Consider the following 124,147-nt stretch of genomic DNA (forward strand, 5'->3'; position numbering starts at 1 on the left):
GGGAGTTGCCTATTTATTATATATATCCGCACTCGAACTGTATAAATCATCCACTTTAGGAAAAAAAAAATTAGTAGCATTGTTATGTATTTATCAATTAATAATTAATTAAAAAGCAGCATATGCGCATGTCAAGCAAAATGGCAATGAATTTTCTGTAAGCACATGATCATCTAGCCTATCACAAGGATAAATTTACATCAATCATGTCTGCTGAACTGGCTAGGACTTCATTAGTCCCTTTGGCAGGAGAGATAATGGGTCCATCAAAGATCGGTAGAGCTGGCCAATTAGAATTTTATCCCAAAAACTTATCATTTTTCAGGCACATCCCTTGACCTCTTTTAAGCCCACATAACCTCAATTCAATCCTGGTATAAAAATTTTGTTGGATTAAATTGACCGGCTTTGCTTATCCTAAACAACAAGACATGCAAATATAAACTAAATTTAATATATATATTTTTTAAAAAAAAGCACATGCATAAATGCTAAAGTTGAGCTTTTCTCTCAAGATTGCTTGTTTCATTTAAATCCTAAATCTTTAGCATGCAAATTTACTACCATGCTTCTTGATTAAAGATTTATAACAACAACAGCAACATCAACAATAGGGTAAGGTACGCATTATACCTAGGGTAACATTTATATACCTACATATGTTTAGAATTGCATGATAAGGTTCCATATTGATAATCCGAGCGATTGGATATAATATGTTACCTCTAAACTATTCACTACATCAGAAACCATATGAATAGAAGACTCCTATATTGTCTATCGACTGATCAAAAATTGAACAATTTAAATAATATGGAACAATGGATTACTTAATGCTTAGGCTAGAGGTCTTTAGATCACATGAGTTTTTGTATGCGAGCATATAAGATGTAGCAAATCATAATTAATAGCTTGAATCATTGATGTAGGACCTCCATCATCTAATTTATAAAAGAATATAATATAAGAATTACACTGGGTATAATTTGATTCTAACCCTCGACGATGACACATACGCGGTGGACATGAAAGGTTGAATAGATTTTTTTGACCCAATTTAATTAGCTCAACATAATAATTGATATCGCAGATTCAAATAATGCATTTATTTTTTTGAGATTGGCATTTACATTTTGTTATTTGTGTGCTGCTATAGTTTTTTTCAGACAATGCTATGTTTAAAACCTAATCAGTTTCATTCAAAAATATGATATCGTATGTTGAATGGATATGATATTAAGCGGACTCTCCACCTTTTAATGGCTTATCTAGTCATCGCCCCCACGTCATCTAATGGTCGTCCACTTTATCAAACAACAAAATATCGTGCAGTCATGGATTCTCAAATTTTTTGTCTCTACATTTAAATCATGACAACATGCTTCCTTCCATTAGCACTAGAAGTGCATTTCAATTCATGCCTCTGGGCGCAAAAATACCATTCCAAAATGTAAACAGGTATGAACCCTTAGTTGCAGTAGTCCAATTTTTTTCTGATTGAAGCCATTGCTAGCGAGATTCAAAATAATGACTCACACAAACGGCACTTCTCGACTTGTTGTGCACAAATATCTCCTATTTGTCTTGGAAGATTACGAACATTCCCATCTAAAATAGAGTAAAAAAAGCAGACCTTCATCTCTCCTATTGAAATAACAGAAAAGAATGAAAAATTATTAGTTGAACCAAGTCCACTAGGTCAGCGGTGGACCAATCCAACCATGGAGCAACAGTGCAAACGTGCCTTAGTTACTTTGTTTTTCCTTCTTCTTTCTTTTTTTCTTCATGTTTGCGCATATTGCTCCGTGGTTGGACCGATCCACCGCTAAACTGGTGTCCACTACTGAGCTAGTGGATCTGGTCCAACCAATAATGTCTAAGAGAAGATGGTAGTCTTTAGCTTCTTTCGGCATCTAAATGGGCCTAAGAAAAGGCAGAACACTTTGCTATCTCAGGAAGTAAGGAGGATCTTTGTGACCATTAATACTCATGGACTAGGAACCCACTTTTAAACAAGAAAAAGGAATGGAAGATAAAACCAAACCACATAAACCCATGGGGAAGGTGGCTTGAAGGTGCAGTTGAAAGCTAGGCAAGATATTTGGGGCCAATTCAGGATATTAGAACAATATCTAGTTATAATGGTCCACCTAAAAAATTTAAAATGAAAGGTCGGGCATCTGTGGCAGCTATGTCCTCAAAGTTACGATAACAGTTTTATTCCATAAAAAAGTTTGCAAATTGACTGATGTTCATGCTTGTCAATTGCCTTCATCGAATCAAGTAGTAATAAATTGGTAAATGCATGTTATCGAGTAATTTTTGTATATATGATCATTTTAAATAATATTATTAAAAAAGAACAGAATTTTTGCATAGGAAATTGGGTTTCAGGAGATTGCAAAATGGAAAACACTAGGGTACTTCCATCTCCTTTATACCTTGATATTGTCTTCTTTGAAGGCATAAACCAAGACAAGCTGCAAATTTTGATTTTTGAAAGTTTATATTATTTTAAACAGCTTGTTATAGATCGTGGATAGAATTTATGTTTTTTTTTTTTCAGTCCTTCAATATGAAAATAATGGGAGAACATTAACATCACTTCAAGAGTTCATTCCAATGAAAACTCAAAGTTGTTTCATGCTTGATTAGATCAATTAGCCATATTTGTAACACCATGTACTGTAAATATGGTACACATTGTTCTTTTTACTGCCACGGCATCTCAATGTATACCTACTTTCTTTTTGGAGGTGGATGATACATATGTACTTAGTAAAAAATCTTCGATCTTCGAATTGGATATTTAACCTCCAATAAGTTTTAATATATGCTTACATCTCCATTTCGAGATTGTGAGGTAAGATATCGCCTGCAAAAAAAAGAAGAAGAAAAAAATCAAGAAAAATTAATGTCATTTTGAATAGTTCTGAATTCTGCTAGCATGATATTATCTTGACCTATTATTAAACAATTAATTTTGTAAAGTATGGTCTCATATGAAAATGATCAACCATCCTATGACCATGCATAGAGATGGGTTCCCTTGGTGGAAAACATCTATGGTGAGGAAGAGAATGAAGTTGAGCTTTGAATTATCTAATGCTGCCCTTTGCTACATATTTAATTCCATGTCCTTCAAATAGGATAGTCGTATCTTTACCTTGCAATGATTGAAAGGGAAAGGCAGGTCCCCTTCCTTGATGGAATTCCACACCATAGAGGTTCTGCAAGCCAGTGTTCCAAGAAGGAGAACATCCATGGACCTGAAAATGTCCTTAAAATGTTACCGAGGGTTGGTGGCCACTACTAGTCTTACACCATTCTCTCATCTTAATAAATTTCATGAACGTGGTCTTAGAAGTAATTACACTGAGACTCGAATCCAAGATTGTCTCAGGATCTGATGCAGGCAAGCTCATGGTTCTATGGGGAACTGTATCTGAGGAACCCACAGCCATGTCAAGTCCACAACAAGCAGCTGTTGGATGCAAGCAGTTGAACTGAATATAAGAGGGGTCCAATTGCTCAAATGGCATATCAATCATTGGCATGACTCCAGAATTGCAAGCTAGGTTTATCTATACAATATCAAAAAGATTTCAGATTAATAAATAACCATAAAGAATCTAATAATTTTAGCTAATATGACACGGCAAATAGAGTTCGGCAACCAAATAAATGCTGAATTTTAAAACCATCTCTTGCAACAACTTATCTGACGATCAAACTAAGAAGGGTACAGTTTTTTTTTTTTTTTTTTTTTTTTTTTTTTTGAAATAGACAACGACTGGTGCCACTTCCTTTTACCAAGCAGCAAGAGATGATGGTACTATCCAAGTAAGATTCTTTTTTTCTTTTTATGATGATCCATGCAAAGAAAGATTCGGTGGTAGAAGGTTGTACATTTTGGGTGCTCCAAATGCGAGTGCATTAGCTTTTTCTCAGAGCCCCTCGCTAACAATGACCACACTAAGGGCTAAGCCAACAAATTTTTCTCTTTTTTTCCCATATAGCATCAATTGAGACCATCAAATGGTAAGTTCTCTTTCTATCAAACACTATTTTCCTCTCTCTTTCATCTTAAAGGAGGAGGAAGAAATGCTACAGTTTTGAGATCAAAATTTTACTGCTAAAAAAAATGATGTAAAATTCACCTCTGTGTTGAAGAAATTATCAATGTTAAAGTCCAGCCTCGGGTTCACAGCAGTGAGCTTCATGGACAAGAACTGTTACAAAACCAGAGACGACATAATAAGAGGGATTCTTTTAAAAAAAAAAAATCAAAACCTTTTCGAACCTCCATGTCTTATTAAAAAGAAATGGGCCTATGGAGAACAGAGGAAGTTTGACAACTACCTCGACTTGCCTTTGGAGAGATCGAACATAGTTTATGATCTGATCAAGTATGCCGGCTTTCCCTGTGATGTTGCTGCACCCGGGCACCAACTCCTGCAAATACTTCATCCTCTCACTGATCCTCTCCCTCCTCACCTGCACCACAAAATGAGTCATCAGTTTGGAAACAGAGAGATACGGACAAGAGCAGAGCAGGGAGGAATGAAGGCTGGAAATGAGAAGCATGCGCTTACCCTCTCCGCCAAGCTATGGCTATCTGTGGCCTGGCCTCGACGCGCTCTAACGTGGATGTAGTCGGTCTTTGGTGGCTCTGCGTTCTCCTTGGAGGCGTCTCCCGAGGCTTCCTTTTTGTTGCCGGCTTGTGCTGCTCCTCGTCCTCCTCCTATGTCTTCTTTCACTCGCTTATCTTTCATGCCATCCTCTGCGGGGCTGCCGCACCCCACCTGTTCGCCAGGGAGATGAGTTTTACGCTTTGATTTGCATTTATGCTTGCCAGCAAATCTTGTTTTTGAGTTTTCTTTAATTCTCAGAGAAGGATTCCTTTGGAACTTTAACGTTGTCGGTTTGCAAGTTCATGTTAGAAAGTTTTATTTTGAATTATTAATAAAACACTAGAACGTTGAGCTGTCAAAAAAACAATTAATAAGAACTTTGACAAAATAAGTAGATATAATCGTGCAGAGAGTTGAGAAATATTTTGAAGTTGGCAATACCTTCATGATTTAAATTACAATATCATTATATCATAATTATTTCATCATTATTTCATGTCTAAGATATAGAAAAATACTGTCTTATTATTCTTGAGTTTGAAACATTCTGCAAGATCTTCAAAAACAAAAAGAATTAGAGGGAGAGGAATACTCAAGGTTACCTTTTCGTTAGAGATATTCTCGACCTTTCTCTTCCTCGAATAGTTGCTCTGTTCCTTGATGCTTGTTTCCACCTCCCCAATGGTGGCAGCACCAATAGTTAAATATTTAGTGGCAGCAGGATTTGGCGACCCATTGCCATGACTGCCAATTTGGTCATGAATGCGAATGAGATTGCTGCTTGTTTCGTGATCATCAGCGTCGTTGAGCGATTGCATTGAGTTGGGAAGATGCTGCTGCTGCCCATGGAGACATGGAGTGAAATCGGAAGGAGGAGCTTCGAGCCATTGCACCATCTTGGAGCCAGTGAATTGAATAAAAAATAATTATTGAATCCTTAATCTTCTTCCCAAATACATATACGTAGGCCACGGAAGAAGGAATGGAGCTAGTTCCCTGACTCTATTGCTACTCTCTTTCTATTTTCTTGGAGAGGTTTCGTGGAGATAAGAGAAATATATATGCATAGAGGAGGAGGGATCGGATCACAGGGAGGATGAGCATGAAGGAGATGGGAGGGTGACAGGCTGGATCCGGGGAGCATAGATCAGAGAGCCTCCTATCCGGCATCCATAATCGGGGTCCACCGTGACATGACCGACACGTGGGCGTGTCTAGGAGATCCTAACCAGAGACAGAGGTACAGTTACCGCAGGTCACCGCACAACCTACTTTGGCTGACGTGGCGGACGCTTGCATTCTCGTCAAACCTGGCATTAGGAGGCCTATCCTCTTGCGACGTGTCGTACTGACGTGGAACTAAGAAAAGTGGGGACCACGAAAAATTCAAGTCGAAAATATATTGAATTGGGGAAAAAAAGGGGAAAGTTTTAAGGAGCATTGGATGGCTTTCATCGTGAAACTTTATTATAAAAAAAACTTAAAAACAGTAAAAAGAACTTTTGCAGAAAATATATTACATATTTTTTTGTTAATTTGAGAAAATTATGAACATCATTCTTTGGAGCATTATTACGAACGTTAAGGAACCATTGCAAAGTCCAAAAACCAAGATTTATTAAGTACAACAACATAGCAAAGTACTCGACTTGTTCATAATTTTTATTTTTAACATGCAACAATATAAATTTTTTGGTACCTAAAATATTTTATCATGCATAGACTACAATTAATATATTATAGAGGAAATGAGAAATTAAATTTTCTTTGTTTCAATGCTTCTCAATAACATGATGAAAATATCATAGTTAGGATATGTCAACACTTACATGACTATCCACGGGGCAAAGACAGGAGAAAAGGGAAGATAGATTTTGTATTTTTGGCAGGGAAAAAAATCTGGTGGGATGAAGGCAACATCCACCATGCCCCTCTTTTCTTGCATGGTTATCCTTTCTCGTCCTTCCAATTCAACATCTCATACTTGTTTCTCTATCCAATTCTTTATCATATACGCACGTATATATCCCTTTTTTGCAAATATTTTATTAAAAAGTGAGAAGTCTATTTTAAATATGAAAACTTCTCATAAACTTTATAATGAAGGACAACTTGATTGCACCAAAGTAGCACGAACCAAGTTGGGGTGTGTGTGTGCTTGGATACACATTGGGAGATTGAGATATTGGGAATTGAGAGTATGGGAAGCAAGGAAAAAACTTTGCTCCAAATGAATTACAAGGAAATTTTAAGCATGCATTTACTTTGCTATCTACTTGATGAGAAAACAATATTTATCATAGTACAGTTGGTTGGCTCTCCTTTTTCTCAAGGCTTATGTTTGGAAGAGATCCAGAATTACAACCCTCTCTCTCACATACAACAACGAGGGTATTACAATTCAGAGTCCAGTTTAGGATATCTTCAAAGAAGAGTTGGGTGCCCTCTCCATTGCACGAGTCTTCCATTCGACAGCCCCTCGGTCACCACTGGCCTGCTTTTGTTTCACATGTAGCTTCCCATGCAAGGTCGTGACGTCCCATACATGGTTGTCTCCCATGGTGGCGATAATTTATACTTGACATACACGAAAAGGAGCTAGCATCTGGCTCTATTGCTTCATGCATAGCCTTTGACAAGGTAGTGAGATTCGATCAAAAGTGGATGCTGTTTATCTGCCTAGCTACATCCATGCGAGCCTTTCCATATCTTCCTTCATTTATTACTCTCTCTCTCTCTCTCTCTCATCTTATCATTTTCTGGTCCGAATTGTTGGAATTTATGGATCTCTCTCCTAGCTTCTTGGCGAAGGGAAGATAGCACGCAATCCGAGGAAAGAGAATCTATCGCTTATCGATCTCTCTCCTAGCTTTTTTTTTTCCTCTTACACAATGCTTGTGAAGGACCATATATTTGGGCGATACGTTGTTCGGCTCTTCCTGTCCCTTGGACTGTACCAAGAAATGTTTCTTATTCTTCTTGCTTTCTATAACTTTATCCATGGTAATTGATCAGGGATGGTAGCCATGAGATTTGAGGACCGAGTCAATTTAAGGTACGTATACATCATGTTCTCATGTGATGACTTTATACCTCGGCAAACTTCTTATACTTATCTTTCGGGTAAGGGATGGCTAGTTTGAGAAATCTTTGAAGACCAAGTCAACTTTAAGGTACATTTGGTTGATGAGATACATTAAGTCCTTGAGACCTTATTTTGGATGCAAGATGTCATTCGTAGGATATGGATGCACTTCCTAGTGGCAAGATGACTCAGGTAGCACTATCATGCTGTTAACTTTGGCTGAATCAGTGTAACATGAAGTTTGCAACCTCGAACCATGGCCAATGTCTTTTTACAAGCTTTAAAACTACCCTGGTCACACCTTACTCCCATTACCCCATACATAATCTAGCGAAGTTAATTAGGACCATTCCATGTAAAAAAAAAAAGACGACGACGATGAAGAAGTTAATTAGGATCGTCTGCGCTATATGTTAAAGGGAAAAAAAGGGTGCACAAATATAAGATGTTGGACCAGAGAGAATGATATTACTGTCAAAGATATGTATGATGGCATTCCGGTACTATCTCAGGACATGAGATTGAAAAGGTTCAAGAAGGAACCTTGCAATTCAGGTACTATATCATCCAAGAATTTTATGAGCTTGCAATTCTCTATCAATCAGTCCCTTGAACAATGGCTTACTGCTAAAAATTTGTACCATGGCCCATAGATTTAGGACCAAAATCAGATGAGATTAAAATCTATATGTGCATGGAGTTTAAAACCATTCACATGCCTACTTAAATCATGTCCAAACCCCCTTACAAATGGTCCAGAAATATAAGCTGGCCTGTCTCTTTCAATCATGGATGCTATAACTTGCGCAAAGTATCTTGCCTCTTCTCATTGGCACATGGTACTGGGGTAAGACCCCTCATGAACTGTCAGAGAAGTTCCAGTGATGCTAATATAGAGGTTGGATCCTGTCCAACCCTCATTCACTCAAAAAATTCAACTCTGATAACATGGACCTTTTCATATAAAGTGAGAGCATCCAAATTATGAAGGAATTAGCAAGAGTTCCACATTAACCAAAGAATTAATTATAAAGGTTGATTCAAGGGGGGAAAGAACGCTAATAATGAAATCCTAGAAATTGAACAACCACTACTATTGCTCCATGCGTTAGATATTCAAGGGCCGGTGCAGTAACAACACTTCACCAAATTCGACACCATGTCAAGCACCATGGATTCTTGTGTTAAGAGATTGCAAAGGCCATAAACTCAAGCCTCTTAGCATTTCTTTCCTTGTTATTGGTTCATACTTTCCTTCTTCCTAGCTTTTGCTGTCTTGGGTCCCTCCCCTCCTGTGTGGATAACATGCATTGGCAGACTCGAAGCAAATGAGTGCTTGATAACATCTGAGCTTTCCCACAGGGATAAAAGCGACTAGGTACCAGTGGAGGTTGAGTTGTTCTCTGACTTGCTATGTAATTGGGAAGGGTGCATGCATCTCTCTCTTTTTGTTGGAGATCAGAGCCAGGTCGAGGACAAGTATTTAAAAGTTAGGTACCCCAACTCCCCAGCCCCACCAAGAAAGGCTCTGCCTTGGGAACAGTGCCTGCTATCTCATCCACAGGTCCTCAGGCCTCTCCTTTTGGATTTGATTTGATCCTTTCCCAACCCAACAGGATCACCTTTGGTAGTGCTGCTTATCAGTTTGGGTCCCTTTGTCTTGTACTTGTCCTTTCCATAGAGGAGGTGACCAAAAGAGAATGTATGAGAATAAAAAACCGCTACTAAGAAATGGCATCACATGACTTTGAAAGGGTTGAGATCAGCTCCATGTATATCAATGTAAAATGAATGGATGATGCATAACCGTATGAAACTTTGGACATACTCACTTGCTCGCTCAGTGTGGTATGTTGTTTTATTTCCAACTGAAACCTTCAAATCAATAGTCCAAGATAGAGAATGAAAAAGATGAAGCAACAATCATGCCTAGCTCACCTTTTGGTTCATCGAATCCACTATGAGAATAAAATTAAGTATAAATAACAAGTTAATTTAATACGACATGCAAAGCAAGATAAGAGGAACCTCGAAGCCAGTACTTTTTTTTTTTTTTTTTTTTGCTTCGGAGGAAATCAGAACTTATACATGTTGATGTTGGTATTCCCTGAAGCAGTTTCGAAATAGAAAATCAGGAAATCAGAAAACTAATTAAAATGCTCAAGACTGTTCGGATATCCATGATTTGTATTTATGCAAATGATCATAATACTTTTGTAAAACAGGATTAATGAATAACAAGGAAAACCATTTTTCCAACATAACTTGTGTTTCAAGTCCATTCAAAAAAAATAAAAAGCTTCTATTTCAAGTTTTATGACATGTTTTCCTTTTGAAAAAAAAAAATCTGAAAAGTAACCGGATGATCGATCTCCAAAAATTCGCATAAAACCTATCTTGATATGGTGCATAAATCAAACCCGACAATTGAAGACTGAGTGTGTGTTCTTCAAGAAAAGAAAAAAAAAAGACCAAGTGTGATAAATGGCACAGCTTGATTGAGGCATCACATCCTTAGAACTGGGAACATATGGGCCAAAGCAACAGGGCACAGGATTGGAGATTTCTGGATGAGACCCTCTCCCACCCACCTTGTACATGTGGGATTGTCCCCATTTTCTTCTGGCCATGGTGGCCACTCTGCTTCCCACCGTTCTAACAACTTCTCTCCATCCTCATCTCCCCCTCCTGGCCTCTGTACCCTTGCCCTTCTTCAGTCCACTTCAATGTGAGTATTTATTCTATTTTATCTCTTTCCCCATCCCTTTGAATAGTCGTGCAACAGTTTTAGCATCGCTATTCATTGCCCCCCAGCCAGAAATGGCCTAAAGGATCAGAAGTCACTTAGTCAACAGCCACTTTTGCGACATGATAAATTTGGACCATATTTATCACTTAGAAAGCAAGTAATGGATTTGTCGGACAAGCCACTACACATGAAAATTTCTGCGATTGCACATGAAATATACTGCCACAAAGTTTTTATTTAATTGATAATTAATCTTTAGAAAAAACTGCTACGGTCAGTCACAAACTTGGATAAGGAAAATAGGACATCAAATAGACCGACCCGCTAAATAAAATATTTAATAACTATGAAATGAATCTACATGGCCTATGACGATCTACAAAGCAAACCTCAAATAATTGGAAATAGGCTGGATAATTACAGTTAAGGTTATGGTGACTCATTTTTAGAAATTAAGAGATGTATCAACTAGTTAGAGGAGACATAATATTTAGATATATAAGAACAAGAACTCGTCAGTTAATTGAAATGAACCGACATATTTATGCGAGTCCTGGCAGTAGGACTAGGAGTATGCAAAGAACTAATTTATAAATATCTATCATTGATGAGGAATGCTACTATATTTGTTTCAACCCCCAAGAACACCCAAATATTAATTCAGTTCTACAATGCTTGCATCCTTCTGGCCACATAATAAACTTCAAAGATACCACCTTCCAGTACTATCATCCCATGGCCCATTGCAGAAATGAGACTGAGTGACCTTGGATAACTATGATCATAAGGATCCACAATTTTGCTGGTCATGAGATGCCCACCTTTATGATTCTTTTTGGGTTGGTCTGTTGGCTTCCAAGTACCCTTGTCCTCATCAATCTTTCTGAAGGGGATGATGTTGGGCCCTGCCCAAAGCCTTCCACAACTGTAACGATGGTGGGGACAAAATGGTTCCTTCATTGTGTCTGATTGGGTTTGGTGGGGAAAGGCTTTTCAGAAAGAAGTCAAGAAGGTCATGAAGAGAGCCAGCTGGGACTGGCTTTAGATGCTTTCATTCTGGTCTTCAGTTTTATCACTCCTCTGATGATCCTTTGATGGAAGTTAGCCCACAGGATCCCTAATGTTAGCCCACAAGTCCCCCAATCAAACCCTAAAATTACATTATGGAAAAGGAAGCAGAGAAGTGATAAAAAAGTTGGCTTGATTGAGGTTGCAATTTTATCAAGAAGAAGGTACATCGGTAATAATAGAATGTGATTACTCTAGCAATCAAAATCATAGGATGCAATGACTTGCAATATAACTTTCGAAATTGAATCAATCTACCTCCAGCTTCATATAGTTTGGAGCCGCCAACGAGCACGCAGACGGTTGGCACCCGTCACTGGATTGGCTGGACGGATCCTGAGACCAAAACAAGGTAGAAGGCATCCGAAGCAGTGGATGAAGACCAAGGCAATAACTAAAGCATTCTGTACTGAGCTATAAAGTCTGCAAGAAAACATGCATCAATGCACATGCATGACCAGATATACAATCAGCAGGTTGGTTATGATTTATGAATGGCTTTTATGTTTGGGAGAAAAGGAAGGAACGAGGATGATACTCCACTAATCCAAGAAATAACAATATTCAATTCACCTTCTATCCATATTCTATCAGCTTTCAACTGCTCCAGTGCAAGTATAATCCCTTCAAGGCAGCAGTTGATTCAGCATTGGGAACCAACCTTGCCTGCAAAGCCACCAGCAACAGACCCTTATAATTCCTGTTAACATAACCTGCTCCAGCCATACCTTCACGGAACCAACGCGAGATTTTGAATTAGCATGTAGAATCTATTTGTTTATCAAATGCAAGCAAAACACTGCTTGACTCTATAATATCCAAGCTACATTGACAAAAGTATACGTTATAGTAGTTACAGGAATCAAAAAAGCAACTATAATTTGTGTATAAACGAAAAGCTGGTGTCTTCAAAACTAGTTCAGGGATAACCAAAAACGTGCCAAAGAACAAAAATTAGCCTGAGAGAAGTTTTTCTGTTATCTACTCTGATAGCCTAAAGCCTAAATTCAGTTTCCTTATATGTTGATCCTTATTCAGTCTGAGAGTCGGTTGAGTCTTCTTCTTCATTGGGGAGTGTCTCAAGTGCAGGTGGTGCAATAACTTGTGCTCGTACATAATCTCAGATAATTCAGATAATTCTTTCGGGTGTAATGGCAGTATACGCTCCATACTCTGAAAAGCTAAAATTGTTTCCTAATATGAATCCGGAATATGTACTGCTGTCCTTCACATTTTTGAACATGATTGTAAAGCTCATAAAAAGATGAGTTAAACTAATCAAGGTCACCATATCTAAAAAAATCATGTCTATCAATTCAAATAATATGCAAAGGAAAGATCATACCTCCGCTGTCATTTGTTGGACAAGTTCAAGCGGACGTCGAAGCACCACCAGTGCTGGTTGTCCAAATAAGACAAAATGTGCTTAATCAGTGTGATCTCGTACAGTGAGTCTGAGCTTGTACCTTAAAAGATGTTTATCGATTGAATTCATAAAAGATGGCTTGGTAATGTACTAAACTTTGAAGCAATGTTTTTGTTTGTTGTTGTTGTTATTGTTGTTGTAAAAGAAAAATTATGCAAAACAAATCCGACAAATTATACCTTGTTACCGTTGTTTTGGTTCCACAAGGATACAAAATTACCAGATGGTGGGACATGTGCTTTTCTGAGCTAGTTGTGCAACCATCATACTACAGCAACTGATCAACTGGACAGTAAATCACCTGTGCATCAATCTCAAAATAGACATCCTGAAACAACTCATAATGAAAACAAAATCATTGTGAAAAATTATATAAATCAATTGACTGATAAGCAATTTGCAAATATTTCCTTGGCAGTATTTTTTTATTTATAGCTGATATGTTTGATTCTTAACGTTATCTTTTTCAGGCATAACTTGACTTTTCCATTTAAGATCTTCCACAGTAACTTTCTTAGCAGGTGGAAAAGTTGATGATGTTGATGAGTGCAAGCAGTGCAACTGGTTCGTACTTTGCAGGAACTTGGTTTTCCATCCTGGAGATAATAAATATAATTACTTCAGCACAGTTGCGCTCTGGGAGCAATGTGAAGTTCAAATAATGTTAAACAAAAAACAGAATACCGGTTTATCAGAGGAGCAAATTGCAGATTAGTAAAAGCTGTTGTTTCTATTATATTTTTTCCTATAAGAAATCATATTGATAAGAGTTTAATTATCAGACAAGACAATGGATGTAAAAATGCAGCAACTGATTTCACTTTACATGCATTTAAAATACTTAATCCTCAGGCAAGTTGTATTTTACTTGCTCACTCAGCATATTATCATGCTTTTCATAGTCATGCCAAATATCAGGGTAACTGGATTTGTGAATGTTGAATCATTGATGATTGCAACCATAACTAACTTTGCATATGTTGCATCTCTTAACTTGGTGGCCACAGGTTGTGCTATATCGACAACATGACAAATAGTATCTAGCACACATTTTAAAAATCTTAGGAGCGCATAGCAACCAGCAAATACTAAACTGCTTTCAAAATGGATATATACATACCTATCAAGTAGTCCTTTTTCCAAGCATAAATATCAAGTGCCTTCAGCTTTATTTAGTCCGTAAAAAAGACTTGCCAGTTATTGTGAATGGTCCGCAAACATATACTAAAGACCAATGCCATCTCCTTTAATCTCCCGTCTAAAAAAAAAATAATCAAAAAGCAAGAAACCAGGGTAAAAAGACACAAAGAATTAAATGCTGAGCACTCATCACTTCAGCAGAGGACAAGCGGAGCCCCAAAAGCATTGCTTAAAAACATAAAAATAATTTAACATCACCATCAAAGATTGCCCAGTTCACTGTAGCAAATCAAATCCTGCTAGCTTGCATTAGAAGTCCACTAACGACTGGCTCACAAGGTAACTCACTCGACAACATGAGTAAGGACAATACCCATGTACCCACCACAACTAAGTAACTTGAAAATAAAGAGGCCCAACTTGCAAGAAATCATCAAATTGAAACTCAAGACTGATCCAAGAACCTCAACTCAATTAAGCCTCACCCCAAACTGATTCAAGAATCACAACAATAAAATCCAATAAGAAAGACTATTAAAACCTTTGAATTAATCATCATTACACTTTTTAAAAAAAATCAGACCAAGCAATTGCTAGAGTTCAGAGATACAACTTAACACTCATGCCCAATCAATACAAGTATAATTTATTCGAAGATACAAATGCAAGGGAGGCAACATAGTAGCCACTCAACTAATCAGAGTGGCAAATCAGCAGCTCAACCATCCAAAATTTACAAAGCAGCCAAACCACAAATTGTACAAAGACCCTCAGACCATCAATCACAGCAAGTCATAAAAAATATGGGAGTAGCAAATCAGCCACTTAATCATCAAACTGCTATTGAACAATTAAGCAAATTCACCAGAATGGGAGCAGGCTGAGCAATGCACCAGCCACCCAACATTCCTACAAATTTCCCCAAACACCTACAAGAAAGCCGCATCTAGACCCTCAGAACAATCATGACAGATGTAAAAATCAAAGACGAACAGGTCCAAGCACCTTCAGTCACAAACATAGCAGAAAGCCCCAACAATCTCCGCCATCAAAATCAACCAACACAGTCAGCTCCACTTGGTCAAGGAAGTATGGATCAAATATAGCTACAGCTGGCCTAGCAGCTTAAGGCCTATCTCCAAAAGGTCTCTAGGTGACCTACATCCACATAGCATCAATCAGTTATCCATGCAAACGAAGAAGGAAATGTCGCAGAAGAACAAGCTTACCTGCAGGAGGAGTCAAGGTATCAAACTCCTGTCGGAAAAATAGTGCTGGACGAGTCGAGATCAAGAAAATACCAATGGTCAAGTAGACAGCCAATTGAAACATTTAATAGGAGTTGGGAGCAATGGCAACCATAACAGGAGCAGCAATGTACCGGTGCTCAACCATTCAGCAAGATTTTATCAAACACCTTGAGAACACCTCAATGAGACCACCAATGATCAAGCAAAAAACCAATCCAAGCACCTTAGGAGCGTCGGAGCAATGGCAACTATAATAGGAGCAGCCTAGCAATGAGCTAGCCACTCAACCATTCAGTCACGTTTCATCAAATACCTACAAGAACACCTTAACAGAAACACAGTACCAGCCAGAACGCCACGAAGATGCTGGCACATCAAGATCGATCCTGACCAACTCTCTTGCAACTCCTCCCTTCTACACCAAACTCACCAAGCAACGGCCAGAATACCACCAAGAGGCCAAGCGAACCTGGTGTTACCCTCCACAGGAACTCAAATCACGATACTTCCAAAACCCTCCTCAACAACACCAGTCCCTTCCATGCCTATGGAAAACCCACGATAGGTGCACCATGAAGCCAACAAAACCAGCCATTTCACAAAGATACTAGGGAAAACTGGAAGACAGCAAAGTTCCATCAAGACTTCCCATCCTGCCTGGCAACAAACAATGGAAGGACATGCGATAATTCATGCAAAACTTAAGGGCAGCGCTGGGAAACATAAACAAATCTCAAGGAATATTCCCAAGATTTTGGACCACCCTTAGGTCTCTCTCTCTCTCTCTCTCTCTGTGAGATTAGGCATTAAGGCCTCTAATAGAATTTAAAAAAGGTATTGTTGACAAAAAATTGCAACACAATGAATAACATAACCCGGCTTTCTTATGAAGCTTATGTTTTATACAACTTACAGGAGTTGTCGCTGAGCAAGACATTGCTTATAAGAATCCATTCCCATATCCTATCACTCAATTGTATTCAGCAAATGTCAAAAAGGGACTAGAAGGACAACGGAGCCTTTGTACAATAAAACAACACTGCCATGACTATACATTCACATGCAGCATAAAGCGGCAAACTAAAGCAAATACATGTGGACGAGCATCCCACGAAGTATTCCAACAAAACTTGCCTTAACCTAACAGGATTTCAGCTTTGGCCTAATAAAAACATTTTCTTAACTGGTCAGAGTAAGAAATATTGTCCATGTCGGTCATACCTGGAAATCTTGCCAACTGCTTAAAATAGAGCTGCCGAGGATCTAAGCTTTGAGAATAATTTAATTTTCTTTCCCAAAAAAACAGAGGATTTTGATCTCTGCTTTTTGCTAGCAGAGCATTCAATGGAATCCTTTGCTGGTTCAGATATAGTTCCGGACGGACCGTATGAACCGTCAAGATACTCATTATGCATGATATCGCTTAAAAGGTGAAGCAGCTTCAAAGAGGTCACCTTCCCATTGGCATTCCCATTCACCGATATTTCAACCAGAGCTGGAATCACGCCCTCTTTCAGGACCAGTAAACAATTTGCAGTACTGTGAGTACATAAGGAATGTAGGATAGTCACAGCATATTGTTGTTCTTCACGAGTGCCACCATTGAGCAGTTCTACAATTGCAGCAAGGCATCCATCGGTATTGGCAATCAATGCTGCAGCCTCTTCATCATCACTTAAGTTTTGCATAATTTTAAAGCAAAATTCTGCTAGTCTTCTGTCACTCAAAAGCGATACCAGTTGTGATATGCATCCAGAGGATAAAATAAGACATTTTATCTCATTTTGAAGTGACAAATCACAAAGGATTTTCATGGAAAGCTCTAGAAATTCGGTGTCTTCAGAATCTAGGAATTTTATAACTGAAGAAGCAATGCCAGATGTCGCAATGCGAGATCTACACTTCGGAAAATGAGACAACTTCTGGAGTATCATCAAAGCTTCTGTTGTTACTTCAGAATCAAGAAAGGATGTCAACAACTGAAACACATCGTCACCCAGGGATGGAATTTCGACCCTGAAAAGCATCCAAAGAAGAAACTTCAGCATCATACAAATGGAAAGTAGAGGGATTAGAAAGTGCAAATGCAATTGACTATTTACGGATATCTGCAACTTGCTGTCCCTCATTCATATATTTAATTAAATTTCAAGTTGTGTTACCCAATTAACTTACTGGAAGTATTTATATCTAACAAAGGAAAAGAATAACAGAGGGAAAATCACCTGCTATTACTCAGAAAAGCAAGAAAAAATTGAGCTCCAGTTCTCTGTGCCTGCACATCAGACAGCTCATGTGCATTCTTCAAAAACCGCAGCAGTGCTTCTGCAAAACCATTGAAAAGCATAGCATAACAGGTCTGTTCATCCCCTTCCAAAAGGTTTTTCACATCTTCCACCGCTTTGCCTTGGAGGTCCAATGAAAGTTTAGAGAGCCCATAAAAGAATCTCAGAAACATGTCATGGTTGAAGTTGGAAAATGACCGATATTTTTGATAATCATCACTCCAAGGGAACAATGGAGCACATTTACCCTTTGGGTTCTCAATGCCCCTAACATGGGATGAATCTGAACAGTAGCTAGCATCAGAGGAGATACATGACACGTTGCTGTGGACATTTTGGACTATGTACTCTCCAGTTTTGCCATCTAATAAGGGTGCAGAAATATTCTTCAAACCTGATATGGAATTGCAATGTGAAGGCTCCCAGGAGCGAAAAGTCGCAGGGGTAGGCTGCGAGCATGGGTCCACTATGTTAATACCATGCTTACCGCACCAATTGGATATGAGATCTTTCATTAAAGAATTTGGAATCATAGAAAGGTCTGCTAACTTCTTTTGCGTCTTAGGACATATATCATGTCCTTCATCAAACCACTTTTCTATCCATATCCTTTCATATGTTTGCCCAGAGGCTATAACCACAGGATCAAACATCAATTCTGATGAAATAGGGCAATAAAATTCCTCAGGAGGTGCAGTAGTTCTTGATAGATCAGTTTGAGCCTCACCATGATCACTGGACTCATCATTTTTTTCAGAGTTACCATAATCACATGCAGCATTTGTCCCTAGAGTCAGGGACTTACTCTGTTCATTGGCATTCTCTTTGTGCTCACTAATATCAGGCCTCATGTTCTTTCCATGCTTATGTAGGAGATGCAGAAGGTAAACCAACCACCTCTCTTTTTCAGACTCAGTATCACGGATCTTATCTCGTAGCTTTTTAATGGCTCTTCTTTCTATCAAAAGAGCTTTTGGAGATGTGATGTTCAACCTTGAACATGCAATTTGAAAGGCCTCAAGTTCTAAATCATCACTTGCTTTAGTCTTCTTAAGCAGTCCTAGCAAAGCTCTGCGAGCCTCTTCTTCCACAGAATCAATGATAAAATTTGCATTTCTAATATAATCAAGAACTTCAGAAATCTGTAGATAAAAATATAATTATTAGCCAGCTGAAAAACAAATCTTTCCTGAGAACTAATGTTCTAATTCTTTATCACGTCAATAAGCCGAATGCAAAAAAAGATTCTTATCACTAAAAAGACTCCAACAGAGAAGGATCTAATGCAAAACGAAATCAGAGGCCTGAAAGTCTGGCATTATCCTCCAAGGGTGGCCAATAATTCATGCTGTTGGAAACTAGATGGATGGACAAAAAGAAAACAGTTCCACACTAGTGAAGTGTTGGTTAGAATTTGACACACGAACAGACCAACAATGCCTGTTGATCAGACAACTGACAGCACAATAAAGACACAAAGTAAGATCTGTGATCCACATTGACCTGATCAAACAAACCAGGGGGACTCTAGCAGTGTTTCACCATAACCAGTGCTTGAAAATAAAAAATAATGTCTCACAATCAAAATAAAGACACCAACCATAGGAATCTGCTTCAAGTGTATCTCCTCTACAAAATGCTGATACATCCCTCCATATTAATCAACAAAGATAGGAAGAACATATGGGAACACATAAACTCTGATTGAGACAATGTAAAATCTAGATATTTCTTTACTAACCTGAGAAGCTAACAATGGCGGAACCATATTTTGAATCCGACAGAAGCTTTGATTCAAGTCACTTCTGATCCTTTCACATCTTAATAAAGTTTTTTCCCCTGTTATTGCCTGAAAAAATTGAAAATAACAAAAAGTCAGAATAAAATTTTAAGGCAGTGTAAATTTGTACTTGAATTATTTAAACAAATTAAGAATTTAGGACAGCTTTGACACTAAGTTAGCCAAGATAGAAGTCCTACAATATTTCCTTTTCCTTCCTTTGTGATTCCTTCTCTTGTTGTGGGAGGGGACTCAAACATAACTCCTCAATGACGAGGCATGTAAATTGGTGCATGGTGCTTCTTAAGTATCTCATTCAAGACTAGAATGTTGAACATGTGTATGTCTCAATAATCTTCATGATGATGTGCTAATTTATGTGTTGAGCATTGCCACCCATTTTATGTGAAGCAATCAATCCAAAATGTTTCTTAGTAATAATTACCCTCTAGATGAGACAGCATGACTGTTGATGTGGTGTATAAATGGGAACATCGGAATCTATTTCTACTACAAACTTTACTTGAGAGTTGAGACTACTAGCTGATCACTTCACCAAGCTACAGTAACACTATACAATGGATGTTGTTACCTTGATAGATGCACAAAATAGAAGTGCAGTGGGAGCAAGTGGGAAAAGGATTAGCAAACGGCCGTGTTTACGAAGAATATTTCAGACAGAGATTCAAGAGAAAGAGCAAAGACCTAAAATAGAAGGTTCTTACTAGTAGAACTTGAAGATGAAATTTATATTAAAATTTGTCATATTTCATCTTCAACATAGATAAGCATACTGTAACAGTGCAACTTCGCCAAGGCATATATTCTCTGCCTCACCCTAACTAAAGAACTTCACCTATCATTCAAGTTGTTATCGATGTTCCTTATCAACACCCTTCTCTGAACAAGGTTCAGTCATGTATATGCATATAGACACATGCATGGCACTGAATTCTGGAAGATACATTCGCTAGCTGAAGACCACAAGATTGTACAAACTAAGGAAAATAATAAATATCTAGTTTTTGCAGACAGAGGTGATATGGCATCTGTTTAGATGACATAAAAAGACAAGATCAACTCGTATGTGTCGAGAAGTTCACCATTTCAGCATAATAATATGCATTCATGTAAATCCGGACTAGATTTTTTTTTCTTAAATTTAATACTTTTTCTTAGATTTTTCTTTTTAATACTTTTAGATTTTTCGTATGTATCAAAGAACAATTCAAAGACACTTTTTACTAAGACAATGCGACTTGGATAAGAGCCAGTGGCAAAGTCAGATATATAATCTGACCCCTACCTACCAAACTACTTGGTAAGGACATATATTTGCTAAATTAAAATAAGAAAGGATTAATGCTTGTTTGTATGCTAATATAAATTCCTCTGCAGTATATCATGTGACAGAAGAAAAATAAAATCACTACTTCCACAACAATCATCGAAAACTAAAAAAGAAACATATCCATGTTCAGGTTAGAAAAAACTATATCATACCAAGTAGAGCTTGCTAGATTCTGCACAGTGATGAAGAAGTAGCTTGGCTTTCTCAATCGAATTGTGTAAACAACATAACTCCTGTATACCAGATGAGTGTCCTGGCCGAGCTGATTCTATTGCAGGAAGAATTGTAACGACACTATCCACTATTTTTGTAAGCTCCAAAGACATTGAAACGTGGACCTAACATAACAGTAATATTAAACTATAGGGGGGCAAATCAAAACAAGCAATCAGTAAAATGAAAGGTACAGTAACTACAGCAATGTGAAAAATAAACAGCAGCGAGCTAGAAAAGTACAGATCACTGGACCAGACGTCAATGAGCAAGTAGTATCTTTTGTACTAGCTACATTATATTTCACATGACTTGAGTTCTCTGATTTTTTTTCCCTCTTTCAACTTTAGCAAATTGACAAGAACAGCAGCATGAGAACAGCCAACTCTATAGATAACTCAGAAACCTTGCACAAACTCCAGTATACTAATAACATGTTGATGGTTGATACAAAATCAGCATAAATCACTTCAAAGTAGTTCAAAATTCTTGACAAATAAATGATGCATTGATCACTGCACTGTTCTACCAAATCCAATTAATTCATACTTCTCCAATAGAAACTCCAAATATATTTACACTAATTAGAGTCTCAAACAAATAAATGACTTGACTTCAACATATATTGAACTTTATTAAGAGGAAACTATACACTGAACTCCTGCAGCTTAAGAACTTCGATCCAGGACAGTGTAAAAGGTATAGCAGGTAGAGTCATGACACGAGTTTATTGCAGCTTAACATTCATGTTTATGTCAAAAGATTAATATTTACCTTTGCATTAAAAGAATTTTTCTGCACTTGCACAACTTCATTCACATCATTCCCCATCCAATAAAAATCTGATCTTTATCTACATATCAACAATTGAAAAAAGGATTCTTAATTCATCACACGATAAACATAAAATCATGTGACAAAACAGAAAAAATGAAGAGTCACAAAGTTAAAGAAAATTTCAAGTATAACTCTGAGATCAAAATCTCAAAGCCATTAATCACCCACCTGAACAACAGTTAGCGGTTACCAGCGCACAAAATTTAATGGCCTATATATCACCAAATAGTCGACACAGAACAATCATCATCAAGAATAGAATAGAATTAGAGCTCAGCAAAATTGGGAGAGGCCTTAAATTCTAAAGAAATTGTACTGGTGTTCTGGAAATTTTATTTAAGAGGCATATGTACAAAAACGTTTTCCCATCAACATTTTTAAGTTGGAAGATCCTGGCAATCTCAATGGATGAGAAGCAAAACCCAGATATCCTTTTATCTTCATCAAGAAGGAAAAAGGCTGAAACTGGCTATTACTTTATATAAACTGTTAAGCAATATATCTAGATATCTTAGCCATATATAACGATTGATGTAGCAGAATATCAACCAGAACAGTAAATAACAGAATAAGTGCCGCTTTACTCATTGTTTAAAATGTGGTGATATAGTAGAGACTACATAATGTCAGCCAATAGAATATATCATATCAACATATATCTTGAAAGCATCAGCTTATATGGCTGAAGTAAACAAGCCCAATTCACTAATAGCCAAACCAAGATCTTAGCTGAGATGAAAATTGCAGCTTCTATGTTGAATATGGTATGGATTTCATACTTCTACGGTACTTTATAATTCTTCGTGTTCAATTACACTTCTTTTGAGCTCCAATCTTCCAAATCCAAAAGCAACCACCTAAACTGAAATCGACAAGAATAAAGAAACCCCCCTGAGTTTTCTTGTATAGCAGGGATGCGGGCACCACTAAATCCGAGTGACGTTATTTACCAGGACCTCCTGTTATCTCTGTTTTACATGCTTGTGCTATCTCAATCACTTTTCTATCAGCTCATCTTCTGTGTTGCAACTTCTAATTTTTTGGAAGTGTGTTATATCCTCAATGTCCTTGTGTTCACCTTATCACTCTCATCCATGCAACTTCAAGTCTTCAACTTACCAACCTAAACCCATCCAAGATCCCTCTTGTACTAGTCTATATATGTTTTTTTTTTTTAAAACCTTCATCTATCAACCCCCTTGCTCCCAGTACAAGCTGCCGAGCCTTGATTGATTTAATATAATTTACCTTAAGGATTAGTAGCATGCATCAATCACGTAAAAGAGTCCACCAACCCTTAAATCCTATTGGACATGTAATCATCCATGAGCATGGACCTTATCAGTCTCATCCATGCTATCTTCATCTTATCATCCCAAAGTTTCTTAATCACCCACCATTTGAAGAATTTGACCCTGCTAACCTTCAAATTTCTAAAAACGATCACCACTAGAATGTATTAATTATGCAATAAAAAAGGGCAAATTTGATTTACAGCACCCATCAGTCCTATGGACATGTTATCACTTATTTCTCATTCTTCTATATTATAATTGATGGCCACTCCACATTTTCTAAAATAAAATATATTACTAGTAAACACATGTACAAAGAGAAAATTTAAAATCCTTTTCCTGGTCGCGCTATTGGACAAACTGTTCATAAAGACTCCATCAAATGAAGTTTCCTTTTTCTTTATTTAGATCTTTCATCAGATAATTATTAGTTACAGCATAGCAAACAAGATTATAGCCAAGATATTAAACAACGCCATATGTGCTGACTGTTAAAAACATACGAGCCTTTTTTTAAAGACAGAACACACATAGAGAGACTGAGAGAGTGCAAAACAGTGGAAAAAGTACCCCCCAAAAAAATCCCTCATCAAGAAAGCTAAAATCTGAAAAAAAAGCGTCAAAACTTACAAAATTAGAATTCCAAAAGATATATACCTTCAATAACAGTTAGAAAAAAAAAACAGAGCGCTCTCTATAAAATCTTTATGAAACTGGACAGTCTTGGCACAGTAACGGCACTAACCTCTTCAAAACCCCGGAAACAAACTCAAAAATCGACGTTTCTTGTGAAAACGGAACCTTCGACGTTTGAATAAGAACATCAAAAATCGACATCAAAACGAATTGTATGCCAAACGACATCAAAAATCGACGTTTGAATAAGAACAGTAGCATTAAAGCAGTAAAATCAGAACGGAACCTTCGAAGCCCTTTCTTGTGAGCTAGATTTCCGCTAGTTTCTCCATAAAAAGAACCACTCCAAATGTCAAACAGAGCATCCGGGCGATCGGATTAGAACTCCCGAACCGATAGAAGAAAGACAAACAGAAAAAGAGAGATGATCCGATAAGAAAGGGGAGCAGCGATGATCCCTCGACGCTGAATTCCAAACCCTCGTGGAGAGAGAGCATTAGGGTTAGCCGGTTAAGGTAAGGGTTCAAAGCAAAAGAGGACGAGAAAGAGAGACGCAAGAGGGGAAGCGTTGGGGAGCGAGGCAGAACACTGGAAGGGACGGCGGAGACAACCCGGAAACCAGAGCTTCAGGTAGCCCCACGCCCCACACCCATTTCCCTCCGCTCACAACCCGCCACGCAAACAATATTCCATAGAAGTCGAGGACCTTTGGCCGGCAACGGTTATGGAATGTTCGCCGGCGGGCGAACGGACAGGTCAGCGGAACGTGTGGCAACAAGTAGACCAATGAATAATCTTGAGAAGAACAATAAAAGGGGGAATCTTATTAATGCGCCCCGTTCTGGCCTTCCACGCCCGACAAAAAAAAAACACACATATACGTGGATATTATTATTTATAAATAAATAGCTATAGTTATAAACTTGTGGAATTTAGTGATCGTAAAATGTTCAAGAGAGGAGGGCGACCAAGCCAAGGCCAGGTCAACTAAGAAGACAATGCTTGACCAAGTGCATCGACTCCTTCGTCGCATAATTGTGGTGGATAATAAATAGTCCTTTGTACAAACAGTTAGTCTACAGGACGAATCAAACGTCATCACCGTATCTTTCTGCTACTGCTTGACGCCCCTGCCCCGTGTGGCGTGGTGGTCCCACTCTGTCTGCCAATTGAAATGCGATGTGAAAGTTGACAGGGCGACAAGAAGACCACGTTGTTGCCGTATCGCAGTCAAAAGATTCTTGCGCCAAAGGCCATCTCGGTCTTTCGTGCGCGGACGAGCAACCAATCATGCTTTAAGGGGCGTGATAATGCGCGATCGGACGCGATTACTCGCGAATGCATTGTTGCATTGGGATATTATTTAGATACCTTAATTCTCTATCCAAAATCTTTTCAGAGATTAATCAATATGTAACTAAATACACGTCCGTACTAGATCTTCGCATATTTTTTCCGTTCAAGCTCTAACGTATTCATCGGATTAAGAGTTCAAATCCAATCAAATTTAATCACAAGCACCACGATCGGCTCATGATCAGCCTCCGTGAATTCATGCTACAATGTTTCCTAATCCACTTAGGCTATGGACCGAGTTTTCTCTGATATCACTATTACAAATCTCCATTGTCACCATCGTTGCCGCCAGCTAATTTCCTTCCCCTAGTAGCTAGCAGATTGAAGAGCAAGAAAGCGATGCAAAAAAAAAAAAAAGAAAAGAAAAGCAAGATAGCCATTGAGAAGGATAGCATTAGCAAAATTGCTTCACAGGAGTCCAAGGTTGAAAGAAGGATAGGGATATCAATAGCAAACATCGATTCAAAAACGAAAATAATTCAGAGGGTTTGGAGGCAACACGTTCGAATAGTAGTTCTCATCAATTTAGCGCTTTAGAGTCTATTATTTAGTATTTTTTTATTGGTGTACATTAGCTTCCACCATATTAGTAGCTGAAAATGCTTTAATCTTATGCTAATTTTTTTCGATTCTCGTGCATCAATGTTTACAGATGTAGGAGAGCTTCCATTCTCAAAATCATAGCTAAAATGGTTTCTTCCATCGATAACTTCTATGAAAGGTGGAGGGCCTTTTAGTTATTTTCTATTTTTTACCGAGCTACATCAAAAAATAAGTCATCATATCTTATCGAGATATTTATAAAAATTTAAGGTTAAAGCGTTTTTTGCCCGAACTGGAAAAGGTATTTCTCCTTATTACTAGTCTATTTATATTATATAAAAACAAAATGCATATATGTCAAAGACTTCAGTTAACGACAAAACCCAAAGGGGAGATTTGTCACCAAAGAGACAATTGAATGATTCAATAATATCCTTTAGTATGAACTGGAAAACGTATCTCTCCTTGCCACTAGTCTATTTATATTATATAAAAACAAAGTACACATATGTCAAAGTCTTCAGTTAACGACAAAACTCAAGAGGGTGATTTCTCCCCAAAGAGAATTGAATGGTCCAATAATATCCTTTAGTTTCAATAAATAAGTGCCCTTTACCACACACAGACACGTACCCAAAAAATTCGGGTATCCCATCGGCCTCACACTCCTAGGACCCTGTTGTGGTTCAAACCTAGCCCGATGGTGACCACGCCGGAAGAGTCAAAAAAAAGTCGTCTGAGTGTAGAGAAAGAAGCCCGCGATCAACAATATATCTGCATAAAGCCTCATCAGTATTTTCGAGGAGAGCCCTCCGACGATTTAGTTAGAATAGAGTCTAGTTGGTCCAGCCAAAAAGTTTCTTAAGAGTTTACCTGTTAGGATTCTTTATAGTCCCGGTAAGAGCGCTTAGGTGGCGGAGGTATGGTCCGTTCCCATCATGAGTAGAAGTGGTGCGCAGCCAAAGCTCGCTTGTGGCGTGCGGTGGAGTCCGTTCTTGGGAATGGTAAGGCATTGACAGTCGTAGTAGGGTATGGTTGGTTTCCGTCATGAGTGGGAGTGGCGCACAGCCAGAACTTACTTGTGGCGCATGGTAGAGTCCGTTCTTGGGAATGGTAAGGCGTTGACAGCCATAGCAAGATATGGCCGGAGTAGCATGGCGCTGTCCTTGGCTGTCGTGGGCCGGCAAGCGAAGCATAGCGTAGTGGCGTCGCAATGTACGCCACGTAAGAGGGTGTAGGCACGCACATGCTTGTGGCTGTTGGCAAGGCCGAGCTTGTCGAGAGATCACATCAGGCATTTGGCGAGGTCGGCTAGACGAGTGCTAAGGCCAGCCTAGTATCCCGAATTTCGAGATGTACTCAGTGGAGGGCTCCGAGCTCAAGGATCAAGGTGTATTACTGGAGAAGGCGCTCCGAGCTCAAGGGTCAGGGTGTATTACTGGAGAAGGCACCCCGAACTCGATCGGGGCGAGTTGGCGAATACAGGAGGCTCCCCGAACTTGGTCGGCAAGTCAGCGAATATTTGAGGTTGAAAGAGCTTTCGGCGGAGTCCGAGGTCGGGCAGATTTTGAGCCGAACCGAGGACACGTCTGGTCAGTGTTGGTGTCTAGTGGGCCGAAATTGAATTGCTCTTTTGTTGTGGGCTGGACGATCTATTTTGCCCCCCATAAGACCCAACGTCTAGAAGATCAGCTATCTCCTCTTTTGTTCTCCTTCCGTTTAACCCACGCCTCTCTCTCTCTCTCTCGCGTAAGCATATGGTCAGGCTCTAGCAAAAAACATACGGTCGGGCAAGACAAACCAATAAGGATGAGGGAGCAGAGTTCCATATTACAGTTATTATGACAGTGATCGCCATACTTTAGTTCAGATGGTGCCCCTTTTTGCCTTCCAAGCAAGAAGTTGGAGGTTTGAATCCGCGCGACAGTACCTCCATTTGAAATCCCAATTTGTCCAATGGAGCACGAAAAAAATTGGGTGACTACCATCCATTGCTTAGAGACATCCGAATTATAGTCTGTGGTGGGTTGGTTTTGTAGGCAAAGCGTATAGTTAGAGAGGCTAACAAAGCTGTGGATTCGATAGCCTTTCATTCAGCCAACCACTCCGTAGATATTTTTTGGATGGAAAAAACGGAGTTACCTGGTTTACTTAAGAACTTGTTATTTTTCATTTTTTTTTTTTCCGATGTATCCATATATGTACTGTATGATACACCCACTTTTAAAAAAAAACTAATTAATAAATGTCCAATTCCATAAGCGGTGGATCGGGTAGGATGGGCTTAGGTAAAATTGCAGTAGGGTAGTCATGATGGTTTTAGAGGCCTCCCACCATAGTAAGAACAATGCATGCATGGAGTCATGTTGTGCCCTTCTATGTACTCATATAATAAATTACAAATATTTCCTCTTATATTTTATAACGGTGGCCTTTAAATTAACATTATAGTTTATGAATAATCAAGTTGTTGGAAAACTGGGCTACCTTTCTGTACATTATTATTAATTTTTATTTTTAACTAATAAAAGGTATTGTTTATGTGATAGATATTGACAATAGTAGCAATGCTTTACTCCTCACTCAGCAACTCGCTTCCATGTGGTAGTATTGAATTGGTGCAATATGGCCAAGTATAGTCTTGGTTATCTTGCCATGGAGGAGGATAAGATTTGAAAACCATTGGACCATTTGATGGTTTGATGCGGTATTCATTATTTGATTATGCTGAAAGATAAATGAAAACTTATCATATCTTATTCATAATTCTATTTTCGACGCTGCGTCAAACTATCAAATGGTCCTATCCACCCTACTTTGCTCCTTTGGGTATTTTGAGTACCATAGGCTAGAAAGTGAAGCTTCCACTAAAGATGCCAATTGACCATGCTAGTAAAGTAAAATCTTTCATTATTATAACCAGTGACCTCAGCTTAAATCCAATCTCCACTAGGTATTGGAGTCCATTGCAATGGAACAACAGGTGTTAGAACTTTCAAAGAGTAGCTATTTGACTTATATGATTAACACCAGCAACTACCTCCGCCGTAAAGAACAACCGAGGAAGGGGGAATATTTATTTTTCTGGGTAGAGTACAAAATTGGACGAAACCAATCCCGGAGAAGCAATACAATCTCTTACTCCAAACACAAAAGTTATCGCAATTATTATTTATGGGTAGCTAAAATATCCACATTAGTGGGTTAATTTTGAGTCATTGGCTCAAAAAAACCGAAGTTACCTGATTTGCTAAAACTAAGCAAGGTATGAGTTGGTTTATCAGAAACATGTTTCCAGTGTAGTTTATTCTAATATCAAGAACATGGATAAAATTATATATATATATATGAAGATTCATTCAAAGGTTCTTGTTTTGATCAATCAAACAATTCATAGATTATTTTAGATATGCTAGGTCTCCTAAACATTCCTGTTCCATTTTCTCTTGTAAATTTTTTTATATGTCATCTATCTCATACTTCTTGATAGGCTCCAACCATGTTATCATTGTGAATCTACATAAATATTAATTTAAGGTATCATTAATTTATCACATGAGATATTTTTGTCCTATCTTATACCATAACAATTCACCAGGTTAGGCTTAATTGAAAATTATAAGGCCGAACCCCACCCAAACCAATGAATTAGGTAGCTCCCAAATGAATTAGGTGAGTTTGAGTTAATATTTAGCTAAAGATGATTTAGGCCCAATTTGAGCTTCGACGGGCCATTCGCATAGCATGATGTCTTAATTTTATGCATCGCAATTCTTTTTTCCTCCAATCTTCTATAATTTCTAGTATGCTATGACCATTCTAGTGATCCATGGTGGTTCAGATGCGTGGATAACACCTTTGAAATACAAAAATTGATGCAGCTAATGTTTTAGATATATCATATGGTCTCCTAGATTTTGCTTCCAATATGTCACTATTTGACGGAGATTAGAGTTGTGGACGAGCTCAAGCTTGTTTCCCTCTTTGGCCTTCTTGACAACTTGATATTAGATATTCTATGTCCGCCCAATGAGCTGCACATTCTTGTATCTCTTTCCAGATTTTTAGACATGGCTTGCTTCCTTGTTGAGTGCCCCAATTAGCACCTTTCTCATGCCATTTGCATGCCTGTTGTGATTTTCCCCCCCTTTTTCTTTTTTATTTTTAGAATGGATGGCCAAATTTGTCATGGTACAATTTCTTTGAGCTCCCAAGGTATTGGGGAGTTAGCATCACAGAAGCAATCTATGGAGTATCGACCACTGAGCAACATGAGCATCAATTCAATTCGTAGCTACATTGATCTAAGGATGCACAAATATAGCCAGGAATTATTCAAGTGGTGTGGATATTTTGCAAATATCAAGAGACAGTGGGCGGGCATTACAATGTTACGAGGGGTACTTAGAGATCCAACAATGATGGTAGATGAGTCTCCCTAAAGCTATATTTCATAGGCTTGAAGATGGTGTCAGTGAAGACCATTCCTTCCCAAGCTGCTCAAAGCTCAACCAATGAGAACTTTATTAGAATTATTGCAAATAATGAGAATCCACTAGACGTCTTTTTAAAGTATAGAGCCATCAAAATTAAATTCCAATGGATAGAGATTCTCGAGTGAAATGAAATATCTTTTCTTTTTTCTTCTTTTTCTTTTCTTTTTTATTTTTATGCCGGGGGTGGGGGGGTGGGGAGAGTTTATATGGTAGCATTTCTGGAGTCATAATTGCTTAAAATGCGAGGAAAACATGCCTTATTTTCATACTTGAAAAATTACGCATGTACAGCTAACTTTTCATTGAATCTAGATTTGCTGCTTCTTTTTTTTTTTTCTTTCTTTCTAATCACATTGTTGATTGGTTTTTCTTTCTAACCACAAATTTTCTTCTTGGAAAGATAGACATCCAGAGAGAGGGGGAGAGAGACTGTGAGAGAAGAGCCTACAAATTTAATAGTTTCTCTTGATCATATTTGTGCACTAGAGTCATTCCCTTCGAGTTTATTGTTGATGAATAATTGAAAAAATGCAAGAATATATTGAATTAGTTTGCTCATTTGTTTCTCAAGCAATGTGGCATGTGGGGATTGTTTCATCAAAAATGAGTTTGCTAAATATAACACACTCTTCATTACATTTTTCTTCTAACAATAAAGTGGATTGGCTTTACTAGCAAACGAAAATTTCAAGGCCCTATTAGAGGTAAACGATGAACAAACCACACCGAGATTCATGTACAGTATTTTTAAAAAATATGTCAGTTATTCAACAAAGCCATCACGCATCTCAGGCTAACTCGATTCACATCAAAGGTCTTAATGCTTGAAACGATAACTAGATTAGTTGTTGGTTGCTGCTGATGTGGCTTGAAGAGGCTGGTGCAATTTATCAGGATTCATGGATTTTTCTCTGTGATATTTTTTTTTTATTTTGCACAAGATAAAAGCAATATCATAGAAGAGCTAGTAGACGATTCAGGCTCTTCATTGCATTTCTTCCTCCTTGATGATAAAACGTGATGCTTTGCCCGCCAAATATCTGCCGAGTTCTCTTGCCGTGGAAGGAATCCCCCGAAGCAAGGCGCAGAACTCCCTATCATTACTCGTGCCATGGGCTCGGCAGACCAAGCCGATATTCCGTTGTCCGGGGGGAGCGTGCACCGCACCGCCTGACCCAATGTCGGCAAACCGACGAACGCCCAAATCAATACACCTCATAACCGTAAGATATTAATCCTACGGCTACCATCCCGGCTCCACATCGTTCGCCAAGCACTGGATCCCCAGCAGGTACATTAAGATGCCCACCGGCCTCCTTTGGAGCCCCCATCTCCCCCCACCCCTCTTTCGTTCTCCTTCGGGAGGAGACGCTCCGCTCTTCTTCAAACGGGGGAGAAACGCTGCTCTCGCCGCGATGGTATCCACCCTCTCCTCCTCCTCCTCCTCCTCCTCTAAACCCTCTCTCGATGTCGCTCCACGCCTCGTGATCTCCGGGCCGACACTCCTCTCCTCTCTCTTCCAGGCATCGGACTAGAAGCTTCCGGACCCGATGAAGGCGCAGAAGCTGGCGCTCAGCATCTCCGTCGGGGAGAGCGGAGATCTCCTCTCCCGAATCGCCAAGGTGGTTCGCTCTCCTTTGATCGTTCTTGGAATACACAGTAGGAGTTTGTACACGTTGTCTCGTTTCTTTCCGTGGATTTGGATTTCTTGATGCGTTTTGATCAATTTCAATGCGGGCGGCGGTGGGGTTGTGAATCTTTGATTTCTTGGGAGTGTAGATGGCTCGCGTAGTCTGGGGTTTGGTCTGTAGGACGGTCTTTAGGGTTTACGGTTCGATGATTGGAGCTCGAAATTCATCCTTTCTAACTTTCTCGTTTTCAGTTCTTGGAGAAGCCGGGGTTCCTAACTTTTTCGTTTTCAGTTCTTGGAGAAGCCGTGGTTCTTGATCTTTTCTTTCTGTGATGTATAGGTCGCACCATCATCTCCGCGTTCGAGGGAAAGGGAAAAAAAGGAAACAGAGAGATTTTTTTTTTTGGAAAAAATTCGTAGAGTTTTCAATGTCAGCCGAGCTACCCTCTCTTTCCCTCACCTCTATACTATCTGATATTTCTTTGAATCTAACAGGACTCGGTACCTGTTATCACTCGGTTTTTGCTGTAGAAACAGCTTCTTTTTTGGATTTCGTGACTAATTCCAATGTGGCCATGGTGTTTGCGAATCATTGATGATTGCTTGTGAGCGCTGATTGCTCGTATACTTGTGGTTTAGCATTTGAGATGATTGTTAGGGTTTATAGTGTAATGACCCGAGCTCAAATTTCAGACCTAAACTTCTTGTTTATGGAGGAGGCACACTTTTTTTGTTGTGTCGGGATTTGCAGTTCTCGGAGTAGCTGGGATTATCGATCCTTTCTTTCTGCATTATAGGCTATGCCACCATGTCTGCATGCGAGTGGAAAAATAAAAGAAAAAAAAACAGAGCTCTGATCTCCGCATGTCTAAGTTAGTTAGGCTGCTTATCTTTATGTTACAGATGCTAGCGTTCTTTGGGTGTAGAAGGCATGATAACAATGCCTTTGGATAGCTTCTTTTGGATAATTTATTGCTGAAGTTAGGTTCTACTGTTGAGATACTAGAGCTTAAGGAGAGGAACCTACCATGTGTTGAAAAGCACCAGTTCTTTCAGGCGAATTGACAGCTGGCATTAAATGCTGCTGGTTTTGCTAATTGTCGGTTTTATTAATGGTATGCGGCATGAGATTTAAATTCTAAATTTGGTTTCCGTCAAGACTATGATCTGGAAATAAGTTAACTCTAAGTCATATGCATGAAGTGGTATACATGAAAAGCGAGCAATCCTTTTCTGAAGATTTGATATCTCATCAAAAAAAATCTTTTATCCAGATATTGTATCCGAATGAAACAAAATGAAGGGGCAAAACAGATATTTAGTTATTAATTTTGGTTATACTCTGACTAACATTTTGAGTTGAATGGAGTGTCTGTATTACTAATGACATAATTTTGAAGGTTTTCCATATTGCTCGAAGAAAGCCTAGGATGTAAGCCAATTCATATATCCAGGAAGGGAAATGAACCTGATCTTTATAGAAGTTGAGAAATAAGAACCCATAAAACCCAGAAAAGGAATCCTTCATAGGAGAGATATGATAATAAGTCAGCAATTGATGAATCAAAACTGGAGGACTCTTAGAAATATCAACTGGATATGACATCCATATAAGACCATGTAAATGCTTCTTTACTGATTCAGGGTATTCTTAATTGGGAACTATTCTACTGTTTTTACTTGCCATTTACTCTGTCTCATACTTGAGTATCTCTCATTGTTGTAATATCTTATTTTTCTTCATATATGCTTTGTTTTTTTAACTATTGTCACGATCTTATCAGATTATCTAAATCCTAAAATCTTGCATCAGTTTCTTGTTATTTGGTCAGAACTAGCCAAAACTTCTATGGTAAGCACCAGATTAATCAAAGCATCTGGGTTACAGATACCAAACTGAGAATCATCGCTGATCTGAACTTGAATTCTTAATATATGCTAGTATTTCTAGTCTTTTAATGGAACATATTTTTGTCGTAGGGAGTAGATGCAGCATTTGACATGACTAAATGGCAGTAAAATCATAAAGCTAATTTTAAGTGTGGACAAAATAACCAATTAGGTTTGATTGTGCTATAGTTCAAGCATCACTGGAGTTTAATTTGCACGTAGCTTCATTATTCTGAGTACTAGTGATGTATTCTGCTTTCAAACTCTAGATTGTTCATTGATCTTGCTGATAGGTGTAATGTATTTTTTGGAATACTTTTTTTTCAGAATATTCAAATGTGTTGACATTTCCAGTGTTTCTTAGAACCATGTTTTAAAAATGTTGATCTAGTGATGGCATAAAATAGCTAATATCTATGATGGTGTAAAACTCACTATCTTCACTCAATTAATTTGACATATCTATCACTTGATTTCACTTTAGAGTTTTTATTTTTCACTTCTAATTTCTCCAATTCTGTGCAGGATGGTAGTGTCTCTGCTTTAAAGAAGCATGTTGAAGAGGAAGCTCGTGAGCTTACTGGTGAAGCTTTTTCTCGTTTCATGGATCAGCTGTATGATCGAATATCTGCTCTTCTAGAAAGCAATGATGTTTCAGAAAATCTGGGGGCCCTACGAGCCATAGATGAATTAATTGATATACCCTTGGGGGAAAGTGCATTCAAGGTTTCAAAATTTTCAAGCTATTTGCGGACTACTTTTGAGGTAAAGCGTGATCGTGAGATCTTAATTCTTGCGAGTAGGGTACTAGGTCATCTGGCCAGAGCTGGAGGTGCAATGACGGCTGACGAAGTAGAGCGGCAGGTCAGTTTCTTCTTTCTTCAGATTCCTGAGTGTCACCTTAGCTGAGCTTTATGAGATTTTCTCATCCTTTTCAGATAAAAACTGCTTTGGAATGGCTCCTTAGGGAAAGAATAGAGTACCGTCTTTTTGCAGCTGTCCTTATTCTGAAAGTAAGTCCAAATTTTTCCCCACTAATATTATTTATTTCTGGAATTGTCGTTTTGCCAGGTTGCTGAACAGTTTTTTGTTGTATTGATATTTTATCTGATTTTTTTCTTCTATTGTTTTCTTGGGTTTGTGGAATTTAGTGTATACATTTTCTTATATGAAATTTCTGCCTCATGGAGTTCATTGTCTTTGTGTGCCAACATTCTGTTTATTATGCTTAAAATGTATAATTGTTCAATTTGATATCTGAAATTGGCTTTGCAATTGCAAATTTAGGGAAAAGGGAATACCGTTCTTTGGCAAAGCATCAATTGTTAATGATCACCCATTTCTAGTCAAAAAGTTTATCCCTGATAAATTTCTTGCAGGGATTCTCACCAAAGTTTCAGTTTTCTTCTTCACTCACAAAATACTTTTTGATGTTCATCCTATCCATCTGAAATTTTAAGTTTGTAGGATTAAAATGAAGTCAATACCCCACATATTATCTGGTTTTGAGACATATGATGTGCTTAATGTGATATTGAACACCTTCTCTTCTTTCTTATAGGAAATGGCTGAAAATGCATCTACTGTTTTCAATGTTCATGTACCCGAATTTGTGGATGCCATATGGGTTGCATTGAGGGACCCCACATTGGATGTTAGGGAGCGGGCTGTGGAAGCTCTGCGGGCTTGCCTTTGTGTCATTGAGAAGCGCGAGACACGTTGGCGGGTGCAATGGTAAGTTTACTACGTTTTACCATGTAAGGTTATGGCTTTATTTAGCACTCTATCAACATGACATTGTACTTAAAATTCTGTTATTTCATTGTTATTGATGATTCTTCTCACTGCAATGGAGGGAAGATAGTGCAAGGTGTATTATATGTGCTGCTTTGTCTTTCCTGTAATTTCACTTTCTATGGTTGGTTGCCGTGACAGATATGCGTAATGTTAGACTGTTAGTAATCTGCAAGCTAGATGGGACGATGGTGCATAGTGCAATGTGTATTATATGTGCTGCTTTGTCTTTCCTGTAATTTCACTTTCTATGGTTGGTTGCTGTGACAGATATGCGTAATGTTAGACTTTAGTTATCTGCAAGCTAGATGCGAAGATGGTGCATAGGCCATTATCACAACTGTCCTTATGAAGGCATATTTGATCTGCATGGCGAAGTCGTCATACCGTCGGTCCATTGGCATGAAACCCTTTAATACATGTTGTGTCTCCTTGAAGTAGCGTCTAAAACTCAGTCATAGGCATGAATTTGTTGCTTCTCCTTGCATATGGTATATTTGTGATGAGGGCACAACCCTATGAGCTTGCTGATATGATTATGTTTCAGTTCTGTGCCCCGGCACATATGATTGCATATGAATGTGCAAGGTTGATTTCTATGCAATATTTCAAATCTCATAGTACACTCCCATACTGATCATCTACCAGTACAGTGTGAGATGCATTATGCCCCTTGTATCTGCTCATGGTTCACCAAACAGGAAAGTACCCCTATTTCGATTTGGTAGAAGATATGGGGTCGATATGGTATGATATGGTCAAGATCTGAAACTATTTTATGTCTCTGTACAACTGTCTTCTCATGCTTGCTATTTCACACTCAGCCAACAAGCCTTTTCCACATCTTTATAGGTTCATGCCATGGATTAATCATTTTTCAAGCTTAACTCTTCTTATTGTTTTGTTTTCAACCTGAGGCCAACCTGCTTGAGCTGTGTCCAATTCCGATGAAGGAACCTAGAAGGCCAGCTGGCAGGTAGAAAAATTTAATGAGTTGGCTTGATGGTTAAGTTGGTATTGCTATTCCGGTCTCTTGTATTTGTTTTACTCCCCACTGACAAGTTTTTTCTATATCTTTTTGGATTTGCTTTATGTCATTGACAAATAAGCAGTTGATGGGTAGAAATACTACTTAAATAAGTAGTTTGAGCTCATGCAACCAAGGAAATCCTCCAAGATTAGAGCTAAGAGTCTGGAGGAAGAAAAGCCTAGGTTCAATTATGGGAATGGCATTTCTTTTTAGGAACCAATTAATAGAAACCAAACTAAAAGTACAATGCCAAGCCATTTGTTGATACAGTATGGACCCCTGAGGTTTATTCCCTTGCTTTCCTTTCCTACCATTTATTGTTCATTGTAATGTTTAAGGTCAGAACTTTTTCTCACTTTACTGATTTTTATATATTTTTATCAAACTTATGCTTCTCTTTGATGTGTTTACTTATATTCTCTAACTATCATCAGGTATTACCGTATGTGTGAAGCTGCACAAGTGGGACTTGGTAAAAATGCTTCTGTACATAGTATACATGGCTCATTACTAGCGGTTGGAGAACTATTGAGGTACCTTGGGTTTTCGTCAAGCTTACTATATTTATGTTCACTGGGCTAGTTTTTGCTTGTTGCCTTCTGACCTATATTGAAACCTTGTTGTTTGCTTTGGAGCATTTGTAATGACGATGATAGCTTTGAATATTGTAGATTGGGCGATGCAGTATGTGAGAGTTGTGGCCATTCCTATCTATTGCATTATGGTTTTTTAGCCTGTATTTTTAACCTAAAACACATTGTTGAAGTAGCTTCATATGTTGCGACATACACATTTATTAAATTACATTATGGATAAGTGGATTATTTGGATTGCGATATTTGATTAATTATTTCAGCAAAACAACTTTGGCATGTTGTTGGCCATGCAAGCAAAACTTAGTACTTTCATAGAAAGAGAGAATTCTGGATTTCAGTGGTGCAAAGCTAAAATGTTCTTCGTATGAGGTCCTCTTGCTGTTTTCTGCCTTTGATGGCAGATTCGGTGATGAGGAAAAAGAATTTTTCAATCCACGAGTCCCTCAAAATATGCAGGCCTTAATTACACAGTTATTCTTCAAGATTCTTGTTACTGAATTTTGCCAGGATGACTATATATGCTAATAAAAGGTATACTGTCTGATCAATAGTATGACGATTGACCATCCATTACTTCATGATGTCAGTACCGGGTCAGTCTGGATTTGCCCTTCGGAGATGTCTCATGTGTCTGTGTTCTCAATTTGGCACACATTAGCATGGATTCTTAGCTGGCTCTTTGCCTTTGCAACCTCAAGCATCAAAAGGTTTGGAAGGCTCTGCAACATGCAAATTGGTGCAAAACAAGGAAATGAAGGAAAAATGTTTTCTACAAGTGTTTCTACGCTGGAATGGAGTACTGGTGTATGGTTCCATGAGGACACTTGGTTTAGAATCTGAGCTATCTTGTTTGAGGCACCTAGGCACAGGATATCATTTTGCTGGTGCTTCTTTTGTGCTTTTCTTCTTCCTCTTTTTGTTTAGGTGGTGAAATCTTTGCAAAAATTTCTCATTTTTTCTTTGATGACTATTTTCCACTTTGTTTTAAGAAAATATATATTCCTTATTCAAATTATATGAAGCTTACTGACCTTTTGTTTCCCCTTCAGGAACACAGGTGAGTTTATGATGTCTAGGTATAGGGAGGTGGCCGATATTGTTCTCAAATACCTTGAGCACCGTGATCGGCTTGTTCGTCTCAGCATAACATCATTGCTTCCACGTATTGCTCACTTTTTGCGTGATCGTTTTGTGACAAACTATTTAAAGGTTCATATATCTTCTTTTAGCCTTGTGTTGACAATTGCTGGAGTTGCTGGGCTAGCATTTTTCTTGCATGAATAGTCTTTTATTTGATATATACTGACTGCTTTTGAGTTTGATAGTTTGTTGACAGAAAAGTGTTGATTTTGCAATTTGTATTGAGTTCTTTTCCTGAATTTACTTGCACAGATTTGCATGGATCATATCCTAGCAGTTTTGCGCAATCCAGCTGAACGTGCTAGTGGGTTTATTGCACTGGGGGAAATGGCTGGAGCTTTGGATGGTGAACTTATCCCTTATTTGCCCACAGTAACTGTACACTTGCGCGATGCAGTAAGTTATCAACATATGTTTCAACATATTTGCAATGATTGTAGGTGTTGCAACTGCTCAAGTATTTGTATAATTCATAATTTCACAGATTGCTCCTCGTAGAGGGAGACCATCAGTTGAGGCCTTGGCTTGTGTGGGAAGTTTTGCAAAAGCCATGGGTCCCGCTATGGAACCTCATGTCCGTGGTCTATTGGATTCAATGTTTTCTGGTGGTCTCTCTCGTACCCTGGTAGAAGCCCTTGAGCAAATAACTGTTAGGTATGTTTGTCTGGTATATTCTCTACTTCTATACCTGATTTCTGTTTTGTAGTTCTGAATTCATGTAATATATTCATCTAATATTTTTGCATCTGTTGCAGCATTCCATCTCTACTACTTAGCATTCAAGAACGCTTGCTGGGTTGTATTTCCATAGCACTCTCCAAAACCCCATACCAACAGGCAAAGCTAGGTGCTGCAGCCGTTCGCACAAATTTGACTAACAATGCTCAGCAATTTCAAGACATTAGTGGTTCAGCTCTCGTGCAACTTGCTTTGCAAACCCTAGCCCATTTCAATTTTAAGGTTGGCTTCCGTGACTTGTAGCTCGTCCATAAAGTAAAACACGCATACTTTTCAGTGAAAGCTGAAATTTACTTGTACTTCAGGGCCATGAGCTTCTGCAATTTGCTAGAGAATCTGTTGTTGTTTATCTAGAGGATGAGGATGGTACCACTCGAAGAGATGCTGCCATATGCTGTTGCAGATTAGTAGCAAACTCCTTTGCTGGAATACCTGGTCCACAGTTTACGTCAAGTAGATCGAATAGAATTGGTGCAACAAAGCGACGTCGCCTTGTGGAGGAGGTTTGTCTTGCTGCACATTTACATGCTTATTCTTATTTAGAAGTTTTATGCGATTCTACATTTGTCTTATCCTTCTTTAGGCAGCTATGTGAGTTGAATAATTGTTTTCCCCAGATACTATAGATAATTGATCTATCCAGATACTAGTAATTAACTCAAGGTTTGCTGACTGGTATCAGAGGGCATACCGGTTGGTGACCGGTTTGGCATGGTACGTGCCGTTCCGGGGCTTACCAAAATAGGGAGAGCTGGAGAGAGAGGGGGAGAGGGAGAAGGAGAAAGAGGAAAAGATGGAGAGAGGGAGGGAGAAAGGGAGAGAGAGAGAGAGGGAGAGGGAGGGAGGGAGAGAGGGGCTCGGATCCGGTGAGAGAGAGGGGGAGAGAGGGAAGAGAGAGCGACTTACCTGGGTCGTACGGTGTTGTCGTGGACCAGCAAGGGCGAAGGGCTTCGGTTAGGGTTTCGACATGGCGAAGAGGGCGAGCGAAGGTGGAGAGGGTGAGCAAAGAGGGCGATCGGGCGATTCAGGCCTTTTTATATGCCGAACCAAAGGTAATGCTTGAACCGTGCCGGTAACCGGCCAGTCCGGTTAGGTACGCCTTGAACTGGCTGGTCCGGCACGGTTCAACGATCCATGTTATTAATCTTTTTCTGTTTAAGTGGTGCCTCACCGCTTTGAGACTGTAATGCAAAAAATAAAAAAAGTATGGAAAAAGAGTGTTTTAATAACTACCATTCGAACCTTATGCTAGACAACCATTTACATATTCTGCAGCCTTGAAGCAACTTCTCTTTATAGTTAATAAATAGTTAAATGACCCTTTTTCTTTAATTGGCATATAATATGACATTTCATTTTATTTTATTGGTAAAATGTGAAAAACCATTTATACTCAGTTTAGGTCCTAAAGCTTCTTTTTTTTTTAAAGTTTTGACCAGGTCAAATAAGTTTTGGTTTGAATTTTGGAGTTTCAGCTGAAAAATAATAACAGAATCAGAAAATTATAAATTTTAGTATTATATGGAATGGGGATATTTCCCAATTTTATTCCAAATTTATCCCTTCAATATCAGAACACTCTTTAAGGCCCTACTCCTTTCTTTGATCTTAGAATTCTCTTACTATCCTAAATCCTTTTAGTCCTTGGATTCTTCCTGATATGCACATGAATCAATCCTACCCCTCTCCCTCTCCCTCTCCCTCTCCCTCTCCCAATTCCCTCCAAACATTAGGCAGAGAAAAGACACCAACCCTCATGCGCTCAGCTTTTCCAATCTGGGTGGGTACCTAAGTTGTTCACATCCCATGATTAATGTGTGACCTGGATACTCGCGTCTTGCTCTAAAAATCCATGTCACGTACGTATCCGACTTGGGTATGTATTAGATACTGGTATACTTATGAAGTTCCTTGGTAGCCACTAGCCACTATTAGAGATTGCAAAAACATTGAACTCTTTTACCAATAACCTTAATACCCTATTTTGATGTTAGGAGTGAGTATTTGTTCTTTTTAGAGATGAGTTAAGGATACAAGCAAGGTAGGTTGAGCCGATACCCGTACTGGTCAGCTACTGGTATGGTATTAGTTCGGTACCGTACCGACACTCGGTATGGCTGGGTATGCTGATTTTTGGCGCACATTTGTTTTTGTTTTTTTCAAGTTTTTTTGTTGTTTAATGATGTTTATGAAGATTTTTAGTGATTTAAACATTATTTTGATGTTTTTTGAGGTGTTTTGATTTTCTTTAAGATGTTGCATCTTTTTTTCATGCTTTTTGTTTCTAAAATGAGTATAATTTCAATGATAAATGTAATTAAAGTACGTCAATCATTATATTCATAAAGAATATCAATAAAATATTGAATAAAAAATCAATTTGAATACATACTGACATAGAAAATCTCGTGGAGTGGCAATATTTTTCATAGATGTCGAGGTCGTCTTCATATACAGGAGGCTCAACCCAATTCTTAATCCATATGGCCCCTCGCTCCTATAAGCTCGTCGGGCTGCCATAAGGTATGTAGCCTAGATAGTTTCAGTACGTATTATGGGTGACGATGTTGCTCCGAGAGGAGTCATCTACTCGATACTGTGGCTGTGGTGATACAGTGACTCCTTCCATAGTGACACCGTCACCCATAGCATGTATAGGGACTATCTAGTTTACGTACCTTTATGGTGGATAGAGAATTGGGTTGAGTCTCCTCCATACGAAGTTGACTCCGACATCTACAAGAGATATCAGCATTCCATGAGATTTTAGATGTAGGTATGCATTTAAATTGACTTTATATTCTATATTTTATTGATTTTCTTTATAAATATAATGATTTATGTACTTTAATTATATTTATCATAGAAAGTATAGTTATTTTATGAACAAAAAGCATGAAAAAAGAAACAACACATTAAAGAACATCAAAACACCTCAAAAAACATCAAATTAATGTTTAAATCATCCAAAATCTTCATAAAACATTATTTAACATAAAAAATAAAAAATAAAGAATAAAAACAACTGCATGCCGGTTTGAATTGGGCTGCGTAGTCGTACTGAGTGTCGGTACGGTGCCGTACCATATCAGTAGCTGACCAGTATGGGTTCCGGTACGGGTTTAGCTTACCTTGTTCAAAGGTGTAAATATATAGTTTAGTTGAAATCATATTGTATCTAATGTATCTTTGTATCTACCTTTCTCCCTTTTGCTGAGTTAGACACTTGAAAATGCATCTGAATCCGACTCTCATATCCATGTTCATGCAGCATTGCAAAGTTGTGCTGATTTTCACTCTCTAATCCTGCAAAACTGAAGGACTTGCTTGGATTTGTCCACATGAACTTGCCCTCTAGTCCACCTTCTAGTCCATCTATTCACATTAATCCTTCAACTTCGATGAACTTAGTTCTTACATCTTATCTCATCTATCCAAAATCATTTGCATTTAGTTGCACTAATTGGCTAGGTGAACATAGTCTTTCTGAGTAGGAGAAGGGTAGGTTAAGACACACTTTGGACAGATGCAAGGTGAGCCCTAGATAGCACATTGAGAGGTGTGAACTATGTGTTTGTGATTTCCTATTTGTGTGGGTCACATGTGACCGCTTATAAATCTGTGCACTATTATAGAGTTTTGGGAACTATTCATGTCGAGGAATTTTATGTAGAGGCCTAGTCATAGCAGAACATGGTTTATTGTGACCCTTTTTCTTTTTATTGTTAAAATTCATATATGTCATTAGCTGACTAAAACTTATTATGGGAAGAAAGTGGTGCAACCTATAATCGATTACTACAGGTGTAGATTGATTTCATAATAATCAATTATGGTGCGATTGATTAGACACCAGCAAATACTCATCACCCAAAAGAATATCATAAAGGTATGTGAACGCAAAACAGAACATGATAGATATCTTATTAATAAAGCCTAATCAATGAAATATAACTAGTGCAGCAAATTGAAATAACCACAACAGATGAAATAAAAAAATACTGCCAGTAAACTTGGGTTCCAAGGATATGATAGATGACGACAATGATAATGATGATGGGTGGAGATGATTGATGGACGAAGAAACGAGGGTTGGATAAAAGATGGTGGTAAAACTAGTCGGATAGTTACCTATGCAAGTTTGGTCCCTCCAATCCAATGAGAATCTTCAGGCCGTGCTCCACTAAGGTATCGAGATGAATGATGACGGGGTCAAGAAGGTGGCTCCAAGAAGAAATAGGTCAAGAAGCAAGATGAAAGTGGAAGGAAAAGGGTCTCTCAGGACTTCGCCTACGGTTGCACTCACTTTTCTAGGGTTTCTTCTCTTTTTTTTTTGGCTGTTGTCCTCTCTTTTTATAGGCCGAGTTACTGTTTCGTGAATAGTAACCGAGTCGGGTTACTGTTCTGTGTTGTTTTCTGCAGATTTCTGCATAATTTTTTCCTCTTTTCTAACTTTCCTCCTTCCATACATGCACAATTCTATTTTCAAGACTATCATCCATCCTCCGCCGTTCCTAGAGATGAGTGATGACCGTGGGCATTGAAGAAAGACTAAGGCTCTAGTAATTAAGTATGGTGGTTTGAAGTTGGGTTAGGCTTTCTATCATACCTAGGTGGATCTTTTTTACTTGGCAGTACTAGTACATGACTCGACTGAAAATTCAAGCCTAAACATGGCTTTGGATGGAAAACACAGAAACAACAAAAAAAACATAAACTTTATTGGGATTGATTTATTGTTTTAAAAAACTGAGGATGGAAAGTGATGATGCTTTAGTCCTTGAAGCAAAAGATTATGTTGATAATAAAAGGACTCTTATACATCGTGAAAAATTCATATGAATTGAATTGAACCCTAATGTTGGTATCACAAACCTCATGAAGTTCAAAATAAAAAACAATAGCCTAATCAAGCTTGCTTCCTAATCAACCTTAAACTTCGTACAGAAACCCTTTATATGACATTAATTTGTATTGCTGTAGCAAAAATATAGACCTCTTTCAAATTGCTTGATTACAATTTGTAATTGTTACATGGAAGCTGTAATCTGGTACTCACTTTATGGCTTTTTCTGTGGAGGATTCAAAACCTGTTAAACAAGGAAAAAAATAAAATGGATGCTGGTACGAAGATAACCTAAGGCTCTCACCAATCATGAAATAAGGGAGAAATACTTGAGATGGTGTGGCTGTCTGGATCTATACAACTTTATATAGAAACATATTCACGTGGAGGTGAAAAGGAAGGGGAATAGAGGAACACTGGGTGGAAGTATCTTGCATGAAGATAAATGAAGCTGCCATTTCATAGGTTTGCATAGGAACTAATGACAAACCAATCCCTTGCGAACAACATTAATACGTGCTCTAATGCTTGTTCTTTATCCTGTTGCTGCTTTATTCCCTTATTATTCGACAATCTGGGGAATGGACACCACCAGAGGGGTTAATTGGTATTCATGCTACTTAGAAATTTTTGACTAACAGCTTGTCTACTTGGTACTTGTAGGCCATTCAAAAATCTGTGGTTTATTTAAGTGGAAGGCAAGTTATCTGGAATTTCATAACAGAAGTTTGTTTTTTTAAATTGTTTAAAACTTGCAACATCTTTGCCTTCCATACTGATATGGTCCTCTAAGATGTTCATGGACACAGATAGATGTATATATGCACATATAATGATCTTTTATTTCTCAGTATGTATGTCTGTATATACATGCCCTCCTGTTGTCACAGTTTTCTACCTGTATTACTTGACAAGCTATGCTGTTGCGAGAAGCAGAAATAGCATTTACTGCTTAGGGACCCATGAAAGATACAGGTCTGTTATATTTGAAACCATATTTGCATTGGATCTCTGGAGGCAATCGATAACATCCCCCCCTTCCTCCCCGGGGCAGCCGCATGCACAGACTATATCTTTTTGGTTCAGCTGATGCATTGAAATTGTTATAGTTTTTCATGTTTATGACTGTTTCATTTTTTTTCATAAAAAAATATAAGAAGATAAAGAGCCACTCTGAGACCTTTGTATACGTACATAATAATCAGGTACATAATAATCAGGATACACTCATGAAACTTATTGTCTTTTCATTGCCTCAATCAAATTGCAGATATAATGGATATGTGCTCAACTTGCAGCTTTATATTTGTTTGAGAGACCCAACTTATTTATGCTGTGTGAAGTGATAACTTCTCTGTCTTTGGTGACAACTTACTATACTGTAAGGAATGATAACTTCTTTGCATTTGGTGGCAATTGGGTGTCCCTCAGGCTTTGTATTGTATGAGACAACTTTGTTTACTATCCTTCTTTGATGAATGACTGTTTCAAATGGTTGTTTTCCTTGCATAATTAAACTTAGGTTGGATGTTAATCTGGAATTTTTTATGTCAGATATGAATATGCAAGTTACACTGTGATTGTATTTTCACCACCTTTGCAGATTATGGGAAAACTTCTAATTGCAGCAGTTGCAGATGCTGATGTTAGTGTTAGACGGTCTATCTTTTTGTCTCTGGATGATAATGGTACTTTTGATGAATTTTTGGCCCAGGCTGATAGCTTGAGTTCCATTTTTGTTGCTCTGAATGATGAGGTAATGTCCTTTCTTATCATTACATACTGTTACTTTGGTCTATGAAAATGAGGACTGTATGCTGCTATTTCTAGCAACCTGCTCCCACTATGTGTTGTGATATTTCTTTGCATCGATAAAATATGCTCAAATGTAGCTATGGACATTAGTGATTGCATAGTTAAATGGTCAGAGTTTTAATATGGTACAAGTCCTCTTGTTTATTTTCTTGAGTTGTTCTTTTGTTGGAGAGTGGACAGTTCCACGCTAAATTACTTCTTGTAATAAATTTAAATGGTTGAGATGATAAATGTAGATGAGTTAGTGCCTTTTGGAAATGCGGTATACCACAAACACCATCTTATTGAATGTAATAAAATAGTAAGAGAAAAATGGAAAGAAAGCAATGACTCCCTGCATGGATGACTTTGCAAAAGCTCAAAAGTTACGACTGCCAATCACCAAAGGATTTAGATAAGGACTCTATTTTCAAAAAGATAGATTGAGATTCTTTAGGACTCCCTTCCTATCTTGTTATTGCATTTTCTTCCCAAAAGACCAGCATGTAGTGTGGCAAGTATTCTCTTTTCCAGTTCTTGTGTTTATCTATTACATCGCTTGCATTTGTCATGTGCCATATGTGGAAGGAGATTTGCTGCTTTTGCCACACCCTTGTTTATATACACAGAAGCTGCTGAATTAACACTTGAATGTGCATCATTTTTTTCTTTAGTTGTTGTAGACCTTTGTGATGTGTTTGTAGGCAGATCAAAAAAAGGTCTCTATCACTCATGAAGTCCAAAGGCTTGATAAAAAACTCATTAAAAGTTAGCTGAGGTCTATCTATTACTCTCTTAAAGTGGTATGATCAAATTGCTTAACGATTGAGAATTAGGTTTTCTTGTCAGACAAGTGTAAAAAAGAAAGTTTGTTCAAACTTGTTTCATTCTTAAATAAAGTCGTCATTTTGATTTTATGCAGAAGGTCACTAAGATCCGACTGGGATTACTGTGAGATGATACCACAGATCAGCAGTTATTTATCCCTTTAGTGCCGCACTGCTTTGCTATATCTTTTCTGAAAATGTTGACACACACAAATAGGGGCAGTCGAATAATGTTATATGAGGAGCATCGGGGCTTGCTTACATCTGATTTAATGGAAATGATCCAAAATGTATGATATAATCTAGATAGAAGAGTAATGATGCGCCATTGAAAAAAGGAATTACGATTAGGAAAAGAAGTCTATCAACTTAAATGGGGTGAGGCTTGGAGATATGGGATACATCCAGTTTTCTTAAAGAAAGTAGATAAATATTATTTTACTATGAAGAACTTTGATGCATTCATGGCTAGAAAAAAATTTACTAGGAGAGTGTGACACTGACAGTTACAATGGTGGAGGCTTTTAATTGGCTTCCTTGGATGCTGCCAATCAGAGGTTTGAGTTAACAAAGATGCAACTTTTGCTAGGAAAGGTGGTGCAGAAAAGTACACACAACTATTACCCAAATAGGTGGTACATATTGATGATTATAGCTAGAACAATGACTGCCTACAGAGAAATGCGCTAAATGCTCCCTGCCTAGTTATTTGTCCCTTGCACAACAAAATGTATGATTTTCTATTTATTTTGAATAGTTTGAGATGAGAAAACACATTAATATATATTTTTGATATGGTGGATGTGTTAAATAATTGAAGATGTGGTTAATTTGGAGTAGTTATGATAGGGTTCTACTTGTATCCTATGTTGCAAGAGAGTCGAAGAGAATGCTGGAGTTTTTTGAAGAGCAATGTGTATTTGGAAGTATTTCCTAACCGTCTTGAATATTTTGAGATGAGAAGACACACTAATGCACTTTTTGATATGACAGAGGTGTCAAATAGTCGAAGGCATGATTAATTTGAAGTGTTGTGATAGAATTATACTTGTATGATATGTTGCAAGTGCATGGAAGGGAATGCTAGAGTTTTTTGAAGAGCAATGCCTATTTGAAAATGGAATTGTTTGTGTGCTTGTAATGGAAGAATTGACGGTGTTGGTGAAGAAGTGCTTTTATCAGCAATTTTTATAAGATGGTGAAATATTTGTTGTTACAAATCAGCTTCCTCCAATATGTTAACTCTCTGTGGTGTATTAAAACTTGATTAAACTACTGATTTAGGGAAAGCACTTTATGCTAGTAATTATCAGCACTTTATAAAGGCCTTGAAGCCAAGCTTAATAGATGTTTTTTGGTAAATAGGGCTTTTCTACTGAGAGAGTAACCAGAAAGGGCAGGTGTGAGGTTGATTTCTTAACAACCTGCATTTTATGCCTTAAGAATCCAAATGGAGCAGTAGGATAAGCGAGCTGGTTATGATTTTGCAGCAAACTCGTGCATTTTATGACAGTTATAACTGATTGTGTTTGATGATTAGATGATTACTGATTTCTTGGATCTAATGGTTATCATTGGCAAAGAAATGTTACCTTGATCCCTTATGTTAGAGAATTGACTTATACTTTTGTTAGCTTCAAACATCCGTCACTCTTTTGGGAGAACAAATATAGAAAAGGATGCTGGTCTATAAACCCTTGAAGGATATTGAAAAGAAAAGTTATTGCTGCCACTACGGTTTAAAAGACATCCCTTTTAGATTTGATGAGTTATCTCAAGAGTGAATTTAAATTGAAGAAAGCATCCTTGGTAAGGAAAGGATTACTTGCTTGAGTTTCCTTATCATAAAGGGCAGCCCAGCGCATAAGGCTCCCGCCATTGCGGGGTCTAAGAAAGGTCAGATATATGCAGCTCCAGAGAGGCTGTTTCTATGATTCGAACCCATGACACTCAAGTCACAATGGAGCAATCTTACCATTTGCGCCAAAGCTCACCCTCTTGAATTTTCTTATCATCCAGTTTATTAAATGCTTCACTTGTTATTGACCCTGCATTGGGGTAAAATATGCCGTATTCTTCCAGTGACATGCTCATTATGTTTCTCTCTTTTTTCCTATAGGACTTTGATGTCCGAGAGCTTGCTATATCAGTGGCTGGCAGATTATCTGAAAAGAATCCTGCTTATGTTCTTCCAGCACTTCGTCGCCATCTCATACAATTGCTGATGTATCTGGAGCAAAGGTTAGACAAATGATTTTGGTTGCTTATGCTTATGTCTATAATTACTTTCTATTATTCTGATAATTAAGAGTAATTTCAATCTATTGGAAATTCTATATTTCTTGTCCATACAGTGTGGATAGCAAGTGCAAAGAAGAAAGTGCCAGATTATTGGGTTGCTTAATTCGTAATTGTGGACGATTGATACTTCCATATATTGCTCCAGTTCATAAGGTTGACCTATTATTTGTAATGTACAATATTTTGGATATTTATTGATCCTTTCTTATGATCTTAGTCTGTCGGTGAGGGTTCATGCAGTGGTCCTGTTTTAGTGGGTATTCAAAACTTGCTGTTTAATATTTTATTGCTGGTCTAGCATGGATTAGTTGAGTGCTATGCTTGTGATCCAAAATTTCAGGCCCTGGTTGCAAGGCTGTCTGAAGGCAATGGAGTCAATGCTTTTAATGGTATTCTTACTGGAGTTCTTGCTACTGTTGGGGAGCTTTTCAAAGTGGTAGGTGAAGCCATCCTTTGTTTTAGTTACTTTTCCTGGGCAATATCATGCTCTACGTCTCTGGTAAATTTTGAGTATGTGAAGCAACCACATATGTTTTCTATTCAATCTTGTGACTTACTTTTTGTCCATGCTAAATAATGAATTTTGATGAAAAAATCAAAAAAAATTGTTCTGACAAGAAAGTTTTAATATGGGATACTGCTTATATCTTTTTCGTTCACCAGTAAATTTTGTGCTATCATCTTTCATCTTTTGAACCAAAATGTAGCGTGTACTGCCTTTTAAATGCTGATATATTAACGAGATATTTAGTTTGCACCTAAGCTGCCAATCATATTTTTATAAAACTTAGTGCCATGGATTACTGAACCAACATTTGTGGTTTTTCTTCTATGCTGCTGATTTTTTCCTTGCTCTCTCATCAATTAATTCTGGAAACCTAATTTTGCTTGCTTTTTTTAATTTTTAACTGAATCTTGCAGACCTAAATGTTTTTAAAAAACACAATGAAGGGAAAAGAGTTTCTGAATTCACACGTGTTGATTTTGGCATAGGGTGGCTTTGCAATGAGGCAGTATCTACGCGAGTTAATGCCTTTAATTGTTGAAGCACTCTTGGATGGGGCTGCTGCTAATAAGCGGGAGGTAGCTGTGGCAACTCTTGGTCAAGTTGTACAAAGCACAGGGTGTGTTATTACTCATCCTTCTGCTCCACTTCTTCTTGTTTTAAGGGCTCTTCTTATTTTTTTATATATCCATTTGGCCATTTGGTGTTAGTTATGTTTGCCTTTTCTTTTATAACTATTTATTTTGCACATTTATTTATTTATTTATTTATTCTGAGATGGCTTTGTGTTCTACAGTTACTTGTAAAATTTTTTGAACTTCATTTGATATAAAAGATTGATAACAAATAAAAATGGAATGCCATCTTATTCAGGGCATCGAAGTTAATTCATCATTAAGAGAGAATCAAAGAACATATCATTTGTTTGCCCAGAAGAGACGTTGCAACAAAACTTAGCTGATTTATTGTGGTGCTTCAAGGGTCCTTCTGCATTAGTTCCTACCAGAAAAATCTGACATCCAATTGGAACAATTTCTTTAGATCCCTCTGCCATACTTCTGACCATTTTTTTTTGGTCTTCTCCTAGGTGTTTTGACCGTTCCACTTTCACCTATTCTGGTGCCAAGATTCTCAAGGTGGTCAAATAGTCAATTGGTAATCAACTGGTACCTGAATCTGTAACTGGTGCATTTGTCGATTAGATTGTAACTGACATGCTAGATAGGATGAAAAAATAAAAAGAGAAGACAATGAGAGACTAAGGGAAACAAAGATGAGGAAGGTGAAAAGCATTAAGATTTAATACTAATAATATATACTTGGCATGGTTAAGGCACACAATTTAGTAAATCTAGAAGTCTCATATCCTGCGTTTGTTGAAAGTATATCATAATGTTGTATTTTCAGATGTTTTGTAAGGTTAAAACTTTAAAAATTACAATGGATCCTTCAATTGATGATTTTTTTTTTTCAGACTAGGAATGCAAGTTCTTTAAAAGCAAAATCCAACTTCATATGTTATTTATGCCAACTGTGCTTTAGGTAATCTATTTATACTGGACCTTTGAATAACCAACGATCTTTATGTTCAGCAATGTTATTTCTTCATACAAGGAGTACCTACAGTTGCTTGATGAAAGGATAAAAAGAGAAGACAATGAGGGACTAAGGGGAAGAAAGATGAGGAAGGTGAAAAGCATTAAGAGTAATAATATATACGTGGCATGGTTGAAAGTTGAGACACACAATTTAATAAATCTGAAAGTCTCAGATCATCCATTTGTTGAAAATATTTCATAATGTTGTATTTTCAGGTACTTTGTAAGGTTAAAACTTAAAAATCACGATGGATCCTTCAATCGATGATTATTTTTTTTGCATTAGACTAGGAATGCAAGTTATTTTAAAGCAAAATCCAACTTTATCTGTTATTTATGCCAACTGAGGTTTAGGTAATCTGTTTATATTGAAACTTTGAATAACCAATGTTCTATACATTCAGCTATGTTATTTCCCCATACAATGAGTACCCGCTGTTGCTTGGTTTACTCTTAAAATTGTTGAATGGGGAGTTGGCATGGTCAACCAGACGAGAAGTTTTAAAGGTATACCATTATGATTTATGTTACTCTTTGAGAATCATGGAATGGTTTGTGCGTTTGGGTTTTGATTGTCATCTTGCAGGTTTTAGGGATTATGGGTGCTTTAGATCCTCATATACATAAGCGCAATCAGCAGAAATTGCCTGGTTCACATGGAGAAGTTTCTCGTGCTGCAAGTGATACTGGTCAGCATATTGTTTCCATGGAAGAGCTACCTACAGAACTTTGGCCATCTTTCGCAGCTTCGGAAGATTATTATTCCACGGTAATGTTTGCTTTGTGCATGTATCTTGTTGAGGAAATTCAATTGTGGTCCCATTCGATGCATTCCACACACTTAAAAAAAAAAGAAAAGAAGATTTGCTTTGTGAGAATGGCATTGCTTTTTTCCTTAGCTATCTAAAATTGGATTTGCAATGAATAGGTTGCTATTAGTTCTCTTATGAGAATTCTTCGAGATCCCTCTCTTTCAAGTTATCACCAAAAGGTGGTGGGTTCTCTTATGTTCATATTTAAGGTATGCTTTCTAGAAGTGGATATTGTTTGAAGTCATTTACTTTATCACATTCTTTTGGCTATCTAACTTGTGTTTGTTTCTTGTTCTGAAACTAGTCAATGGGCCTAGGCTGTGTTCCATACCTACCAAAGGTGAGATTATCTATATTTTACTCCCATGCACAAGTTGTTCTTCCCTTTCATAAATCAATTATGAATCCTCTTTTCCCCTCTATTTTCTTTTTGCTAGGTAAATTCTAAATTAACAATAGGGCTAAATTAAGAAATCATACTTGGTTAAACAACTGGAGTCTGCCCTAATGTGTCCATTTAGCAATCATCCAGACGATATGTATTAGCTTGCAATATTTACTTCATTAGAAATAATTAAGAATTGCATATAATATTAAGAAACAGGACTTTTGGCAAGAAAAGAAAAGAACAGGTAAATTATGATGTTGTTGCTGCAAGACCAGTGAGAGATGGCCTGTGTATGTCTTGCTGGACCCAAGAAAGTTCTGGTCTAATGTTAAATTATTTGTTTTGGCTTGCTTTCTAGTTTCCGTAAATGGGACAGAAGCAGGGAATGCTAGATATTATGATAAATGAGAAGTGAAAAAAATCTATCCTAGAGTTTAGAGTACAGGGATGCCTGTTAGGAAGGATATGTTTGGGGTAAGGATATGATTCATTGTTGTTCTGTAATTGAATCTCATGGTTTTATGGCCTGCTGCGTGCAAATCTGTGAAAACGACACTGGATCTTCAAGGGAAAAATGGAGAAAGAAGCAGCTACAAATGTTATGGTCTGAGATTAATTTGAGGTTTTAAAAATTAACAAAGAATCAACTGGAATATGAAGAAATAAATATGTTGTAAAACATATCTCAATAAACATATTTACAGAAAACAATGAAAAGTGAAATACTGAAGAAATGGGTGGACAAGACAGCATAGGTAGGATTGTATAGAAGGGAAATGAGATGGAAAGAGAGGGACGAGGGAGGGGAAGGAGAGGGTTGAACCTTGGCTTAGGCCCTTCCTTTTATTTTCTCATTCAAATCTAGCTTATTCTCTTTATTTTGAATGGCTATAGGCAAATGTGAAGCCTTGGTAGCAAGTCTTCTGTATGCATTTTAATGCAGGGTCCTTTTATGAATGGGTAATTTATTTGCATCTCCTTGTTTAACTGGCATATAATGACCACGGTCTGGCTAGTTGTGCCTTGTTACTTTGTGTATGCACTTTTTCGTTGTTTTATACGCGCCTATACACAGGCCAGGGAGTAGACAAATTAAATGTTCATCAGAAGTGAGGGCCATGAATAGTTTTTTTCGTCAACAAGCCCTAATTGTTTAATGAAAGCCAAAGGGCTGGCAGTCAATTTCCCCTATATGTTTATTAAAGATGGAAAATAAATTCCTCTAAAGATTCCTGCAGCCATCTCTTTTGTTCTCCCTAGTATTTGAATCTTATCAGGACTTTCTAATTAAACAAGACGACCTTTTTCTGGAGCCCCAAGAAAGCCTCCTCTGGGAGTTTTTCATTTTAATATTGTCTATAAGACAAAAAATAAAAAGAAATATTAGGTTCCAGCCAGCATGTTTAAGATACTCCTTACTGGACCAAACTTACCAATGGATTAAGAACATTCTGCAAAAATACTTCCAATTCCTTTATGATTGCAATATTGTTTCTCATCATCTGATATTTTTGTAGTGGTCTGAAGTTATGGCATCATGCTTAAAATTGTACATTTGGTTTACTCTTTATCTCTGTAGGTTCTACCTGACCTTTTCCATGCTGTTCGCACATGTGAAGATGGTTTGAAAGAGTACATAACTTGGAAGCTTGGAACATTGGTATCTATTGTGCGCCAGGTATGGGTGGTGGTTTTTGAGTGGCTTGTTCTCATTCCATGAGTGTACTTTTTTTGAGGTTTTCAAGACGGTTTGATGCAAAGATTTAACTTGTGCAGCATATACGGAAGTATTTACCGGAGTTGCTTTCCCTCATTTCTGAACTTTGGTCTTCATCTTTTAGTTTGCCTGCAACCAACCGTTCTGTGCTTGGTTCCCCGGTAAAGATAATTTCTTTCTGCCTGCATTTTTGTACTCATTTTAACCGAATTAATGTTAAGTGTCATCTACATGCATGAGAACCTTTGGTTTTATATGCTTGTACGCTTGGCTTGTTTCAAGGAAATTCATACAGTTTGAGTTGTGTTCCCTTATAGTGCAGCTTAACAGGACTTAACTTTGCTGCTAAATTATTGAATATGATCCTGAACTACCCTGGGTTTGGATAATTTTGAACTCTCCGAGCTACGTAAATATAAAAAAATATTTGTGCGTGTAGGCTTACCATTTCCATCAAGCAAATGCTATGCATGTTGTTACACAAATTGGACCCTAATATCTCCTGATATTGACACCTACATTAACAATCTGGTTTTGTAAGGTGACATATAGATCCAAATTTCTAAGTGGTTCAGTACATGGTATGGCATACTGGCCCGAACCGGACGATACAGAGCGTACCGTACTGGTTCGGTACCGGTATCCTGTACGGGTGGCGTATCGGCACTCGATACGCTAAAAAAATTTCGTACCAACACTATGCTAGTGGCACCGATATGGGGTCCGGTACTGAGACGACGAATCTTGGTTCAGCATGTCCTCTTTTGACTTGCAAGAATAAGGCATACCCATTTTTAAAATCTTTCTCTTGCTCTTTCACTTGCTTCCTGATTCTTCAATCCAATAATTTGGTTAGGCATCCTTCTTTATTATTAGATATTATGACAATCCTTATTTCGGTAAAAGTTATACGGTGGCATTTATTTTGTAGCTAATAGTGCAATATCTTGATATGCAAAATTAGAATAGAATATGTTCCTTCCTGAGTTAGAAGAACTATTGTTAGGATGATTAGAATAGTACATGCCCTGTTGGTTCCATATGGAAGTATATATGTGGATAAAGGCTGGAATTTGCAGGATGAATATAGAAAAGCATTCAATGGTATTGGTTTTTCTGAAGTTTTGAGTAGTTTGGTCAACAAAGTTATATTGTAATGTACTATAGGGCTGTAGGAGTTGCACAAATTGAGGACAAAAGTGATGGAAAATTGATTGAGATGGTATAGGCATATGGAACAGAAATTTGAGGGGGCTCTAATAAGTAGAGGTACTTTAATTTATGTTGAAGGATCCAAGAACAGGAGGGGAAGACCTAAGGTAACATGGATGGAGGTTGTGAGAAAAGATATGGAAATGCTTGAAAGATAAAATAACATTAGAAGGGGCCCTCAATAGGAACACTTAGCAAATGAGGATATATAAAGGCAACTGCAAATAACCCCAAATAGTTTAGATAAATCTGGATTGTTGGTTATGGCGCAATATTTTGCTGTTCACTTGTGTATGTGATTGTGACACCCATTTTGGAAATGAGCCCTAGCTAGATAGCCTTCATAACAATATAAGCTATTGCTGATTTCCATATTGTTAGATGGAGCCAATATTCTTCTTAATCTTTTAGAAACATGAATAATCCATGAAGAAAAAAAAGCAGTGATGGGATATTGATAATAGAATTGCTACAACATTATTGGATCCATTACTCTAACAACTAGCAAATTAGGAAACAAGGAAACAAAGTGAAGTTTGTTTGAAGGCATTGATGTATGCTGCACGGTGGGCTGAAATGAAAAAGTTCAACAAGTTTGAATGTCATGCTAGCCACATGAACACGGTCTAGGCATTATATGGTCAGTTAGTGGGGACTTTTATCTAGGTGGGGAGTGAACATGAGGGTGCTTGGCATAAAACCTTAGATAAAACCAAGATTTAAGTACTGCCCGCGATGTGAGTGCTGACCAAGTGCTGGCACAGTATGTCTCTTGCTGGCACAGTATGTCTCTTGCTGTACTTGGCGGCATAGGCTGGCACACAAATGCACGGTCCATTGTACTGGGATGCTTTAGATAAGCTATAAAAGGGGTGTTCCATGTTTTTTTTCTTTCTTTAAACCAATTCAAACCTTTTTCTAAATGACTGGATTGTTGTCTTATAAAAAAATAGAAATCAAAGTAACATATAGTATTTTTATTGTCATTAACCATTACATATATGCTGTTAAATACTATGTGTTATGCAATGTATAATTTAAAAGTGATATGATATGCAACACCACCATACTAAGTCATTAGCAACTCAAAATAGGAAAAAGCTAAAGATGCGTACGATATTTTGTACACTATTAAACAAGTATTACCACAATGAAACATACCACAAATTAAACAAGTAATCCTTAATTATTGGTGCTATGGGTATACCATACTAGTAGTATTACACCTAAAGAAGTAATTACAATATGCTGATGTAGAAAATCCTCTACCCTAGACTGAATGTTAAGTAGGCTCATACATGTTTTCATTGGCTGCCAGATTAAATTTCTAGGTATTATGTAAGTAGTGCCTTTGTTGAGGGAAACCCATGAATTGATTGACCACTGCTAGTATTGCTGCATATACTCTATATACTGCACGACATTGGATGCATATGGACTTGAGCAATGTGCATGGCTTAGAAGGTTAGGTCAGGAACCCTTGGGAGGCACCATGTGTCGGCTAAGCGAAATTTTGTCTTGCTCACTTGTTAGATCCGTTTCCCTCTTTCCTTCCATTTTTGAAGTATGCTTGAAGTTTTCTGTTGTATTTTCTATGCTCTTGAAAAATGGTTCCTCTTCTTGTACAGATACTTCACCTTGTGGAGCAACTTTGCCTAGCTTTAAATGATGAATTCAGAACATATCTACCAGACATTCTTCCATGCTGTATACAAATTCTAACTGATGCTGAACGTTGCAATGATTGTAGCCATGTTCCTGATATTTTACACACTCTTGAAGTGTTTGGTGGTTGGTATTCTTGATTCACTCTCCATATATTGCTTGCTCTTTCTTATTTACCTGTTAAAAATACTATTTATGAGTATCTGGCCGCTCCAAATCCCTCTGATGTATGGTAAATGTTTTGTAGGAACCTTGGACGAACACATGCACTTACTTCTTCCTGCACTTATTCGTTTATTTAAGGTTGATGCCTCGGTTGATATAAAGCATCGTGCTATTAATACTCTGACCAAGCTCATACCTCGAGTACAGGTTATAATCAACCTCTTTTTAGTTTAGTGATTTGGTTTCGACTTATTGAAATCTTGATTTTTGTTGAGTCTTGTAGAAATTTACAGCAAAATAACGATATTTCACAATTTCATATGGATTTTGAAATTCAAATTTGTGATTTTATATAACTGAGATTCTGAGAATGTGGTTTTGCAATGGAAATTTTTAAAAGCTCTAAAACAATGAAATCAGGTATTTTTACTTTACGTAGAAATTTTCAAATTCATTTTTCTCTCCTTATCTGTTGATCTGATCATGACCACATTTTTTTTTAATCTTGGATTCAGGTCACCGGTCATGTTTCAGCTCTAGTGCATCATTTGATTCTTGTCTTAGATGGGTAAGATATCACAATTTTGTACTGCTTTTTGTAATTTGATGTTGTACTCACATATATAATATCCTAAACCTAATTTTGGTTTTTATGTATGATAAATCAGGTTAAATTACATTTTGGTAAAATATTTTTTGTCTATATTACTGAAAATTAAATCAGCCCTATTTCCTTTTTGCCTGGTTTATGTGATATTTCTTTGTTATATTTTACATTGAATTTTTCTTCATACACACTATAGTGAGGGCAACGCAGGGTGCGAGATGATGAGAGCTTCAAATTTATGTTGTTTAAAAGAGGATAATCTGTCGAAAAAAGAGAGGATAAATTTGAAAGGGAAGAAATTAGCTTGCAATGGGGAAAAAGGGATAACAGAGCTAAACTTTATCACAATAATATGTTAATAACTTGGAAAACCCTTGCTTAAAGAAGGTAATTCTCATGTTCTACCGTCTGAGAGATGGTTGACTTGTTCTATGCAAGGATTAGATTGAACTCGTGCAAGACACAATGTGCATGATAACAGTAGTATATCTTCAGAAAAGTATTGTAAAATTTATGAATCAACAATATTTTAGTAAGGAAAAATGGAAGAGTCATTATGATCATCCAAACCTTTCCCATCAATTATGGCATTTGAAGAAGACATGGTAGAGTAATTTTGCATGTACCCGCAAAAACTGTTATTGCTTTCTTGTGAGAGAATTGGTTCCCATATATGGTTGTCCATAATTCCAATAGGAGTATGAAATGATTGTTTTTAAAAAATAATATTCATCCCAGTTAAACCCTTCAATTTCAAAATTTTATTAGTCAACACACTGCTAAGGGAGGGAAACTCATATTTTGCAACCATTGGATTGTGGGAGTTGATTTAGGTTTTAATAGAGAGGCCTAAGAGAGTTCAGTTACATGTTGAATGAGTTAAATTATGTTTCTATCCTTAAACATTACAATCTTAAACTGTAACATGCACCAGTGTTGCTTTTAATTTTTCTTGGTTTTGTGTCATTCCATTTACCATTTTCTTACTGCAGTAAATAACTCATTTTTGCAAAATAATCACCGTGTCAGCAAAGATGTGCACGATGTTTTCTATTGCATTCAGTTGGGAAGTAACATGCTGAAGAATGGATTTGGCTTTGTAAACATAGGCATCCCATGCCTGAGTACTAGCGAGATATCATTGTGTATGGTTATTGCATTTGGAGTCATCCTATGCTTATCGATCTTTTGGAAGATGCCATGTAATCTCTGCCCTATGGCCCTATTATTTAAAGGCAGAGAAAAAAAAAACTTAATCAAATATACACCTCAAATTCTAAATATAATAATCATAAGAATACATACAGTAGCAAGTTTCTGCATCAGCATGCTCTAGCAGTTGCCAAGGAATTCCTTGTGATGTCATTAAGTTCAAAAATAATTTCAAAATCTAGGAAGTAGTCAGATTAGTTGAATTTGTTTTGTCGACCATGAAAAGTATGGCTCAATTTTAGTAATTTATTTCACTTAGAACGAACTAGACATCCTTTTTATCTATGTGCAACCTATCTTCCATTTTAACTTGGATTATTATATTGCTTAGGAACAATGATGATCTAAGAAGGGATGCTGCTGATGCTCTGTGCTGCCTCGCACATGCCCTAGGGGAAGATTTCACTATCTTTATACCATCAATCCACAAATTGCTTTTGAAACACCATTTGCAGGTGACCTCTTCGTTTCTTGATTTGATTTCATGAAGCCGTTGAGCTTTTGACAATTGGTAATGATTTTTCTCATATCTCAGCATAGAGAGTTCGATGAGATTGAAAGCCGCCTAAGAAGGCGTGAGCCACTTATTTTAGAGAGTTTGTCTGTGCAAAAGTTTACTCGGCGTCTTCCTGTTGAGGTCATCAGTGATCCAGTTGACGACATGGATACTGACCCATACGAGGAGGAGACTGAGATGCACAGGCAATTGAGAAGCCATCAAGTAATATTTTCTTGTTTCCTCTCTTATATTCTTAGACATTAGTCTGGTAATATCTTCTTATGCATTTCTTGTTTGACATCTGAACGAGTTTATTTGTCTTAGATACCGACTACTGCCTGGCTACTTATTGTTTGCTAGTCTCTTAATAGACTTCTGTAATGGAAAATATGAATTGGATCTGCTAAATTGTTTGATATATATTGAATACCTTTTCCTAGGCATTTCTATGTGTTGCTCTCTCAACTCATATAATTGGTATATGATGTGCAAAAATGAAATCTGCTATCATAAGTTATTTTGTTCTTTAATATACTCAAACTTCCATTCAAACTCTTTGTTTGGAAATATCTAGATGCAGTTAAAGAGGCTTTGGATTTGTATTAATAAGATAAACGAGTTTTGATGTCTTTACTTGATTATATACATCAAATGAATGTTTGGATGTAGCATTATTGAAAATTCTTATGCATATAGTATATATATGTACATGTAATATGCATGCATGTGTGTGTATGTATGTGTGCATGTATGACAGAGCTTTCTTTGTTAAGCATTTAGTAAGATTGTAATATCTAAATGTTGAGGGATGTTTGACACTGCTATCTACTGTGATAATCTCAAATGAATTATTATTAGGCTGTTTATCGTGTTTGACTGTTTCATCTTTGATACTTAAGTTCTTTTTGTGCTGGCATCAAAGCATAAGCACATTATTAACTACTACAGGGGTCCAATTTTGTAAAGGAATGTCCTTCCTCTGAGTCCAATTTGCCTGGCTTTGTGCTTGCCAATTCCTTTTAGTGCTCCTGGTTCATTTTCCACATTGTTCTTTATTGGAACAACTGTTAATTCATTTATAATGTCTATATTTAATTATCTATCTATATATTTACCGATACACATCCATATATACCTTCTCGACCAATCGGTCTATGTAGATACATATGCATGTATTTATTGATTTGCATCTACTCTGATATTTGGGGTTGGAACTAAATTTGTAAAACTCTCTATAGATTGTCATTGCTTTTTCTCTGAAAAAGAACTCTAATATGCACTTTTATATGTTGAGCGGGACAAATTTCTTTGGACTTCTATAACTATATAACACGCCTAGAGTAACGAATCAACCATCCTTTTAAATTTGCTTTTCTTATGAGGGCAGTTGATTGAAATATATTTTCTCATTGATCAGCAGAGAAAGTTGCATGACTAGTAGTTGACTTGTTATAGGTTAATGATGTTCGATTAAGAACCGCTGGTGAGGCTTCTCAAAGGAGTACCAAGGAAGACTGGGCTGAGTGGATGAGGCATTTTAGCATTGAACTGCTCAAAGAATCTCCATCCCCGGCTTTACGTACCTGTGCACGACTTGCACAGTTGCAGGTGTGGCAATCATTTGGCCTGATTTATTCTATTTAGCATTTATTGTTCTGACAGAGAATATACAGCCTTCTGTTGGGAGAGAATTATTTGCTGCTGGTTTCGCAAGCTGCTGGGCGCATATGAATGAAACTTCCCAGGAGCAGTTAGTCAGGAATCTTAAGACAGCCTTCTCATCCCAAAATATTCCTCCTGAAATTCTTGCTACGCTACTAAACTTGGTAATTTTTTCTCCTTTATGGATCAACCCAGCATGCCATCAAGTCTGGTACTGGAACTGACTTTTGTTATTGCTGACCAGGCAGAGTTTATGGAACATGATGAGAAACCTCTTCCAATTGACACCAGATTGCTTGGTGCTCTTGCTGAGAAGGTTTGCATTTTATATTTATATAATTACATTGAAATTGCTGTGAAACATTTCATCTTGCATGTCATATTTTGTGGACGTATTTTTGCCCCAGTGCCGAGCATTTGCAAAAGCCCTTCACTACAAAGAAATGGAGTTTGAAGCTGCACGTTCCAAGAAGATGGGTGCCAATCCTGTTACTGTGGTTGAGTCTCTTATTCATATTAATAATCAGTTACACCAACATGAGGTTTGTCTTTGTGTTTTTGGGTTGAACGCGCTGTATCATTTCATTTTCATCTCTTATTGTTAGCAGTATGGTCTTAAGCTCCCATATATGCTCTTCTAATAGTAGTATGGTCATAGTTTCCTCTTGTCCTTTTGTCTACTTATGTCTTTTATGAAAATTTACTTTGGCAGGCTGCTGTTGGAATACTAACATATGCCCAGCAACATCTGGATGTTCAACTAAAGGAGTCTTGGTATACTTTAGATATTATAATAATAGTTTCAAAAATATTATTTTCTAAAATTTTATTGTTGATTTGCTCTCTCTCTCTCTCTCTATCTATCTCTATCTCTCCCCCCTCACCTCCTCCCTTCCTCTCCCTCTCTTCTCCCTCCTCCCTTTCCCTCTTCAAGTAATAGCAACTTTTTACAAATAAGAGCAATTTTTGTTTCTCTACTGACATTGTGGTTTACAATGGGTTTATTTAAGGTATGAAAAGTTGCAGCGATGGGATGATGCACTGAAAGCATACACTTTAAAATCATCTCAGGCATCAAGTCCACTTCATAACTTAGATGCCACATTAGGTCAGTATTGGATAATGAATGGTCATTATTATTTGGCATATTTGGTTGATACATTTTTGTACTATTATGATGCATTCGATGGAGAAAGTAATTAATAGATGGATATTTATATTCTAATCAGCAGGATTGTTTGCTAATTGTTGATTCATTTTGCAAAAGTAAATGAACTAATCATGATTCAATTATATATCTAAACTATACATAGATTAGTGAATAAACTTTCTATCTAGAAGCAATCATTGCAAATAAATCTTGGTCATCTAAACTACTCTCTAAAGGACTCCTAATATGGCTAAAATTTCAAAAATCGGTAAAAATTTGTTACAAAATTATAACTACAGCTTTTACTAGACCTGAGCATCTGCTGGGCATGGTCTGGTTGGGGCTGGACCGAAGTCTCGAAGCAAGACCAAGTGACCAGGACCAAAACCAGGCTGGTCTTCCTTGGGGCTGAAAACCCAGGCTCGTCCCCCGTCTGATAGAAAAAAGATAGCGCCTGGGCCCTACCCTATCTGACCTGGGTATGTTGGGCTGGTCAGGCTTGGTCTGACTAGACCTGACTCAATCAGTTAGGGGGGGCATGTGAGTGTGTGAGAGAAAGAGTGGCATGAGGGAGTTTCTGCAGGGGGTGAACTCTGGGCTAACAAGGAGAAAGGGGGGTGGAGGGAGAGAGGAGGGGATTCTGGCTTGCTGCCTGGGGGCTTGGTTGGTTCTTGGCTTGCCAATAGAGTGAGGAGGGTTCTAGTTGGTTAGGGAGGAGAGAGAGGCGGCGACTCCAGGTCGTCTAGGGGAGAGAGAGAGAGAGAGAGAGAGGGGGGGGGGGGAGGTGTTTTGGCTAGCGGCTGCTAGTGATTGTTGCAGGGGAAGGAACTAGATTTTTTAGCACAAATCAGGTGGGTTAGATTTCTTTTTTTCCTTTTTGTGGCACAAGTCTAGGTTTTGACTACTTTTTGACCTAGAAAATATTGGAATTTCACTAAGGCTGTGAAATATCAATCAGAGATCCTGAATGTTCTTTTTAAATGAATCCACGGTCATGGAAATGCGATATTTCTGTGAAAAGTTATGCCTTTTAAAAAGTTGGAAAAATTCTCACTAAGTTGCAGCTATATGATATTTAAAGAATTTTTCTAGCATCTTCGGCAAACACCTTGGAAATTTTTTAGAGGATGAGTACTTGAATGTGCTGCTGACGTTTACTGTTCACATGGTTCTAGGACGAATGCGTTGTCTTGCTGCCTTAGCTCGGTGGGAAGAGCTTAATGCCTTATGCAGAGAGCAGTGGACTGCTGCAGAACCCTCGGCTCGATTGGAAATGGCTCCAATGGTTTGTTATCGGATTTAATAAATCTTAGCTGTTTAAGCTATTATACATTTCTCTCATGTTTTTATTCAACCCTTCCTCCCCTTTTTAAAATTTGATGCTGTTGTCTTAGGCTGCTAATGCTGCTTGGAATATGGGAGAATGGGATCAGATGGCTGAATATGTTTCTCGGTTGGATGATGGGGATGAAAGCAAGCTTCGGATCTTAGGTAACACCGCTGCCAGTGGTGATGGAAGCAGCAATGGTGCTTTCTTTAGGGCTGTTCTTGCAGTTCGTCGTGAAAAGGTGCCCCATGGTTTCCTTTCTTCTTTTTCTAATTTTCATGGTTTCCTTTCTTCTTTTTCTAATTTTCACTGCATAACATTTCTAAAGATGCTCTATTTTTTTCTAGTATGATGAAGCTCGTGAGTACGTTGAGAGAGCAAGGAAGTGTTTGGCAACGGAATTGGCTGCATTGGTAAGCCTCTTGGCATCTAACCAACTTGCATGTCTACTCCATTTTCATTTTTTTTTTAACTTATGCGTGGCAATTTCTATTTTGTTCAAGCCATGGTATGTCGTACCGATCGGTACTGGTGCATACCGATTGTACGTACCGTATCGGTACCAAATAGGTGGGGGTGCAAATGGGTCGGGTTGGACCAAGTTATGAATGATTCCGACTCAACCCAATTCCTTGTTCGGGTCCTAATGTTGGATCCATATCCAACCCAATAGAAGATAGGGTTGGATCGAGTTTGATCCACAGCTAAAATTTTTGATCCAATGGATCATTTGGATTCGGTTGGATCCATGCATAACCCGGTCCCAACTTGAAAAATTTGGGTCCAAGTCGGATCTAGGTCACACATATAGAGTTCTAAATTGAAAGGGTTAAATTTGGTTAAAAGGAAATCCTAGCTTCATCATAAGACATGAATCTCTTTGGAAGCATGTTATGACATATTTAGCATGATAATTTTTTCAACAAAGCACAGAAAATTATTGAAAAGAGTTTCAAAAGTTGAGCATTCCCTATGGGTTATACAAAGTATTATGGTAAAAGATATCTAATGGATTGAAATAGAGCATGGATAGAATGCCAAGTCAATCACAGTGTATCAATTTATAATCTAAAAGTCGAACTTTCGATCCAAGGATCACTTAGCTATCTAGTTTGCCACAACATCCCCTATGTCATGTGAATAAAATTAGATCAAAATGCTTGGGTTGGTGCGATGATGGCACCATTTATTTCAAACCAATTAATTGATGATAGATGCCTCTATTATATAGGACTTATCTCTAATCGGGATTTCAAGAGAGGAGATTGTAGATAGTAGACCAGCTTAACACTACCCCCACTTACCTCGGGTTAATGGGTATATTGTGTTCGGGTCGGGTAATAGGTTAGAAGATCCAAATTAGACCTATATAACACTCGGGTCGTGTCGGGTCAAAACTCAATAAATCCAAAACCGACCCAAAATGTGGAATGGATCCAAATTTGAAATCCAACCTAGTCCCGTGGATCCTTAAATCGGATTCGGATTGGGTTTAAGTAGGTCGGGTCGGGTCTTGGGTTAACCCGACCCATTTGTAGCCTTGAGAATAAGTGTGCGGTACGAAAGGCATACTGAGTCTTGGTATGCTGAACTAACTCCTATACCGGGCATACAGATACCGTATCAAGATGACCGAGAAAACGAACCTTGATTTAACCATTCTCCTTTTGTTGCAAATCGCTTTACTGGATCTAGGTTGACAATCTAGATAAAAGGCATCACAGTGTATGAGGCTCTCACCATTGCAGGGTCTCGGGAGGGTTAGATGTATGGAACCTTATCCTAGTCAAACATGTATGCAGCCTTATCCCCGTATGTAGGGATCATGTTTTCGTATTTTAAACTCATAATCCCCAGGTCATAATGGAGCAACTTTATTATTGCGATAAGGCCCGCATTAAGATAGACAATCTAGGTATGTTTATAAAAGAGGGCATCTACATTGCAAACTAATGCAATGCAGGATACAGCTGGCAATTATTATGATAAGTCGGATTGTGATAAACCTTATAGGAGCCAATGGATTTGCTGTTGGCAAGTATCATGATCAGTTGCTCAAAAGTCCTATTTATTTTCCATTAGAGTTGGCATTAGTTTTTGCCTAAGGTCAAAAATCCTATTTATTTTCTATTAGAGTTGGCATTAGTTTTTGCCTAATATTCATTTTTTTGGTTAAAAAGTCCTAGTATGTTCTCCTTTTATATTTGGGTATGTTTTCCTATTTTTAGTAAGACTTGTAAGGCTTTAGTTTTAGCTAGACTTTTGATTGATTAATAGAATGTTATTTATGGAGTTGTCTCCAACTTTTCTTGTTCCTTGTATCACAAACTTTTAGCAGATATGGAGTTGTATTATATGTGTTTTGAGATTGGAGAACTACATAATAAACTGATATGTCTTCATCTTTTAGATAAATAATAAAAAACTCTGGACCTTGACATTGAAAGATAGCTTTTACTTAGATCTTAGGAGTCAATAGATGCCGTCATCTTTTTCTACTGATAAATCACACATGTTTATGAATGACAATGTCAAGAAAAGATAATATAGATGTACAGTTACAACTCCAATATATCCCCACTCACTTTATAGGAAAATAATGCAAAAATAATGCATCTGAACAAAAGAACGTAGAGAGGCTGAAGTTTGTTAATGGTTGGAACTTTCGAATTCTTAAGGACATGTATTGTAGAGTACTGTTACAATAGCACTTTCATAGTCATATGGAAGACAAGCAAGTAGCGGTGGAAATTCTTTAGAAGTTCAACACCACGAGACACCTTTTCACTGTGACAGGAAAATGCCTGGGTGTTTTGAAGTTGGCTTCTCGTTAATTTTTAATGATCTGGTCTTACCACTACTAGAAATCTTTGGCACCTCATCAATCTCCTTCCAAAACGAAACATAAAATATCTTTTCTCCTTTTTTGAACCTGTGACACCCAGGTGATAATGGACAGTTACTGTTGCGCCAAATTCTTTAGAAGTTCAACACCACGAGACACCTTTTCGCCTGGTTGTTTTGAAGTTGGCATCTCGTTAATTTTTAATGATCTGGTCTCACCACTACTAGAAATCTTTGGCACCTCATCAATCTCCTTCCAAAACGAAACATAAAATATATTTTTTTCTTTTTTGAACCCGTGACACCCAGGTAATAATGAAGCAGCTTACTGTTGCGCCAAGTTCTTTCCTCTAAAGAGTGGCTAGTTAATGGGGCTCTTGCCACTGCAAGGTCTTGGGAGGGGCAGTTGTACATAACCTATCCCCGCATGTGTAGAGGCTATTTTTGTGCATGGTGGTAAGGCTGTATAGATCTGACCATACCTAGATTTTGTGGTGGTGGGAGCCTCAGGCACTATGATGCCCTTTCTTGTTTTGGTATCCTAGAGGCCTATGGTGGATGCTTGTAAATGCCATTAGCTTTAAGAGACTTGGATTGTGCTACATTTCTGTATTTCTTGCACAGAGATCATTAGCACGGAGATTATTATTGTATCGAATGTACTCTTATGCCAAACCATCCATTTAATACTTAACCAAGCCTTAATTCCAAACTAGTTGGGTGAGCTACATAAATCTTTTTTCTCTATTCTTTCGGTTTAGGGCCATACTTTTTGAGAGCTATCGAGATATCAAGTCTTTCCTTACTACTAATCTCTCACAATTTTCGGTCTATCTCTACCAAGGTTGGCTGTACTAGTATCAAGATCGGGAGCCGTACTAGTTTTCCAGCAATACGATATAATATGGTGCCAGTACTATGCCATTCTAGTTTGTTTTGGACCACTTTCTTTTATTTTTGAATTTTGCCTACTTTAGTTCAAAATTTAAAAATTTAAAAACAATTTGAAACCTTCTCCCAAGGCCGTCGGATCGAACCGCCTGGTTCGGCCCATACCGAACCAACCCGATGGGAAACTAGGTCGGTTCGTCTATTGGAGTCGGTTTTAACCCCAAATCGGCCCGAAAAAAATCCGAACTGGATGGAACTGGCTGGGACCATTTGGAACTGGCTGGTTCCGTTCGAACTTTGTGCAAACCGTTCGGTTTGCACCGAGTCAACCCGGTTCTGAATCAATCCTCTAATTTTCTTTGTTTGCTGATTAAAAGATGTTAGGAAGGCCCGAGGAGGCCTTCCTAACATCGTTTTCAATCTCTCCGGCTTTTTCCTTTTTTCTCACGGCGAAAATTATATTGATTTAGCACGATTAAAGGAAGACTCAAGCCTAAATAAGGTGTGCTTTCTCTTCTGTGTTTCATTCTCTCAATGTTTTTTTGGGCTTGAAAAAATAGCTCGAAATTTGCAAAATAAGAAAAGATCATGCCAAAGTTTTTGATTTGGGCTTGATTTTATTATATTGTAGATTTATGGATGATCTACATAATGATGTGAAATTTTTTAATTTTGGTATTATATATAAATTTTAAAATTAAAAGATATTTTGGATTAAAAAATAGGATATATATAAATAAATTTTTAAAAAACTGTAAAATTAAAAGCGTATTTAGGGGCATGTAAGCTACTCTAGCAAAATTTGGTGTCCATTTGTTTAAATTTTGAGAAATAATGTATGTAGCATCTATTATTGGGTTCTACGAATCTGAGCTGAAATTAATTTTTTGAAATATTGATATTTAAAAAAAATCATCTTTAAATTTGAAAAATATTTAAAAATATATAAATAATATAAAAAAGAAAAATTAGTAGTACGTATTACATAATTCAGAAATAATTTCTAAAGTAGAATATATATATATATATATGAATCTATGATATTTAAATTTTTTTTTAAATTTAAAATTATTAAAGATAAATAAATAAATAAATATGAAAATTTAGTATTATGTATTAGATAAATCAGATATATTTTCTGACGTAAAAAATTATCTTCATCGTAACGAAATTTTGCTTTTTTTAAATAATTGATAAATTGACGTGGTTGATAAACCTACAGGAAGGAGTCATTAAGAAAAAAAGAGCGAGGGTGTGATATTGGTTGGATCATGGGCAAATGCTATCGGGTCGGCACCATTGGAAGTGCAACTGGTGTAGCACAGAGTTTAAGAAAAGAGGGATAACTAGGTTGAAGCAACACTTAGCTAGTGGTTACCTCGACGTATCTATGTTGCAAATATTCATAGTAGGTTCTGCAGCTGATGAAGAAGCACTTCGCTGATTTCAGAGCAGCAAAGAATAGTTTTCAATGAGGCGGAGGTGGACCGCTGAGCGGTAGAGCCACCTTCCTATCACTCGAGGGAGTCAGAGGAGGCATCCGCACCAGATGACGAGAAGGCATAATTTCAGGTTGCCATGCAGGCGAGCTTGAATGATCAGTGGCAGCAGGATGAGGTGGCCAGGCATAGGGCTCGATTTGGGCCCTCATACTATGAATACGGTTTCAGTTCTGTGAGCAGCACGGCAAATCCATATTTTAAGCAAACCTTAGTTAGGGAGGCTGTTAGTAGAGGTGGTGGTCGTATTGCATTTATGCTGGAGGCTTTTGGTAGCAAAAGAAGTCATCTAGAGATTTCACAAGGAGCAGCTATCCATAATTTAGATTTATATGCCTTCTCCAGCAGAGATTCGAAGCAGTTGAGGATTGACACAATGCTAAATAAGGATAAGGATATGTGGCGAGCTATTAGATCTTGGTTTCACTTCAGCCACATTCCAGCGAATGTGGCAGACAATATGTACTATAGGTCTGTCATTTTCATTTTGCAGGCTGTTGGTTCTGGTATAGATCCTTCAGGTCCGAAGGCCATCTACAGTGAGCTTTTTGACAATAATGAGCTAGAGAAATGGATTATCTCATATAGGAGCAAGGGGCCCTTATATAGACTGACAGTGATGTGTGATGGTTGGAATGGTCCTATTAGACGGAGCATTATCAATTTTCTGATATATTGTGATATAAATATTTTCTTCCATAAGTTGGTTGATGCTGATGATCATATGCATGATGTCACGCACATTCTCAAATTGATGAAGGTGATTGATAACATAGGAGAGAAGAATATTGTGTAGGTCATCATTAGCAATGGATCACAATAAGGCCGCCGGAGAGATCTTGGAGCAGTAGCTACATATTTTCTGGACTTCATGTGCTACATATTGCATTGACCTCATGTTGATGGACATTGTGAAGATTCGTAGGGTGCAGCAGATAATGGAGACACCCAAAACTATCACCAGATATATTTATAACCATACATGGATCTTTTCACTGATGAGGAGGTATGCAAAGGGAGAGATCTTGAGATCAGGAGTTATACGGTTTGCGACCAACTACGTTGCACTTGATAGCCTTTTTAAGAAGAAAGAAGTCCTACGTCGGATGTTTGTTAGTCTTGAGTGACAGAAAAGTAGATATGCGAGGGTCGACACTGAAGGGAGCATTGTCGAGGATTTGGTGACAAGGCAGACATTCTGGCAGCGGGCTACTACGATAGTGAAGGCTATTAGATCATTGTACAAAGTGCTTCAGGCTGTGGATAGTGAGAGGTATTTCCAGATGGGCTTCTTGTATCATATGATGGAGAGGGCAAAGATTTAGATCATGGAGGCAGATTCGACGTATGCCTAGGAGTACATCGATATCATTGAGCGGCGGTGGGACTACCTAATCGGTAGAAATTTACATCTAGCAGGTAAGCAAGAATATTAAAAATTAGACTGATCCTGTACTTGTACAATTTTACTGACAATAATAAACTCTACCTATACTACCTAAACCCTTGGTTTCAATACACCGTAGCTGGAATCGATATAGATGACGAACTTCTGGCTGCTCTGCATAATGTGATTTACAAGATAAAGCTCGACCCAAAAATCGTGGCCCTCTATCTAGAAGAGATAAGTTAACCTAAGAGTCATTTGTAGGTTAATTGGTATATTTAATTATTAAGATATTACAATACAGTTTTTTTTACAGACCAAAATATTTAGAGAGGACATCGGTAACTTTGGAGTCTCGACAACTGTCGTAAGATAAATATGAATCTAGGTATATTCCACATCGGGAGAAAATTTACTGGGCGTTAGATGGTTACTAATACGATACTATTTTATATGTAATTTTTTTAATATTTTTGCATCTGAATGATGGATTTATTTTGGTTTGTTCGCGAAAACTCTTAAGTGGCTAGCTATTAGGATCTTCTTTCAGATGGTCTCCTCGAGTGGAAGTGTGTGCAATTGGTCCACCTTCGCTCTTATTGACAGCAAGTAGAGGAATCATTTGACACAATAGCTTTTCAACGATCTTGTATATGTTCACTACAATCTGAGGTTGAACCTGAAGTGCATTCAGGAGAAAGTGAAGCTCAAGTACACATCTGATTAATTTTGCTTTCTTGATGATGTGGATGATTTATAATCAGATGGTTTGTGGGCCGGCAACTAGGAGTCGGAGCTTGATGAGCGAGGATCATCTCCATGACCGGTAAGTTTCGTAGCTTGCTAGGCTAGAGTCAATGTAGGGTAATGGGTAGAGAGCAATATTCCACACCTTTCTAGCTGATCAACCACAGCCGCAGGAAAGCCGGTCACCATGACTCCTTAATATGATCGAGAGATGTTTAGACGAGGCCACTACACTAACCGATCGACTTGGTCAGGAGGGCGACATACGTGCTTCTACATAACCAGACAGAGAGGGGCACGAAAGGTAAGCAGGCAGCGAGTGGTACGAAGGATAAGAAGGTAGTTACCTAGCATACCAAAAAAGAAAAACAAAAGGCACCTGCAGCCCTAATGGAGAGTGTCGAGGAATCAATTTATTTAAATTCAAAGAGCAGGAGCAGCAGTTCTGGTGGTCATGGATCTGCCGGCCAGAAAAAGAGTGGACATGAGATCACCATTTATGAGAACTAAAAGGTGGTCTTCGATTCACCGATGAGTTTTAGTTTACGTATGCTACACAAGATAGGGACTACTGTACGCGATCTGATGGAGCCCGCAAGGATCCAATTGCATATAGGAGACGGGCTCCTCGATGTCATTCAATAGGATAGATGCCACTGCAGATGATCTCGCACGTGGAGTAGGATTCATGGATGTATCAGGTTCCAAGTCGTATACCGAATTCTGTTATCCGCAGCCACAGATAACCTATGACCCATACGGATGTAGATATGGATATTGTGTGTTTGAGAAATCTTCCTGTGGCTACTATCGTATGTAGTCTGGAGTATCTTATGGGTCGGATTTTATTGCCGGCTTATTCGGATGGGCCACTTCACAACCATTTTATCGGCAAGTTTATCAGCCAAAGAATACATCTCAGAGTCAGAGCTTCAACGAGAGATCTGAGAGTGCTTATAATCCGGAGCGCGTTCATTGTGGGATGAATATATAAGACTACAACGCCGCTTGGTTAGGGGGGTGGGCTGATGTGCCTCCTGAGTCCTGACTATGCTAATAATCCTGATATCTATAAGAGGCGTTGCCACTCGACGAGATTTTAGATATCGGTATATAGTACTTTAAATATATGTAATTGATTGTATTATTTTTTATTTTTTACTTCACTATTTGATTTGGGGATATTTCATGTTGCTTCTTTTAGCATGCAACATCTCACTGATCATTTTTTTTGATTTGTATCGTTTTAAAACAATAAGATGCATCATTTAGGTTAAACCGAGATCATAAAAATATAAAAAAAAACAATCAAATTAGACTTAAAATCATTGAAAAAGTTCAAAAAGATTGATTACCAATTAAATCAACTCGAAAAACTCCAAAAAAAATTGGGCGTGCCGGTTCCATACCGGCACATCCAAGGGTACCGTGTGTCGATACGGTACCGACCCATCCGCCGACCCGTACAGGTCCTAGTACCGGTTCGGCGGACCTTGCCTTCTTCGTTCCTCTCTTCCCAATTTCGAATTGAAGATGGCGGGAGAGAGGGAGGAGACATAGGAAGAGAGAGGGATAAGGGAGAGAGAGGAAAGGGGAGGGCAAGGGAATCCCTAACCTTGAGTAAGGGAGGGAGGGAGGGAGACTGGGGGGGTATTATTGGTGATGTTGGGGGAAATGGGGTAGATCAAGCGCTCAGAGTGGTCATGAGGTGTTAATCGTGAGCGGGAGAGAGGGGGTCTCTTGCAATCGTGAGGTGGTTTGGGGGGGGGGGGTGCATAATTGAGCCAGCCCCTCTATACCGAATGGAAAGGGCTAACTGTTCTGTTTCCCTCTTGGTTTGGCTCGGTACGCCCCGAATCGGACGATTCGGGGCGTTACGACAAATGCTATTCTTTGTACTTTTGCTTGAAGTCACTCTTTCGTACGAGTGTATCTCTCGGCAAACTATGTTGTAGATCCAAACTATCTATGATGTCCGTCTCTCAATTTGTCCTCAGTTGGTGCTACCTCCATATTTTTATGAATGGTTTTATTTCTTAATCTATCCTTTTTTGTATTAGTACACATCTAACATTTTCATTTTGCTCTCATTCATCCTATGCACATGTTTTCTAACCATCCAACATTCTATATCGTAAAGTATGGCTGGTTGTATGCCTGTCTTTCGAATTTTCTTCTTCAACTTAGCAAGTATCCTACCATCATATAATATCCCAATTGCACTTCTTTATTTTATCCAGCTTGCTTAGTCCCGCGGATAACATCCTCTTCAATCTTTCCTTATGAATAATTGATCCTAAATATCGAAAGTGATCACTCTGAGGAACTTCATGATCTTTAATTTTCACGTAACTTTCATCTCTTTCTAATTATAGTAAAACTACATTCGATGTCTTCCAATTTAATCTTAACCTAAAAACTTTAGATTCTAATGCGCTCCTCCAAAATTCCAACTTATGATTAACATCGACTTTAGTTTGTACCAAGAAATATCATTCTGGAATGTCCCTAGTAAGCTCCATAACTAGCACAAGAACGTAAGACTTAAAGAAGATTCTTAGTGTAAATTTATTATGATTTGAAATTCACTAGTATCACCACCGGTAGTTTTGACACTATTAGCCGCTCCATCATACATGTCCTTAATCACATTATTATATATAAGGAAAACTTCTTTCTTTTCTAACACACACCATAAGATGTTTAGAGACTCTATCATGCTTTCTCTAAATCAATAAAAATTATATGAAGATTTTGTTTCTTTTCTCTATACTTTTCGTTTAACCTCTGAAGGAGAAATATAGCTTCCATCATCGACCTTCCTCGCATAAAACTAAATTAGTTCTCCGATAATTTATGTCACATCTCAATCTATGCTCAATTATTCTCTCCCAATGTTTTATAGTATGGCTTATGAATTTAAAACTACGATAGTCAGAATAATTTTGGATATCATCTTTATTCTTATAAATCGATACTATAGTGCTCTTTATTTATTCATGAGGCATCTTCTTGGTCTTTAAAATCTTATCAAGTAAATTAGAAGGCATTCATTTAGTGGGCCAAAGAAATCATGCCAGATTTTTATTTTGAGTTCTTCATTAGTTAATTGTGCAATCTGCTGCGGGTCTGAGCTGGTACTTGCTATTGTATTTCTCTTCTTCTCCAGTAGAAGCTAAAGTTACGAACAGTTAGTTATTATAGGTTTACAAACATTTAGTTATTATAGGTTATCAATAGGACAACGGGTTCAAATGCAATGCAAGTCATGCTCATTAAAAAATTAGCAGAACTACTAAAATGGAAGTTTTGTTTCCATTTCCAATTTTAAATAGCCTTGTAAAATTGAAAATAGATTTTGTTTTTTCTTTTTCTTTATTTATTTTATTTTATTTTTTATGGTTGGGGGGTAAGGGGTTTGTTTGGTAGGGCTGGATTGATGCTCATGATTGTGAAATAATGATCATTTCCACCTCATTTTAGAAGCTCAATGTTTCCTTTCTATAGCACTTTTGTTTCCTTTTTTATTGTGTTTCATAATTCTCTTTTTAAATGTTCTATGGTTCATATGCCTTTTTGGGTGCCTTTTGCAGGTTCTTGAAAGCTATGAACGTGCTTACAGCAATATGGTCCGTGTTCAACAGCTGTCAGAATTAGAGGAGGTCTGTCCTTTACTCAATGGTTTGAATTTTCTTCTAATGTCACTTCTGTGTTGATTGAGCTTTTGCCTAAATTTATGTCATTTTGCATTCAATAGTAACAGTAGTTGACTAGAAACTGCCTTTTGATCCATACAGGTAATTGACTACTGCACTCTTCCTGTGGGGAACTCAGTTGCAGATGGTCGAAGGGAACTGATCCGTAATATGTGGAATGAGCGCATAACAGGGGCAAAACGAAATGTTGAGGTGGACATATTTAGCATTTTCCACTACGGGCTGTGTTAAAATAATTCATTTTCTGATTGGTGGTAAAATAATAACCTAAGAGCTTAATGGTATTAATGAGTTGCAGGTGGAGATGACTTCCTACTGATCTTTCTTGATTCATTAAGATTATAATATTTGCTTGTGGAATTTTTCCATATTTTTTATGCATTGTTATTTCCAGATATATGCAGACTTAGATTTTAAATTGCATCTACCTCATGTCTTCTTATAATACAGTTGGCTCTGTTTCACTTGTCTTCTTTGGTTTTTCCCTCTGATATGTCTTTAGTAATTTTTCATGTTTATTATCCAACTAAGTTTCTTTGTATATACTCTAGGTTACTTTTATCGATGTAGTTTGCACTAATTAATTGTTGCTGTTTTCTCTACTGTAGTATTGCAACTGTTTTTATCTTTCTGAAGAACTTTTTACTAGTGTTTATCATAATTTTCTTTTCGTATTTACTTTCGATCATAAACATGTAGGTTTGGCAAGCTCTTCTTACAGTGCGAGAACTGGTGCTTCCCCCTACCGATGACATAGAAACTTGGCTTAAATTTGCATCACTTTGCCGGACAAGTGGCCGTATCAGTCAGGCCAGATCTACTTTAATCAAACTCTTACAAGTCAGTGTTTCAAGTTTCCTGGAAATAAAATCTTTTACTGGTTATTTTTGTTGCTTTATGATAATACAATACCTGTATCTAATTCTGTGCAGTATGATCCCGAATCATCTCCTGAAAATTCATTATGCCGTGGACATCCTCAAGTTAAGTTGGCTTACCTGAAATACCAGTGGTCTCTTGGTGATGATCTTAAACGGAAAGAAGCGTTTTCTAGGCTGCAAGTATGCATTAATCACATCTGTTAGATTGAGTACTAAAAAATTTTGCTTTCTATAGCCTCTGTTGAGATATATTCTTTTTATCATTAACTTTTTTCTCTAGGATTTAGCTGCACAGCTGGCCCCTGCTACGACAAATAGTTATTCAAGCACACAATTAAGCCATGCTAATGCTTCCAATGCTGGTGTTCCTCTTCTTGCTCGTATCTATCTGAAACTTGGGACATGGAAGAGGGCACTTTCACCTGGATTAGATGATGATTCCATACAAGGTAATCGATGGTCCCTTGTCTTTCATTTCCTTGGTTATATGGTGCCTTTTATTGATGAGTTTTTCTACTTCCCAGAGATCCTTATATCATTCAAAAATGCCACTCATTGTGCTAAGGATTGGGCCAAAGCTTGGCATAGATGGGCTTTGTTTAATACAGCAGTGTTGTCTCATTATACTCTACGAGGCTGCCCTGCTATCACGGAGAAATATGTTGTTGCTGCAGTCACTGGATATTTCTATTCAATAGCTTGTGCCTCAACTGCCAAGGGAGTTGATGACAACTTACAGGTAAACCTCTTGCTTCATTAAAGATTAGCGGTGTCTTGACTCTTGACGGCTGACCTTGTATTCATATGTTTTACTTTTGTAGACCTTATACTTGTAAAAATGTACAGGATTTAAAACAATTTACTAATAAATCTGACTGTAGATGTCTTAATTTTTAGCTGTCGTGTGTTTAGGAAGTTTCATAAAAGCACAATATTATAAGAAATGGTGCAAAGAATGAAAGTTTAGAATTTTTTCCCTACTCATTACATTTTATACTCATTACATTTTATATTCATTTTTATTGGTAGGAATTTATTTTTATGTTCTACAATACAAACAACAGAAATTGAAAGACCTTAGCATTTCAGTGTTTGATAGTGATCAGAATTTCTGGAATATTGTTTTCTAAGCATGGTTGATTAATAATTTCTAATTTGTTTATGAGGTAATCAAGGAAGTCATAAAAAAGGTGAGGGTTGGATTTCAGAATAGATAAGTGGTCTTAAGAGGAAGTTTCATATTTTGTTATCTGGACTTCAATTATTCTCTTTTCTTCCTTCCACCTTTTAATTTGTTGTTTTATGCGCAAGTAGGCTTTGCTTTTTGGTTAATGTACTTTATAAGCTCATACACCGGACTTCTACCTTTTTCTGCTTGTAATCTTGAATCCGTTGCTTGGCTTCATCAAATTGGAATATGGAGTGCACTTTGGAGTCATCAAGATAAAGTAGTGATTGAGAGATTGATCAAGAGGGACAGAGTTACCAAGGGAGAGTTGGATAGAAAGTTATACAATTGGGGACAACATGAACACCCATGAACCTGGAGATGATCTTGTTTCCACCTCCCCCTTTGGCAGGTTGCACTCGCCCTTTTTGCCATCCCCTTACGCTGCTAGCCTAACTCCGCCTCATGGCACTAGCATGTTCTTTCTCAATGGAGACCTCAGCGTCAACTTAGTCTGTCTTCTTGCTGCAATAAAGCATGTGCAGCCAGGGGCCTTCTTTTTTTTTTTTTGGTAGAAAATAGGAGGGGAGGGGGAGGGGAAGAACCCCACCCGCGTAGCAGTCCCCACTGGGCCCCCCTTCCACTAGGAAATGTTCGATGTGGGTTGCAAGTTTCCGCGTGCCCTCCCCAACCTGTGGGAAACCCCATTGGGCCATCCATGTGAGTACGTCACCCTAGCGCGACCTCAGTACTGATGGAAGGAAAGCATATCCACACAGAGCCATCCGGGCATGGGGCATGTGGTCCCCTGATTTAATCGACGCCCGCGCGTTTTGAATCCGGACAACTCGGGTGGAGTCCAAGCCCCCTTACCACCAGGCTACCACCTTGGTGGCGCCAGGGGCCTTCTATAGCTCCACCTTAATGTCAATGTGCTTGCTAGTGAAGGATGGTAACACTTCTGATTTATGAGGGAGGGCTGATGGTGCTGTTTGAGAGTTGAAAAGGGGTGCCTTTAGTTGCCTGAAAGTTCCAACAATCCAACTAGTGCATAGATGCACAACCTAAATGCAACTTGTAAAAGATCGGATTGGGTTTAGGTTGACTAGAATTTTGGAGGGTAAAAAAAGTTTGATCGGAATCCCTTTTTCTAGTAGATTGGTGTCTTAGCTAGATTAGGTTGAGAATTATTAGACTTGCTATGAGCACACGATATACATACATATAGAAAGAGGAAAGAGATGGACTTTGCTCCTCTCAAGAGGAGGGCATCTACTATCCGCTCCATGGTCTGTTGTACCGCTCGATACGTGGCGTACCGAACCAAGAGAAAACCGGTACGAAATTCAACCTCGAGTTGGTACGAGCCCCCTACCACCCTGTATCAAGGTGTACCGACCTGTACCAAGGTGTACTGTGGTGTGTATTGGCCCATACTGAAGCGCACCAAGATAAAATTGAGAAAAATAGTTAAAGGACTATTTCGGTACAAGATGCGTACCTTACCTTACCGAATCGATAAGGTACCAATACGGTACCCAATATCAAGATTGCGAACCTTGATCTACTCGTCTTAATTCTATTGTTAATAATGGAGCATTCAAATCGAAATTGACACTGTCGCGTGGATAAAAAAATGGATGATTTCATTGTGTCAATATGCTAAAATACATGCTAAAGCATTTAAATCGAGAATCCATCTCATTGATCATGATCTATACATAACGTGTAAATTGAAAATTAATAGATTTTAATGCTCTGATTATAAACAAAACATGGTCTCATGCATTTTAACAGTATATTTTTGTATCCAACTGATGCATAGGTTAGTGACCACCAAAATATGTGATTCTTGGTTTCTTGCATTTTTGGTGGTATAAATTATGATCAATGATGTGAATCTTTGTTGATGCCCCATTATTGATTTTGGACTTGAGAGGGGTAGATATCCACTCCTCTTGAGAGGAGTTTAATCCATTCCATATATATATATATAGAGTTGGCTATGTTCAATCAGCACAGGGGACAAATATGAAAGTAGAAAAATCAGCATTGTTAAGCTTCATCTATAACATCTAAAACTTCAAAAAATACAAAAAAGTATGTTTTGAAGGTCCCTTGCATGTGCATTAAGCTGTCCCGATATGGATGTTATTGATAGGTCTTGCCAGAATCTGAATCTATGATCTTGATCTCTGTATCTTTAAACACATAGAAGATGTAACTTAACTGATCAGGATGCTTCCAACCAATCAATAAAATCTTGTATGTTGCCATTATAATATCGATTTTAGGACTACTTGATGCATAGGCATAGAGCCTCTAGAACACGCTTTATTTTGTAGGCATTTTAGACATTGCAGATCATATGTTTAAAGATGAGGATTTTCATTTGGATCCTCCATGTGGAAGGAACTGGCAATATTTTGTATCCAAATTCACGAGAGGCTTGAACATTCAATCGACATGGTCGGGCGGCTCTTTTGTAGAGTTTAAAAAAAGAAAATTTGGGAAAAAAGCTTCTTTGCCCATGTAGGGGATTACAGTTATTTTGACCTGACCTCATTTACCTTATATCTTGTCGAGTATTGCTGACTTTGTATTGTAAGCTATATATACTTTAGGACATATGGTTTATATATGTATTGTATGCATCAAATATGTAATAGCAAGGTCGGCGGAATTGGTACCAGACATTGTACCGGTTGTCCGGCGGGACGAGTCGGTATGGGCCCGCGCTGGGCCGTGTCGGGCCTGTACTGACACAGTAGAAGAGACGGGGGAGAGGGAGAACAAGAGAGGAAAAGAGAGAGAAGGCGGAGAGAGGGAGTTCGACCGCGGCCTCCGCCACCTGCACCAGCGCCGGCCTCCCTCTCCCTCCCTTCCCTGCTCGCTCTCTTTTCTTCTTCTTCTCATCCTTCGGCGCGGCGCTTCGGATTTTTTGCGAGAACCATCCCGGTAAGCTGCCAGTACGGCTCGAGATGCCCCGAACTGAGTGGTTCGGGACGGTTTCGCCAACCTTGTATAATAGTCTCCTATTATGGTGTCATTGTTGAAGCATAGCATTGCTCAATGTCCTCCATTGTTTTTGTCTGTTGATATACTAGGCTTTAGATGTCACTGTAGATTTTTGTGCTGTGCTGTTCGAGCTAATGCTATCACTATATATTTTCATTATTTCAAAGAATTACTCGGGGTTCACTTACATGACAAGTTGATTTCTTGTCTCCCGACCCTACATATGGTGATTGCATATTAGGCAATTAGAAGCTCTGGAGACAACCTGCATTTTATTCATGGCCAGATTTTGATTTTCTTATTTCCTATAAGTTGTATAAAAACAAGATTGTTGCACTTTCTACTTATAATAAAAGCAGTCCTTGCAAATCTCATGGATTTAGTTTTCTGGAACTACAACAATGATCTTCCCTTCCAGTGATTTATGTACACTGTTATTTTTTATGAGCTATAATTTACCATTATTATCTGCAGAATACAAAATATATATGTATATATAATTTATGAACTTTTCATTTTTCTGTTTCCAGGATATTCTTCGTCTTCTTACATTGTGGTTCAACCATGGGGCTACCTCTGAGGTTCAAATGGCATTGCAGAATGGATTTTCACATGTAAAGATTGAAATGTGGCTGGTGGTACTACCTCAAATAATTGCTAGAATACATTCAAATAATCAAGCTGTAAGGGAACTAATACAAGCATTACTTGTGCAAATTGGAAAGGGGCATCCGCAGGTTTGTTGCTTTTTTCTTTCTTTTATTTCTAACCCTTAAGTAGAGAATTTCAAACATGCACTAATCACCAACAGAAGTTATTTTGCCTCACTTCACTAATTGTCCTCACTTTAAGAATAATACTCAAACTTGTATTGTAATATATATATATATATATATATATATATATATATATATATATATATATATATATATATATATATATGCATCTTAGTGAGGTTATATGTTTGATGCTTCTAGTTAAAGCATCTATGCATCTGGGTTTGCATGCTTGTGTGGAGATGCCCTTGCCATATCATGTCTTTGGCAGCGTCATTCATACCCAAGGAGTTATGGTCGTAAAAATGATTTTGAATTTGGAAATGATAACCGAAGAAATAGGTTCCCAATTGGTCCACAATCTTGATATGGGGGGCGCACTGACACTCGGTACGCCGAACTGGTATGGGGGGCGCACTAGTACATGGTATGGGGGGCGCACTGACACTCGGTACGTCGAACTGGCTCTCGTACCGAGCGTACCGACACAATAACAAAATGGCACCGGTATGGAGCCCGGTATTAAGACGGTGTACCTTGATTTATATTGCTTGTAGATATTGGGATCTTGTTCATCAGGACCTTGGATATGATTTCAATTCAAGGTTTGTCAAATCGGTACCAGAGGGCGTATCGGCCGGCGACCGGTTTGGGACGGTATGGATATGTAGCCATTCCGGGGCATACAAAAAATAGAGGGAGGGGGAGGGAGAAAAGGAGAGGAAGATAGAGAGGGTGGTTTAATCAAATGGTTGGCATTTGTACCGAGTCAACAGGGTGAAGCATCCTTGTTCCCCGTCAATTCGGTTTGGTATGTCTCGTACCGGGCAGTTCGGGGCTGTACAGCCAACCATGCTTCAACCTATATACTATTTCCCATCCCTGCATCCAATAGTCTGGGCCTCGTTGACAGCCACCCTAATACCATTCCTTTAATACTTGGGCTGGCCATCCCACTCCTTTTTGAGAGAAGATGGGGTAGTGAAATTTGACCCATAATCTAACTTATGTGGTGGAAGAATATGCATACAGGTCATATCTTGGATGTGCTGAATAGGATCCAGTATACGATGAGGATCTAGATATTTTTGTAGGCTAAGCTCTGAGTGCTATATCATCAGCTACAATAGTGGCATATCCTAAACCACCATGAGGGGCCTATCTTCTATATGCTATCGTATCCTCGCAAACCTTATGACATGCATCGTGGTTTGTACCTTTTGTGGCATGAGTTAAACGCAACTTGTTGGTGAATTGACTCAGACTAGGTGGATGCGAGTCATATGGACCCCTGCCATGTCCACTGCTACCTTCTTGGCCATCAGATGCATCATTCTCAAATTGTCGTTAGCATCATCCCTTGTATCGCAAGATAATCTGGATAAACTGGTTGTCTGAGGCCTCAGAACCTGAGTAAGTGGGCTCATCATCCCTCTCCAACAGATTGGCAAACTTTCTTTCCTTTTCTTGCTGCTACGAGAAATCACTTTCATTCCCTTGTTGCCTCTGCATGTCTACCTCTGCTTGGTGGCTCGACTAGGCCCACCACCTTGACTAGCCCTGTTATATGTGCTATCATAATTATTTCTGACTAAGGGGTTATGTCTATCTGTGTTATATATTCAAATGTAGGCATATATGCCAATATTTCTGTGATGTTATTTTATAATTAATAAATGGTTTATGTTGTGTGAGACTTTGTAATCTAGTATTTTATCTTGTCAACAAGGAATACCATGATTCTTAATATTTAAGACTTAAAAGTAGTGGCATGAAGTTCCAGACTTTCAGCATATCCAGTCCCAAATTGAGGCTCTAGCTCTAGCAGTATGAGGCACAAAGAGATAAAGTGTCCAAAAATTGGAAAAAGGAAAAGGAAATAGAGAAGAGCATAACAGGAGAAGACAAAAGAAAGAACAGGAGGAGCAGAAGATAAAAGAAAAGGGGAAAGGAGGAGTCTTACAGGTTGCTAAAACAGAAGGTGCAGCCCCCATTCTATGACATATTTGGTGGTGTACACTTCTTTGATGGAATATAAAGTTGCTTCTAATGGTGATCCACCAATAAGGGGACTCTATTCTCTGGTTGGTTAAAATTAATGACCCAAAAAGAGCATGCCCAGACGGTTAAGAGATGCAATAGAATGAGAGTAAATTCAATCATCCATTACCTTGCATAATTAGGAAAATCTTAAACACTTGCCATCAAGATGGAGAATATTCTCCTATTTTTAGGGTGGCAAACAATGTTTCCTGGACACATGACACAGTGTCAAGTGTCCAATTGTCAAGAAGAATTCATGGGAATCTCCTAAAAATTGGACACTAGGACATGTTTGTATTATATATATATATGTGTGTGTGTGTGCGCGCGCGGCGCACGCCTAGATATGTACTAATGTATGCATATAATGAAATATTAACTAGATTTATCCTCCTTAAGTTCATATAATTTGACAAAATGGTTGCTAATTATTATGTTGGAACTTCTTATATAGAATTCTTGCAAGTAGTTTAATGATAATCGCATCACAGTTTGACGGTATGAAGTGTCTAGGACAAAGAGTGTTATGAAGTGTTCCAAGTGTCTCAAGTTCTTACACATCAAAAAATCCAAACTTTGGAGTCTGTAGGTTACACCGGTGGCGAGCCATTATGACATCACTCAAGTGACTTGTTAAGATTTTGATCAGTTAGTTCTTAGTGTTCATATGAGAAGTAATTACATGCATATTTTGAACCTTGGCAACATGAAAACCTGCCTCAATGTAATTTGTTTGCCTATGAGGCATGGGATTACTTTGTTATAGATTGTAAAATAATGTCATTATAGATCATCATGGGATAATTGATGACAAATATTGTTGCTTGTACTGATGTTTTCAACCTATGAGTTCAAATGTTGTACAAGCTCCCTTAAAACTTCAGCACCCAATTTGGCAATCCCCTTGTATTTTTCACTTTTACATCTAATCAGATTCCTCTAGTGAATGTGCAACTGCCATTGCAGATTTCTTGCATGACAGTTATCCAATTAACTTATGGAAAAGTGTGCTCCCTCATCTGTAGTTTCATTTCACCATGGCCACCCTTCAGATATTGCAGAGCATGAAGCGCTGCATCCAAGTATGGGTCTCCAGGAGAGTACATTAATCGACTAACTAAACTGTTAGCAAAACTAGAGACATCTGACATATCTTCTTAACTCACATCCTCGTGTTTTGATTTGAATAGTATTCACTGAATATGCTCCAAGCATCCCTCTTTTCTGGCACATCAGTTATTACTTGAATTTGTGACTCAACGTGTTGGAAGATCTGAGAATGATTTCTTGCTGGGACAAAACAAAAGTGGAGTTAGTTTAATCAAGGCAGGCAAATACTATTTTCCTGTCCTTTGGACAGAATGAATGATTAATGAAGCAATGGACTGATTAAACCTACTCATTGCTCTTTGATTGTATATTTTTTAATTTTCAGATCAGCTTGAGCTTAAGCTCCTGATATGATACTAGGTTTGCTCCTGTATCAGTCATTATTAATATGCAATGCCTATTCAGTTAGGATACATTGGGATCTTTCATTGATGCTATCCTGAAATACAGTCTGTTTTCGTTTGATCTTCTGTTCTAAATTGTTTCCCGACTGAGAGTCACATTTGTCATTCTCTGTCTCTCTCTTCCTACCTCTATTGTAGGCTCTTATGTACCCTTTGTTGGTGGCGTGCAAATCAATAAGCCAGCTACGCAGAGAGGCAGCTCTGAAAGTTGTTGAAAAAATTCGCCAGCATAGTGGAGTTCTTGTTGATCAGGTGAGTATTATGTAACAGTGTAAGTTCTCCTAAACTTCCACGGACAGATCTTGTAATGGGTGGTAAAATTTTCTTCCAGGCTCAACTTGTTTCAAAAGAACTGATCAGGGTTGCCATACTATGGCACGAGATGTGGCATGAGGCTTTGGAGGAAGCTAGTCGTTTATATTTTGGTGAGCACAATATTGAGGGGATGCTTGCTGTTCTAGAACCATTGCATGCAACGCTTGAAGAGGGGCCTGAGACAATAAAAGAGACCGCTTTCATTCAGGTATTTTTCTAGCATTTGCTAGTCACTATTATGAAATTGTAAGCTTGGTTTATTATATTAAATATTAGAAGTTAATTTCCAGACAGCATAATTGAGCAACTGCACTATCCTTTGTTTTGGTGCCCTTAAGCCTGATTTATTTGTTAGCTCTTAACTTTTTTATGTTTTTTAACAGTTTGGACCACTATTTTACTGTTTGGGAGCTCTCTAACATGATAATGTCAGAGGGGTCTTCTCTAAAATTACTTGAGTTAGAATCAGAATAACCTGGTTATACCAAGAATAAGGTTATTCAAGGTTTTGTTGTGAACAGTTCTCCCATGGTGAGCTATGTTTTGACTTCACTATATTTTCTTCAGAAGTTCAGTGATGTTCGGATTAGAGTTCTAGTAGAAAAACTTATCAGGGTTTTAATGTGCTTTCATGTAATCATTAACAGCAGTAATATACCAGCATGTGTCTGCATGTGCACACGTGGAAATGGGGGTTAATTTGTCCAATTGAGCTGCTCAATCTAATTTCAGTGCAGACAAGTAGTTCAGAATTAGCAGCAGTAATATACCAGCATGTGTGTAATTTGGATGAGTGCGCGCGCGCGTCCACAGAAATAGGGGTTAATTTGTCTAGTGGAGCTGCTTATTTTAATTTGAAGTGTAAGCAAGCAGTTCTCAATAGGCAGCAGTAATATACCAGCATGCATGTGTTTAAATTAGGTGAGCGTGCACGCATGCATGCGTGCATTGGAAATGGGGTTAATTTGTCCAATAGAGCTGCTTATTTTAATTTGAGTGCAAGTGGTTCCCAATTAGCAGCAGTAATGTGCCAGCATGTGTGTGCGTGTAAATTGGGGGAGGGGGGGTGCATGTGTTTGATTTAGGTGAATTTAGAACCAGACCTTGTCCATAATTATGTCACGGCACTTTTATAGTTTTATGATGTGGTTAAAAGATAGAACCAGACTTTGTGTGTGTAGTATGTGATTTAGGCGAGTTTGTATAATTTGGGCGAATCTGAACCAGACTTTGTCTATAATTATGTCTTAACACATTTATATTTTTAGAATTTGGTTAGAAATTAGAATGTGACCATTGTCCATAATTATGTTACAGCACATTTATACTTCTAGGGTTTGGTTAGAAATTAAAACCAGACTTTGTTTCTAATTATGTTACAGCACATTTGTAGATTTAGAATTTGGTTAGATTTAGAAGTTGATTTTGTTTCTCTCTACAGTGCAAGAGCATCACTTGATACCTACCATCCATTTCAGCTTTTCTGTTAATATATGATTTTTTGATTCATTGGAGTGGACATCTTAGGTGGGCAAGGAACACTAGACAGCTATTGCAATTTGTGTTTTTGAGACATGGAAATGCAATGGAGGGCTCAGAGTGCAATGTTTTCTCATGAGGTGTGAGGATTGGTTTGCTCATTGCACTAATTCAAATTAAGTCTTGGTTACTTGAGGTTGGTTCGTCATGGCTTGATTTTGCTTGGTTGAGTTTATTGTGGTAGACTCCGCAGAAATCCTATCTTGTTCTTATTCCATTTTTTTTCTAATTCAGGTTCCTCTGCTTAATTATTTGGGCAGCATTTAGTACTTAGTGATTGTTAGCCTTCGAACTTGCATGGTTTTTGAATGCGATTAACATTGCATATACCTTTTGTGCTCTCCGGACTATGGGAAAGGCCTCTCTTGTAAATACTTGAATCTGGGATCTGCAAAAAGAATCTTGTGTCTTGGTTGAAATGTCTGTTTCTTGACCTATATAAATGTATCTTCTCAGGCATATGGTCGTGAATTATTGGAAGCTCGTGAATGGTGCTTGAAATATAGGAGAACTGGAAAGGATGCTGAGCTTAATCAGGTAAGTATTGCCCGTCTGTAAGAGGCATCAGTAATATAATTTTTTCCCTACTTATATTTATGTTGCTGCCTGTCTCTTTCTTTCTTTTTTCTCCAGGCATGGGATTTGTATTATCATGTTTTTAGACGAATAGATAAACAGCTTCCCAGTCTTACTACTCTGGACTTGCAGGCAAGAATTGCATATGTTGTCTGGTAGTTCCAGTGAAGTTTTTGCTGCACTTATTTTTAGTACCTCTAACTATTTTCTTATTTTACTGAATTGTCAGTCTGTTTCGCCTGAGTTGCTGAAATGTCATAATTTGGAGCTTGCTGTGCCTGGAACATACCGTGCAGGTAATTCTTTTTCAGAAACTTGGCAATTATTTTCACTGTGTACCTAAGCTAGGGCTGCAACAGACTTGGATTAATTGTATTATGATATCAAGTAATTGTTAACTATTAGTTCGTTGATACTAGCAGATGCACGAAATAAGCTTTGCTAGCTGACCGGGGCTTATTTGGGAGCTAACTATTTCAGTCATCAATAGTGGCTTGTACCAGTCACATGCTACAAACATTTTGGTTCTTTTTGCCTCTAGTTAGTTGATACCTAAGTTTAAAATGATTGGGTATTGAAAGAAAAGCATGACATCCCATTCTACTCTTTCTTCTCTTGTCAACCTCAACTTTCAAAGTCAGCAGCTCATACCTAATGTGGTACTCTCAATCAGAGACATACCATGATATCTAAGCTATGATCTGTGTGTGAATTTTCACAATCATATGATTGTTGCATGCATGTATTCAAGAAGTGCAGAAGTTTTCACTCTTTGTAATGCACATGTTGGAAACAAGTATGCATGTTTTCTGGCTGTTATCATGTTCCTAGTAATTGTGTTTTGTAATTTCAGATGCACCGGTGGTGACAATTGCTTCATTTGCACCCCAACTTGTGGTGATTACGTCTAAACAGAGACCTAGAAAGCTGACAATTCATGGAAGTGATGGGGAGGATCATGCCTTCCTGCTGAAGGGTCATGAGGATTTACGGCAAGATGAACGTGTCATGCAGGTAAATGTTGTTGCTTATTGAATTCACTATGTGAATTTTTGTTGATGCTTTTGTGATTTAGATATTGGATTGACTTGAATATGGAAGTTCTACTCCCTGTAACTTTAGACATTAATATATGTTTGTGTAAAAGAAAATGAGGAGTTTGTCATAGTTTCAACAAGAAGCCTTATCCTACCAAGTTGGGGTTGATAATTTAGAACTTGCAGTGCTCCAGTTGATAGTAGTATCATAGATTTAGCTAATAGATTTTGAGTAGAAATGACATATGATCAAACTATGAATCCTTTCCATGGCTCTAACTCGTTGTTTATGTTTGCTTGCACTTTTACATCGTGAGGCTATATATGTTGAACTGTATAAACTGCAATTGTTGTCTGATTTGTATTGATTATTATCATTTCTGGGGTAATTTAGTACTGTTTTTGGTTAGGATATTTCTTAATATATATATATATATATATATATATATATATATATATATATATATATATATATATATATATATAGATAGAGAGAGAGAGAGAGAGAGAGAGAGAGAGAGAGAGATGGATTAGTCTACATTGAGTGTAGCCAAGTCTGAATCTGGTCATGTCTGCCGCTGTTTGATCAGCGCATATCTTGAGGCATCTAAGCAACCGTTAACAGGTTCGTTGCTTCAGGAGAGAGAGAGAGAAGCATTGACTAATGGGATGGGACACACCGCCTGCGCCTATGCCCATCCCTCGGGATGCATGCCTATGTATGTGTGTCTGTGCATATAATTCTTTCCAAACTTTGATGTGATCAATGTTAAATATCAAAACTTATTTTGGATGCGGTAGTTGAAGAAGTGTAGCTTTCTGGTTTGTGCCATTGATCAATACTTCAGAATCATTTTATGTTTTTATTGTCAATTTACCATCATTATTACAATGTTAATAGTGAAATAATCAGCAGAAGCTAATTTTATGATGTCATCATAGCTTTTTGGGTTGGTAAATACTCTCCTGGAGAACTCAAGAAAAACAGCAGAAAAAGATCTTTCCATTCAACGTTATGCCGTCATTCCCTTGTCTCCAAACAGTGGCTTAATTGGCTGGGTTCCAAACTGTGACACACTACACCACCTGATTCGTGAATACAGAGATGCCAGAAAGGTTTGTTACATTCACTGATTAGTTTTCACCAATTCAGTTTACTTACTGGACTTCATTTGATTGCAGATCTTCTTGAATCAAGAAAATAGACTTATGCTAGCTTTTGCACCGGACTATGATCACTTGCCGCTGATAGCGAAGGTGGAAGTGTTTGAGAATGCATTGCAGAACACTGAAGGAAATGATCTGGCAAAGGTTTTTTTCGACTTACTAAATATGTTCTTTTATTAAAACTATGATCTTGCCAGAAATCGTTGGAGGCACACATTGAACTTGCATGTAGTTTATTGTCATATGAAATTTCCTCTTGCGCCTATGGTGATTGTGATGATTCTGTAGGTTTTGTGGCTAAAAAGCCGAACTTCTGAAGTTTGGCTGGATCGCCGGACAAATTATACAAGAAGTTTGGCTGTCATGAGTATGGTATGCATTTTTCTTTTCATAATTACAAACGTTGGATGGGGTTCTCTCAGCGCTTTTCTTATGCCATGGAATGTTTCTTATTGAGGTACTTAATGTTTTCCAGGTTGGTTACCTTCTTGGATTAGGGGACCGACATCCCAGTAATCTTATGTTGCATCGCTACAGGTACCATAAAAATCTTTTCTCCTGCTTTTCAAATGGAACCAGCAGTGAGTACATTGCTTGGAACTCTAGTGCAAGTGAAACTAACATTTCTTTTTTCAGTGGTAAAATATTGCATATTGATTTTGGAGACTGTTTTGAGGCCTCGATGAATCGGGAAAAGTTCCCTGAAAAGGTTAGTGACTAAATATGCTAATTAGTGCCATCCTTATATTTCATGTTTAAGTTCTTTTCATTGGTAACCTTGGCTGAATCCTATTACCTGCTATCGCAGTTTTGAGATATGGCAACTATATAATTTTAAAAATTGTATGGGCAGGTTCCATTTCGTTTGACTAGAATGCTTGTGAAGGCTATGGAAGTTAGTGGTATTGAAGGCAATTTCAGATCAACATGTGAAAATGTCATGCAAGTTCTCCGAACAAACAAGGACAGTGTCATGGCTATGATGGAGGTAACAAAATATGCTATTTTATTCTGACTGGCTTTCTTAAGTATATTGTTCAAATGCAGAATCTCTAATCGAACTGTCATAATTGTTTGTCAAAATACGTACATGCATGTGTTTGCTTGTGGTACGCTTGTGTATTTATGTTAGTTGTCTTGGAGAACTGATCAATAAGAAGTGGAAAACGTTTTTCAGTGTACTGTTTTTTCATGGATTGATTAATATGTAAACAAGTTGAGGAATTGTACTCTGTTATTTTTTGCCATTGAACGTTGCATCCAGATATGCAGTTAACAAAATTGATTAATATGCAAATCTTCTACCAGGTGCTATTAGTCTCATGCTTGCTTGATTTCAGGCCTTTGTGCACGACCCTCTTATAAACTGGCGTCTCTTCAATTTTAACGAAGTTCCTCAAATGTCGAATGTTGTGAGCACCCATGTCCACCCAGTTGTAAATAGTGAGGAATCTGCACCTAATAGAGAGCTTGCTCAACCTCTTCGTGGGGCTCGTGAAAGGGAGCTACTTCAGGTGGCTTTTAGTTTCCCTCATTAAAATGTTTTATGGTTAAATTCTGAATTTCTTATAGTGCCCTTCTTTGTTTAATTGGATGTCTACAGGCAGTCAACCAACTTGGTGATGCTAATGAGGTTCTAAATGAGCGTGCTTTAGTGGTTATGGCTCGGATGAGTAATAAACTAACAGGCCGAGACTTTTCTTCTGGGTCATCTGTGTCGGGCACTGCCAGCTCTATCCCGCATGCAGCAGATCATGGTACCCTCATGTCTGGAGATACACGTGAAGTTGAACATGGTCTATCTGTGAAACTTCAGGTTCAAAAGCTCATCATACAAGCAACATCACACGAGAATTTGTGTCAGAACTATGTTGGGTATGCATTCAGTAGAATTTACTGATATCAACAGTCAGTCTATGATGTTGAATCCCTGTGTGTGTCTGTGTCCCTAATTTTTAAAATTTTCTGGTCGTTTCATGGTAGCATGTTATGAGTACTAATTTCATAAGCTGCAAAAGCAAAAGGAAATTTAAGTGAAAATTGAAGAAGTGATTGTTAGATAATGTAGACATAAAATGTAAATTCTTAATAAAATAGGATGGCAATTAGGTTTACTGAAGAATCTCTCTCTCTCTCTCTCTCTCTCTCTTTGTTGGGATTTGCATATAGCTGGCTTTGAAGGGAACCTTGGTAGTTTCATTTTTCACAGTTTGTCCTCCCACAAGTAAGCATGCAATTCCGATCCAACTATTTTTTTGTAAGCATGCATTAAAAAGGGAGAAAGTGATTTTGATCCTTTGGATGAGGATTCCTGACTTCCATATATTCCCCTATATTCTTTTTAGGAACTTGCTAGTAGCTTCACAAAAAAGAAGCTTGCATCACAGTATTTTGAATTGGGTTATCCATATGATATATGTCCATTGAGTGAGGATCATTCAGAAATCTTTGCGAAGGGACTTACCACTTTGCATCTCTATGGGAAGTTTTGACCATTAAATTCAACATCTATAAGTAAGCATCTGTCTTTTTTATTGGTTAATATATTTAATATTTTGACATGCTTTTCAGAAGTAGTTGTCAACCTGACATAATTCTTAATAGAAATGATCGCTTGACTATAGCTATAAGGCCAGATGACATGTAGATGCTAAGGGTACTTAAATTTTGAAAAAAAAAAAAGGAATTAGTCTACTTGAAAGTCTTATTCACAAATCTCTAAAATTGTTTCTGAACCTGTGGGAAATAGTGTATTGAGGGTGTTAGTCAATGTAAGAGCTGTGCATTAGGTAAAGCTCTGTTTCCCATATCATCCCTAAGATGCTTTGAGTGATTCACAAGAAGGAATAGTAATTCGTTAGCGGGTGAAAATCTTAGATCAGATGTCTATGCATGCTCTTTAGTTCATCCAAAAAAAAGTTTTACCTGTTTGCTCTCCAGTGTTTTATGCCTTTCTCTGTGTTTTTTCAGGTGGTGTCCCTTCTGGTGATCTGCTGCAGTTTTGTAAACTTTGTACATAAGCTTGTATGTATCAATCTTACTGGGTATGGATTTTGTTTTTGACATTATTGTAACATATGTAAGCAAGCAGAGCCTCAAAAGGTTCGGTTGTAATCATTGCATTTCTCTGACAATATAAAGATGTTATTCATTGTGGAGGATATATTTACCAGTTTCACCTTTGTTGATTATCAAGAATGGTGCGCACTGCATGGCATTTTCTTACTAATTGTTATTGTTTGGGAGGATGCCTTTTCTTCTATTGGTGAGCATAAATTAACCTAGATTTAGTGTTTGGCTGTCAGTGCAACAGAAGCTTGTGGTCTGCTATAGCCAGATCATCCCAAACGTGTGCTTCCCCTTAAAAGTATCGCCAAGACTGAAAATACTGCAGGTGCTGACCTAGGAGACCACTGTTCTTGAAATTGCTTATAAATCTAACAGGTATTCGTTGCCAGGGCGACCGGAACCCCTTGATATACATTTTAAGTGTGTTCGCTGCTCTTTCAACGAGGACTCGATCATTTCAACTGCGACTAATGGTTAGACCATGGGTTGCTCCCTTTAATTTCTCAAAGGTTGGGCAGCCAGCATGAATAAATGGATCTAAAACGTTTTAAGAGTGTTCGGTGCTCCTTCAACAAAGACTTGATTAGCTTTTAGTGTGGCATATGGACATTTCAGAAGCATTTTGGGTTCTATGTATACATTAAGAAAAAAAAGGGATCTATATCAACTATGTCAATATCTGTCTGTCATTTTTGTTATGTCTGTGAATTTGGAAAACCATGTTGGAATATTGAATTTTGATTCCACCTTGATTGTAAGCTGTCGGGATATATTGAGATCTACATAGCATTAGTTTTTGTGGATGCTTATGCATGGAAGTTATATACAGGCCCTCTATGATTACGAATTGCAGACTTTAATATTGTTTTCTCCTTATTTGAATTGAGTTTATTGCTTAATTTTCTATATTTGCAAATCGAAGTCATTAGAAGGCATGAGATCCACGTACCACATCATGATGTCATTGCTAGTGTTAGATTTTAGTTGTCCTCCATGACAGCTGAGCTGGTCAAGGTGATGAAAGAGGTTGCTAGATGTAAATTTGTAGATTGAGCGGAAGGTTTGGATGCTTCAGGTCGAATACATCCCTTAGAGTCAACAAACTAGTTGAGGAAGACTACCAACTGTTAGTTTTTAATTTAGTTTCTCAGCAGCTACGTGCCTGATTTCTCGCAAGAACATTCAGTGGATTGTTGCAGTCCATCAACTCCTTGCTTCTAGAGCTTTAAACCTTTCAATGCTAATTTTTAACTCATCTAATGATGACTGAAACTGATATGGGAAACCATTTAGGAACTAGCTAATTGTTATCTTCTATAAGTGATGCTTAATATTTCTATGCGTTTTTCGGAGAAACGCATCACTAGAACAACATAGGACGACTCGTATCGCTTCTGCACGGATTGGAAACCGATGTAGCAAGTGCATCAAAATGCATGCTGGTGATTATGATAAATTCAGTATGGAATCTAAAGATTTTTCCACATCTGTAGTCTGATCTTTAGACCAGTCAAGATAAAATATCCTTTGACTCTCCGAAAGCTAAGTTCATCAGCACAGACCAAAGTGGAATACTAGGTCTTTCAGAAGGGTTATATGCCGTTCATCTGTAGTAGAATTATTCCCATCCTCTTCTTTATACACAATAATTGCATCATATCTTATCCAACTGATTCAAACCACGGATATGTTATCAACTAAGCATAGATTTTGTGTCTGATTCTCGACCCTTTTCAGCACAGCAACGCCAACAGAATTCTATCACTTTAATGGAAAGGTTGAAGGATTCTTGTTGTTTGGTCTTCTGGCTTCATACGTCTCTCAGCTTATTCCTGAGGACGCATAGCCATAAAAAGATCTTCCTACCCCCTCCCTTTAGAGGATCAAAGGATTAGAAGATCGGCCATCTTGCCCTTTGTTCCAAGATTCCCTAAAACGTGGTTCGCATGCACCGCTAGTTTTGGCAGACCAGACACCAAGGATTCAACTCTACTGCTATATGAACTATGCATGGCTCTGTTGAACAGCCTCCAGAAACAAGTTAATAGGTCTTTCCCAGTGAGGGGTTCAGATAGTTGTCACCATAGAGTATATTGGATATCTCCTTTTCCTTCCACGGTTTTTGAAGTCCTTATAGATAGAATATATGGTGGATATTTCCAAATTGATGGTCTTAGGGAAATTCCGTTCAGATAAATTGATACGAAGACAGTCTTCGGGTAGCTCCAACTCGGAGGGAAGGACCGCTTAACTGAGAAAAAAGATATCAACCTCTGGAGATAGATAGGAGGGGAATCCACAGTCATTGCTTTGATGGAGATGGGCATGAGATGATAAGGATTCTCCATGTCAGCAGTAATGTGGATCCTACCACTGTTGCACTTCGAGTCCTTTTCATTGGTGGGGCTGTATTCCCAGCCAATAACCACCTCATCAACTTGTTTGACAGGATCAGCTCTTTTCATGGGTCCAAACCTGCCACACCTTTGGAAAGGGGAGAACCTCATGCACTCGAGTCTTCAGAAGATACCCATTATGATGAGCTTCTGAGGTTGTCAATGAAGGATCATAGCTTGTCCGCGCAGTGTGCTGTTTCTTTTTCCTCTTCTAATGCCAGTTATCTGCACTACTCTATAACAATAATACTATTTATCTGTAAAAGCGGTGCCTGCTTTTTTTTCCCTCGAATGCTAACCTCGAGAAAGCGAAAGAGATGCAGTGGTTTCAGTTTATTATGACAATTATCTGACTTCAGACATTATAAATCCCATTTTTAGGACGGCATGCATCAATAGCTTGCTGTTGGATTTGTGCAGTAATATGTAGCTAAAATCAACTACATTGCAAAGAACGCTCGTATAGCGGTTTGTTTGCAGCTGTCCTAATTTCTAAGAAATGCAGTAGAGCAGTTCTAGATTACTTTGCCGCGATCCCTCTGGTCGGCCCTTTTGCCTCCAACTTCAGAGGAGATACTTTGATGGATCTTTTGGAGTGGGAATATTATAAAGGTTCAGCAACTTGAAGAACCAGCATGGTCCCGGGGACCGAGGTTCATGGCCGAAGCTGATGTCTCATTCTAGAAAGATTTCATGTAAGATTCTGAGCCGATATGATCAGAAACCGAAATCTCCTCCTCCTCATAGCTGTCCACCACGTGGCACAAGCACATTAGTGCGTCACACGTTTGGGATGTGATATGAAGTGCCAAATTTCTTTGTTCCATGTGCGGCACGCCAGCTGCCAAGAGAGACTTCAGGTCTCGATTTTTCTGATCCACCATCGTTAGTGTCAAGAGTTGATTTCTTCTTCTAGATTTGATTCTTATATTTGGATGGATGGATAGATACGGATAATATTCGAAAACTTTTTTCTTTCTTTTTTGCTGAGGCATTTGTCTTATACATGTCGTATACGAATACACCCAAAAATGTCAAAAGATAACAAGTCCTATAGTGCACCGGATAATCCCATTTTCCCTAGCCACAAAATCTCCCCATAATGGTTAGCCACATATGAGACTATCTAGTCTGCTGCCCTATTAGCCTTACGATATACGTGCTTTGTTTGCAAGGCATCGAAAGCCACTTTCATAATCAAAAATTGCACCGCCAATCCTTAGCATACATTATTTTCGATTATTGTCACGTGTCTGGAAACAGCATGGTTCTAATATCCCTCAACATAATGGCATATTATCCTGAAGTCCTCCCCTCTAATAATTACATAGATCCAAACACCTAGTTGATGCCATGGGATGCATTGTAATTGGTCGTTGGGTAGGACGGTTGTCGAAGAATATGGCTTATTTTCTTAAGCAGTAGCACAATATGTTGTCTTGATTAGTCAAAAAGATGGAGAATTAAGCACCAACACCAACTTTTTACACAATATGTTGTCCTGATTAGTCAATAAATAAGATGGAGAATTAAGCACCATCACCAACTTTCTACTAACCTCAACGACACATCTCGTAAACATAGTCACAACATACTTTAAATTACTGAAATAAAAAAGCTCCAAACATTTAATCATGACTTTTTCCTCGACTAGATGATTCTCTAAATACAAAAATGAATGATCAGAACTATTAGATGGTTCATGAGTTGTTCATAACTTATAAAAGAAACAATCATAAGTTACAAATTGGCGATGGTGGTGAATCATAAATTGTTCATGAGCTCTACAAAAGATACTCATTGTTCGCAATCATTTTATCATCCTTGGCTCTTTGCATGGGTATACTAATAACTTTACAATTTTATTTCTGTAAACTTTTCTAAATTCAAAATGTTTGAAATCTATTCAAGCCTCTTTTTTTTTTTTTTTGTCTGTGCCACTACTCAGAAGATCAGGGCTTAGTATAATCATTTATTGAGACAAGGGCAGATGCATCCCTTCTTTTAAGAATGGCAGGTGCTGAGCATCCAAATCGAGATTAGGTGGTAAATCTTTTCAAACTTCTGATAGACTTTTCTGCACTTTTTTTTTTCTGAATTTCAAATTTTTGTTCTCTTGTTAAATCATCTAGGTTTATAAACTTGCGACCATGACAGGAAGTCCCATCTTAACTAATACAACAAATAACCACATCAACACTACAATCCGATGAAATCATATTCCGCATCAAGTGCAAAACAAGACAACAACGAGTTCCTTGCGCATGAAAAAAAACAAAAAACTCAATGACTGGTTGGATCACACTGGTAACATGTGGTCATGAGATCCAATCCAAAGTACTGAGGCCAGCGATGAACGATTTGAAACATAGTATAGGTACGTTGTGTCAGCCCTTGGGGTGTCAGTACTTCACTAGAAGGCTGAAAAAGGACTATCTTTTAGTCCTACGGCAAAAAGATTAACTTAACCTTATGGGTCATGTCCATTTCATGTCATATGACTCTCAGAAGGAAAGAGGGGAGCAATCCAAATCTTGTTCTCAATCCGAATCCCTATTCCTGTTTGCTGGAAAAGAGAAAGAGATGGCGTACAAAAAAGCTGAGCCAGTAATATTCCCTTTGTAAGGGGAATTTAGGTTTATCTGGGTTAAGCGGCATCTTTATGCTTAATACAGAACGAAGTTTATCATGCTTTATCTTTGTAAAAGCTTATCCCTGCAACAAGGTACAATTGCCTGAAATTTTACGTTTCAAGGAGGCAGAGAAAACGAGAAATCCAAGAGAAGCCATCGACCGGCTTGTTCTTCCTCATTCTAAATTTTAAGGCAAGCATACATTTCCTTCTTAAAATAATTTACTTTATCCCAGAAATATATAGAGATTACCTGTCTCCAGGCTAAAGGATCAATAAGAAAAAGTTCCCCTCCTAACATTTTTGTTGTGAGCTAAATTTCCTGACAAGATCTTATTGCCAGGTAATGACATCGTCTATAATATTTTTATTTATTAGTGTGATTCTATATCAATCAATATTAATTTTGTTTTTATAAACATAATCTTATTAAAGTGATTTTAAGGATCAAATAATAACTTATATGAGCCAGTAATATTTTTGATTGTCAGTGTTATTTTATATTGGACTACATTATTTTTCTTTTATGGAGCTTATTTGCGAGTATATATAACCCACGTAATGTACTAAATATTGTGGGGCGGAGAAATAAAATTATTTTTTTTTCTTTTTTTGTTTTTTCTATTTTTTTTGGAAATATGTTAACAGATAGAGACAATTAGTAAGACTGTCCTTGCATGAAAAACGTGGCGAGCTTTCTGAGCTAATGAGCACTCGGAAAGCATCCATCCAACCATCCATCCAACTCGCTGCTTAGAATGACTTCTATACCGGGATAAGCAGCTTCCAGGTAGCAGGGCGTGTAAGCTAGTTGGCATCTCGTATCAAAAAGCAAATATATGACAAGATAATTACCAAGAGGAAGAAAAATCATTTGAAGTGGCTTAGATGTGTGTGGAGCACAGCTCAAGATCAAAACATCCGTACCGAAGTTTTTTTCGGATGAAATGAAGCTATCTAATGAGTTCCAAGTGATAATATTCCGTGGAGCTCGCATCATAAGAACTCATTACGAATTAGCATCCATGCAGGCATTCCGAATTCCGAATTGATGGGATAAAGTTTATTAAAGCGAAGAAAAAAGAGATGATTCCACTGGATGGGAGACAAAAAGAGATGGATGGTTCGTTCCCCCAATCCCTCCCTAAGACTACAAGCTGAGATGATTCCTCTCAGCTATTTTGATTCTTCCCCACCCCCTCGCACACATCAAACTCGTATACTTCATCTTGTGGCTCTCGATCGAACTAGCGACACCTTATTCTAACTTCCTTTTCCAAGTATTATTCGCCACCTTGGCTCCATCCCATCACCCCCACAAACCTCTTGCTTATAAGAAGCACCCTCGGCTGCTGCTTTTCCGCTCATATTAATTAAGCCTCCACAACTCCCTCTCCTTCTTCCCCCTCTCTTCGGCCCATAAAAAAAAAAAGCCTCCGTCGCCCTTTCCAAGTTTAAGGACTACTCTGCTTCTCTCCCTTTTTTTGCGACCCCCCTGGTTGGTATCGAAGATGGCATCAGGATCGCTCCCTTGCAGCTCGGGCTCGTCATGGACCCCAAAGCAGAACAAGCTCTTCGAGCGAGCCCTGGCGGTGTACGACAAGGACACGCCGGACCGCTGGCAGAACGTTGCGCGAGCGGTCGGGGGGAAGTCCGCCGAGGAGGTGAAGCGACACTACGAGCTGCTCGTTGAGGACCTCAAGCACATCGAGTCAGGCCAGGTGCCATTCCCCAACTACACTATTACGTCCTCCGGCAGCGATGAGGAGCAGAGGTAGCCAAGTAGCACTGCATTCCTCGCTCCTTCTATCACTGTTTCTCTCGCCATTATATTCCTTCATATACTTAATTCCCTTCAACCTTTTTATTTGCGTCATAAAAAGATTTGGAGACTTTGGATAAAGGAGTAGCTTTCAAACAACTCAATGACCCAACTTGAAGGTTCTGTTTTGTTTATAAATTCTAAAACGGACTCTCTGTTCCCACTTTCTTCCATGTATTCTTCTTCTTGCAGCATGTTGGCCGCCTTTATTTATTTATTTTCTTCTTCTTCAGCACTGAAGAATGATGCTTTTAGATGGAATAGTTGTCGCGGGGAAAAAGATTCAACTCCTTTTCTTTCGTTTTAAATGAATTAAACTTGAGTATGAACAGTAGTTTTCAGTTGGGCAGAAGGCCAACCACAAGTCCCAAGTTGAGATTCTTGTTTTTTTTTTTTGTGTGAGACCCAAGCTTATGACTGACTGACCCAAGCTTTTTGAATATTCTCTTCCCTTTCCCGCTGATTTACAGGGGCTTGTAGCCCTTTAATTTTTTTCTACCCATGTTCTCTTGCTGTCTTGCTGGAAAGGTTTTGTATTATATTACTCTCTTTTTTGCTTCCCAACAGTGCCAAAACTGTGTATAGTTTGACCGTTTGCTATGATTGTTGAATGGTATTTTTCGCACTCTTTTGCAGGCTAAGCTACCTCAAGCTTAACTGAAACAGAGACTAGAAGGAAGCATCCAAGCGTATCAAGTAACAGGGCCGTTTGAAAACAGGTTTGAGCCAAGAACCATGACGCATATAACTGATAGCAAGCAACTCCTTTAGTCTTGTTTCAATCTATATGTTTCTTCTCTTCAAGATATCCATCCTTATGCGTATGCTTATGCAAAGGCTGTGATGAATAGGTGGGCTGGTCTTCTTATTAGATGTCCTCGTTTCTTAATGGAAGTTTGTTTAAATGTAATTCTATCTACCCTCCTATGGCATGAAAAACCTGCATGGATTATCCTTTTTTTTTCCCTTTTTCTTTTGAAGGGGAGGGAGGGCTACAAGAGCCACCACATAGATTATCTTTATTTTCTCTTATATCTCATTCCATGACTATTTTTTTTCAGAGAAAAATATATATCTTGCACGACTAAGACTCCTCAGTTGATCAGAAGGGAGTATCATGTGGATTTTTGCATATAACAGCAACAACTCCTTGATCTATAAAAGTTTAGAACATAGAAAAATTAGTGTTCTGCAGCTTTCTAGATGTCCTCGTTGAAGCTACCACCTACAATTTAAGACTAGAACAAGCAGGCCATCGACAAAAACGAAAAAAAAGAAAGAATATGCTTTTAGTTTAAAGAGCCATGTACGATTCGCACCAATCAAAGATTTTCATCAAAAAAAAATAGAGAAAAGGACTGAAAGTCTGTTGACCTGGCCTCCCCCTTCGCAAGTAGCACAGTACTACAGCGCCTAAACTTTCTTCTCCCACAACAATGACAAATGCTAAATTTGATATGTTACTGGATTAGCTTTTATGTAGTTCTATTGCAAACATGAAAAGATAAAATTGCACCTGGACACTATAATCAGATAAAATTAGCCCAACGTATAGAGAGCGTGCAATGTGAAGCTCGGATTGCAATGTAGAAAATGCTCTAAGGATGGCTAGAATTTGCAATTGAAAACTACTTTGCTCAAATTCTCTCAGAAAGTTTATGTGAATTCATTTTTTTCACTAAATCCCAAAAGACAGTCCGTACTTTGGCTCATATTAACTAGTGCCCTTGATGAATCTTAAGACTGGTGCCAAGGAACTGAGTTCAAATCCACTCGTCACCTCCATTTTTTGACGAAGTTTCCCTGTCATGGTTCTAAGAAAAGAAAACAAACTCCATGCATAATTCTGAAAAAAAATCAGTTTGGTTTTACGCTCTTTTCCGTCCCACGAAAAATCCGATTTATACCCATTTCACAGCAGATTTACACCTTCCCGTCCTGGTTTTTAAAAAGGAAAAAGAAAAAAGTCCATGTATAATATTGAAAAATCAGATTTACTTACAATTGTTTTCCAGCATCTTGTGACAAAATATATGTCAAAATTTTATATCTCCAATCTTACTTAATAAACGTGCTCATGCTTGTATCTAGGTGCTTTCTACTTAGGCTGCACCCCACGAGATGAGCCTCGCAAGGAGTTTCCATATTAAGTTTAGAAACCTCCAAAATTCGCCCTGTAACCAACTTTTGCATGCACCACTGGATCAGCAATCTCAAAAAAGATTTGTGCCATCATCTTGATATGGCTTCATAAGAAAGACATAAAAGAAAATATGTTGTGAATGGTGCTATTTTTTCCTTTCTTTCAACAAAAAGAGCAGTGAAAGGTTGTCAAGGCCTTGATTTTGAGCTTAAAACAGCTTGGAGCGAAGAAAAGATCAACTCGATTTATATTTATATTTTTACTAGTAATGGGAGCATACAAGGCATATTAAAAAAATAAGTAAATAAATTAAAAAAATAAGAGAAAAAGAAAAGAAAAATACAAGGACAATAAATGGATAGATATTTTCTTTTTGAAAAAATAGAGTCCAATTAGTTTGATAAGTCCAGAAGAAGTCATGTATAGATGAGCCGAACAAGCAAACAAAGACACATGGATTATATATTTAACTTCTTCTTTTTTCGAAGTAAAAAAGAGAAACTAAAAATATTCTTAGTCCATTTGACAGAAAAAATCTTAATCAGTAATATTCTATTTTTCGCATTTAATAATATAGTATGGATTATCAACATGCGCAACAATCACGTATCTCACAATCATTATACAAGAAAATTCTGGCTTAGACTGAAAGCTATAGCAAGGAAATGCTGAGCATTTTGTTCTTCTTTGTATTAGAGGCCTTTCATACATGAAAACAAGGTAACCATCAGGAAATGGTAATAAAGTGATAGAATAAAGAACTGCTGTATTGCTGGTTGGGCCAGAAAGAATTCTGATAAACAAGAATTGAGAGCCACCAATAGCTCAGCAAGTCAACTGGGAATTAGAGGCTACATAGCATAGCAACAAGAGTGAATGACACTTGAGACATGAGAAATTCAAATCCTCTGAAAACAAAGATGATTTATATACTAAATTTACGTCGAGATATTCAATGTTTTCATATCAACCACCAGCCTCAAAACTTAAAAAGATTAACTACATCGATGATAGAAAGATAAAGACACGCCGCCAAACAAACACTAGCATCTGCAAAAAGGCTAACTGAAAATAAGCTGCATTTGTGGACAAAGGCAATCCCTAAAAAATCTCCTTGGACAGACAGACAGAGAGACATCAACCTATTTCACAGTATACGCTAACCACTGTAATCTACACCATCTTATGCCCCTTCATAGCTAAATCCAAAATATTACTTCATTAACTTTCATCGAGCGCTTAATCTGATATCCTACAACTGTTCATATTTTACAAAAAGATATATTACCTTTACCCATATTAGTAATTTCCAAGACACATATTAAAATGTGTAAAGGAGGGAAGCTCCTAAAAAACCACAAAACAGAAGATTTGCAATTGAGCCTACTCCTTCCCTGCTTGGCTTTCTCCCTTCCTTAATTTCAGAGCTATTCCAACTGCCCCTGTTCCTATGAATGTTAGCAAATGGGAAAGAGCTGCAGGGAATTTGGCAAGTGCTCTCGCTCTCCTTTTCATTATTTCATATAAGTCAAAAGATCTAGTTGCATGCAGATCACAAGATAGGACAGTAAGACAAACATAAGAAGACTTTTCCAACAATCATGCAGCTGACTCATTTTTTTTGTTTAACTTCCATAGAGCGTTTGCTCTTAAAATTTATGATAAAAACACTCCTGTGTTACAGAACTCCATTCACACTAATTCACCTAATTTGCATTAGGCAAGTAAATTATGGTCCAAAATTTCCCTCAAGTTTCATCTCTTTTACACTGCTAACATGCTACAGTTTCTTATGGAACCTCATGAAAACCTTAAAGCTTCACCTCTTCTCATCATAAGTAGCAAATTGTGAGTTGGTCATTCATCAAAACCTTTATCACAGAAATCGCCTGTTGGAGATTCAATCTGTCTGAACAACCAATGAAAGAATCAATCTTTTACCCTTTAGTGACTCACATGTTGCGCATTTCACTGACATTTGAAAATCCACGACCTGTACGGGCTTGTTAAGCTAATAATTCTCAATTTTGTTGCCGCACCTAAAAAACCCATTCAGAAAAAATTCTGCATCCAAATGCGATGAATGAATTCTTTGTCTATCCTATTCTGCATCCAAATCAGATGACTGCTTTCTCTGTTCATCCTACACAAACCTGAACTTTCATACCATCTCTTAAGAATTAGAGGATTTCAGGAGAAAAGGATGAAACACAGAAACACATAAAGAGGCTTCACTGCAGACTGAGTTAAGTACGATTGATGATGGTTAGTTTACATATTTGATCCACAGACATAATTGTGGAAGCCAAGAATAACCTTTGGACCCCCTCAACTTGAATATTATTGCACATACACCATCCTACACTTCAAAAAACATTATTTAGATCATTCAAGTTACTTTTTATTTGCAATCTGCCAATTTCGTCCATCTCCGTCAACAAGGTTTCAGTAAAAGACTCATGTGGCCATTGCATGAAACTTAAAATCTACTGTGGGAGTAACAATGAGGAAGGCTACTTCAAATTGTATGAATAGCGGCACTAAATATTTGGACGGATAATTGAAGGGCAGTGTTACCAGCAATGCTATTTGGGGTATACACAAGCCGGGAGGATGCATTAATTGGAGAGCAGAGTGTGGTTGAGGAAAAATTGGTGGAAGTTTTCATGGACTATGTGGGAAGGTTATAGCAACAGGAGACAAAGAGAAAGGAGGAGGATTTTGAAGGACGAATAGGCGAGGCACACCAAGCTCCCAATCAATGGCGATGGTGGCGACGTAAGAGGGGCTAGAATGGGTGTTTGCTCGTTGCATCATCAACGATTTTGAGAGTAGACAGCCAGTAGCAGTAATGGTGAACAAAGGGACTTGAGCAACTTTAGCAAAAAGATGACAATGGTTGGGAAGTGTTAGCAGCAAATTCGGTGACTGGAGGGAAGTGTTGGCAATGATACATTAGAAGTTGGTCGAGGGTGCAAGAGAATATCAATAAGAGGGTATATGTATATTAGCCGTTGGTCTCGGAAGCAACAATGATGAGAATGACATGGATAGAGAGCAGAGAAGAGGGAAGGTGCGAGAGGCACCTGCATGATGGGGCTAATAAAAGAATACCAATGAGAGGGTATTTTTATTATTTGCGAATAACGGCCAACAGCATCACAAGGGATATGGACGGAAGGGGCAGATTGCAACAAAATGTAACTTGAAAAACTACAGATGAAAGCTTATTCCATCTCTCCAGCTACAATTGAACATATTCCAGTGATATCACTATGCAAAAGCTGCTAAATAGCTTGGACTAAAGACAGAGATCATTGCCCTCTTTAGTCCTATTTATATTAGCCTTATCATGCATCTCCCTCATGCAATAATCTAATAAAATCATTTAGGTAGAGGTGAGAAGCAATGCCAGCGACAAACGCACAAACACACACAAAAGAGAGAGAGGATTGCATTAAAAAATTTTGGTCTTCTTGTACATTACCATTAGTTATACTATGACGGTAGCATCACAGAACCATGAAAAATGACATACCAAAAGAAGTTATATATAGAACAAGAGATCATAAATGAAATTGAGCTAATGCTTGGCAGCAATGTTTCTTCAATAGATATGACACACCTGTGAACGGAAGGAGGAGAAAAAACAGCACCTCTGTCCCCCTTCTCCATCCATCGATCGAAGAACACTATTCAAAAGTCCTTCCTTTTTTCTTCCAAAAAGTTTCAAAGGTTTCATCTCATCGCCCATCACCTTTACAAGAAACAGAGAACATAGAGAACCAAAACAGCGACAGATCCCCAGTTCTTATAGCCTACGGAGAACGTCATCTAACCCGGTCGCAGAGTCGCCGGCGCCGCCGTCGTAGTGGTTGAGGAAGAGCGCTCTCACCATCCCATTCACCGCCACAATGACGTACCCCTCGGAGCGGACACCGAAGCCCTCGACCCCTCCCCTGAGGTCGAGCGCCATGCCGAGCGCCGTCGCCATCTGGGCGTCTGGGTCCGACAGCATCATCACGCCGCCCTCCGCCGCCCCCAGCTGCTCTCCCCACGCCCGCATCACGTACACGTCGTTCGCCGCCACGCACGCCACCAGCACTGTCCCGGCGGCACAGCGCCCCTTCGCTCTCATATCCACCGCCTTCTTCACCAGCCTCTCCGGCGACAGACGGATGGCGGCCCCGCTGCCGCCGCCGCGGCGCCCCCACCGAGGGCGCGGCGGAAGGGCGAAAGCCCCGGGTACGGCCATGATGACGGCCTTCCCGGCGCGGGTGAGCTCCGCAAGGGAGACCGTGCGGACGGCGCCGCCGCGGTCGAGGTAGGAGAGGGCGGCGTCGGGGAGGCGGTCGCCGACGGAAACGGTGGCCGAAGAAGGGGCGACGACGGCAGCGCGCGGGGGGCGGAGGAGGGGGTGGGGTCGGGGGCCGGGGAGGCCGTAGAGGCTGAGGAGAGAGGAGCGGTGGGAGCGGGGAAGGGAGGATTGGGGGTTCCAGGAGGCGAAGATGGGGCGGGCGGGAGTGGTAGAGAGGGAGGCGGAGAACGCCGCAGTGGACGTCGCTGCCGGCGACGATGACGACGACGGCGGCGGTGGCGAGGAGGAGGACGACGGAGGGAAGTCGCGGGCAGCAGCAAAGGTGGCGGCGATGTTGTTGACGGAGGCAGCCATCGTCACCCTCGACTCTTTCGCCGGGCGCCGGTCTGGGGTTTAAATGGAAGGGTTCAAAGGATTCGATAAAGGAACATCACAGCACACATCCTTTCTGGCAAACAGTTTTTAACAACGTAATATGAATAAGGTGGACCCTACAAAATTTAAATGATCGGACCGCTGGATTACATAATTTTGATGTACGGTTCCAGAAACATCTCCGCCGTACGTTTTTATATTTTTTTTTCTTGTTTAATTTAAGAGAGGAATTAAGTGAAGAACAGCTGTTTTGTGACTTCTGGCTTTCCTTATTTATTAATTAAAGTTGACGCTTGCGGATATCCAAGGCGGCTAGGATCTTGCCACGTGCACTGAACCCCGGAGATGTGCACCGAACCGGGTCCGACTCAGTCGACACATGCTTCTGGGTTGGCAACTTTGCACTCAGCGAGCGGGCAAAAGAATTCGCGGTGGGATCATACACCAGTTGCTTTGAGAGCCGTGCAAATGGATGATTGATGAACTTTGGAGTGCTTTGAGAGGTGTGTGCTGGGCGAAAGGCACGACGGCGACCCAAATTCACGGGCCACCACCCCGGCCAACACGCAGAACTTACATTGGCCAGTATGATGTACTGCCTGCGAGCCACGTAAAGCGGAAGCACTTGGAAATGATGCGTGGTGCAAGCCCCATGAAAGTTGTTTGAAGGGAAGAAGACAACTCTGGTTCAAACGGATGGGTTTTACTGTCGCCTTGCAGTCTTTTTTGATGGTAACTTTCGGCTTGCACTCAGTCACCTAGCATAGCACGTTGAGCTTAATTAGAGAGTGCCTTTTCAGTAGTCTCTTCTTGCATCTCAACTCCAGGATATGGAACATCCTTCGGACATACTATGACATCAACTCTGCACTACAGCTTTCTTAGAGGTAGGTGGTATTTACAGTAGGCAGGCAACTTGGTTTGTGTTTTCTTGTCATGCAGCATCTCATGTTACTCCAGGATATTTCGAGCACTTGAAGTCGCTCTATGCAATATAACAACCTCATGATCATGGAGTATATATACATTGCTTTGTTACGAGTTTATGTCCCGCTAATTTGACTTTTGGTCAGTAGTTTCCAAAATTTTATCATAGCACCAAAACAATGTGCTTCCTCTAAATGAATTAAGGATTAGGTATATCATACTACCATGATTTCTAAGAACCCCTAATTAGAGGGAACAAACACATTAATCAGTATTTCAAGAGGTTAAATGGTCAGATAATTCGCTTCCCCTCCAAGACAATAAATGAGATGAGAGGTTTGTAATATACCAGCAGAAATTGAGAAACAAATTAATGGGCAAAATTTTTATGGATCACAATTATCAATTTCCAAGGGAGGATGTACAGGTACCATATTTCCAGTATGTGGCATTATAGAAGGATTCCTGCCTACTTTCTACTACACCGTTCATGGATCGGATGGCTGTGCCTGTATTAGGGTTGGTAAAGCTAAAAAAGCTTTATTACCAGAAGAGGGCAAAGAGAACAATTCAAGGTGGTGAGATTGGTTCCTTTTTTTTTTTCAAGGGCATGAAAAATTGACTTCAGCCTGAAAAACTCATTTTCCTTCATTCTATGGGCTTAATTCATTGCTCAGTTAGTTAAAGGTAGGAGGACACAAAAATCAGGTTACGATGGCAGATCTAGAGAAAAATTAATTTCTTCATGTGCTAGAAGAGATCAAACACTGGAAGGTGGTCCATCAACATTCACCAAGTCAGCAACACAAACTCATTGGGCAAAGTTGCAAACCAGTGTAAGCTACAAAGTACAAACACTCGTACAATGCTGATTTGAATTTGTTAATCATCGATACAACTCGACTCTAACAAAATACACGCAGAGATGAGAAACAGTTCGTAATCAGATATAGGTTCATGTGTCTTTATGTTTTTCCACATCTCTCCTATATCAATTGAGAACCTCAAGCATTATAATTTAACAAATCTCATGCACAATGCAGTAAAATAAGCAAATAAATAAGAAAAAAATTACCTTTGGCCAACTTTGCTATTATTGCACATACACCATCCTGCACTTCAAAAAGCATTATTTAGATCATTCAAGTTACTTTTTATTTGCAATCTGCCACTTTCGTCCATCTCCATCAACATGGTTTCAGTAAAAGACTCATGCGGCCATTGCATGAAACTTAAAATCTACGGTGGGAGTAACAACGAGGAAGGCTACTTCATATTGTATGAATAGAGGCACTACATATTTGGACGGATAATTGAAGGGCAGTGTTACCAGCGATGCTATTTGGAGGGGCTAGACTGGGTGTTTGCTCGTTGCATCGTCAACGATTTTGAGAGTAGACATGCATGGTGGGGCTAATAAAAGAATAACAATGAGAGTGTATTTTCATTATTTGCGAATAACTGCCAACGGCATCATAAGGGAGATGGACGGAAGGGGCAGATTGCAACAAAAAGCAACTTGAAAAACTACAGATGAAAGCTTATTCCATCTCTCCAGTTACAGAACATATTCCAGTGATATCATTATGCAAAAGCTGCTAAATAGCTTGGACTAAAGACAGAGATCATTGCCCTCTTTAGCCCTATTTATATTAGTCTTATCATACATCTCCCTCATAAAATCATTTAGGCGGAGGTGAGAAGCAATGTCAGCTACAAACACACACACACACACACACAAAAGAGAGAAGATTGCTTCAAAAAATTTTGGTCTTCTTGTACGTTTACCATTGGTTATACTATGACGGTAGCATCACAGAACCATGTTATACGCGTGTTTTCATGTCATTAATGACATGCCAAAAGAAGTTATATATAGAACAAGAGATCATACATGAAATTTAGCTAATGCTTGGCAGCAGTGTTTCTTCAATAGCTATAAAAACAGCACCTCTGTCCCCTTTCTCCATCCATTGATAGAAGAACACTATTCAAAAGTCCTTCCTTTTTTCTTCCAAAAAGTTTCGAAGGTTTCATCTCATCGCCCATCACCTTTACAAGAAACAGAGAACATAAAGAACCAAAACAGAGACAGATCCCCAGTTCTTATAGCCTACGGAGAACGTCATCTAACTCGGTCGCAGACTCTCCGGCGCCGCCGTCGTAGTGGTTGAGGAAGAGCGCTCTCACCATCCCATTCACCGCCACAATGACGTACCCCTCGGAGCGGATACCGAAGCCCTCGTCCCCTCCCCTGAGGTCGAGCGCCATTCCGAGCGCCGTCGCCATCTGGGCGTCCGGGTCCGACAGCATCATCACGCCGCCCTCCGCCGCCCCCAGCTGCTCTCCCCACGCTCGCATCACGTACACGTCGTTCGCCGCCACGCACGCCACCAGCACTGTCCCGGCGGCACCGCCCCCCTTCGCCCTCATATCCGCCGCCTTCTTCACCAACCTCTCCGGCGACAGATGGATAGAGGCCACGATGCCGCCGCCGCGGCGCCACCACCGAGGGCGCGGCGGAGGGGCGAAGGCCCCGGGTACGGCCATGATGACGGCCTTACCGGCGCGGGTGAGCTCCGCAAGGGAGACCGTGCGGACGGCGCCGCCGCGGTCGAGGTAGGAGAGGGCGGCGTCGGGGAGGCGGTCGCCGAGGGAGACGGTGGCCGAAGAAGGGGCGACGACGGCAGCGCGCGGGGGGGCAGGGTCGGGGCCCGGGGAGGCCGTAGAGGCTGAGGAGAGAGGAGCGGTGGGAGCGGGGAAGGGAGGATTGGGGGTTCCGGAAGCCGAAGATGGGGCGGGCGGGAGTGGTTGAGAGGGAGGCGGAGAACGCCACAGTGGACGTCGATGCCGGCGACGACGACGACGACGGCGCAGCGGTGCCGAGGAGGACGTCGACGGAGGGAAGTCGCTGCCGGCAGCAAAGGTGGCGGCGATGTTGTTGACGGGGGCAGCCATCGTCACCCTCTCTGACTCTTTTCGAAGGGCGCCGGTCTGGGGTTTAAATGGAAGGGTTCAAAGGATTCGATAAAAAAGCATCACAGCACACATCCTTTCTGGCAAACAGTTTTTAACAATGTAATATGAATAAGGTGGACCCTACAAAATTTAAAAAGATGGGACCGCGGGATAAGACTGGAGGGGACATAATTATATGCTCTGATACATGGTTTCAGTTTTGATGTACGATTTCGGAAACATCTCCGCCGTACGTTTTATATACATTTTTTTCCTTGTCTAATTTAAGCGAGGAATTAAGTGAGGAATAGCTGTTTTATGACTTCTGGCTTTCCTTATTTATTAATTAAAGTTGACGGTGTTTCCCAAGCTGCGGATATCCAAGGCAGCTAGGATCTTGCCACGTGCACTGAACCCCGGAGATGTGCACCGAACCGGGTCCGACTCAGTCGACACATGCTTCTGGGTCGGCAACTTTGCATTCACCAAGCATGCAAAAGAATTCGCTGTAGGATCACACAATGGTTGCTTTGAGAGCCGTGCAAAGGATGGTTGATGAACTTTGGAGTGCTTTGAGAGCCGTGTGCTGGGCACGACGGCGACCCAAATTCACGGGCCACCACCCCGGCCAACATGCAGAACTTACATTAATTGGCTAGTATGATGAACCGCCTGCGAGCCACGTAAAGCGGAGGCCCTTGGAAATGATGCGTGGTGCAAGCCCCATGAAAGTTGTTTGAGGGAAAGAAGAGAATGACCTACCTGGGTGCTCTTTCTTCCTTGTGACATCATGAGTGTGTAAACCCCGTGAAAAAGACACAACTCTGGTTCAAACGGAAGGGTTTTACTGTCGCCTTCCAGTCTTTTTTGATGGTAACTTTCGGCTTGCACTCAGTCACCTAGCATAGCACGTTGAGCTTAATTAGAGGGTGTCTTTTCAGTAGTCTCTTCTTGCATCTCAACTCCAGGATATGGAACATCCTTCGGACATACTATGACATCGACTCTGCACTACAGCTTGCTTAGAGGTAGGTGGTATTTACAGTAGGCAGGCAACTTGGTTTGTGTTTTCTTGTCATGCAGCATCTCATGTCACTCCAGGATATTTCGAGTACATGAAGTCGCTCTGTGCAATATAACAATCTCATGATCATGGAGTATATATATATTGCTTTGTTACGAGTTTATATGACGCTAACTTGGATTTTGGTTAGTACCTTCCTAAATTTTATCATAGCACCAAAACAATGTGCTTCCTCTTTCTAGTTTCCTTCCTATGAATAAAGAGGCTTCCAAACCATAACACCTCTTCCGCCAATGATTTTGCCCACCAAAGCAACGGGCAAACTTGCTAGTTTCATCCTTTTTCTTTTCTTTTCTTTTCGTTGGATGCTGAAGGTGCATGGGAAAGTCTATCAACCATTTCGTTAGTTTCATCAATATCTACACCGGCGTTCTTTCTTTAATTTGTTTTTTCTTTTTTCTTGGTTTTACGTAATTCAGTTAACAAGTTAGATGATGACAAATTGAAGCATATAAAATTGACTTTTTATCAGGAAAATAAAGGTCACCAGTTTACTTATTTTCTCCACACAAAGGCCTATTGTAGAGATATATGATGTCTAAGGAGGTGAAAATGGAAGAAGCAATCCTGTTAAAATCTAGATTCCAGCTTTTTTTTAAAAAAAACAAAATTAAAGCATTTTGTTTTTTTTAAAAAAAATCTTCTGGCTGAGCTATGTTGTTCGAATGGTAAGACCATTTTAACCTCTTGCGATCCTGACACACGAAACTGCGATCGCTTGTGGAACTAAATTTCCTTCATTATGTTAAAAGGCCATGCACAACTTGGGTTGAAACCATTTACCAAAAGCGTTCAGTAAGCTCCAGCTATGGATCCCTACAACATCCACAAGCCTCATGATCATGGTTAAAACAAAATTCCAGAAAAAGTTCTGCTTGCTTACATTAAAGGAGTAAAAAGGATATCATGTCATAAGAACTATAGGAACAAAACAAGTCATATGCATTTTTAAATTAAAGATTAAGTTGATATTAATTAGACTGGAATGTATGGAATGCTAGATAAATAGGTATCAAACATAAAAAATACACCATACTGAGCAAGTGATGTAAGTAATGGATTAAATTGGGCATCGAATGTTTACTCAAAAAAAAAAGGGGGTGAGGTATTGAATGAAGCAACATGAGGAAGGCCTTGAGGTATCCCGCCCACCTCAATTAGGAGCAAGTGATGGAGAAAAACAAAATTTAGGCTAGTCAACCACAAAAAGAAAATGCAGCATAATATGACAAGAGGCTTTTAACCACGGTACTTTCCAAAGGCCTTTAAGTCCTTTTACCTATGGCTGGTGCGGTAAATAATGTTTTGGAAATGAAAAGGATAGCAAGTTCGGTAATTATTTTGAATGTCAAGGGCTTTTTCGAAGTCCCATTCCCCTACCTCGGCCTGAATGCTTGCCCCGGTATCACAGAGAGAGAGAGAGAGAGAGAGAGACACAGTGACGGCGGCGAGCTCGACCGAGAGGAGCTGGCCGACCTCGTAGTCGCCGTCAAGTTCACCGACAAGCAGCTCACACCATCCTAGACAAGATCTTCCGCACCTACGCGCGACTCCACCATTCCCGGCCCTAGCCTCACACTCGATGCATGGCCGGCCTCTGACACACCCATGATGCCGACGCCGGCGGTGTCGACGGCGGCTTCCAAGTCCTCCCTCCCTCCTCCTCCTCCTCCTCCTCCTCCTCCATCGCCGTCGCTTCCCCCGATCCCAACCACTGGATCATCTTCGAGTCATGATCTCGGCTCTAGCCCCCGGCTCCACCACCCCCGCCAATCTAAAGCCCCCTTCGGCAAGTCCCCTCCGCCAATTCTCCTACCACCACCGCTTCCTTCTCTCTCCACCACAAGCTCGACCAACAAAATCTGCAGCGCCCTCCTCTCCCACCCAACCACCTGCCTCCTCCTCTACCACCTCCACTCCCTCCTTCCTCTCGGACGCCGCTGCGCCGCCTCTACCCACACCTAGACCTCCGGGCTCCGGGGAAGAAAAAGTTTCATAAAAAATAAAAATAAATAAAAATAATAAAAAATAGCAGCAAATTATTCTTATTTAATGGATGGTTAATTTTTTTATTTTTTATATAAAAATAATAAAAGTGCACCTTAGCACGAATTTTACAATGATATCCAGATATTATGAATTTATTCCAACAGACTGCTGTTATTATATAAACATTTTCCTATCTTTTGTTATTTGTTATTTCTAACGTTTCGCAATCACATCTTTCGTAACTTTCCTTTCTTCTTGTCACAAAAGAGCTACCCCAAAGTCTGGAAGTTTCTGACAGTAGAGGAGCGACTTAACTCTCGTGACAATGCCCCATCCACACCTCTCCTCTCTAATATCCGACACCATGACCTGTTATAAAAGGCTTCTAGGTCAGAAGAGCGGGACACTGCGGGACTGGTAAAGCAAGAAGAAGAATTAGGACGAAAGGGTTTGATCCAATCAACGAGCTACTTACTGTACTTAGTGTGAGTTACTTCCCTTAAGTACAAAGAAAGCATATCACCCAATTCAAGGCAATGCCTAGAACCATTGGAAAAGCAAGTGAGGGGCAAACAAACATCAAATGCTGGTCAGACGCTAATACTACGTATACCGTAGCAGACCATAGAATCCAGAAGTTAGAACTTTATCAGTAACAAGTGCACAGCACAGCCATGTTTAACTGATTATAAGATATGAGTTTTCCGTTTCCATACTCAACTGCAAATCTTTTAGTTGCAGAAGTTGGAGATGAAAGGAAGCAGTAGGTACACCGATCCATCCACACAGTAACACCATGGACAAATAAAGGGAGGTGGTACCATTAGAGTAGGGACAAATTAATAGGTGGTTTAGCAAGAGGAGGACAAGCAGATGACGGGTCTTGCTTTGTCTGTCATCAAGCTACAGGAAGAATAAGTAGAACAAAGGTCACACATCATAAACAAGTAGATAAATATATATATATATATATATATATATATATATATATATATATAAATATGCATGCATCTAATTTCTAATCTAAGTCAATCTCGAGAAGCAACTAGTGATTAGCTCAAACCAGTGTCCGGTCGATTACAAAGCTGTTCTTGTCATACGCTGCTTGACAATCCTCTCACATATCTTGATGCTCTTCTCCTTGCTGCTGTTGCTTCCTGATGGAGTGCTTATTGTTGTGCATCCACACCTTGAGGACCTGCCTGCTGACCCCGACCTCGGCGCAGAACTCCTCCACCAATGCCTCATCCTGCTTCTGGATCCTCCATCCCACCCGCTCCGCAAAATCCAACATCCTCTCCTTCTGCTCCGCCGAGAACTTGGTCCTGAACCTCTTCCTGGACACCATATATGGCCGCTGCGGTGGCCCGGCCCCCGCATTCAGCTCCTCGCTCGAGGACTCCGTGGTCGTGCCCCCGCTGGCAGCGTTGCTGCTGCGAAAGAAGAATTGCTTCTGGTGGTGATGATAAGAAGCAGGAGGAGGAGGATGATGGGGATGGAGTGGTGGAAGCAAGAGGGGGACTCTGGTGTCGTGGACGCGATAAAGAGAGTTAGAGGTGGAACGGGAGGGAGAGGAATCGCCATCGATGCGGTGGAAGCTGCGGTGGCAGCCGCAAGCGGCGCATTTGAAGGCCTCGTCGCTGCTGCTAGGCATGAATTCACAGCAACCGTCGAGGACATGACCACCGAGGCTGGCGGCATGGTTCCGGAGGCACTCCCGGTACCGAATTGTGGTGTCAGCCTCGCTGGTGGGGGGATCAGCCCCACCACCCGTTCCTGAGGAGATCCCGACCGTGGTACGGGTGGTGGAGGAAGAAGGGTTGGGACCATTTCTTGCCCCTCCTCCTCCTCCTCCTCCTCCTCTCGGAGAAAGGAGGGAGGAGGAGGGGGAGAGCATCGGCCTGCCGAAGGCCGATTCTCTGATAGGAGGAGGAGGAGGAGGAGGAGGAGGAGGAGGAGGAGGAGGAGGGTTGTCGCAATCCTCCTCCTCCTCCACATCCTGCCTTCTGAAATCCATGGAACCTGACTCTTTTTATCTTTTTTTGATCCTCCTGCCCTTCACTTTCTACGCGACCATCATCAAATCCAAACCCTAAACACCCATAAAATATAAAAAAAGGACAAGTAAGGCCGGAAACACCAGAGAACAGAACCTGAGCGAGTAATTCACCGACCACATGTATCTGATTTCCGAACCATTAGAGCCAAGGGTAGAGATCATTAGAGTTGGAAGTTGGACATAGCCTTAATATATAGAGCTAAGGGAGATCTGATTCCAAGAGGCCAACATGGCTTCGAAGTATGCTGAATGGAGTGAGAGAGAGAGAGAGGTGGGGAATGGCAAGACAGTGAGAGGGAGTTAATACGCAAGTTCAACACCACAAGGGCAAGAGGTAAGAGGTTTTCCTAGCGAATGGTGATCCAAAGAAGGAGAATAATGGGAGGAGGAGAAGGGAGGAGATTTCTTTTCTTTTCTTTTCTTTTTTTTGTTTTGTTGGGAGGTTCTTCTACCCCAAACCAACCGACAAGGTCATGTTTCACCCCTCCACTGCCGTGCAAGCAGGCCCACTATTACTCATCGTTGCTGCTTATTTCTCAGTTTTACTTGTTTTATTATATTATTATGTGTGGGGCTTCTCTACCCTCTCCTCGCCATTGCATCAAATTCCAAATCCTCTCCAATTAAAGGTGCTCCCATTTGTGCTCCTCCGTCGGCACAAGGCAAGGCCAGGAAAGAGTTCATTGGTTTGCGAGGGGCTGGTGTTGAAATGATGGGGCCTCCATACCACATGCACCACTCTTGTTGGTACGTCAGGCTCTCCCACTTAGAAACGAGGGTCCACCATGTTAGCGCACTCCTCGTCCCTTTCTTTGGCTTTGTTGGCTAGTTCTTCATTTTTTCTCTTTTTATCCTGTCATTCTTATTATTGAAGAAAGGTAGTATGGAAGACCAACTTGTATTATAATTTGACAAAATTTTCGTATTGAGAGATGTATTATACAACATTTGGACACAAAATCTCTTGTTGCTATGCCGAGAGACTCGCTTGTTTACAATTTCTTCTGAGTTAATTCTTCAATTTTAATAATTCTATTGTAGTAAAAAAATTTATAAACAAATCTTATAAATTTTAAGTTTGTTGGTAAAGTTTTCTTTTGGAATAATAAATTGTGCACCGATATCAATTGTGGAGAAAAATATATATTACTGATTATGGTCCTCTAGTCTAAATGCTGGATTCTAATATTGACTTTTTGGTACAATATTTAATATTAACATTAATAGTAGAAATCAACAACTATTTCATTATTTTTCTTTTCTTCATTCAACTTGTAAATAAATTCATTACCAACTTTTACCTCGCTTGTTACCAATTCCCGCTCTTTCCCTTCCATTTTCTCTTTTCTAAGCTCTCCTAGACCAAAAAATGATACATTCTTGTGGTTGGCTTTGCTCAATTGACCACTAATTTGCAATTGGATTTCCACCAACATCGAGTAAGTTACTATCAACTACTAATTGAATATAATATATATATATATATATATATATATATATATATATATATATATATATATATATATGAATGTATGTGCATAGGCAAACCATGTCATTTAGAATAAAATGATTCAAACAAAAGATGCAGTGGTTTTGCTGTTTGCAATACGGAAATCACTGTTGAATTTGACCATTTCTTCATTAACTTACCGAAGCTCGCCTGGCCCAACGAGCGTGCCAGCGATCACCTGGAAGACAAAAATTTCGTTCACCCGTTTCTCCCCCATTTCAATGACCACCAAACCTTGCACCCTCTGAGGACCACATGGATGTGGGACCCCAAGGCAATGAAAGGTTGTAACGGTGGATGCCGGTGTGTGTATGAGTTTTTTTAACCATAGCAACTGTCATTTTATTGGAGCAAAGTAAGCGGTTTCCGAGTGCTACAATTCGCCTGCAATGATATCAGATGACATTAATTAATGGCAGTACCTTAATTGACGAATAATGACACTAAACTGACCATAAGATGCATCAATTATTAGATAATAAAGTTTAGTCTTGGACTTTTAACGGCAGGGCGCTACACGACATTTACTGACACGTGACGCATCATTTACCGTGCATTGATTCCGTCCCTCAAAGTACGTGCCATGAGACGTCGCTACTCGCAGCACTTCCTCTCTTGCTTCTTTTGGGGGACTCAAGATTTTAATCTGCAATTGCTCCAACGCAATTAAGAGCATTGTAAATTTAGGTCACGTCCATTATGTTTATTTACTTTTTCAGATTATTTGTAAAAGGCTACAAATACCTTGTTATCGTTATAACAGCCTTGTAGCTACTCATCAAATCCACAATATTTATAACAAATATTTTATTATATCTTTTCTCAAAAATATTATTCTTGCATACATTGTATATATAGAAACAAAAAAAAAAAGCAAAGTTTTTGTATGCTATGGAAAGCGGTTTCTTTGAATAACACTTATTTTGCTATTAGCACAGTAGCTAATAAAAGTTATCGCTCAATTGGTATTGTTTCAATAATTCCATTGAATTGAACCAATGTAATTACACAAATCATGATACACTATCAAAATGGATTATTGGGTATCGCTGATCTTAGTTCAAAAATTAGGTATCTTGGAAGGGTAAGATGATTTAAAGACGAGTGGTGGATGTTGATTGATAGAGCCATGTAGGTGGAAGGTCTGTGACGGGAACATGAATTGGCTGCTAGAATGTAGGATAATGCATAAGAATAGACGGTATGACCTCTCGAAAAATTGAGTTCAAGCAAGTAGCTATAATTAATGTAGTTTTCTCACTCAAATTATGTTAAGATAAATCTCGACGCCTCTACTCATTTTAGTATAGTGGGAGTAAGGATTTATAATTAGAGTTCTGTATGAAAGGTCTTATTGATAGTCGCCGCTATAGTCCTCCTAATTTAACTATGATTAGCGATATCTCAGACTGAGTAGAATACCGTGATAATAAGGTGTCCAAGTAGGAGTTTATTTAAGTATTCAACAGTCAAGGTTGATCAGCAATTTAAGCTTTTGGTCCTATTAGTCTAGGATTTAATGGCCGAGAGAGATCTTCGAAAGGCATGTTTGAGAGTCAGAAAAGTTTTGGTGAGACATGTTTGTGGTAGGGAGAGATACTTTTTGGTTAAAAGAAGACATCTTTAAAACTAGGAGCCAAACTTATTTTATTTTGAATAAATTTATTTTTAAATTTTATTTTTTTTTGTTCACTATTGCCATTAATTTAATTGGTGTTTATTCTAGATTCTGAACCGGCACGTTTAATCTGCATTAACGAGCATACCATGTACAGGTCATTAACCTCCTCCATCAACCAAAAGAATGTAGCATAATTTGGATAAATGGATAGCAAGGACCAGCATTCCTGCTCTTCATGCATTAGAGCTGTTGTTGCTAATTTGCTGGACTTTTCTGTCAGCCATGTCTACTATGATGCTAAGCAAGTACTGGACTGCTTGGTGAATTTGGTCTCACATCTCTTGCCCTCAGAGAAAGGGATGAACAGTTGACATGGTGCATCATGTCATCATGTTCCTAAAAAAGGTTCGGGCTCCACGCGACTAATTCATGCATGCATACATGTACTTCGCACCATCGGCTCGTTCTTTTTATTCAAACGGATATCAAGTTCTAGGATCAACATTATGAGGATTGATCGCCTCTAAAAGTGACAAGGCATCGTGCCAAATCACTTCAGTCACCTGATATAAGAGCTTAACAATTTTTTAAGGTGGTTGGAATTTCATATGCCTTGGGACAGGACCTTGAATCTAATGGCTAAGGTTGAAACCGAAAGCCAACCCGCATACACCCCATACCCTTTGAATCAATAGCTGCTATTTGTATTGGCAAGATTATCCAAATCACGATTGGAATATCTTTTGGATCCATCAAAATCTACTTGTGGTCCATCTACATCTCATCCCTAACCTCTTTTTTTTCTTCTTTTTTTTATGTGGTAAAAACAGCAATTTATAGAGCTCTAACGTGAGTACATCCTGCTAAATCACGAGAAAGTAAAGAACATAGAGAGAAGGGAGCGTCTATTGCTGAAGTCCAAAGGACCTTTCCGGCATGCCAGGCAACAAAGGAGACGACCCAGTCTGCAGGTCGGTTCGCCTTCCTGAACACATGTGCTGCCTGAAAATCGTCCATCTCCTGAGCCAGTATGCGTCTCACGGATGAGGGGATGACTATCGCCATACCTATCCGCGCCCCGGATCCTGTCGATCACTACTGATGAATCCCCCTCTAGATGCACCCGCTCAGCACCAAGTACCTGCTTCGCATAAGATAAGCCCTCCTACACTGCCCGGAGCTCTGCCCCAACAATGGTAAATCCTGGTGTACGGCGACCGCCAGCTGCTACCAGTGTACCAAAGAAATCTCTGATCACAAACCCGACACCTCCAGACATACCGTCCACCGATATGCTGCCGTCAAAGTTCACATTGAGATGACCAAGGAGTGAGGGCACCAAGAAACTAGGGCAAACCTGGGCGCTACAACATCGAAAAGAGCACCCCAGATGTCCCTGGCCATTCTGAAAGAGAATATGCGGCAACACCGGTGACCTCCCCCACATGTAGCATAGCTCTATTCACCACCATCCTCGGAGTCGACCACCTGCCCTCATCCCCACCCTTTGCGACCTCATTAAATCCTACAATATGTGAATCAAAATTAGAGTTATTGAGGCATTTGAGAACCTAAAGTATCATATTAAAAAAAAGTATTCTGAATGGCCTTTCAGGCTAAGCATGTGTACCGAAAGGTCAACGAAGCAGCGGACTGGATGGTGGCGTATGTGGCGAGCCACTCAGAAAACACTTTGTGGGCAAAGGAGAAGGATTTGCTTAGGGCACCGTGTGACTTATTGCTTGCTGACTCTATTAGGTGTATCTGTATTCATAATGTATGAAATACTCGTTTTAGTAAAAGAAGAAGAAGAAGAAGAAGAAGAAGAGTATCATGTTAAAATAGTGAAAATTAATATATGCATTGGACTGACCTAGTAAACTAGGAGGAGGAAGTTCTCCCACTCCTCACATTGGCCGTATGCTCAACGAAGAATGCCCCACGATTAGCTTTGGCCCATGCAAGGAGGGCCTTACATGCATGCACCAAAGGTGGCTCAAGCACCACGGTCCACTCTGTTTGTATGGGCTTGCATCTAATGCTTGTCTTCCGAGTCAGGGTATCCTAGGCTACTTCTCTCTTAAAGATTGGGGGATTAAATTACGGAGATGTGACGCGTCAAAGCGTAATTTGCTAGGCTAGCATAATTTGCCGCTTGTGACTGCAGTTGTTTCAAATTTGAACTACCAACTTTGGCCAAGGGTACAATTTTACCAAAAAATCTACGCCCGGTATACATGCCACCGTACTACGTACCTAAACAAATCTCACACCAAGCAGGTTCACCAAATTTTCCAACTCATGTACCTTCATTATTGTTTTATTTCTTATATATACATTGCAGATTTGCAGTTGATTTTTAAAGCCCCATAATAAAGTCTTCTTGTCAATTTGTCTTGTAATTTGATAGAACTAACAGATTTATAAGTGAATCGGATTGCTATTGGACACGGACACTGTGGATAGAAGTACAGAATTTCTTGAGGAAACCACTTCAGTCCATATTTTAGGTCTCCGGATCAAGCCTAATTATTTGTATTGAAACTATGAGAAGAAAAAGGCAGGGCCGGAATTATTGAAAAGCAAAGCTGAGGCCCAAGCTGATGGCAAGGACGAGGATGCTGGTTCTGATGCTGCAAGTTACATTTGGTTGCAATTTTGTGGCAAAAGCAATAGAGATCTCATTTGCCCACTGGCCTCGCTCTATTGGATTCCTGAAAATATATTGAAGCATTGGACGAGGATGAAGGTTTTCAAATAGGAATGAAGCAGTTAAGTATCGTTTTAACCAACGTGCTGAGTGCTTTGTATCTTCCTGGAAATTGGATGTTGCATATATAGATGATATGAGAGGTGAAAACAGGGCTAAGTTAGTAAAATTCAGGTCCAACAAGGCCTGAGGGAAATCCGAGTCCCGAACCTCGTTCGGATTGAGTAAAGGATGTCTGTTATATAAACGATGACTTGGATTAGGAGAGAGAAAAAAAAAAGACATGTTATTTATATATTGAGAACTTACTATTTCATATTCTTTGCATTGCTCTATGTTGAATATGTTGTAATTCTGACCCCAAAGTAATAATATCCTCTGCAACTAATGTAATAACCCAGACTTTTTCTTTTTCGGCTCGTGGGCCGGCCAGAAGTGGCCAGGCCCAGCCCGACCTGCGCATGGCATGTGAGGGGACTCGGGGAGGAAGACTATGGCTGGGAGTCTTCCTCCCCCTCCCCCCGATTCCAATTAAAATCGCCTAGAAAATAGGGAGTTTCAAGGTGATCCAAAGACCGGATCTCACCTATTTAAGACCCCTCATCCTCCTCCTTTAAGATCCATAAAAGATTAGACAAGAAATCACTCAAAATAGTTCTCCTCTCTAAGTTACATACATACACCATTGGATTTACATCGCGATACATCGCGAGATTTATATTGATAAATTTGGTTTGGTATCGTGCGGCAAAACCTATTTTTAATATGTGTTAGCTCCAAACTTGCAAGTAAAAAAAAATAAAAATAAAATATAATTACGACTGCCACCTTCTTGGTAACCATAATCATACCAATTATTTATTTGAAGGAACCCTACATCCAGACTACCAAGGAACTCAAATCTCAGCTCCTAAATGTTGCAATGCCCAAAAAATTATTAGAATTTCATACCCAACTACAAACCTGTCTTTCGTTCAACAGTACATATAATCTCTCAGTTGACCGAAAAATCGAACAAAGGAGAGATGAAGCCAACTTCACTTTCAGTCAATGGAGGAGGATTGCCTCTGAGAAACAGAATTGGGAGACTAAGAAACCGAGATTGTAAGGTTGTGGGCTTGGTGTAACCAGGCTGAAGTGTCCATATGCTGGGCTTTGTACTGGGCCACAGCCTCTGGAGCCTGAGTTCAGTCCTCTTCCTAATGGAGGCCAAGGACGAGGAGGAAGAGGAGGAGGAAAAAAAGGAACAGAAAAATGACTTTCATAAGGTGGGATGACAAAGCTGCTGCACGTGAGACAGGGCACAAATTCATTCAACAAGACAAATTCATTCAAGATTCATGGAAGTAATTTTTTTTTTTTTTGGTACAACAGTGGCTCACACTCGACGGGTATGAATACGGCCAACAAAATCAGAAAATAGAAGACTACATAAGGACACAGGCACTGACCTGTGGCTCGCCCAATTAAAATCTCTAGAGTGGTGGGCTGCATAGGAGGCAACTCAGTCTGCAGCACCGTTTTAAGGGTGATGTGTTGCATATTATATGTGTTGCTACGCTGCATTATGCAAACTGAGCCTCATATATTTAGAAATTTTAAACAAAGATTTAGTTAAATATTATCGACAAAGTTTCATTTAAAGTAATATATTTTGAAGCATGGATCCCAGCAACTGCTAAAAGATTACACACATGAAATGAGGCACCCGGAGAGATTCAATTAATACTAAATTAGATTTTATGAGACAGTCGAGCATTTAACACACACACACAATTTATCATCACCTTGTTAGGCAAGCAAAACTTAGCATGTTTCACATCGAACAGTTTGTTTAGAAGTTGTTCCTCTTCCTTTGGCCTTCTCTGGTCAAAATAATTTATTAATTTTCAAAACATAATGGTTTGCTGATATCCATCCATCTTTATCAAACCAATCTTATTAGAAGAATTGAGACGCAAGCGAGCAGGACACAAATGGTGCTAATCATAGACATCTTAACTTGCTTGCCGCGTCAGCATCACAAACCGATTCATATCCTCTTTGCAACTAGCATTGCCCATCAATTAGCACCATTGCTGCCTAGGCATCTGAACTCTCATCATTTTCTTCTTCCTTTTCAAAAGAAAAAAAAAATGTAACTGTTCACTTTGGGGTAGTGGTTTTTGAAACATCTTATGCCTATAATGAGTGCCTTGATGATGGTATGATGCCCTATGCAAACATCCAAATAGTATCATCTTTAACTTTTCTGTTTCATTTAATAGAAAGGGGAGTGACTTGGTGCAAAGTCGCAAGGCAATTCAAGTCTGACTAGTTTTGCAGGCAAAAACTTCCTACATGTGTTGCCAACCATACATCTCCTTATCAGCACGCAAGCTAGGCACTCTTCGGTGGAAGCAATTTAGCTAATTCGTTTGATTAGCAAGAATAATATAGATTCTCCCTAGTTGTGGATGCCATCTAACCTGCTTTAGAATGCATATAAGGTCATATTCTGAGATGCAAGGTTACCTTTGAAAAGTATTTGGCATGCATCTCGAGGCACTGCATCAAAGGGTGGCATGCAACTAGCTAATGAGAATTGACTATTCTGATTGCAACCAGAATACAGTTTAGGACCTACTCTAGAACAAGGAAAATTGTTGTTCATAAAATGTAAATGATAAGCTTTAAACCTGCAAACATCCTTGTAGATCAAGGCCCTTAGCGACCATTTATTAGATCTTGGTTATCAAATTATCTGCTCTTTGTTGCCAATGAGAAAGTAGCAATATTAATCCTGTGAGAACTCATGCATGCGTGTGTTTAGTCTCACATCGGTTATTCACTAAATTTGTTACAAATCTACTGTTGGCAGCTCTAGCATTGGAGGGAGGATATGCATTTGAGTTTGCCTTGCTTTAGCAATAAAATTCAGGGCGGCTTAGACGTGGTTTGGTTCTCTTGAGAGCATGAAGCAATATGATTCGTTTCAATACGTGCAAATTAATGTGGTTCTGCATGGTGCAAAGCATTTTGAGAAAGGTTCAGCATTGTATCAAGGCTTGAAATGGTCAGGGTTGCAGCTTATCACTCCTTCAAGTCATGCTGATAGTATTATGCGTGCAGCTAATGTGCTCTTGGAGCAGGTTCGTTGTTCCAAAATTCTTTGTTAAATGCTAATGATAAATTAATGGGGAACTTTATTGAATTCTTTTGTGAAAAAAAAAGGTTTGACAAAATGTTAGTGGCCTGCGAACGTTGCCTGAGTTTCACGTCAGCATTCAACCAAATAGTTTGGCAAACAATGATTTCAGCAGAGGCTCAGAGGATTGACAAGGATGTTAGCAACTTGAGATGTGGGGTCTTATAACTAGGTTCATCCATCAAGAAAAAAGGTTCCATTCCAACTATCAAATCCAAATGCATTTAGCCAGCTAAATTTCTCGAAATGATAAGATGCATCATGCAAAAGGTGAGGCGGACGAAGAATCGAAGAGAGACAGGAAACTCCATATCTAGATTCCGTTGGATTTGGAGGCTAACATTTTGCACTCTTGCATCCGTATCTTGACATTATCTTAACGCCATCCTGTTAAAATATTGCAAGCGTGAGAAGCAACTACCTAGCTTCTTCTGGATTCCAACATCAAACCCAGATCTCGCCGTTTGTACTCTTGCTACAGATGGATTAGGATTAAACGACAAATTTGGCTCGATGACTTACTTGGTGAATAGAAAAAAACAAAGAACGAGGTGGAACATAATAATAAAATTCTGATTATAATAACCAGATAGCTATTTTAGTTCTTTTAAAGTTCTAGTGATGCTCGTGATCATGTTGTTTCTTAACTAAGAGGAAGTTTTTGAACTGCACGTCAAGGGTTGCACCCAGCTTGTCTTGATCAGTTCATGTCGTGCAAGCCACAATGAAAGCTTACCCTTCGCTGAGGGGAAGTGAAAGCATAGACAAATATTTGCAGCAGTGAAACCTATATCTATGTTTTGGACGCAGGGCAATATAACTGTGATGCCTCGTTATTCTAGAGATTTGCTCAAAAAAAATTGCTCGAAGATATGGTAATGTCCCCCATGGTATATTTTTCACTTAATGTAGTTGTCGATGAATTAATACTTTACGCATATATTGGTGTCATATTTTTCTTTTTCAATGTTCGTGTCTAC

General features: G+C 38.9%; 7 protein-coding genes across 18 annotated transcripts; 2 read left to right on the forward strand and 5 right to left on the reverse strand.

Annotated features, from left to right (window-relative positions):
- Window positions 1-2,625: 2,625 nt before the first annotated feature.
- On the reverse strand, window positions 2,626-5,746 carry LOC103703728 (transcription factor HBI1-like). The gene is made up of 7 exons (XM_008786676.3): window positions 5,237-5,746; window positions 4,596-4,805; window positions 4,363-4,497; window positions 4,161-4,232; window positions 3,375-3,584; window positions 3,167-3,269; window positions 2,626-2,875 (listed from the first exon to the last, which is right to left on the reverse strand). Exons 1-7 carry the CDS (start codon window positions 5,528-5,530, stop codon window positions 2,838-2,840), a joined length of 1,062 nt encoding a protein of 353 aa, XP_008784898.2. The 5' UTR covers window positions 5,531-5,746; the 3' UTR covers window positions 2,626-2,837.
- A 2,928-nt stretch (window positions 5,747-8,674) lies between these two features.
- LOC103703727 (U-box domain-containing protein 5) lies at window positions 8,675-24,542 on the reverse strand. Of its 9 annotated transcripts, none has more exons than XM_039127043.1 (11): window positions 24,036-24,542; window positions 21,756-21,834; window positions 20,921-21,106; window positions 19,379-19,486; window positions 17,578-18,779; window positions 15,332-17,368; window positions 15,108-15,260; window positions 14,083-14,220; window positions 13,142-13,558; window positions 12,110-13,002; window positions 8,675-11,872 (listed from the first exon to the last, which is right to left on the reverse strand). In XM_039127043.1, the coding sequence occupies exons 2-6, from the start codon at window positions 21,810-21,812 to the stop codon at window positions 16,594-16,596; spliced, it is 2,328 nt and encodes a 775-aa protein (XP_038982971.1). In that variant the 5' UTR covers window positions 21,813-21,834; window positions 24,036-24,542; the 3' UTR covers window positions 8,675-11,872; window positions 12,110-13,002; window positions 13,142-13,558; window positions 14,083-14,220; window positions 15,108-15,260; window positions 15,332-16,593. The 9 variants fall into 9 exon arrangements, with proteins under 9 accessions (XP_038982971.1, XP_038982972.1, XP_026659066.2 ...); XM_039127044.1 differs by having other exon boundaries at window positions 12,110-12,264; window positions 12,882-13,558; XM_026803265.2 differs by having other exon boundaries at window positions 8,675-9,677; window positions 11,795-11,872; window positions 12,110-13,558.
- A 6,905-nt stretch (window positions 24,543-31,447) lies between these two features.
- LOC103698521 (serine/threonine-protein kinase TOR) lies at window positions 31,448-91,562 on the forward strand. Of its 3 annotated transcripts, none has more exons than XM_039127048.1 (57): window positions 31,448-31,766; window positions 34,190-34,528; window positions 34,603-34,677; window positions 35,226-35,398; window positions 36,923-37,021; window positions 38,134-38,293; window positions 38,477-38,620; window positions 38,709-38,878; window positions 38,980-39,184; window positions 39,268-39,465; window positions 45,412-45,564; window positions 48,549-48,670; window positions 48,784-48,883; window positions 49,071-49,166; window positions 49,724-49,854; window positions 51,238-51,340; window positions 51,420-51,602; window positions 51,762-51,854; window positions 51,950-51,985; window positions 53,613-53,711; window positions 53,810-53,911; window positions 56,591-56,753; window positions 56,875-56,999; window positions 57,308-57,360; window positions 58,943-59,066; window positions 59,147-59,332; window positions 60,566-60,718; window positions 60,784-60,936; window positions 61,017-61,088; window positions 61,180-61,314; window positions 61,485-61,546; window positions 61,783-61,880; window positions 63,098-63,207; window positions 63,317-63,490; window positions 63,597-63,662; window positions 74,211-74,279; window positions 74,415-74,525; window positions 75,033-75,173; window positions 75,266-75,394; window positions 75,495-75,663; window positions 75,739-75,953; window positions 79,931-80,137; window positions 83,872-83,985; window positions 84,065-84,256; window positions 86,044-86,124; window positions 86,221-86,295; window positions 86,393-86,459; window positions 87,017-87,177; window positions 88,143-88,316; window positions 88,383-88,511; window positions 88,656-88,739; window positions 88,843-88,904; window positions 89,004-89,076; window positions 89,221-89,355; window positions 89,708-89,881; window positions 89,971-90,242; window positions 91,338-91,562. In XM_039127048.1, the coding sequence occupies exons 1-57, from the start codon at window positions 31,695-31,697 to the stop codon at window positions 91,354-91,356; spliced, it is 7,380 nt and encodes a 2,459-aa protein (XP_038982976.1). In that variant the 5' UTR covers window positions 31,448-31,694; the 3' UTR covers window positions 91,357-91,562. The 3 variants fall into 3 exon arrangements, with proteins under 3 accessions (XP_038982976.1, XP_038982974.1, XP_038982975.1); XM_039127046.1 differs by lacking the exon at window positions 91,338-91,562 and having other exon boundaries at window positions 31,448-31,562; window positions 31,668-31,766; window positions 89,971-90,267; XM_039127047.1 differs by lacking the exon at window positions 91,338-91,562 and having other exon boundaries at window positions 89,971-90,481.
- A 5,682-nt stretch (window positions 91,563-97,244) lies between these two features.
- Window positions 97,245-99,358, forward strand: LOC103702005 (protein RADIALIS-like 5). Of its 2 annotated transcripts, none has more exons than XM_008784268.3 (2): window positions 97,245-98,185; window positions 98,923-99,358. In XM_008784268.3, the coding sequence occupies exons 1-2, from the start codon at window positions 97,976-97,978 to the stop codon at window positions 98,941-98,943; spliced, it is 231 nt and encodes a 76-aa protein (XP_008782490.1). In that variant the 5' UTR covers window positions 97,245-97,975; the 3' UTR covers window positions 98,944-99,358. The 2 variants fall into 2 exon arrangements, with proteins under 2 accessions (XP_008782490.1, XP_008782489.2); XM_008784267.3 differs by having other exon boundaries at window positions 97,288-98,238.
- A 4,882-nt stretch (window positions 99,359-104,240) lies between these two features.
- LOC103702064 (peroxiredoxin-2E-1, chloroplastic-like) lies at window positions 104,241-105,101 on the reverse strand. The gene has a single exon (XM_008784351.1). The coding sequence runs from the start codon at window positions 105,099-105,101 to the stop codon at window positions 104,241-104,243; it is 861 nt and encodes a 286-aa protein (XP_008782573.1).
- Window positions 105,102-108,155: 3,054 nt separating this feature from the next.
- Window positions 108,156-109,007, reverse strand: LOC120111149 (peroxiredoxin-2E-2, chloroplastic-like). The gene has a single exon (XM_039127706.1). It carries the CDS (start codon window positions 109,005-109,007, stop codon window positions 108,156-108,158), a length of 852 nt encoding a protein of 283 aa, XP_038983634.1.
- A 3,875-nt stretch (window positions 109,008-112,882) lies between these two features.
- On the reverse strand, window positions 112,883-114,632 carry LOC103702004 (zinc-finger homeodomain protein 6-like). Its single transcript, XM_008784266.4, has one exon. It carries the CDS (start codon window positions 114,095-114,097, stop codon window positions 113,198-113,200), a length of 900 nt encoding a protein of 299 aa, XP_008782488.2. The 5' UTR covers window positions 114,098-114,632; the 3' UTR covers window positions 112,883-113,197.
- Window positions 114,633-124,147: the final 9,515 nt, after the last annotated feature.

Source organism: Phoenix dactylifera, chromosome 6 (assembly GCF_009389715.1).
Source record: "Phoenix dactylifera cultivar Barhee BC4 chromosome 6, palm_55x_up_171113_PBpolish2nd_filt_p, whole genome shotgun sequence".
In the NCBI taxonomy this organism is placed as follows: Eukaryota; Viridiplantae; Streptophyta; class Magnoliopsida; order Arecales; family Arecaceae; genus Phoenix; species Phoenix dactylifera.

Excerpts from the sequence above, each read along its gene's own strand:
- LOC103702005 (XM_008784267.3), top strand. The coding sequence starts at position 97,976 with ATGGCATCAGGATCGCTCCCTTGCAGCTCGGGCTCGTCATGGACCCCA. Across the intron at positions 98,239-98,922 it reads GGCAGCGATGAGGAGCAGAG|GCTAAGCTACCTCAAGCTTA; the intron begins GTAGCCAAGTAG and ends ACTCTTTTGCAG.
- LOC103702064 (XM_008784351.1), bottom strand. The coding sequence starts at position 105,101 with ATGGCTGCCTCCGTCAACAACATCGCCGCCACCTTTGCTGCTGCCCGC.
- LOC103703727 (XM_026803262.2), bottom strand. The coding sequence starts at position 21,812 with ATGGGGAATGATGTGAATGAAGTTGTGCAAGTGCAGAAAAATTCTTTT. Across the intron at positions 21,107-21,755 it reads AAAATTCTTTTAATGCAAAG|GTCCACGTTTCAATGTCTTT; the intron begins GTAAATATTAAT and ends CTGTTATGTTAG. Across the intron at positions 18,780-19,378 it reads CGCCATTGTTAGCTTCTCAG|ATTTCTGAAGTTCTTGATTA; the intron begins GTTAGTAAAGAA and ends TTTTATCTACAG.
- LOC103703728 (XM_008786676.3), bottom strand. The coding sequence starts at position 5,530 with ATGGTGCAATGGCTCGAAGCTCCTCCTTCCGATTTCACTCCATGTCTC. Across the intron at positions 4,806-5,236 it reads AGAATATCTCTAACGAAAAG|GTGGGGTGCGGCAGCCCCGC; the intron begins GTAACCTTGAGT and ends CCTGGCGAACAG. Across the intron at positions 4,233-4,362 it reads CTCTCCAAAGGCAAGTCGAG|TTCTTGTCCATGAAGCTCAC; the intron begins GTAGTTGTCAAA and ends GTTTTGTAACAG.
- LOC120111149 (XM_039127706.1), bottom strand. The coding sequence starts at position 109,007 with ATGGCTGCCCCCGTCAACAACATCGCCGCCACCTTTGCTGCCGGCAGC.
- LOC103698521 (XM_039127047.1), top strand. The coding sequence starts at position 31,695 with ATGAAGGCGCAGAAGCTGGCGCTCAGCATCTCCGTCGGGGAGAGCGGA. Across the intron at positions 53,712-53,809 it reads TGGTATCTATTGTGCGCCAG|CATATACGGAAGTATTTACC; the intron begins GTATGGGTGGTG and ends TAACTTGTGCAG. Across the intron at positions 86,296-86,392 it reads TTACTACTCTGGACTTGCAG|TCTGTTTCGCCTGAGTTGCT; the intron begins GCAAGAATTGCA and ends CTGAATTGTCAG.
- LOC103702004 (XM_008784266.4), bottom strand. The coding sequence starts at position 114,097 with ATGGATTTCAGAAGGCAGGATGTGGAGGAGGAGGAGGATTGCGACAAC.